Source organism: Pelobates fuscus, chromosome 2, assembly GCF_036172605.1.
Source record: "Pelobates fuscus isolate aPelFus1 chromosome 2, aPelFus1.pri, whole genome shotgun sequence".
In the NCBI taxonomy this organism is placed as follows: domain Eukaryota; kingdom Metazoa; phylum Chordata; class Amphibia; order Anura; family Pelobatidae; genus Pelobates; species Pelobates fuscus.
In genome coordinates this window covers 151,493,159-151,637,337 of record NC_086318.1, presented here as the reverse complement: position 1 = coordinate 151,637,337, position 144,179 = coordinate 151,493,159, and the positions used below count along the sequence as shown (strand labels likewise).

The following is a 144,179-nucleotide window of genomic DNA, read 5'->3' as shown; positions in this document are numbered from 1 at the left end:
ATCATCCTGAATTAAGGATAATATCTTAAAATCCAGAAAAGAAAAAGTACCATCAACACTTTATACTACACCAGAATGAAGTGACACTCTTTTTCTACCTATACAGCAATACTCAGAGGAAAGGACATAAGATATAAGTGGGGATTTGCAGCTCAAATTTTGATATTGCGCGACTCTAAATGGACACAATTTCAGTCGCCAGAAAAATTAAAGCTCTGGTTAACAGAAATTAACATCATGGTCTAATAGGGAATTATCATCATGTAAACAAGAGACTCGGTCAAATTAACATCATTGGAAACAAGAGACTCGGTCTAATAGGACTCGGTCTAATAGGAGTCTCTAATAGGACTCGGTCTAATAGGAGTCTCTAATAGGACTCGGTCTAATAGTGTCAGGGTACCTGAGGTCTCTACCTCTAAAAGAGGTAGAGACTTAGTAGTTTATCCGTCCAAACGAGCTGTTTCCTTCGTTCCTCGCGGTTCATCCAGTCACTTAAACACCGACCGCGAGGAATCCACATCCTTTTCTAGCGGGACGCTCAATACGTGACGTCATGACGCTATCACGAGCGACCTGTCACTCAAGTGTCCGATATCCAATCGGTACTTGTCAGAGGCGTGATTACCATCCAGAGCCAGGGTATTTAAGCTTACTTCTCACTTCAGCTCATTGCCCTGTCGTGGTTCTAGCTTGTCTAGTCACTCAGTGCTCTGGTATTCTAGTTTGCTCTATTGATTTTGACTCGGCTTGTTGTACTACCCTGCTTATCTCTGTTATCCCTTGACCCGGCTTGTCTCTCGCTTATCTGTCTTCTCGTTCCCTCGACCTCGGCTTGTCTCTGACTATTCTCTATTACTCTCGGTACGTTAGTCCGACCATTCTAAGGCCCGGTATACGTACCTTTCCACTCTTTGTACTCTGCGTGTTGGATCCCTGTCCCGATCCTGACATTACGACAGGGCCAATGGATCCTGCAGGTACAAACAGTCAGCTTGGTTCTTCTGATCCCAGGTTTGACGCCATGGAGCATAGGATGGATCAGATGGCTCTAGCACTACAGGCACTTTTGTCTCGTGCTAGTAACCCACCTGAGGAGACACGTACTCCTTCTATTTCTCCTGCAGTCTCAGGTCTAGAGGTAGCCACTGTAGGTGCTTCTTCCCGTATTACCCCACCAGTACGTTATGGCGGGTCACCGGAGAGGTGTCGTGGCTTTCTGAACCAGATTAGCATCCATTTCGAATTACAACCCCGCTCTTATCCTACAGATAGAGCGAAGGTTGGATTTGTTATTACTTTACTCATTGAGAAAGCTCTGAGATGGGCCAATCCTTTATGGGAGAATGATAATCCACTAGTCTATAATTATAATGCCTTTGTAGCTGCGTTTAGAAGAACTTTTGACCCTCCTGGTAGAAAGGTCAATGCAGCTAGATTACTGTTGCGCCTTAGACAGGACGATCGAACACTTGTGGATTATGCACTAGAGTTCAGGTCCTTGGCGGCAGAAGTTAAGTGGAACGAACAGGCTTATATAGATGTATTTCTGAATGGGTTATCAGATGTAATTCTTGACGAGGTCGCTACTAGAGAACTCCCTGAGAATTTGGAGGATTTAATTTCTTTTATATCTCGTATTGATGAACGCCTAAGAGAGAGGCAGAACACTCGAGATAGGACCCGTAGACCCTCCTTTAAACTAGCACCTACCTTTCAAAATTCTGAGTTCGAGGACTTACGTATTTCTGAACCTATGCAGATAGGCAGTACTCATCTCACAGAGAGGGAGAGACAGTACAGAAGAAGGGAGGGTTTATGTATGTAATGTGGAGTCAGAGGTCATTTACGCCTAAATTGTCCTAATCGTTCGGGAAACGCTCGCACCTAAGTTTCTCTAGAGGACAGGCCTTGGGTGTTTCTACTTTGTCCTCTATTCACAACTACAAAGAGTTCAGGCTTCTGGTACCCGTTTCTTTAAAGTGGGAAAAGGGAGTAGTCAAGACTATGGCACTAATCGATTCTGGAGCTGCTGAGAGTTTTATAGATCAGGGTTTTGCTGCCAAGCATGCTATTCCATCCCAGTTAAAAGAGACACCACTGGCTGTTGAGGCCATCGATGGTAGACCGTTACTTGAGCCTGTCATTTTCCGTGAGACCATACCGATTAACTTAACTGCTGGCATCCTACATAGAGAGGACATATCCTTACTGCTCATTTCGTCTCCGTCTATTCCCATAGTCCTGGGGTACTCCTGGTTGAGGAGACATAACCCTATTATTAATTGGGAGTCAGGGGAGATAGTTTCATGGGGACAGAATTGTCAAGAGAAATGCTTGCGGAAGGTCTCACCTCTCTGCTTAACCAACACCGCGACTAACTCTGACAATCCTACAGAGACACAAATTCCGTCTCAGTATATAGATTTAAAGGCAGTGTTTGACAAAAAGAAAGCCGATACCTTACCCCCACACAGGTCCTTTGATTGCAAAATTAACCTACTCCCTGGTACCATGCCGCCCAGAGGTCATGTATACCCGTTATCTACGAAAGAGAACTCAGTTCTAGAGGAGTATATTCACGAAAATTTAGACAAGGGATTCATTAGGAGGTCCTCCTCTCCTGCCGGGGCTGGATTTTTTTTTGTTAAAAAGAAGGATGGTTCTTTAAGACCTTGTATTGATTATCGAGGCCTAAATAAGATAACCATTAAGAATGCCTACCCGATTCCCTTGATCACCGAACTCTTCGATCGTTTGAAGGGCTCTACAATTTTCACCAAGTTAGATCTCAGAGGGGCATATAACTTGGTGAGAATCCAGCAGGGACATGAGTGGATGACGGCATTCAATACTCGATATGGCCACTATGAATATACTGTCATGCCTTTTGGGTTATGCAATGCACCAGCTGTATTCCAGGATCTGATAAATGAGATTCTTAGGGAATTTCAGCAGGATTGCGTCATTGTATACCTAGATGATATACTCATACATTCTAGTGAGATTGAGACTCATCACAAGCAAGTCAGGAGGGTTTTGCACAAGCTTCTCCAGCATGGCTTATACTGCAAGTTGGAGAAATGTAGCTTTGATCAAACCCAGGTAACCTTTCTCGGCTATGTGATCTCGGGGGAGGGATTTAAGATGGATCCGGATAAGCTCCAGTACATTCTAGAGTGGCCTTTACCCAAAGGTCTTAAAGCCGTACAGAGATTTATTGGTTTTTCTAATTATTATAGGCGCTTTATTAAGGGTTATTCTTCAATTATCGCACCTATCACCAATATGACCAAACAGGGGGCTGATACTAAGAATTGGACTACTGAAGCTCTTCTTGCGTTCAAAACTCTCAAGGAACTTTTCGCTTCCGCTCCAATTTTAGTTCACCCCGACACTTCTCTGCCTTTTCTACTTGAGGTAGACGCATCAGAGACTGGTTTAGGTGCTGTTCTATCTCAAAGGTTGGGTGTTGATAAACCATTACATCCATGTGGATTTTTCTCTAAAAAATTGTCTGGTACAGAGAGCAGATATGACATTGGTGACAGAGAATTACTAGCGGTTATCAAGGCTTTGAAAGAGTGGAGACATTTATTGGAAGGTACATTACATCCTGTTACCATTCTAACGGACCACAAAAATTTGTCTTCTATCGGAGAGGCCAAGCGTTTGTCCTCCAGGCAGGCTCGTTGGTCGTTATTTCTTACCCATTTCAATTACGTTCTGACTTACAGACCTGGGTCAAAAAATTCTAAAGCCGATGCGCTATCTCGCCAATATGAGCCTTCTGCTTCAGTTGAACCACTTTTGTCCTCCATTGTACCCAAATGCAATATTATTGCTAATACCAGTCTCAAAATCCATTCTCCGCTACTTGACCAGATCTTGAAGTCACAACATCTGGCACCCGGAGACACTCCTGAGGGAAGAAACTTTGTCCCCCCTGAACTCCAACTGGAGCTCTTACAATGTTTTCACGAAAGTAAAGTAGCTGGCCACCCTGGTATTCGCAAGACATACTCTCTGATATCCAAGGATTTCTGGTGGTCTTCACTACGAAAAGATATTGAGGAGTTCGTCGCAGCTTGTGAGACTTGTGCTAAGACTAAACAACCTCATACATCTCCTTGTGGTCTGTTACACCCCTTGGACATTCCTGAGAAACCTTGGTCCTGCCTGTCCATAGACTTTATCGTAGATTTGCCTGCTTCCAAGAGACAGACTGTTATTCTCACGGTGGTGGATAGATTTACAAAGATGGCCCATTTTGTGCCATTACCTAAACTTCCGACTTCTCCTGAATTGGCAGAGATTTTTGCGAGAGAAGTTTTTCGCTTACATGGGATTCCTTCGGAGATTGTTTCTGAATGAGGTTCTCAATTTGTCTCACGTTTCTGGAGATCCTTTTGTTCTCAAATGGGAATCAAATTGAACTTCTCCTCTGCCTATCACCCTCAGTCTAACGGAGCTGCTGAACGCACCAATCAAAAGATTGAGCAGTATCTACGTTGCTTTGTTTCCGAACACCAGGACGATTGGGTCGGTTTGATTCCTTGGGCGGAGTTCGCACACAATAACCTTGTTTGTGATTCAACTCGCTCTAGCCCTTTCTTCATGAACTATGGCTTTCATCCTTCAATTTTTCCTTCGGTTTCCTCTTCTCAGGGGATACCGTCGGTTGATGATCATGTCGCCAACCTGAAGAAATTATGGGATCAGACTCGGCAAATTCTGTTACATAATTCCTCGTTGTTCAAGAGACACGCTGACAAGCATAGAAGAGCGGCTCCGGTCTTTGTTCCTGGCGATAGGGTGTGGCTGAGCACTAAGAATATTCGCCTGAAAGTTCCATCTATGAAATTTGCTCCTCGCTACATAGGTCCTTACAGGGTTCTCACTCGTATCAACCCGGTTGCGTATCGCCTTGCTCTGCCACCTGCCTTACGCATTCCTAACTCTTTTCATGTCTCCTTGTTGAAACCTCTTATTTGCAACAAATTCTCCTCTAAGGTTTCCTCACCTCGTCCTGTTCAGGTGGAGGGTCGGGAGGAGTACGAGGTCAGCTCCATCATTGATTCCAGAATTTCAAGGGGAAAATTGCAATATCTGGTCAACTGGAAGGGATATGGTCCTGAGGAGAGGAGTTGGGTACCTCAGGAGGACGTTCATGCTTCTCGCCTTCGCAGAGCATTTCACCTCCACTTCCCATCTCGTCCCGGTTCCTTCCGCCCGGTGGGCGTATCTGAGAGGGGGGGTACTGTCAGGGTACCTGAGGTCTCTACCTCTAAAAGAGGTAGAGACTTAGTAGTTTATCCGTCCAAACGAGCTGTTTCCTTCGTTCCTCGCGGTTCATCCAGTCACTTAAACACCGACCGCGAGGAATCCACATCCTTTTCTAGCGGGACGCTCAATACGTGACGTCATGACGCTATCACGAGCGACCTGTCACTCAAGTGTCCGATATCCAATCGGTACTTGTCAGAGGCGTGATTACCATCCAGAGCCAGGGTATTTAAGCTTACTTCTCACTTCAGCTCATTGCCCTGTCGTGGTTCTAGCTTGTCTAGTCACTCAGTGCTCTGGTATTCTAGTTTGCTCTATTGATTTTGACTCGGCTTGTTGTACTACCCTGCTTATCTCTGTTATCCCTTGACCCGGCTTGTCTCTCGCTTATCTGTCTTCTCGTTCCCTCGACCTCGGCTTGTCTCTGACTATTCTCTATTACTCTCGGTACGTTAGTCCGGCCATTCTAAGGCCCGGTATACGTACCTTTCCACTCTTTGTACTCTGCGTGTTGGATCCCTGTCCCGATCCTGACAAATAGGAAACAAGAGACTCGGTCTAATAGGAAACAAGAGACTCGGTCTTCATTTATATTTTTACTTAATGTCTTTACTTTGTACTTGATACAACTAATTTACTTCTTGGTAATATTTTTTTTCTCTTCTTCTCAGATAAAAGGATAAAGGGGGTCTTGATACAGACTTAATTGATATACATGAGCTGATTAAGTATCCCTTATGTATGTATCCCTTAATAAAAGATTTATGCTCTAGCTGCTATATTAATGCATGCAATAATTACACAAAATAGGAATAGCCCAAAAGAAGGTTGGTTCTTATTAGAACAAGATGCAGTGAATATAGACAAAGAACTTTCTTGTTTTTTCTGAAATCTACTCTATAAAAATAAAATGGCTTTAAGATTAGATGGAACTTGGAAGCCTAGCGCTTCGCTAGATTTTAAAGGACCACTATAGTGCCAGAAAAACAAACTCGTTTCCCTGGCACTATAGGGTATTTAGGTCGCCTCCACCCCCATGGGCCCCCTCCCACTGGGCTGAAGGGGTTAAACTCTTACCTTTCTCTAGCGGTGGGCTCCCTCAGCGCTGGTGACCTCTCCTCCCTCTCCCGACGTCAGCGAACTGATTACAACAAATGAGTAATCAGTAATGTTGCATAGACTGTCACTAATGATTTATTTTGCTTTTCAACCCCTATTTAACCCTGGATGCGGCTACGGACCTGATCCATGCTCTTGTTCTCTCTCGCCTGGACTACTGCAATCCCCTTCTCAGTGGTCTTACGTGTTCCCAGATTGCACTGTTGCAACTGACTTTCACCCAGTTTCCACTCGTTTAAAAAATCATTGAAAACCCACTTCTTCAAGAAAGCATATCAATTAAACTGTTAGGTTTTTATCCCCCATCCCCCATGACTCCTCTCCCTACTAATCCCTCAGTGAATACTTTTCTAACCACTTACTTCATACCCCTACTTTTACACTTTGTGTCACTATACCCCACTCCTTCTAGAATGTAAGCTGATTAAGCAGGGCCCTCCACCTCTCTGTTCCTGTACATCCAGTTGCCTGGTTATAATTACATGTCTGTTAGTCCACCCATTGTACAGCGCTACGGAATCTGATGGCGCTATATAAATAATAAAATAATAATAATAACCATAATAACCAGGTGCAGTGACGCCAACTAGCTATACCTTTTTAGTAGCACCACCATGTGGCTGTTTAATAATATAGCACGGACCGGTGATTAAAAATGTTCTTTCATGACACCTTTCATGGAAAAATCTACCAACCGTGCTAATTTGAATCATTAATGCTTTACGTGTGACATAAGAGAAGAAACTAAATACATTTAAAAGGGGAACATTTCCTAAGTTACAAAAGAACTACTTACAATTTGTTTTTGCTGTATAGAGAGATCGCGCTGCAGTACAGGGAGATTGAGTAGCCTGCTCTCCTAAGTGCTCAGTCAATGAACCCAGCGAATTGTGCATTGAGCGCAGGGATTGGAAGGGAGGGAATATGGAGGAGGAATAACGTATTGCACGTCAGTATTGACTAAAAGTGCCATTTATGGCTGTCGGCAGCAGAGAAGCGCTATATTATTATTATTTTATTATTTATATAAATGTGATTTGTAAAGCTACCATCATACTCGCACTATATAAATGTTATTTGTAAAGAATTAAAATAAATTAAATCAAAACAATTTTACAAATTTTCTATATAAATGTGATTTTATGAGGATTCTCGTAGCTTGAGAAAAGCTGAAATGTTGTGAGCTTCAATGTCCGAATAAAGTCCGTGTTGAAGAAACTCTGTGTGTGCCCAGACATCTTCTCTGTTAATGTAAATTTAATCAGAGTTAATACTAGAAGCAGTGGTGGAACTACGAAGTTAGCCATCAGAAATTATGGGGCCTCTTACATAGTTCAAGGTCTGGAGTCTGTACATAAGGCCTGCCTTAGAGTCCACCTACAGGACCCACCGATGAGTTCACTCACAGCGAGTATGTGTGTAGAGGATGTGTTGTGCGTTATTGTAGAGGATGTAAGGGCTTTGCTTATGGAACATAGTGTATAGAGATTCCAGTTTGTGTACGGGATGTAGTGAGTGTTTAGTGGATACAGTGTGTGTGTGTGTAAGGGATAGAAAACAGTATGTGTTTGTGTGTAACGAATGTATTGTGTGCTTCTGTGTTTGTAGGTGTAAGGGATGCATTGTGTGTGTAATGGAAGCAGTGTGTGTTTGAGGATACATTGTATGTTTGTGTGTAAGGGATGCAGTGTGTGTAAGTAGTGCACTGTGTATTTCTCTGTGTATGTAAGCGATGCATTGTGTTTCTCGGTGTTTATAAGGGATGCATTGTGTGTTTCTGTGTGTAAGGGATGCAGTGTGTGTGTGTGTGTGTAAGGCAAGCATCTCAACTCGCGGCCCGGCGAGTCGCGAGTACATGCTTAGTGTTAAAGCAGAGTTGACACCTGCTTTCTCCACATTGCAGGTGCCTACTCTGCTAAAATTTACCTGGCCGGGACTCGGAGAGGTCGCTGAAGGAGCTCAGTCTTCCTGCTCCTCACTGCTCCCTCAGTCTTCCTGCTCCTCACCGCTACCTTGCGCATGCCCTCTCTAGTGATGCCGGAATATGACGTCATATTCCGGGACCCGGCATCACTAAACTGCGTGTGTGAGGGAGCAGCAGGACGGACATCTCCTGAGAGAAGATCCCCACTGGACAATGATGTGAGTGTGTGCAAAAATGTGTAAATGTGTGTGTGTCTGTCAGTGAATGTAAGTGTGTGTGTGTCTGTCAGAGAGTGTGAGTGTGTGTTTGTGTGGGTCAGTGTTCCAATAGCCACGGCTGGACAGTGGAGGACCTGGAGCTGCACGGAGGCACGCAAAGCCATATCACCAGTGGTGTATCCTGGTTTTGTGCTGCTCTAGGTATGACAAAACTCATGTCCTCCCCCCCATTCTCTCCCCCCCGCCACATTCTAAATACACATACACACTTAGTGTCAGACACACACATTCACTGGCAGACACACACATTCACTGGCAGACTCACATACACACTCACTAACAGACACATACAGTCACTAGCAGACACACACATTCACTAACAGACATGCATACACTCTCACTAACAGACACACACAAACTAACAGACACACACATTTACTAACAGACACATTCACTAACAGACACACACACACACACACTCACTAACAGACACACACTCACTCACTCACTCAAAACACACACTCACTAACAGACACACACTCACTAACAGACACACACTCACTAACAGACACAAACACACACACGCACTCACTAACAGACACACACTCACTCAAAACACTCACTCACTCACAGACACACACACTCACTAACAGACACACACTCATTAACAGACACACACACTCACTAACAGACACAAACACACACTCACTCGCTAACAGACACAAACACTCACTCACTAACAGACACACACACTAACACACTCACATTTTTTTTATTCAATCCCCCCCAGCCTCCCTACCTTTGGGAATGCTGGGGTGGATTAACACTTTCCCTGGGGTCCAGTGGGGCTGCTGGGCGGGCAGCCGGCTGGTGACTACAGGCGGCGAGGGAGCACTAATCCTCCTGTTCAGCTCCCTCGCGCGCAGCGTAGTGATGCCGGAGCCGGAATGACGTCAAATATTTCTCCGGCATCACTGAAGTGCACGCGAAGGAGCTGAACAGGAGGATTATTGCTCCCTCGCCACCCGCCCGGAAAGTGCCACCGCTGCCAGCCTGGGGGGCCCTGAGGTGGCCACCCGGCCAGCTCCTGGGCCCTCCAGGACAAGAGGCTGGCAAGGCATTTGCCAGGGGGATTGGGGGCGGCTTTTTTTTGCCGTCCCCCAGAAAGTGCCGCCCAAGGCAAATGCCTTGTTTGCCTCGGGGTAAATACACCCCTGCATATCACATTCCAATGTGCTCCACCTTCACAGGGTTTCAAGAAGTAGCGGGAGGATCCGCTTTGGCACCGCGTGTGGACGGCACCATTTGGGGTATACCAGAGGCCGGACTCCGGAGTCTCATACTTGCAGTGGCAATGTGAGTGGAGTCTGCTTCTTGGCTAGAGTGGGGGGGGGGGGGATTGGGATTTAGTTGAGGGGGTGCTGGGTTTTTTTTTATACTGTATTCTAAAAAATAAACCTAAATTTCTATGAAAATTTAAGGTTTGTTATTTTTGCGTCCCACATAAACTTAAACCTTGTTTATTTGGCCCGTGCTAGACTGAGTTTGACATGTTTGGTGTAAGGGATGCATTGTGTGTTTGTGTGTAAGGGATGCATTGTGTGTGTGTGTCTACGGATGCATTGTGTGTTTCTGTGGTGGTGTGTTTCTGTGTGAGTGAGAGTGTTTGCTAGGTAGATTGGGGCTGAGTTATGCGTTTTAGGGACTTAAACTTGTGCTCTATAGTAGAAATGAACTGTACCAAATTGATAGTTTGCAGTTAAGAGGTTTTGCTAGGAATTATTTAAACTAGGAGGGGGAGGGGCATAAAGGTGATAAAACATAAATCCACTTGCTCCCCAAAACAAGGACAGAAAGTGTCTGTAGCAAGAGTGTTAAAAAAAATTATAAGCTTAGAGTCGTGGCTACAAACATTTGGAGTTAAGGAAATAAGATTCATGAACTTGTGGAAATAATGGCAACTGAGAATGTAGATTTAATGGATGTTGCAGTAACTTGTGTAGTTGTGATTTATCGGCCACCTGGACAAATAGAAGAGTTAGATAATCTACTAGTTGAAGAAATAGCTAAAATGACATTGAAGGGGGGGAGTTATCATCATGGGTGACTTTAGTCCAAGATATTTTTTTCAATTGTCAATGTGACTCTGAGCATGCCTGTGTGAGCATTTGTAAGGCTGAATGAAACCACGGAGCAACGCAGGGAGAAGTGGGCCTTGACAGAGCCAGGAGTAGGCAGGTGAAGTTTAGGTCAAGGGGCTGTCCTAGGGATTGTGCTAGGGGGGCGTGGGTTAGAGGGGATGTTAAATAGCGGCCATTTTAGGGTAAGTTCATTCTAATTTGAGCCTTTCTTACCTGTAAATTGTTGCAGGTCGGCTAGGCTCTTCTTTTCTTCTTTTTCAGGTGCAGCATGGCTTCATTAGAAGAAATCTTGTCGGGTGTGCGGTCCGTGGTGAAGGAGAAAGGTATGGCGTGGCTGCAGGAGCAGTTGGGGGTTCCGAGCACGTCTGCTCCCCCCCATGCGGTTCCGGAGCGGAGACCGGAGAGGAGAGCCAGGCCGCCTCAACGGCTGAGTCCTGGAGCGGGTCCGGCGGCACGACGGAGGAGGAGCTCGGCGGGAGGCAGTGTGTGGCAGAACGTGGCAGCAGCCGGAAAGCAGGGACCGGGAGCTAGCCGTCGGCCGGGTCCGCCAGCTAGGCGCAACGCCGGGGCGGTGAGGTTGCAGGCCAGGAGGAGGCCTCCCTTGTCGAGCGCCCCCTGCCGGATGGCGGCGGGTGGGCAGGCCAGTGCTGGAGTGGAGCAGGACGGAGTAGACTCGGCTGCAGGGTCCTGTAGCAGCCCAAGACGTCCTGGTGAGTCGCCCCCTGGGGGCAGCGCTGAGGGGCAGGGAGGATTGCGAGGTACTGGCAGTGACAGGGCAGCGGTCTCACACAACATGGAGGGGGACCAGGTCAGCAGGGAGCAGCAAGAAGCGGCTGGTGCTAGGGGCAAGAGGGATGGCGCTGCAGATTTAAAGGAACGGAGGAGCGTGACCAGGAGCGTGGGAAGGAGGGGAGACGGACGCAGCAGTGGTGTAACTCGGGTCACTAGTGAAGCGAGGAGCGGCAGTGTGGAGCGCAGTGGAGACAGGAGTGCAGGTGTGCAGGCGGGGAGGAAGACAGGCGCAGCAGACACCGGGCGGCGGGTGGCTGGCCAGGAGGACGGTGGCACCCAGGACAGCAGGGGGCGGAAGGCCATTAGGGGTCACTCCCAGGATCAGCGGGATAGGAGAAGCGCCAGCAGTGGGAACAGCAGAGGACGTCAGCGTGGAGGAGCAGATTGGAGGGACAGCAGGCGGGGATCTGAAGACAGAAGGAGGCTAGGGGACAGGAGCCCAGTGGGGAATTGGAACAGGGGGAGGAGGTCCGTTTCCAAGGACAGGTGGCTGAGGCGCAGGCGCAGTGTGTCAGGGTCGTCAGAGAGGAGCTACGCCGCACGGAGGAGGAGGAGAAGCGAGCGGGAGGGACGTTACAGGCGTGAGAGTGGGGATGTCAGGTCTGAACACGGGGATGAGGGGCGGGTGAGGCTGCAGTCGGACAGACCACCCAGGCTGTATTCTCCTTGCAGGTCGATGAGTAGGACGCCCACGGGAGCGAAGCACGGACAGGCGGGCAGGAGTCGGCGTCCACTGGTTCCTTCTGGGTCGGTTGATGCTGTGGACGAGATGACGCCCCCGCGGCCGGCAGCGGCCGGGGGCTCGAGCGGTGAGTCTTCAACTGCACCACACTCGGGAAGTTTACTGGGGTGTTTAAGATCACTGTTAGAATCATGGTCGGGGGACGGGGGGGTCACCGACGCAGTTTGAGACGGTGTGGGTTGCGGATGGCGGTCGGGAGGCGGGGTCAAAGGCTGCAGCGTCTGCAGCGTCAAAAGGGGGTGAGGGCACCACAAGAACGGGTCAGGGAACGAAAGGTGGGGACGGAGATCAAGTCGATCTCTGCGGGGAAGTAACGGATGCGGCACGGCAGAATGTCCATGTGTCTTTTGCGGGGCCGCTGGGGTGCCACTTAAAGGTGGAGACTAAGGATAAGATCTGGAGAGGGGAGTTTGTGGAAATATTTTCCCTGCTTCCCCTGGAGGAGTTTTTAGATTTGAAAGAGGAGGATAAGAAGGATGCGAAAAAGGAGGAGGAGGAAAAGAGGCGGAGGTATCGGAAGATACCCAAGTCCTTTGGGAACTGGTTGAGAGCTTTTTGTATCTTGGCGAGCGTGATCGGGGAGAAATACCCTGATCGCTGTTCGCAGCTTTTTTGTTATTTAGACGGGATTGGGGACGCGTATCGAACCTACGGGGGTTTAGCGTGGTGGAAGTATGACAAAAATTTCGTCAGCGTTTAGCGGCTAATCCGTCCATGCGGTGGGACCAGATGGGACCTGCCTTTGTGGATGAGGCTGATGATGGCACAGAAGAGTGGCCCCTTTCTCGGAGCGGACGGCGCGGGCTCGGGTACCGCGTCGGCAGGACACAAGAAGGGTTTTTGCTGGCTCTACAATGAGAGCCAGTGCAAGTGGGGTGCATCCTGCAGATTCAAACATGAGTGCTCCGGTTGCGGGGGCAATCATGGAGTCTCCAGGTGCTTTAGGAAGGGTAAGCCGAACGTGGGAGGGGGGGCGCCGGTGCATCCGCTGCTGCGTCTGCAGCTGGGGGCGTCACCGGTGAAGGTAGGCGCGATGCTGCCTTGGTTAAAAATATACGATAACCGGGAAGTGGCGAGGTTTTTACTGCTCGGTTTTACAGAGGGTTTCAGGATTCCGTTTCAAGAAAGGGCTTCAGGTGAGTTGTGTAAAAATCTTCGGTCCGTGGGGGAGCATCCAGGGGTAGCTCGAGATAAGTTATGTAAGGAAGTGCAATTGGGGAGGATGGCGGGGCCATTCCCTTCCCCGCCGTTGGTTGGTTTGCGAGTGTCTCCACTCGGGGTAGTCCCCAAGAAGGAGGTGGGTAAATTCCGTATGATACATCATTTATCGTACCCGCACGGGGCTTCGGTTAATGATGATATCGACGAGGCCCTGTGTTCTGTTTCCTACACGTCATTCGACAAGGCTGTTGAGTTGGTCAGGAAAGCAGGTCAGGGGGCACTGATGGCAAAATTGGATGTGGAAGCAGCATTTCGGCTGCTTCCCATACACCCGGATTGTCATCACTTATTAGGGTGCTATTTCGACGGGGGGTATTTTGTGGATTTATGCTTGCCTATGGGTTGCGCCATATCGTGCGCTTACTTTGAAAGGTTTAGCACCTTTTTGGAGTGGGTCGTACGGCGGGAGTCGGCTGGGGGTGCAGTAGTGCACTACCTCGATGATTTTCTATGCGTTGGCCCGCCTCACGCGGAACGCTGTAGCCAGGTGTTACAGACCTTTCAGTGGGTGGCGCACACGTTTGGGGTACCGTTGGCTGAGGACAAAACGGTGGGGCCCACCACGTGCCTCAGCTTCCTAGGGTTGGAGATCGACTCGGTGAGGAGAGAGTGTAGGTTGCCAAGGGACAAGCTACACGCCCTTCAGCGGCTGGTGGACACGGTTGGGCAGGCAAGGAAGGTGACCTTGCGCAAGCTTCAATCGTTGATAGGTAGCTTGAACTTTGCGTGCCGAGTCATTCCGATGGGGAGGGTGTTCTGCAGGCGGTTGGCACGGGCGACGAGTGGGGTGAAGAAACCGTTGCATTATGTCAGAGTTTCGGTGGACATGAGGGATGATTTAAGGGTATGGGCGAGGTTTTTGAGGGAGTTTAATGGGAGAGTGTTTTTTCGGGATCCGGTGGGATCCTCCGCGGACGTGGGTTTATTTACGGGCGCATCGGGTAGCGTCGGCTTTGGGGCGTACCTGGCGGGTAAATGGTGCGAGGAGGAGTGGCCGGAGGCATGGAAAGCGAGCCCATTAATTAGGAACTTAGCCTTTTGGGAATTTTTCCCAGTTGTGGTGGCGGTGGCGCTATGGGGTCCGGAGTTAGCCAATAAAAGGGTAGTGTTCAATTCGGATAACATGGCAGTGGTGCAGGCTATTAATGGTTTATCTGCTTCATCCTGGCCGGTGGTACAGCTGTTGCGGCAATTGGTCCTCTTGTGCATGTCATGTAATGTTGTGTTTCGTTGGGGCAGGGAGCTCTGAGGATAATCGGCTGGACGTACTGTTATGGATACTATGCCGGTTGTTCGCAAAGCAGGCGTCGCCGTCGATGGTGGATAGGCACTTGTCGGCGTTGGCGTTTATGTTTAAGTTTAATGGATGGGTGGATATGACTAAACATTTTATAGTGAGGCAGGCGGTTCGGGGATTTAGGTAGGGTAAGAAGACGAAAGATACGAGACGGCCAGTCTCGTTTGCAGTGTTGCAGGGGTTGTTAGGCGCACTGCCTGAGATATGATTTTCCGGGTTCGAGGTGGCGTTGTTTACGGTGGCCTTTTCGTGGGCCTTTTTTGGGGCCTTTCGGATTGGTGAGTTGCTTAGTGCCAACAAGAAAGGGGTTGGCGGGCTTAGGTTGGAGGATGTGACGGTTGGTGGGGACAGGGTGATGATTCGACTGGTTCGATCGAAGACGGACGTCTTCGGGAAAGGTTACACGGTGACGTTATTTGAATTGCCGGGGTCAGGGTTGTGCCTGGTGGCAAGCGGGAATGGGTTTTTGGTACTCCGCCCAGTAAGGAGCGGATGTTTCTTCATACATGCCGACGGTACGGCGCTGTCGCGGTTCCAATTTGTGCGGGTTTTCAGTTTGGGCTTACAGAGGTTGGGTCTGGAGCCCATGCAGTTTGGTACACATTCAATCCGCATTGGTGCAGCGACCGAAGCGGCTCGCTTGGGCTTAGGGGATGAGTGGATAAAACGGATCGGAACATGGGAATCTCTTCGATTTCGCTCTTATGTGCGGCCGGATAGGTTGGTATGAGGTGGGGGTTGAAAGTGGATGTGTTTTAGGGGTGTATGTGCTGCTTCCTCACTGTTTTGTTTTCTTTTAGGTTGGACGGTGTGGATAATTGGCCATTCGTATATTCACTGGGCAAGGAGGAGGGCCGCAGTTAGACGAAACGGAACACAACTGGGCTTTCCTGTGGACCGGGTGGCATTATTCTGGTTTGGTTATCGGGGGTTTGATTGGCAGCACATTAGTACGGCACTGTTTTGGAAGGTGGCAGAAGGGGTCTTACCGGATGTGGTGGTAGTTCACGGGGGTGGGAACGATTTAGGTTTGGTTCCCCAGCGTGAACTGGTTAAACGTATGAAGCAGGATGTGGATAAACTAAGGGGGCTTATCCCTGGCGTGAAGGTGGTATGGTCAGAGATGGTACCTCGTTTATGCTGGAGATACGCCAGGGATGTAAAGGCAGTTTCTCGATGCTGGGGTAAGGTGAACAAGACCATGTCGGTGTTCATTCGTAGGCTAGGAGGAGTGGTGGTGCGGCATCGGGAATTGGAGGAACGGTTACCTGGTTATTTTCGGGCAGACGGAGTGCATTTATCGGATGTAGGCTATGACCTTTTTAATCTAGGTTTGCAAGACGGGATAGCACAAGCCCTGTTTCTGTGTGGTGGGGGTCGCACATGTCCTTAAGGGGTCAAGGCATGTGCTTTGGCGGAAAAGGTCTTGCTTAAACTGGAAGTTTGGCGGGTTAAGATATTGGTAGGCCAAGGTCTAGGCGAAAGTAGGCCGGAAGTTAAAAGTATGGACGTAGGTTCGAACCCATCGGTGGCTACGAACCAAGGGGTGTAGGGGTGTCTGGGTACACCCCTGCAGTTAGACAAATGGAGGTGGGGCCTCTTGGTAGGCCGTTGAGTTACGTGTAAATATTATTGGTTATGTTAATGTTTATTTTGGTAGGGTCATTGTCGGGGGTATGATACAGGAGAGAGCGTAACGAAAGGAGTACTGTTGACAATGACCCTAAATTGTTAATTTATATATTGATATTAATTAATAAAGCTGTGGACGTTATACTCCAACAGAAAATTTGGTGTCTGTGTGTTATTAAAGTTATGGTTGGCACATGCCGAATAACGACTGTGCAATAATGTCATGTCTTTAAGAGAGAATTTGTATGAACATGCACGTGAGTGTCCATTAGTATCTCTGCAAATGAGTTTGAGTAAGTGCGCATCTATATGTCTGAATGTTCTGTGATCTGCTGCTGCACCTATTGTAGATGCAGACATGTTATGTATCCACTACCAACAGGGATTCTGTTATATGCTGATCCACTAGTGATTTTACACTTGTCATGCCCAAAGGTAAACAGGAAGGGGGCAATTTCTTTTTCTACTAGGATAATTTGGGGAGGTTTCTCCACCAACACCACTCAGCCAGCTCAAACACATACACGGCATCATTCAATGTGTATACTGAAATACCTGGGTATTCTAAAATTCGATAAAAGTGAATTATGGTGAATTTGAAAGAGAACTGCAATATTTAAGCAAAAATAGTGAAATTGGAAATATTCTCTAATTCACATTTTTTCAAAAAACCTTGATACCTAGACATCTTTATTAATATTGATGATGATAATTAAAAACCAGTACCTAGGGAAGGCACCTGTAATCTTTTCGGCAGTATGGAACTATGTTCACCTCATCACCCCGCTACGCCTGTGTTAAGGGAGTGCTTGCAAGTGACAGAATTTGACTGTTAGTGTCTGATTTTGATATAAGCAAAATGTGTGAATGTATGAGTGAGAAATAGTAAGAACATTTAAGTTTTCCTGTGAGAATCTTGAAAGATGTATGGTAATCTATAGGTCATTTGTCTTTTTTTTTTTTATATCTAATATTAAATTATAATAAACAAAATGGGATACATGGCTGGGTTCTGGAAGATGTCACCTTATGTTTCCTACGAGGATGCTTAAATAAGGGAATAAGATCAGCTCTGAGTCCAAAGGTTAAAGGGAAGGCATATATGATATGCAAGCTCGTATATATATATATGTGTCAGAAAGAGAGCATTGTGAGCAAAGGTAATCAACAGGTGGATCTTCAACTCACGAAGATGAAGTGGGTTTATGCAACTACATCTTTCGTTCTGCTATTTGTCAACCTTTCTCCATGTAGAGCTGCATTTATCAAAGGTTAGTTGACACATCATGAAATTGTATCACAAATTATTTTAAAAATAGCTGAAGCTTTCCTTTCGCAAAATAAGAGCAATCCAAAGTCAGAAGATTTCATGCCATGGTACAGTAAATTGTAGCATGAGAGATTTGGGTTCCAGTACGTTTGAGTGATTGGCATTCTGGACATTAGCTGGTAAATATTAGCACCAGCCAATGATGAAATTGAAACATCGCCAACACACACTCGGCATCCACAAAATGCAATATGTGTTTGCTGTAAAATCATCATCAGAATCCCAGATTACCCATATTAATGCATGTTATGCTAATTAATGAACATCCTTACTAGATCTCCACTATTGATGTGGGTTTGCTTATTCCCTAAACCATAAGTTGTATTGAATTTATTGAAAAAGAAAAATTCAGCACAGCTTTTTTTTTTAGCCACAAATTGGCAATTTCTTTGCCACTTCCCAGTTTGGTAAAAAAAATACCTGATAGTGTCTTCTTATTTCCAACTCTACCATAGGGATTGTTTGCAGTGAATACAGAATAGCACAGATTCTGGAAAATAAAACCGAAAACTTGACATGTATTATTCAAGTGACTAAATTTATCAGGTTCCTGATATGTAATCTAATCACTTGGACTAAGGATTCATGCATTGATTTGTCATATAAACAAAGGCATTTGATTTTGTATTGATCTAGAATGTGCATGTCAGGAAATTGTTCCGTTATCTAAATAGTCACGAAAGGACAAAGCGATGCAAATATATATATATTTATATATGAGTGTCTGATGTGCGTGTTGTTAAGTACATTTATGATCAATGCTTTCACAAATGAAGCAATTATACAGTAATCCAGGGATACAAGTAAATGCTGCCAAAACACATGATTACCTTGAAAAGTGACTCAAAGTCCATCAAGCTAATCAACCTGACTACCAGTGTAATTATCCCCTGAATAACAATGGCAGCAAACACAAACGGGTAAACATTTATTTTTTACTTAAAAAAATTAAAACATGAGAATGGTTGATTTCCTTTAACTTCATGTACATGTTTTTGATACAAAGCCATTCCACCATTTAAGAACTGTTTTAACTTCAGCATCTTAGTAGTACTAATGGTGAGAGTCAAAATCCCTCTCCCCCCCCCCCCCCCCAAAAAAAAAATGTGTACACTTAACATGCATGAGCTATTCTTTCCTCAACCTTGAAGCATGGTCCTTCTTATCTTTAAAGTCCACTTTATGAAGAGATCATTTGTGAAGCTGTTTGTACTGAACTTAATTCCATGTTGACTATTCTATATTGATCTAGGAAACTTTATGGAACTTGAAAACACATTGTACATTTTCAGCCAATGTTTCAAAGTCATTTTGAATAGAATTAGCGCTGAGACATAGACCTGAAATGGAATCTTTGTTTAAAGGTTTTTTTCAATGCATGTAGTTGGCAGTTTATTTTGTTACAGTGAAAAGACTTGGTAGGAGTCTATCATCTTTGTGGGCTGCAAAAATAGAATAAATATATATATATAAGTTGAGTTTTTATAGTAATGTTTTTTGTTTTTTAAAGTGCAGTATCAAAAAAAGAAAACAAAACCCAGCACCCTCTTCTACTAAACCCCAGCCCCCACTCCCCTCTATACCAAATCCCAGCCCCCCCCACTCTATACCAAATGCCAGTCCCCCCCCCCCCCTCCCACTCTATACCAAATCCCAGTCCCCCCTCTATTAAATCTGAGCACCAACCTCTATTAGACCCCTGCAATGTGGTGAGAGCAGGTTCCTACTGTTCCTTAACGGTGAGCATGTCAAACTTGCGGCTCGCTGGGCCAAAAAGATATTCATTGTGGGCCGCATGCGGCCGAGAGTTTGACATCATTGGTGTAGACCTACATGTTGCAGATCTTGTCCGTTATTGTGGAACAAAACTAAACAAAGCTTAAAAGTGTGTTCCTCTGTCTTGCATCTCTCCTTCAGTCCCTGATCAGTTTGGCATTTTTCTATCCCTCATTATCCACTTATTTCTTCTTCATAATGTATCTTGCCCTCTTATTATCTTAGAATAAATACACTGAACAAAATTATGAACTTTTGTTTTTGCCCCCATTTTTCATGAGCTGAACTCAAAGATCTTAGACTTTTTCTATATCCCAAAAGGCCTGTTTCTCTCAAATATTGTTCACAAATCTATCTAAATCTGTGTTAGTGAGCACTGTGTTAGTGAGATAATCCATCCACCTCACAGGTGTGGCATATCAAGATGCTGATTATTGTATAATATATATATATATATAAGCAGTGATGGCAGTGATGGCAAAACTTGAGACTACATATGTTTCTAATCTGCTTTTCCCATGATGATCAATGAAGTATTTAGATTGGGAAGTGTGGCTAAAACCAGCTTCAGTTTTGACCAATGGAGTAACATCTGACCACAATACAATAATATCCATCTTTTTAGACTGGCCAAGCATCATAGAAGATGCAGTTAAGAAGTGCTTGTAATGCCAAGTGTAGCCATTGCAAATTGATTAAGAACTGCTCATTTTCGGTAAAAATACCTAAATTGGAAAAAGCGGAGGTGGAGAATGGTTTGGAATTCTCTGGTCACTTTTCTACTTTGTCTATTATCCTCAAATTTGTTTTTGATCTTAGAATTCCAAAAGCATAGTTACTTAAAAATAAAACTACAGTTATACTTTCATTCTTATTTGGTGCTAAAAAAAAACACATTTACTGTCTGTATTCATGGTACTATTCACATAATTATATGGATTATTTAGGAATATAGAATTTATTTTATTTTTTATTTGCTAGCCAGGATATTTAATTTCACTAATACTTATGAGATAATATGTTTATATTCTGAGAATAATAATACTCAGTGGGGGAGATTTGTCACCAATCTTAGAACAGAACACTTTGAAAATAACCTCCAATGTTTGTGGTAGACAGATAAGTCAATTGATGATAATGTTATGAGTTCTGGAAAGTGAGGAAAATACCTGACTTTCAGTGAACAGTAGGCACTTTCTAGAGTTGCTGCGGTATTAATGGCAAATATCAGCTGAACTACACCGAGACAGACTGCAGTCTTAGAGGTGACACAATTTGACTCATAAAATCAAAGTGCACCTTCTTGTTTACTGTTGATGTTTTTTCTCATCCAACTCTACAATAAAGCAAAGTTCAATAGATTTATATGGAGATAAATGACCTATTTCAGTGTTTCCCAACCCAGTCCTCAAGGCACACCTACCAGTCCAGGATTTAGGGGTGACCCAGTTGTGTCTAAGGTGTTTTTTCTTTTTTTTTTTCTAAAAACACCTTAGACAAAACTGGGTAATCCTTAAATCCTGGACTGGTAGGTGTGCCTTGAGGACTGGGTTGGGAAACACTGACCTATTTGACACATCTGCAACTTTTAAACATGTAAAGGACCATTGAAGTCACCAAGACTACTTCTTAATCTCAGATGGGTGCTGAGGTCCTGTCTGGAAGGGTTTAATAAACCTTTAGTGGCTGTATTTCTGAAACCCACTAGACTATGCGTCCTCCAGAATGGAGTGATATTCACTCTTGCATTTAAATGCTGTTCATAGTAGCACAACGTTTATGTATCTCAAATCCAATACTTCTTAATCAAAAGTACTGAATTTGACCAGGCATGCTGACGTCTTCGAAGGTGGAGCAGACAGCTGCAGCAGAGAAGTCTCAGCACTGGAAATAAGGTAAGTAATCTTTAACTTTTTTAAATGTAGTTTTTAACTAGCAAATAGGGGATGGACAGAAGGGAAATTAAGTTCCGAATAAACAAACGTAATTTTTTGGACTAGGGACTATAGGTTCCCTTTAAAGTGTACAAGACAAACTATTTCAAAACCTACAAATTGAATGACCTGAGGGGGGAACAGCGCTGATTTGTTGAAATTCATGATGAAACCCTCCAGCAATTCATGATGAAAGACTCCAGCAAACAAATATTATATAACGGCAAGCGTGAGGTGGCATCACAGAAGATCGCCTCTGTAAATTAGACAACGAATACCCTTCACTAGTAGATGTGCATTACTGGCTTTAGCAACTTGGTGAAACACCAAGGAGTGGAGCTCAGGCCAAAATGAAGACAAGTGAACTGGGACATGCTCTCACAAATGGGACAGGCAAATTTATGGAACTATCGGGACTGACAAGTAGGCATCCTTAAGTTCGAGGCAGGTGAACCAGTAGCCCTTCTGGAGCAAGTCCCATGGTAGATGGATGCCCTCTATCGTGAATTGTCTGTATACTATGAAGACATTTAAGTGGTGGAGATTGATGACCAAGCAAAACTTGTTCATCACCAGGAAAATATTGCTGTAAAATCCATCATTGTCTGATGCGAGTTCAGCCTGACCCTTTTGGTATGGAGAGGTATTCCAGACTGATGTTGTCAGGAAGTGGTCAGAAGCTGATGGCATGGCATTTGTGCTACTTTTGGAGTTTAGTAAAGACAGTTAATAGGAAGCCTCCTATTATGTTGCGAAATGAATATTCAGGCAGTCGCGATCAACAAAGACAAATAAATGTGCAAAAAAAACAACCTCAGATTGGGTCAAAATTACTGCAAGACCATGGGCGTCCGCAGGAATTTTTCCTGGGGGGTGGGGGGGCATAATTGTAATGTAAAGGCTAATTGTAATTGTAATTGTAAAGGCTTCCTCCAGCTCCAGCTCGCTTAGTGGTATTTGGCTTCTGAAACAGAGTGTCAGGAAGTGCAGATTGATGCCAGGCATGGGTGCCGCTGATAGACTAGAGTGGTCAGCTGACGCTCTAAGCCAATCGCTAGTTCCCGGTTTATAAAAATATTTTACTTTTTTTGGGGAGCTCTTCTTTTTCTTCTGACACTGCCTTCTATCCTCCTTGGCTCCTTGTGCTTTTTTACCCTTCTGCTCTTTTCTCCTTCTGATCCCTTTCTGCTCCTTGCAGACCGTTTCTGCTCCTTCTCTTACTTTACCTTTGTGCTCCTTCTGCCCCTTTCTGCTCATTTCTGTTCCTTCTCCTTTCTTCTCCTTCTCCTACTTTACCTTCCTGCTCCTTGCTGTTCCTTTCTGCTCCTTTTCCTACTTTACCTTTGTGCTACTTCTGATTCTTTCTTCTCCTTCACCTTTGTGATCCTTCTGTCCCTTCCTGTTCCCGATGCTCCTTGCAGACACTTTCTGCTCCTTGCTGACCCTTTCTGCTAATTTCTGTTCCTTTCGGCTCCTTCTCCCACTTCACCTTTGCGCTCATTCTTGCTGCCCATTCTGCTCATTGCTGCTCCTTCTCCTACTTTACCTTTGTGCTCCTTCTGATTATTTCTGCTCCTTTACCTTTGTGCTCCTTCTGTCCCTTACTTCTCCTGCTGCCCCTTTCTGCTAAATTTTATTATGTTTTGCTCCTTCTTCTACTTTACCTTTGTGCTCCTTCTGCCCCTTCCAGCTTCTTGCTGTCCCTTTCTGCTCCTTCTCCTACTTTACCTTTGTGCTCCTTCTGTACTTTCCTGCCCCTTTCTGCTCCTTGCAGACCCTTCCTTCTCTTTACAGACCCTTCCTTCTCCTTGCAGACCCTTCCTGCTTCTTGTTGCCCCTTCCTGCTTCTTGCTGCCCCTTTCTGTAGGCTGCCACCCATGCCTCACGTACCTGATCTGTAGGCAGCCCCCCATCCCTCACTTACCTGATCTGCAGTCTGCCCCTTATGCTTCACTTACCTGATCTGTAGTCTGCCCCCCCCTCCCTCACTTACCTGATCGGTAAGCTTCCCCTTCCTGCTGCCCCTTTCTGTAGGCTGCCCTCCCATCCCTCACTTACCTGATCTGTAAGCTGCCCCCCCCATGCCTCACTTACCTGATCTGTAGTCTGCTCCCCCATCCCTCACTTACCTGATCCATAGGCTGCCCCCATCCCTCACTTACCTGATCTGTAGGCTGCCCCCCCATCCCTCACTTATCTGATCTGTAGGCTGTCTCTGCAGTCTGGGAGTTGCTGGCTACATGTGCTGCACCACTGCGGATCCAGTCAAAACAGGGATAAGATGTAGCTTCCTATACCTGCCTTTCTCCATACACACCTACTGGCCGGCGCCGGTATTACACTGTATTCTCAATTTCATTAGAGAAATACCAGAACAAGCTGGAATATCCAGCGGGCAAGTTTTTTTGCTCTATTTGCTCTATTGTCAGATTAGAGCTGAGTGCTATACATATTAACTGTTCAGGTATGTACTTTTTTATATTGCATGTTTTATATCGATTTCCATTAAAAGAGTTGATTGACAGTTTGTTAAATTGATAATCCTTCTTGATAGTAGACCAATCATTACCTTGGGTAACTTATCTCAATATTACACAGTGTTATAATATATCAGATATTACTAAATGTCATAATGTCCTTCCAACTGTATGTGTTCTGCAGATTTAAATAGAATATAATGATATATCTAATGGAATATACAATGGTATGTTTTCAGAGACAGATACAAAGATGAGATGTATATGGGTCTTGACAACAAGGGTAAATATAATTAGAAAAAACTAAAAATAAAATAACAATACAAAGCTGACATTTTCTTATTTTTTTAAACAAGTTTGTTATGATGTATGACTGTATAAACAATATTATAATAATATCCAATCCCCTTAAGGGGTTCAAGTAAATGTTTGCGGTTATTGCTATAGATATATAGGAAAATGGAATATGCACACACTTCATCTGAAAATAAATGTAAAAGGTTTTACTTACCGTACAAAAAAAAAAATAAAGTTACAGCAATAAGCAGGAAACACAAGAATACAACTCTCCCCAAAGACATTTTAAAATCCAAGACAGTCTGGGTACTGGGATTAACCTGAATATGGCCATGAGGCTTGTCTCCTCGTGATGCTTAAAATGATCTCTTTTTATGCGTAATTGATTTAGGTGGAGGGACTTTTTTGAGACAGGATTTCTGTTCACTATGTAATAGCTTATCAAATTTGTTTTTATCATTATATATAATCCTTGCAATCCATAATGGTACTTTTTACTTACTTCCCAGTGTCTACACATAATGGATAAATAAACACATATATGGCAATACAAATTTGAAAACCTGGTAATATTTCCACCTCTTTGCTGGTGGCCTGCACTGCAGTTTATAGGAAATAATTGAATTCAATGCTTTCTTATGAGAAGAATTTGATTGTATGCTTGGGCCACACTTGCCCTGCATGTGCATCAGTCCCCAGTGCTCTTCCATTGTTCATCCAATCCAGTGCTCCCACCAAATCCTCTACGAGGAGCATTGGATTGGACGAACGCCTGGAATGTGAGGCCTCCACAATGGCGTTGCAGAAGAGAGCCTGGTAGCAGTGTCAAGATGTCTCAGCGCTGTAGAAAAGGTAATTAAAACCTTTAGTAATTCAGTTTGTATTACACATGGTGGGGGGCACTAATCTAAATAGCTATCCACTTTCTTCACTAAAAAGCCTCAGAAATCCAAAACCTCCATGTTGTTAAAGATATTTAGATCTTTAATATAGAGCAGTTTTGAGTTGGATGAGCGAATAGACTGAAGGATTCAGGACCTCTGAAAGAGAATATAATACGCATGGTAATTAATACATGGTCACAAAATATGGGCAAATTACCATATTATACCATACTAACAGTTGCTAATTTTCTTAATAGAACTTTGCACAATTCGAAGATGTAATTATGTTTCAACTGAATAATGAAGGTTTAATTTAATATAATATTAGCAAAATAGACCTGTCTAGTCTTTTACCACATTTTTTTTGTGTGTTATTGCTTTGTCCATTTCATGTTTTTTTTTGTTGTTGCATTTTTAATTGTGATCTTGTTTAATTTTAGAAGCTGATAATGAGGAAACTGCTAAGTACTGGAATGATATGGCTGAAAAAACTCTGAAAGAGGCTCTAAAAATGAAGCCTAACAATAATAAAGCCAAGAATCTCATCATGTTCCTTGGAGATGGTGAGTTTTGATGAACAAATCAATTCTGTAATGTTTGCTTCTTTAATTTATGTTATGAGTAATGGTTTTCACATCACAAGAGATCAGAGGTTCCAGGCATCCGTAGATCAATTCAAGATGGCATTTACATTGTGATACAAACTGTAACAGAACCGCTGACACCCCAACAAGATACCTTCCGTTGATGGATGCTCCTAGTGCTTCCTGAGGACTCCAAGCACTCCGCCAGACACTATAACCACTGTAGACTCCCACGAACCGCCGCAGCTTGGTTGGGGTCTCGCCGTCTCCACCCACTCTGGACCCAAGACCAGGGTCCAGCTTCCAGTAGGTCAACCTCTCCGAATTCCAGAGAGCAGGAACAGGAACAAGCTCTTAGCAGAGTTTAGTGATTATACCCTGGGGAGTATAGTGATTATAGCAATCCCCAGAGTGTAGTTCTCCAATCCCCCAAACATGAGCCGAAACTTCATGAAGGTACAAGATGATCTGAACTTTTAATGAGCACACACTGGCTTTTATGCAAGTCCCCGTGCAAAGGGACATCCCACAGGGTTGGACACAGTACAACCAATCATTTACAGGAACACCGTAAAACACACCCAGCACCAACATACAATCCCTCCCCTCTGCCTGTGATATAATTACTGAACACAATGGGTTAATGTAATTTATCACAGGCAGGAAAAATACACTTTTTATACATACACTGTAACTTTAAAAATATGCATCATATTCACATAAAACATATTCAGAATCAGCATACTTTAAATATAAACATAACCACAAATCATACAAATCCATCCAGTACATAAAAAGTTAGGTGGAAGTCCTTTATGACACATTTTCCTGCCCAAAACAGTTCCATAGATTTGGGCTGTGCGGTCGGTCAATTTTATGCAGAAAAATGCACGTGCGTTCGAACTGCCGAAAGGGACTTAGTCTCTGGTTCCTCTGGTGGTACTGGGCAACACACTGTGGGGACTTGGAGGGGAGAGGCCAACTGCTCTCTGCCCCGATGCCAGCGCTTCTGTGGGGGAACCTGGACGCAACTTGGCTGGGGAGGGGAGACATCTCTTACCTCCTCCTCCTGTTAATCCTGTAAGGGTAGTTTGGGATCTGGACAGGCCAGGTCGGGTGCAGAGACCATGGTCCCATCTGCACCGACTGGAGGGGTAGGGTCTCCCTTTGGTAGGGTACGCTGCCGCTGGGGAGAGAGACCGACTGTCCTGACTTCCGGTAACGCTCCCTGGTGCTGGGTAGTGGGAGCGATCATTTCAGTGATGATGGTTTCTGCAGGGACGCGGGAAAGACAATCTCCTCTCCCTGGGATACTGGCTGCCGCTGGGGAGAGAGACCGGTTGTCTCTTCTCCCTTGACAACCCACTGCCGCTGGGGAGTCAGACCGACTGTCTCGACTTCCAGTGATGATGCATGCTGCAGGGACTAGGGACCGACAATCTCCTCTCCCTGGGATGCTGGCTGCCGCTGGGGAGGTTGGGGCCGAATTGAGCTAAGGAAGCGTTGGTAGTCCTGCTCCAATGCCCACTCCCGAGTAACTTGGTAAGTGACAACCCACTGCCGCTGGCGAGTCAGACCTACTGTCTCAACTCCCAGTGATGATTGTTGCTGCAGGGACGAGGGACCGACAATCTCCTCTACCTGGGATGCTGGCTGCCGCTGGGGAGAGAGACCGGTTGTCTCTTCTCCCTTGACAACACACTGCCGCTGGGGAGTCAGACCGACTGTCTCGACTCCCAGTGATGATGGTTGCTGCAGGGACGAGGGGCCGACAATCTCCTCTCCCTGGGATGCTGGCTGGCGCTGGGGAGGTTGGGGCTGAATTGAGCTAAGGAAGCGTTGGTAGTCCTGCTCCAATGCCCACTCCCGAGTAACTTGGTAAGTGAGGTCTTGTCCCAACTCAACAGCTGAAGGAAAGGGCAGCAACTTTTTCCAGTACCAATAAATAGCCCAGAACCGCGACACCTCTGGACTCCCAAAGTCATCATCTTCCTGCATGGCCTTTAGCAACAGGCCGGGGCCATAGTATCCCTCCCCCTCTGGCTGGACCTCCTCTGTCACCCAAGTGTCTCGCTGGACTGCATACCACCACAGCGCCCGGTACGAGTCATCCCGTATCATCTCTCTCTGAACTAGGAACTCAAGGTATCTTACCCACTCCGTCAAGGGTTGTTCTCCCAGGATTCCCATCTGCTGAGCCACTTATTCCTGCCAGCGCTGTGCTTTATTTGGAAGCTTCTTTCTCCGCCGAAGCTGTGCGACCTCCAGGGACTCCTGCCAGAGCTCTTGCATTATAGTCTCTCTATAACTCAGTTCCACCTCGTCTGACGGTTCTTAAAGGGCCAGCATGGTCCTATACAAGTCCATAAGCCACAATGCAGTTCTTAAAGGGCCAGCAGCAGCACAATATAAATCCATTAGCCCAAATAATGTTTTTAAAGGGCCCAATCTCCCAGGGGCCATAGTCATGTGGAAGGAGGCTGGCAATCAGGCTCCTCCAACAGCCAGGGGAAAAGGGCAGCTTGTCACCTAACAATCCAGTGACAAAAGGCGTTTTGCCACACAAACATTGAATTGTAATACAGGTAATTACATGACATTGTGGTTGCATCATGATAGATTATAGACTCATATAATAACGTTATTGGCTATTGAGCCAATAACGTTATTGGCTCATATAAGGGCAGAAGCATTGCCTTCTTGGAAGCAGTAGATTTATCTTTCTTCCATAACATAAAGAACATTTATTCCTGCAACCAGCACATTACTGATGAATGCATGGCCAGCGCAACTGTCGGCGCCGGCGCCGGCCTACCGATATTTCCTGGTGGCCCCCCTCTGTCTTGGGCTGCAGCGCTAGGCAAGCAGCTCTTGAGCCGCCTCTCCCACTCTCCCAGCACCGGGCTGATCCTCTACGTGCCCGAAAATGGGGGCGCAGAGATGAACCCTGTCACAGGGGGGCCAGTAGGTGGCCATCTGGCCACCTCATGATGCCCCCGAAGCTGTGTTAGGTAAGGCAGAGCAGGCACCTGCTTACTTTGATGGTGCTTGCCTGCTCCTCCAACAAATCCCAGTGACCAGAGAAGAGTGGGACGGAGAAGGCAGGTGGCGAGGGAGGCTCTTCTTGCAGCTTCCCACTCCTCCATCGTGCAACCTCTGTGGTGCCAGGAAACAGAATATGACGTCATTCTGGCCCACTAAACAACACGCTGGAGGAGTGAGGAGCTGCCCCACACTGGACCCAAGGGAGGTAGGGAGGCTGGATGGGCCTCAAAAATAAAATTGTGTGAGTCTGTGAGTGTGTGAATATATCAATATTTGTGGTGACAATAACAACCTATTACTGATCCAAAGGCGTTTCAGAGAATTTGGCAGTACATCCAACCGGCCTCACAAACGCAGACCACATGTAACCACACCAGCCCAAGACCTCCACATCCAGCATCTTCACCTCCAAGACCAGCTACCCGGACAGCTGCTGCAACAATCGGTTTGCATAACCAAAGAATTTCTGCACAAACTGTCAGAAACCGTCTCAGCGAAGCTCATCTGCATGCCCGTTGTCCTGATCAGGGTCTCGACCTCACTGCAGTTAGTCATCATAACTGACTGGAGTGGGCAAATGCTTACATTCAATGGCATCTGGCACTTTGGAGAGGTGTTCTCTTCATGGATGAATCCCGGTTTTCACTGTACAGGGCAGATGGCAGACAGCATGTATGGCGTCGTGTGGGTGAGCGGTTTGCTGATGTCAACGTTGTGGATCGAGTGGCCCATTATAAAGTGTTGCGTTTATAATTTTGTTCAGTGTATGTTACAATGCCCTTGTAAGGATTATATTGATCCAGCATGCAGAATTGCGTTTGTCCGCATCGGCTGGCGTGCACCGACCTGCCGCAAAAGCCAGACATCATGGCAGAAGACCGCGGAGCGGCACTCCCCTCGATCTTCGGAAGGTAATAATCTCCGTTTTTGCCACATGGAGACGAAGGATACGTGACATCACCTTCCAATCAACCAAGTACTGCAAAGAACCACAAGAAAATCTGGAATCAATTATGGAGGAGACTTCGTACTCCTCCTGTCCAGCAATAACCAAAGGACAAGGAGGGACAAAAGGAACAGAATACCTAGTGCAGATAAGAGACTTCAGCAAAGATACATAAAATTAATTAGGTATACGCAAGGAGGCAGGAAGTGCAAGAGAATATGAAACAGGATTGATTTTCCAAAAATTCAAAAGGGACCAATAAACCTTGGTGCAAACTTCATGCTAGGTACCTTGAGTCTGGTATTTCGCAAGGAGAGCCATAACCAATCACCCACCTGGTAAACAGGGTTGGCACCACGCTGCATATCTGCATTAAATTTTAAACGAGCTGCAGCAGTTTCAAGAGCTGTGTGGACTTTAGTCCAAGTCTCACTTGTTCATCCAGAGCAGGAATAGCAGTGTCGGAGAACACCGCAGGAAGAACAGTTGGACCGTTGTTGACAAAGAATGGACCAGCTTAGTCATGGGTAGCATTATTCTTGGCAAATTCGGCCCAAGTTAGCAAGTCTGACCAGTTTTCCTGAGAGCTATTAATAAAACATTGCAAATGTCAAAGCGAGACCACAGCCACGGAGGCGCTTAACCTGCCGACCCTGCCGGGAAACCGCGGGAATGCGTCTCAATAATCGTCAAGTTTGGAGTCAGGAGCCAGGAGTATCAGGATAAGTAATTTATTTTTAAAAAATAAATAAAAGATAAGCTATAAAAAGCAATATTGCACGATTGACGATTATTGACTTGACGATTATTGAGACTCAAGGGGAACCTGCCTGAGGATTCAAAGAAATGTGCATGTCCCATTTAAGTGACATGAAAGCTGCATAAGTCCTGAGCCTACTTCTAAACGGCTCATTAAAGTGTGAGTGATTCCATCTCAGAATTTCCCTTTGTATTGTATATAATATACAGGTTGCACTATGTCCTTCTCTGTGTTTATATTTTTTGTATAGGGATTTTCTATAAGTGAATCTATCCATTGTGTATAAGGAGGAGATACCTACTATTTGCCATATCTCAGGTAATCACTCCTTTTTGGTGTGTGTGTGCGCTTTTACCTTTTTTGGTTGTTCACTGTTACAATGTTTTAATCTTTTATTTTATGTAACTGCCTCTCCAGAGACAACCTATTAATGTTAAGAAGGCAATGGGCCACGCGGAACTCTCTCACAACAAGTCAGATAATTAACGCAGCTAACACCTTCTGTATATGCTCTGACTACCATTACACTGCTAATTAACCTCCTCTATCTGTAAAACAGAAGCAACTTAAAACTGCAGTACCTTACAGTAACGCAGTCATTTATCGTGTATGTTCTAGCGGTCATTTTTTAGTTTGCCTATGTTTAGTTTCTGTCTCAGCCTGTAATACAACTGACTTTACCAGTATTGTCGTTCCGCGCCATAAACATAATTGATAGCCTATCTGACACTCATTAGGTTTAGCTTGTTCATTTATATAAACATGTGCAAAAATACATGCCACTACCTAGCCTGCATGCAACTGTATGATTACGCTGTTGTGGCGTCTTGACAAAGCTATGTACACACCTGCACAATAAAAATAAAGAATTATAAAAAAAAGATTTATAATTGCATGTTTTCCCCACCCAATCCTCTTCTTTTGTCCCAACTTTTTTTTTTTTTTTAAATTCTTTATTTTCAAAGTTTTCAACTGTTAATGCAGGATACAGAATGAAAAAAAGGGGGGGGGTACAAGTACAATCCTTATTTTCAAAGTTTTCAACTGTTAATGCAGGATACAGAATAAAAAAGAAAGGGGGGGGTACAAGTACAATCCTTATTTTCAAAGTTTTCAACTGTTATTGCAGGATACAGTATAAGGAAGGGGAGGGGTACAGGTACTGTCCTTATATTCAGGTGAGTTACGGTTTGGCATTTCCGGATTGGGGATAAGGAGACTGAGATAGTTGTAGTTGGTGTATCGGATGTCATTAGCGATAGTCTTCCGCGGAGACGTTGGCTGTTGTTCTCCGGAATGTTCAGGAGGTGGGCTGTAAGTCAGTGGGCGTGTATATGGGCTCGTACCTTGTACGTCTAGGGGATTACAGGGACGGGTAGGGTGGTGGGAAGGCGGGGGGGGTTGCGCTTACGTTCGTAGGTCTCTATGGTCTCCACGAGGCCCGTTCCTCACGTCATGGCGCGGAGTTGGTTCAGTGGATAGGCCTTGATCTGTCTAAGTCAGTGCTCTGTGGTGGGCGCTTCAGGTCAGGAGCCTGCTTGGGGGGGTGAGGGTTTCGTGGTGAGAGTTAGGGAGGGAGGGGGGTGGGGGTGTTAGCCCTTTGTGGGTTTTGGGTGGTGAGGGGTCGGTGTTGTGGGGGGGGTCGTGTTGCCGTTGATTCCGATTGAGAGTCGGTAGCTGTGTGAGGGGGGGGTTGAGGTGTTAGTATGGAGTGGGGCTACTATTGATGGTACGTTTACCAGTGGTCTGGTGAAGGCGTGTGGGGGTTAGGGAAGGTCTGGGCAGTGATATCTTGGAGGGGTTGTGGGGGAGGGGGTCGGGGCGATTGTCTTCCGGAATTTGTCCCAACTTTTATATACATTATGTAGGAGAACTTTCAGACTGCTACCTCCATCCATATTATTGGTGGCACGGACTCTGAAAAGGTTAAAAATCTGATAGACACTAGTAATGCCTGCACACGATGACATCATTCAAAGGAATAACTTGGAAACCAGGAGTGAAATCAGCTGGAAGAGGACTAATTTGATAATTTAGGGATTTTAAAAGGGAGACTGGAGGGAGGGTTTTGTTTATATTTGTTTTCATTTTGTTGGTGATTTGCACTCTCAGTGTCGCTGAGAAAGTCCCTGGAGGGATGAAACCCGTAGAACAACAGAACTGACAACAAATCCATACTTTTGACTTCTACACCTGATGTATTAAAATTACATGTAAGCAAATAAATTCATAATGCACTTTATTTTCAAATTTTCACTACAATTTTTGCACCTTGTCTTCCCGTAAATGGTCCTGAGACTGTCAGGGTTCTGAAGGTTCTCTTTAAAGATCAGCTACAAGTTTGAAGTTGGCATTAAAAGTGTGAGTGGCCAATTGATCTTTTTTTTTTTTTTAAAACAAAGGTTTATACACAGTTATGCACAATGTTGTGTCTTTCTTATTTCCCCTAGCAAAATCACCCCTACTTTCTTGTGTGTGAGTGTTTGACTGTCAGTGAGTGTGTGTGTGTGTGTGTGTGTGTGTGTGTGTGTGTGTGTGTGTCTGCCTGTATGTGTGTATGTGTCTATCAGTGAGTGAGTGTATGTATGTGTGAGTGTTTGACTGTCAGTGAGTGAGTGTATGTCAGTTACTGTGTGTGCAATGGTTGACTGCATTTTAATGTTTAATGATGTAAGTTGTAATGCCATAATGCATAATGAGGGCACTAATTAAGCCGAGTCTGCCTACAGAGGCCCACAGCTGTGCAGCAACCTATGGTACCATAAATACAACTTGGGCTTTTCAATAAGAAAATGGATCCCTAACATCAGGTTCTTGGAAACCAGACACCAAACATTTTGTTCTCACTAACTCTTGCTATACCTGCATAGAATTGTGTGGTAACAGTAGACCATTTTAGTAGAGCACAGAAGGTCAGATATAAAATGTTTTGATCTGCGTGGGTTTAGTCATTCTGTTATTGCGAGGTTGATGTAATGTCGGTGTAGGCCAGGCAAGTTCACAGAATGGCGCTGGGACGCAATGAACATATATCCTCAGTTTAATCACTCACTACCGATTCCTAAACCACCTCTAGAATCAACATCAGTAGCAGAAGGAAAGGAAGCTTTCCAGGGGCAAACCCACCACAGCTATCCCACATAAGTAGATGGAACAGAAGGTAAATAAGATAGTACTGTGAGTATAGTAATTGTAGCTCACATTTGGTGGAAAAACAGCATTCAATCTTCTTCTTTAACTGTTACATCAGGTTCCTAGGTGTTTAAATTATCTTTTCTTGGGCGCTATCCACCAGAATATTTCCTGTAAAGGTGGTATAATTAATAATGAAGAGAAAATGCAGTTCATGCGCGATCTTTCTAAAAGTCATGTGTGATCTCTTCATTTATGGTCGCCTTCAATAGCCAGTTTATACTACACATCCTCCTGTGCTTCTTTCTTTCTCAGGAATGGGAGTTCCTACAATGACAGCAGGTCGGATATATCAAGGACAACTGAAAGGGCAGAGAGGAGAGGAGAATGTCATGGAACTTGATACATTCCCCTATGTAGCACTTTCTAAGGTAAACAAACTCTGCATGTGTTATACTGCTGAATGGCCATAACAATATACATTAATGCTGTCATATATATCTTGGGATTTCCTGTAACATGGGTAGTACACATTGTGATAAATTACATTCAGACTGAATGTAAGCTCATTGAGCAGGGCCCTCCACTTCTCTGTTTCTGTACGTCCAGTTGTCTGGTTACAATTACATGTCTATTAGTCCACCCATTGTACTGCGCTACGGAATCTGATGGCGCTATATACATAATAAAATAATAATAATATGGTGTTAGAATATAGGTTAATGTACACTGAAAGTGTTCTGGTATATGCAATTTTATTTATTTTTTTCATCTGTGGATGTTGGGTGTTTCACCAACATGACATGCTTTACAATAAGACTGGTTAGAGCATATGCATGTACATATATCTATATGCCTTTCTTTGTACATCATAAGAGATTGACTCTGACCAAATCACATATCAATATTTAAGTCTCACAAATAGGACTTTTGTCCAGCCTTGAAAAGAGTTCTCCTGAAAACTCAATATAACAACAATCCGTTCATTCCAGATAATAACCCAGCTATATATCCCAAGATATCTGTCAATAGCCATCTTGTATCATTAATGTTTTTAGAAATGATCTGCTCATTCTAATGCCTTTATAGGTATATAATATAGATGCCCAGGTGCCAGACAGTGCGGGTACGGGGACAGCTTATCTGTGTGGAGTAAAGACCAACAGTGGAATCTTGGGTTTAACAGCAGCCTCTCGCTTTGGAGTCTGCAAGTCTTCCTATGGGAATGAAGTGACATCCATCCTACATCGAGCAAAAAAAGCAGGTGAAGAGGTGTATAGGAAACAATTTCAAGATTTTTGTGTGTGCAGGTCTGCTATCAAGAATCTCTTTAAATGGGCTTGGTCCCCTCCTAGATATATGCTCCTTGCCACACATTTACATATATTCGCACATAAACTGTCGTATATACACACACACCCTTCCAGAATACACACAGATGCACACTGCCGGACATCCATAAACAATGTTCACAATGGTAGACACACACATGCACACTACACATACACAAATGCACATTGTCAGATACATACATATATATATGCACACACAATGTCAGACACACATGAAACATACACACTCACACAGACAAAAAAAATTCATATCCCCACCCCCTCCATACACCTTCCCTGCATGTAAACTCTCAGCTGTTGGTTAGAGCAGCTCCATAGTAATGCTGGTAAGACAGGATATCAATGATCTAACATCCTCCAGCTCTGCTGCCGTCCTGTACTGGTCCACTCTAATGCTGCTAGGCAACGTGGTCCTTTGGAGCCAAGCTATTTCTGACCGGTAAAAACCTAAAGCCATGTTTAACCCCTTAAGGCCCAAACTTCTCGAATAAAATTGAATCATGACGTGTCACACATGTCATGTGTCCTTACGGAGTTAAAGTGGCACAACCATGTTTTTGTTTCTTTCCATTTTCTTTTCTTTATGCTCTTTTTTGTCTTTTTTTTCCTTGTATTGGATCTCAATACCATGGCATCTCCGTTTCGTTCTCCTGTGTCCATGATATCTGAGGTTTTCCTGCTATTGGATTCTTTTGACTGATGGATTATTATTAAATTTGCTTAGCAACTGAAATGGAAATGAGAATTTAGGTGCAGTGTTGTATAGTGTACATGGTAAACTACATAAATATTTAAGAAAAAATAAACATTATGCTTTTATGAAGACCTTATTCCCCTATACGTCATACTTTAACCACATTAGGTAAGTGGTCAGCAATTTTATGGTAGTCACTTACCCGTGACAGTGGCAAGAAACCCCACACTTGGTGATAGGAGCTCTATCACTCCACCATATAAAACACCTGGGTGTGGAGTATGGACCAGGGATATATAATTTGTATTGCCTGACATCTGAGACATGCTGTTCTGGGTGCTGGACAGGCAGTTTCTTTTTAGGCCTTTAGTCCTGCCGTGGGCAAGAGGACTGCTGTAAAGAGAACAGGGCCAGTTCTGGGAGCATCAGGTCTTTACCGCTAGCACATGCAAACCTCAGTGATTCCTCCCTAGTGGTCCTGGGTTGTCTAATGATTTAGACAATAGCTATCAGGATTCCCAGCAAGCACTCTAACTCCCTGAGTCCCACGACTGCAAGGAAATAATTATCTCTGCTTCTGCTAGAGGTGAAGACCTCACATTCTCCTAGTAGACCACTAGGAATCCAGGATGCCTGCTAGACCACCATTGAATATGACTCTCCATGGAACCACCAGGGATCCAGGAAAATCCATCAGGAAAGCTAAGCAGAAGGGCAGGTGGCAAAACGGAGTACCACACACCACAGAACACACAGCCAACACACACCCATAGGCGTGCGCAGCCTATTGTATAAGGGTGTGCACCCTAAAGCACAAACACACATGCCGCGTATATATATATATATATATATATATATATATATATATATACTGCTGTGTGTGTGTGTGTGTGTGTGTAGGCGCTGTGCGTGTGAGGGCGATGAGTGTGTGAGGGCGATGTGTTTAAGGGTGCTGTGTGTGTAAGGAGCGCTGTGTGTGTGTGTGTGAAGGTGCTGTGTGTGTGTGTGAAGGCGTTGTGTGTGTAAGGGCGCTGTGTGTGTGTGTAAGGGTGCTGTTAGTGTGTATATGTGAGGGTGATGTGTGTGTGAGGGTGCTGTTAGTGTGTGTGTGTGTGTGTGTGTGTGTGTGTGTGTGTGGAAGGGTGATGTGTGTGAGGGTGCTGTTAGTGTGTATGTGTAAGGGTGCTGTGTGTGTGCTGTATGTGTGAGGGTGCTGTGTGTGTGTGTAGATGCTGTGTGTGTGGGGGGGTGCTGTTTGTGTGCTGTGTGTGTGATGTATGTTTGGGGTATTGTGTGTATTGTATAGAGGCCGTTTAGTAAATATCCCCCCTCCCTTCTTACCTTATGTAGGGAGGGGGGACCTTGCTGCTGCTGCCTTCCCTTGTGGTCCAGTGGAGGTGGGGCAGATTGCTTAATATCCCCCCAGGTATCTTACATTATGCCTGGGAGGGGGGGTAATTTCTGCTGCTGCCTTCCCTGGTGGTCCAGTGGAGAGTGAACTCTAGCCTGCAGGGCTAGAGTTCACTCTCGCAAGATCTGAGCGTTGCCGCGGTCCTCTCCTGCCTCCCTCCCTGCCTGTGGGTCGGTGGGGAGGGAGGCATAGAGCAGAGCCGGCGCTCAGATAGCGCCGGCACTGCATGAGCCGACAGGGGGGATCCTGAGATCTCCCCTGCCTGTCTCAATACATAGGCATGCCGCGGGGATTAGAGTGTGCCAAGGCACACCTGGCACACCCCGTGCGCACGCCTATGCACACACCACTCACACTACATACAGCCAGCCCACACCTTAGACACATTATATGCAGCCATCACAAACCACACACACATTACATATTACAAACACATATTATTATTATTTATATAGCCCAACAGATTCCGTAGCACTTTACAATATTATAAGAGAGAGGATTTAACTATGAATAGAACAATTACCAACAACTTACAGGAACAATAGGTTGAAGAGGACCCTGCTCAAATGAGTTTACAGTCTATAGGAGGTGGGGTATAAAACACAATAGGACAGGAGATAGCAAATAAAATAAGGTGGGAGTGGAGCATAGCTGGAGGAGAGTAAAGTACTGTCCTTTAGGAGAGAGCAAGAGACAGGCCATAAGCTTTCCTAAAGAGATGCGTTTTAAGGCACTTCTTAAACGATTGAAGACTAGGGGAGAGTCTGATGGCGGTAGGCAGGCTATTCCATAGGAAGGGAGCCACCTGTGAGAAATCCTGCAAGCGTGATTTAGCCGTACGGGTGCAAGCATCGAGCAGGAGAAAGTCATGGGCAGAGCGGAGAGACCTAGAAGGGGCATACCTATGGCTATGCTGCTACAATAAGCACAATTGCGGCACTGGCACGCTCCATTCTTGCCATAATTATTTAGTTTTGCATAGCGGGGAGGGAAGCTTTGCAGGCTGATACGTAACACTTTCCTGATGTCTACAGAAGGGACAGGAAACTGGACATGGATAGAGAGTAGGGAACATAGCATAGAAAGGCAATGGTATGTAATGATATACTCCCACTGCTCTGCTAGTGTAGGGGTCATCAAGTTTTGCTTTGTGTTAAAAAAAAAAGCCGAAACCAAAGTGCCCTAAATGGTAATTACCGTCTGAATCGCATGGTGAGGAAACAGTGTAGGAGCCCCCACGCAAGAAGGGCACTGGGAATACTCACTCACTAGAGAAGTTGGCCTGAGAGTAGATTTATAATAGAACAAGCATAGTGAGAAATAGATAAAGTAAAATAGGCAAAGCAATCCCAGCACAAAAATATTATAAACACAATTTGTAAGATAAATTACAAGATATAATATAACATAATTTTGATAGCAATATAATTGGAGTAGACTCCCCTGGGAGGCAAGCAGCAAAGAAAGAGGAAATGGGAGGAGCTTCATTACCCTTTGTTGCTGATACCTTTTATGTGATTGGTTGATTTTTACTTTACACTGTTAACCATTTCTTTGCTGCTGGGAGGTTTGAGTAAAGAAAGTAAAGCAAATATTCGCCTCTTGTCTTTAATAAAATATAGATTAGTCGGTCATTAACACTAGAAAAATCCCTAATTGCGCACCATACTAAATACCCATGTGATCAGTGCGCGAGGCTATATCTCTGTCATGGGCACTACAGATTCTGTGGACAGTAATCCACACTCATGAATAAAATCCAGGGATAAGCTTCATGCCAAGTCCTGATCCCGTGGCAAATTAAAGATTTAAATTATTTGGTGATGTGTAGCAATATAATAAAAATTTACATTTACTACTAACAGGGTTCCAAAAACAAGCGGAAAGTTTCCTATATTTCCTGTTTAAATTATTTAGTGGTAGAACTAAGTATATTTATTAATGACTTTGCTTGCTCTGCATGTAAGATAAATGTAGTAAGTAAAATAAGGCTTTATATATTACATGTTTATGTTTCACATTGTAGAGCTTTATTTACTAAAAACTGAATTCTGTCTAAATGGAAATGAAAATGAATTGATTTTAACAAGACATGCCATTTTAATAATTACTAAAAGGTAAGAATTCAAACCACTGCTTACAATGGGAGAGGAGTCAGGGTACGCCTGGCACCATAACCATAGGGAGGGAAGGACATGTGAGGCGTGTCACCATTGGATGTCTGACGCCATGCTCTGTGTGCTGGGATCAGATGCCATATTTGCACAGAACTCACATTAGAATGAACTCTGTGCCGGCTAATGGTGCCCTAATGACACAGCCAGAGGTGGAGTTACACCTCTGGCAGCAGAGTGGTACATACAGACTTCAGGCACTATGCCCACTTTAAATCAGTAAAGAGGTCATGGTTTTGGGGTAACCTTTTAATCTGTAACTATTCTGGTGTTTAAGAGTGCCCCTTTAAAAAAAAGTCTCCGATTTACTTTATATTAGGCACTGATTTGTTACTGAAAATCTTGAATATTAGAGTCTACAAGAACTTTATTCCTTTTGCAGGCAAATCTGTTGGTATAGTGACCACCACCCGTGTGCAACATGCATCACCAGGAGCAGCCTATGCACACAGTGCAAACCGGGATTGGTACTCCGATAATGAAATGCCTGCAAGTATGATCAGTGATGGCTGCAAGGACATTGCATACCAGCTGGTGCACAATACAGATATTAATGTAATTATGGAAGGTCCACTACCTGTCTATCTTTTTAACAAACCCAATAACATATTAAATAATTGTTCCTCTCTTAAAGTAATAATACTTTTTACTGGCAGGTAATTCTTGGTGGGGGGAGAGCATACATGTTCAAAAGCGGAACTCCTGATCCCGAATATCCCGACTCAGCAACTCAGCAAGCTCTCCGTAAAGATGGGCTGAATTTGACAGATATCTGGCTTAGTCAGAGAAAGGTAATATAAGCTTCTAGATTGTAAGCTTGTTTGAAAATGTGTTTCTGCTCACATTATTTGGCATGTATTTGCTGTTAACAGGGCATAAGCACCCAGGCCACTTATTAAATGGGTCTGGGTGCATTGTCCCTGTCCCCTGAAGCCAGCAATGTAAAATATTACAGTTTTAGAGAAATTCAGTGGAAATTAGTGACTGTCTACCAGGGTTTGACTGTGAAACAACACTGGACGTCCTCACTCTTTGCATGAGGATGCCTAGCATCTTGAAAAACTACCTAGGACATTATTGCGTCATGCTTTCCTATGGGGCGGCCTAATGCATGCACGCCACTTAACTCGCATACACATTAGGTACCTTCTTGGCTGATGTCAGAGGAGGAGCAAGTAATAAGGTAAGTGTTTATATGGTTATTTAACCTTTTCATGATGGGGGGAACACGGGGGGGACCACGAGGACAGAGGGTTCGTATAGTGTTAGGAATACAGCTTTGTGTTCCTTTAGTATCTCTATTGCAGAATTCTAAAACACAATAGATTACGATGATGCTAAATAAATAATAATATGGTTCTAGATAATATAAAAACGAAATCGCCATTCTGAAAGGGTAACAGTGTGAACTAGTTAAGAAAGTTCTCTTATGAAGCTGGGCTACATAACCTAAGCCCTGCTAATACTCTTACAAATTATGTGAATGTAGCAGTAGAGACCAACAAACACCAAATCATATATTATCAAGTTGGATGCTACAAAAAGATTGAATTTGCTTGTGCCAACATATAGGAATTAATATCCTAGATTGAACCAAGTCGACTAATATTTCAGTGGCTGTATCCACCCAGGAAAATCTCAGAACATTTTAACTAAACCATGAGCCATAACACTTTAAAATATTTCACAAATCCGAGTCTTATTCAATTAAACATCCCAGTTCAGAAATGCCAAATTCCATCTGCATAGAAGCCTTAACCTCTCGTATGGCATCTTAGGGCAACATAACTGCTATCTTTTGGTACCATGAGCACAAGGTCCATGCAGACAAATGTTAGGCTAAGGGGAAATACCTAAACAATATTGAATATAGCATGAAGCAAGTCTAAAAGATGCTCAACTGAGAATAAAATAAGACTAATAGTTATGGTATCCAGCTGGGGCATTTCACCAAAAAGAAGTATGCAGATCTGAAATGTTTCCCTTCTGAAAACCGGAAATCCCATATATTTTTTTTCTGTTTGGAGCTGTTTTATGTCTTAGAAAACTCCCAAACAAATGATCACTAGGTGTTTTCATAGTATTTTAATATTCCTTCTCCTGACAGAATGCCGTATATGTTTGGAATAAAAAGGATTTTGACTCTGTGGATGAAAGTAAAATTGATTACCTTATGGGTAAAGTATCCAAGAATGGAACCGTTAAAAGAGCTTACAAGGATATTACTCAGTTGATTCAAATTATTTATTATGAAGATGCGTTAAAATGCATATCTTTACATTTTTTTTTTTTTAAAAAAGGCTTAGTATTGCCTACACATGTGGTACGCATACACAAATAAAACAAGAGAAGTATGTGCTCCTTAGATAATTGTGCTGCGGTTTATGGAAAATTTAAAGATATGTATTACTTACCTACTTTCAATTGTCTCTTACCCTTCAATTTAAGGACCCCCTTTTTTTTTTTTTTTTTTTTTTTTTTTTTTTTTTTACAAACTACTTGCATTTGACATTCTAAAAAAAGATAAAAATAAAAAAATGAAGGTCAAAATAGCCAAATTGGAAATATTCTCTAAGTCAGCTATGCTTCGGGTTTGACTTATTTAAAAAATAATCTGAAATTTTATTTGACTTCACTTTAAATTCTCACTTTAGTAAATAATCATGCCGGTCTTCACCATCCTATTAATAATAACTTCTTTAAATATACAGGATTATTTTCTAAAGTGTGAATTGTTGTAAATTTTAAGTGAATTTCACATATTCAAGTTCTGATCTGATCTTCCAATCTGAATTTCGTAATTCACTTTTCACATCATTTTCACTTTTTGATAATTCACACTTTAGTAAGTAACCCTGATAGTCTATGGATTTATTGACACTATGTCCCAGTTAATTTTCCATTTTCATGCATATATATTTAACTGTCACAATATATAGTTATCAAAAGCTGTTTCTTATATTAAGTTATGTTACTTGTAGGATTATTTGAACCAAAGGACATGAACTATGAGCTGAACCGTAACCCTGACATGGACCCTTCCCTTGCTGAGATGACTGAGAAAGCAATTAAGATACTGAGCAAGAACAAAAAAGGATTCTTCCTCTTTGTAGAAGATAAGTATAAAATAGGGGCTATGCAAGTAATTCAAGTGGGACATTAAAATAGAACAGTGGGACATGACCCTAAAATAGGGACTGTCCTGGGAAATCCAGGACAGTTGGGAGGCCTGCGTTTATAACGGCAGTGCTGCAGGTGCCTCTGCCTTTTCTTTTCATTCTGTGTGCCACGGGAGAGTAATGCATGTCTTTATGGTTGGTTAAGGTCCCTAAACTTGCATATGTTCTTAACTCAAGCTCCCTGACAGTAATATAGTTAATGCCTTCCATTAATACAGCAAATGCATTTGTTTTCAGACATCTACTGAGTTACTGACTCCTTTAACAATAAATACAACTTTCCCTAAAACAAACAACGGTATACATATCTATAAAATATTATATGTAAAATCTATATATGTATATTATGTTATACATATTTTATTAAAATAAATGTGTATGCCTGACTACCTCATCCATCATGTGTAACCTTCAATAAATAAATAAAAAAAAAACCTTGGTAGTTTCTGATATAAATAAATTATAATTAAGAATCATACTTGCCCAATAGGTGGATGGCTCAGATCTAATCAAACACAGGATTTTTTTTATCTGTCTGTTCCTTTCTCTAACATTCTTGCCTGTTAATGACGTATTGTTTTCGATCTTTCTTACGTGGTAGAATTGACCATGGTCACCATGATGGTAGAGCTAAGCAGTCATTGACGGAAACCGTTGAGTTTGACAAAGCTATTAAAAGAGCTGGAGAAATTACCAAAGAATCTGAGACTCTAACTGTGGTGACAGCTGATCACTCCCACGTCTTCAGTTTTGGAGGCTATACGAATCGTGGTACAAGCATCCTTGGTGAGATCTATTGTCTGTAAATATAACTGGGCTGCATCATTCGATTTATTTAATGAAATATCTTGTGCACCGTTAGACACATACAAAGCACACTAACAGCACCCTCAGACACACACATCACCCTCAAACACAGCACACTCACACTAACAGCACACTTACCCACACAGCACACTTACCCACACAGCACCCTCATGCACACACAGCATGCTCAAACACACAGCACGCTCAAACAGACAGCACACTCACAAACACAGCACCTTTAGACAAACACACAGCACCCTCACACAGCACACTTACCCACACAGCACCCTCGCACACACACAGCACCCTCAGACACACACACACACACACACATATATATATATATATATATATATAAAAATAACTCTTGCACTCCAACTTTAAAAATTGGTACCAGGTGCACAGTTCCAAATAAATATAAATAAAAAGAATTTTACCGGCACTCGTGGATTTTCTTTTCAGGTTTATTACGGTAGGTACTATTACAGTCAACGTTTCAGCTCCCGGTCGGAGCTTTCATCAGGACACCAAAGACATTATGTATCATGCAAAGCACACTTATAAAGGACATCTAAAATAACATAACCAATAGACACTCACCTGTTCAGCTGAAATCAGTCCATTCCGATTTTCGGCGTGCACTCAGCGTTACTGCGCATGTCAGATACCCGGCCTGTACTTCCGTGTCACATGACCGGGAGGAGGTTCAATCACTGGGTGCGTCACGGTTTCTAGGCAACCGCTGATACATTCAGTCCGGTTTGCCTACTATGTGATCAGCCGCTCTCGTAAGAGCTTTCCCCCATGTTAGAATACTCCACCCGATGACAACGGATTGCGTTGCTCGATCGGCTGGTGCAGGACGAAAATATCAGATTAAACGAACTGATGACTCTAGAGTCCAATTTCTAACAAATTTAGACAAGTCCTATCACCATAATATTGAACAAAACTCAGACTAAACAGTCTGTAAAACAAAAGAGAGGGAAAGGAAAATTGTATATACATCTTGTAGTGACGTGACAAAATTATTATATGCAAATGATGTGTCGAGATGTGTAAGTGAACTGAATATTCATGGAATTAACTTGCCATATATACAATCGTTTGATGGCTATGTGTCAATATGTGACTCTATGAGATATATAAAGTGTATAAAACATGTGCCTAATATGTAATAAAGATATGTATAAGATAGACTGTGTACAATTCTTATATATGACTAGAGTGTGCCTGTAATGAAAGAAAACTAAGGAAGAAACTCCTATATATGTGAGTGTGCATAAGGGACATGTCTATTCAGAATAGAGATTGCTCTAAATGGACATATGTTGAAAAAATCAGCATGAATAGAACAGGATGAGTGTCTATGCTATAGTTATAACCATTTACTATACATATCCTCTTATTCTTATGGACAAAAGAATTGTCCAGTATTAGCATAAAATATATAATTAAAATTATAATAAAAAAATACACCCCTGAGCCACATACAAGAGTGACAACCAGGTGTATTTCAGTTCCATATACTCTATGTGAGAGGAAAAGAATATTAATTAATTGCTGAAAATAGTGTGAAACCGGATATAGACATAATTTATAAAAAAGGACTGAAAGAACATTTTTCATTTAACCCTCTAGGGGAAATAGTGTCTAGTTCTACAATCCAGTGTGTTTCTCTTTGCAACAGGAGTTTCGCTCTATCCCCTCCTCTAGCTGCCACCGGCACATGGTCAAATGCCACGCAGCGCAAGGCTGAGAGTGGATGTAGTTTTTCCAAGAAATGTCGGGCCACAGGTTTGTCCGACTTGCCATCACGATAGGCTAGTCGGATACTTGATCTGTGGCCCCTTATTCTTTCGCATAGAGCAGTTTCTGTCTTACCAACATAACTCAGTCCACAAGGGCATGTGAGTTTATATATCATGATATATATATATCATATATATATATGATATATATATATCATATAAAATAACCCTCAGTGAATTAACAAAAATAATTAGACACAAAGAATGTGATGGTAAGAACACCCTCACACACATGCTGCACCCCTCACACACACATGCTGCACTCTTCACACACAACACACTGCACCCCTCAAACAACACACTGCACCCCTCATACACACATGCTGCACACAGCACACCCAACACACTGCACCCCTCACACACACATGCTGCACACAGCACACCCAACACACTGCACCTCTCACACACACATGCTGTACACAGCACACCCAACACGCTGCACCCCTCACACACACATGCTACACACAACACACCCAACACACTGTGACCCTTACACACACATGCTGTACACAGCACACCTAACACACTGTGACCCTCACATATACATATATATTTGGATGTATATAGTATATATATATATATATATATATATATATATATATACACACACTATAGCACCCTTCCCACTGCTCCACTACACACATTACGCTCCACGCTAGATCCCTTACCCAACTCTGGATCATCTAATCTACACACACATACACATAGTAGATCCCTATATACACTCTAAATTCTCTACACACACACAATCTCCTATACACACTCTGGGTCCTTTGCACACTAGATCCCCTACACACATACACACTGCACCACCTACACACACTACATTCCTGACATACAAACTCTGGATCCCCTATGCACACACTACATTCCTTGTTAACAAACACATGCTACATTCTCTAAACACACACTCTCTACAACCCTTACACACACTACAGCCGGTATGCCCACGCTCGCTACATCCCCAATACACACTATGCCCCCTATACACACACTCTACAGCCCCTAGCACGATATGCTTTCCTGGCCATTTTGTCCTCTGGTATCTCACTTACTGAGACACCAGAGACAAGTGAAAAGCAAACACAGCCCAAGCATGTTATTAAATTTGCTTGCGCTGCGCAGACCAAATACAGGGCCTTTTTCTCATGCTAGAGCTCTTCAGCAGGGCTCTGCGCATTGAACTAACATGCTCACTTTGAAATGGGGTGTGCTTGTCCTTAGTGATGACAAAACACACCCTTTCTTGCCCGGGGGTGAAGTTTTTTTCCCAGTCCGGCTCTGTTAGTATTAGTAAATTTGACTGAAAGACCAATTCAGGTCTTTCAGCCTTTTGGTAGATAGCTCCCTAATACCCGAAGTTCCGAAGTGCTGAAGTGCTTAAGTCCCAAATTTTGGAAGTGCCAAACCGAACTGAAGTGCCGAAGTTCTGCTAGCATTTCCTGCTGCTCTATTACATTGTCTGCGTACCTTTAAGTAATTTGAAATAATTACCCCTAAATCCCTTTCCTCAGATGTTGAGGTTAGTAGGGTATCAAATATTCTATACTCTGCCCATGGGTTTTTAAGCCCAAGATGCATTATCTTGCACTTATCTAAATTAAATTTCATTTGCCACAGCTCTGACCATTTTTCTAATTTACCTAAATCATTTGCCAGTTGGCTTATCACTCCTGGAACATCAACCCTGTTGCAAATTTTAGTATCATCAGCAAAAAGACATACCTTACCATTAAGACCTCCTGCAATATCACTAATAAAAATATTAAAGTGAATGGGTCCAAGTACAGATCCCTAAAGGGAACCCCACAGGTAACTAGACCTTGCTTTGAATATACTCCAGTGACTACAACCCTCTCTTGGGTGTCAATTAGCCACTGCCTAACCCATCCAACAATATTGGAATCCAAACTTAAATAGTGCAGTTTATTGATAAGCCTTCTATGTACAACAGTGTCAAAAGCCTTACTGAAATCTAGGTAAACAATGTCTACTGCACCACCCTGATCAATTATTTTAGTTACCCAATCAAAAAGATCAATAAGATTAGTTTGGCATGATCTCCCTGAAGTAAACCCATGTTGTCTCTGATCTTGAAATCCATGTGACTTTAGATGTTCAACAATCCTATCCTTTAACATGGTTTCCATCACTTTCCCCACTACTGAAGTAAGGCTTACTGCCTATAGTTGCCCAACTCCTCCCTACTACCTTTCTTGTGAATGGGCACATCATTCGCTAACTTCCAATCTTCTGGGACTACTCCTGTTAGCAATGATTGGTTAAATAAATCTGTTAATGGTTTTGTTAGTACACCCCTAATCTTTTTTTTTTTTTTTTATTCTTTATTTTTGTTATGCAGTTGAGTACAAAACTTTTTCAAGCGCCACAACAGCGTAAAATAACATGAAAAACATAAGGAGGTATTACAGTGGCTCCAAGAAACTTGCATATTTTTGTATAGAGGGTACATTGATATGCCTGAGCGTTGACTATTCATTTAAGTTAAGATATTGAAGATTAGGTGTGCCTGTAGCTTCCTGACATCAATGGTAGTCAGGATTACACATATATATGAGAGTAGTGCTATAGTTTAAACATTCCTGCCCCTCCTGTATTATACAAGATACAAGCCCTAAGGACATCCATAAGCATACTATTAGATGGCAGATATCGACAGAAGGCACGTCGGCTTTAACAATATGAACCTCGCTGAAGCAGGTAGGAAGGAACTGTTCTAGGGATACTATGTAGGTGCTGGGTCACAGGGGGTGCTTTCCAGGTACTGCCCGGCTTGTCTGCTGGGGCCTACGCTTGGACAGGCTGTAGCGTATTGTTAGGAGGACGACTGGGCAGGGAGCTTAGTTATGGTTTAATATATCTGCTCACATTTAATATAAATGTAATAGGAAAATTAACATCAATTGTGTATATTATAAGATGTAAAGGTTTTTATAACTAATCTGAAAGTAGATAGTCCCTTTCCCATAGCTCAATGTATGGCGATTAAGGCCAGGATTTTTTTTTTTTGTCTTTGTTTGTTTGTTTTCCCTTGTTAAGAGATGGCACCTGTCCTTTATTATAGGCCAAGATAGGCAAAACACACTTATTACTGTGCTAAGATAGACATATCGCTGAAAACAGGGACCAACTATTCAGTGAACAGACCCACAATGCATATTTCTTATTTAAAGGTCCAGCCGGACATGTCTTCCTCCATCCGAAGGAATTTAAATGTAGTTTCAGATATTCTATTGTGAGCCTGGCGCTGAAAAAATGTATGTTCAATTCTAGGCCTTCGAAAACCTCTGTGACCACGGCTAGGGTATCAATTAAGAATGCAGATAAAAAACATAACTTCATAGGAAAACATAAAGTACACATGAGCAAACTCAAAGTATACAGGAGAGAACATAAAGTACATATGAGAAGACCGAAATTACATATTTCCCACTACAGTGGGGTAGATTTGGGAGCGGCTGGAACGGCTCAGCCGGCTCAACGAGGGTCCTCAGGTCGGGGCCACTGTCCGTGAACCTCTTGGGACGAAAGTCTCAGAGTTAGCTGGGTCCCATACATGGGGCCTGGAGGGGATGTTCGTTTGCTGCAGAGCGTCCGGTGGAAGGCCCAAGGCCACGAGTCGTGACTTCGCCTCCTGCAAGTCTGTTATGAGGCATACGTTGTCCCCCTGGATCACTTGTAACTTGTGTGGTGAGCGCCAGCGATATTTGACATTATGGGTGCGGAGTAGGGTGGTGAAAGGCCTCATGGTTGTACGCCAGGCCATAGTTCCTCTGGACAAGTCGGAGAATAGTGATAGGGCCATGTCCTCAAAGGGGTATGGTGTGCTTCCCCTGATGGCGGCCATGACCGCTTCCTTGTCCTGCCGTCTTTGAAATTTTACAACGACGTCCCTAGGTGCCGTAGTAGGAGCCGTAGGTGGTTTGGGGATTCTGAAGATGCCATCCAGACCTACCCCTTTAGCTTGCTTGGGCTGAAAGATTTTACTAACGAGGCGTCTCATGAGGTGAGGGAGTTCCGAGTCCGAGATCGTCTCCGCTATGCCGCGGATTTTTATATTTTGGGCCCTGCGTGAGTCCTCTAGTGCCGCCATTTTCTGCTCCACTCTCAGGTGCTGCTGTTGCAATGTTTTCAGCTCCTGTTGGAGCGTGGATACGGCCCTCGAGTGATTGAGGGATTCTTGTTCCACGGTCGTCATGCGTTTTATTAGACCCTGTAAGTCCTTCCTCATGTCAGCTACATCCGTTTGGATAAATCGTCGAGGTAGGCGTCCATGGGTTCCAAGGCGCCACGTGCTCGCCGCCATAGGTCCCCTATGCTGGAGCCCGGCCGGGGTACCTCTTGCTTCGGCTTTTTGCTTTTTCTGCCCATTTGTGTTGGGTCTGCTAGCTTGGGGCAGGATTGCTTGCCTTTTGGGGGGTAATATCTCATTTTTTTCCTTCTTTTTCTCCGGTAAAGCTCGGAGCTCTCAGGCTATGCGACCAGTCGCTTCGGTGGTTAGCTCCGCCCCCCCACCCCTAATCTTTTTTAATAACTTTGGGTGTTTTCCATCAGGCCCCATCAACTTATTTGTCTTTACTTTTGACAGTTGAAACAGAACCTCTTCCTCTGTAAACTCACAAGTAACAAATGACTCACCGAAAATATGTGATTTTATATTCGCTTGCTCATCAATAAAAACTATTGAACCTAAATATAAGAAACAAACAAAAAAGAACAGGGAGCTATATCTCCTATATCGGACAATGCACAGTTGGTACTCAATAAAATACAAGGTTTAATTTTTCTTTTCCTTATCTAAAATTAAAATTAGCCATGATGTAAAGAAGTATCGCTTATTGCTCATTCTTACTTTCAGGTGTGGCTCCAGGAAAAGGTACTGATAATAAACCCTACACTAGCATTGTATATGGCAATGGCCCTGGATACAATTTCCCAAATGGATCACGGCAGAATATAACCGGCGTTGATACTGGTATGAAAACAATCATGTCTTCTGGAGGATAAGCACCTCATTATTACTATAACTAGTGTCATTAATGCAACACAAATCATTTTAGTAGTACTTCTATTTAAGTCATATATTATCTATTATGCATATAGTTAATTCAGTATATATATTTTACTGGCCTATAAATAGTGATGCTGATTGTGCAGCTACTCTTAATAACTCGCCACACATCTGTCTATTGTTTTGAGAACAAGTGAGCAAAATGATCACACAAGATTCAGCCCCTATGAGGCTTAATCACATCGTTTTTGCAATAGCCTGCTTTTACAGTTTTTTTTTGTGTTTTTTTTTCTACAGAAACGAATACTTATCGTCAACAAGCACCTGTCCCTCTTGGTTCAGAGACACATGGGGGTGAGGATGTTGCGATCTTGGCCAAGGGCCCCTTTGCGCATCTTTTCCATGGCATTCAAGAGCAGAGTTACATCGCACATGTAATGGCATATGCAGCATGTTTAGAACCCTATGAAAAATGTAGTATAAAATCAGCAAGTCTTATTATGTACCCTTCCACCGTGCTTCCAATGCTCACCGTATGGGGATTACTGGTAATACTGTGGTAATTGCTTTAAAGTTTGGTAATAAATGTACAGGATATGGTGATCTATTTCTTCATGTATGGTCAGATCTTTACAGGGATGAAAGAATGTGAGAAAGAGCAAATAAAGAGCAGATGTGTGAGAGAGAGGAGTGAGAGAAAGAAAGGTGTTTTTTAACAATTAAAATTTAATAGTAACAGCTCAAATTTAAAGTTTGTAAGTGCTAAAATAAAACATTTTCTCAGAGATGTCTTGTCGTTGTGCTTCAGAATTTCAGATTCATCATGGTTTTATCAAAACAGGTGATGTGACAGTATGAACACTCTTTGATGTAGTTTCATAGTGTTCCTTTTTTTTGTAGACAGAATTTTCTCAGATTCCAGTAAAGCTGACAGAGATGCTCTCAGCGCCATAAACACTACAGCTCAATGTAGTGGTTAAGGTGCAAGGAGCGTGTGGGCACTGACCCATTGGTTTACGTCAAGCTGTTTTTGAGAGGTTTGAAAATACCTAGCTGGCCTCTCTACTGGGACTCAGCTAATGCGTAAATTAATTTTAAAGGGATACTATAGTGACCAGAACAACTACAGCTTAATGTATTTCTTCTGGTTAGTATAATCATTACTGTCGGGCATTTTCATCCAAACACTGCCTCTTCTGTGTCCACTCCTTAGATGGCCACTGGAGGTGCTTCCTGGGGCAGTGCTGCACTGTGTGCAACACTACCATTCACAACGCTGAATTTTCCTCATAGAGATGCATTGATTCAATGCATCTCCTCCCACAACTTTGCTCATTTTAGCCAATTCAAAGCTAAATAGATGAATAATATTTCATATTGATCTGGAAATAACAGAACAATGTATAGATTTAGTTATAGATTTAGTTTAGTCAATTAAAGGGTATTTGTATTTTTCATAAACATAAAATTCAGCTTTGCTTTACTTTCTCCCAGCAACGATGCACTTTTTAGATTTATATAAATGTCTACCTATAGCGTTGAATCAGCTTTTTTATGGTGCATTTATGTTCATTTGCCTTGTACTATTAAAGACAGACAAAATCCTCGACTTGAAAATCACTTGAAATCCACAATGTTGAAAAACGAAGGGTGCACTTAACAAAGAAGATACAAAACAGTGATAACAAAATTCATACAAAAGGATAACTACTTATCTGAAGCTTCAAAAATCTCCAAAGGAACATACTGTTAGAAGGAATTGAAACAACAATGTGTAATTTGAAAAGAAACAACAATAGTGTGTACCATTTAACACGATATACCCATTTCTAAAGTGCTAAAGATATTGCTTCCTGCTTATATAGACAATCTAATTTACGGATACAAAATGTAACCGTGGGTGAACAATGTATTCCTAAATGTAATTGAACTATTGCAATATATATAAAGTGCTTATATAACATCAGTGTACACTCGATATACAGCAAAAAAAAGTGCTTAAAGCCACACAAAAATGTGTGTGAAAATAGAGCCAACAATAATAGTATATCACCTAAACCGTGATTTGGAAACAGTAAGTTTAAACTTTAAAACAGTGATTTTTTAAAAAAAGTGAATATTTCAAACAGTCCACACCGACTATTATTGTGTAAACCCATATAGTAATGTCTGGGACTGACAAACTAAATATGCAGTCAGGTATATACTCTGGTATGTAATGTCTCCTGTTGCCAATGTAGTAGGCATGTGCATGTGCATGGGGAAAATTTTCGGTTCGGTTCCGCATTCCGAAATTCAGAATTTTCGCAATTCGGCACTTCAACACTTCTGAACTTCGGCAGTTCGACACTTCGGATATTCGGCAACTTCGGCATTTCAGCACTTCGGAACTTCGGCAACTTCGGAACTTCGGCACTTCTATTGCAGCCGCTTAGTAGATAACTCCCTAATTCCCACGGTATTAGGGAGTTATCTACCAAAAGGCTGAAAGACCTAAATACTAATACTAAGTAAATACTAAGTAAAAATGTTAGTATTAGTATTTAGTATTAGTAAATTTTGCCTAAATTGGAATAAGGGGGGGACCTAATGTCCTCCCCCCTGGCCCCCACCCCTGAGCGGTGGGTGGGGGCCCTAAATACTAATAAGGGGGGGACCTAAGGTCCTCCCCCCTGGCCCCCACCCCTGAGCGGCGGGTGGGGGCCCTAAATACTAATGGGGGGCCTAATGTCCTCCCCCCTGGCCCCCACCCCTGAGCGGTGAGTGGGGGCCCTAAACACTAATAAAGGGGGAGACCTAATGTCCTCCCCCCTGACCCGCACCCCTGAGTGGCGGGTGGGGGTCCTAAATACCAATAGGGGGGACCTATTGTCCTCCCCCCTGGCCCCCACCCCTGAGCGGTGGGTGGGGGCCCTAAACACTAATAAAGGGGGGGACCTAATGTCCTCCCCCCTGGCCCGCACCCCTGAGCGGTGGGTGGGGGCCCTAAATACTAATAGAGGGGGGGACCTAATATCCTCCCCCCACGGCCCCTGAGCGGCGGGTGGGGGCCCTAAAAAAATGTTGTTGCCCCCAGGTGACTAGGGGTCCCCAAACCCCTAGTCACCCCCCCAAAAAAAATTATCCCCTACCTACCCCCTCACCCTAAAATAATGAGGGGGGGACCTTTAACTAAGAACCTGTAAAAAAAAAAATAACTTACCATTCGATGTTTTCTTTCTTCTAAAATCTTCTTTTTTCAGCCCCAAAAAAGGCCAAATAAAAAAACATAATAACCAACGCAATAAAAAAAAAATAAAAAAAATACAAATCCTTCTTCACCCATGGAGGGGTCCGCGCAGACTGAGCTCTTGCCCCGCCCTGCAATTAGGCTCAGAGCACTCTGATTGGTGGGTTTAAGCTATGCAATCAGAGTGCTCTGACAGGTAAATGAAGAGACTGACAGGTAAGTCTCTACATTTACCTGTCACAGCACTCTGATTGGTTGGTTTGAAATCCACCAATCAGAGTGCTCTGTGTCATTTTACACAGCATGGGAAAGTTCTTTGGAATTTTCCCACGCTGTGTAATTTTACTCATAACTCTCTGATTGGTTACTTAATCCACCAATCAGAGAGTTATGAGTCAAATTACACAGCGTGGTAAAATTCCAAAGAACTTTCCCACGCTGTGTAAAATGACACAGAGCACTCTGATTTGTGGATTTCAAACCAACCAATCAGAGTGCTGTGACAGGTAAATGTAGAGACTTACTTGTCAGTCTGCGCGGAGCCCTCCATGGGTGAAGAAGGATTTTTTTTTTTGGCGCTGGTTTGGTTTTTTTTTCTTTTTTTTTATTGCGGCGGTTATTGTGGTTTTTTATTTGCCCCTTTTTGGGGCTGAAAAAAGAAGATTTTAGATGAAAGAAAACATTGAATGGTAAGTTATAATTATTATTATTATTTTTTTTTTACAGTTTCTTAGTTAAAGGTCCCCCCTCATTATTTTTAGGGTGAGGGGGTAGGTAGGGGGATCATTTTTTTGGGGGGGGGAGGGGGTGACTAGGGGTTTGGGAACCCCTAGTCACCTGGGGGGACATTTTTTTTAGGGCCCCCACCCGCATTTTTTTAGGGCCCCCTGGCCCCCACAAGCCGCTCAGGGGTGGGGGCCAGGGGGGAGGACATTAGGTCCCCCCCTTATTATAATTTAGGGCCCCCATCCACCGCTCAGTGGTGGGGGCCATGGGGGAGGACATTAGGTCCCCCTTATTATAATTTAGAGCCCCCACCCACCGCTCAGGGGTGGGGGCCAAGGGGGAGGACATTAGGTGTCCCCCCTTATTTTACTGTAGGGCCCCCAACAACCGCTCAGGGGTGGGGGCCAGGGGGGAGGACATTAGGTCCCCCCCTTATTATAATTTAGGGCCCCCACCCACCACTCAGGGGTGGGGGCCAGGGGGGAGGACATAAGGTCCCCCCTATTGGTATATAGGGCCCCCACCCAACGCTCAGGGGTGGGGGCTAGGGGGGGAGGACATTAGGTCCCCCCCTTATAATAATTTAGGGCCCCCACACACCGCTCAGGGCTGGGGGCCAGGGGGGAGGACATTAGGTTCCCTCCCTTATTTTAATTTAGGGCCCCCACCCACCGCTCAGGGGCGGGGGCAGGGAGGGGCAATTGGTCCCCCCTTTAGTTTAAAAGTGCGGTTGGGGGCTCGGGAAGGGGGGCCTTTTTTTGTTTTTTTTAACAGTGAGCAGCCACAGGCTGCTCACCGTTTAATAGACATGCCCCTACTCCCGGTATAGCGTGTAGGAGCATAATTTACTAATACTAAGTAATCTTTACTTAGTATTAGTAAATTTGGCTGAAAGACCAATTTAGGTCTTTCAGCCTTTTAGTAGATAGCTCCTTAATACCGTGGGAATTAGGGAGTTATCTTCTTATTCATTCCTGTCATTACATTGACTGGCCAAGTAACTTACATTTTATATGAATGCATGTTACTTGATTGTTGTAAGTGTTGCAAATGCTTACAGCTGAATCCTGGCTATGTTTGTATACTTTTTATTTAAAATTGTATACAATGTAACATTCTTCTTCTTTCACTGTGTAAGTATATTAGTACTTAGGCAATACTGTGCTTCGGAACTTCGGCATTTTGACACTTCAGAACTTCGACACTTCGGAAATTCGGTAATTTCGGAACTTCGGGACCTCGGCAATTCGGCACTTCGGACATTCGGAAGTACCCGAATGTCCGAATTGCCCGAAATTCGTCCGAATTCATATTCGGACCGAAACAAATTGCACATGTCTATCCTGAAGTAATTATTATATCCCCCTAGTTGAGACTCCAACTTTGTCTCCAATAACGCCCGCAACTCCCCCCCCATATTCCTCTTAATCTATAAATTCATGAATCTATAAATCTCCCCCCACCCTCCCCCATATTCCTATGAATCTAGCTACCTTTACGCTTATTGACTTAACAATAGTGATCAATGCTAAGGTTTACAGTAATGCAGTTATGCCAAGGAAGTCTCTAAGTGCTCCTTTCCTTAAGACCCTTGAGCCAAAGAAGTTGCCTGGTGTCTAGGAAACAAACTCCTCATTTTGCTACCCATTTGTGAACAAGAGTCTACTTTTCGCTCCATGCATATTATATACATGTATTAATGTGTGCAGATTTGACTTTCGTAAAATTTTACTCTACCTCCCCCCCCCTGTTTCCTTCTGTACCCTCTACGTTTTTCCTTTTGTACTCTCCACGTATCTTAAAACTAAATAAAAAATTTCAAATAGAAACATAGAATGTGACGGCAGATAAGAACCATTCCACCCATCTAGTCTGCCCAATTTTCTAAATATTTTCATTAGTCCCTGGCATTATCTTATAGCTAGGATAGCTTTATGCCTATCCCACACATGCTTCAACTCCTTCACTGTGATAACCTCTACCACTTCAGCTGGAAGGCTATTCCATGCATCCACTACACTCTCAGTAAGGTAATATTTCCTGATCTTATTTTTAAACCTTTGTCCCTCTAAATTTAAGACTATGTCCTCTTGTTGTGGTAGTTTGTCTTTTTTTAAATGTAGTCTCCTCCTTTATTGTGTTGATTCCCTTTATGTATTTAAATGTTTCTATCATATCCCCCCGTCTCGTCTTTCCTCCAAGCTATACATGTTAAGATCCTTTAACCTTTGGTAAGTTTTATCCTGCAATCCATGAACCAGTGATAAGTTTTATCCTGCAATCCATGAACCAGTTTAGTAGCCCTTCTCTGAACTCTCTTCAAAGTATCAATATCCTTCTGAAGATACGATCTCAAGTACTGCGTACCATACTCCAAGTGAGGTCTCACGAGTGTTCTGTACAGTGGCATGAGCACTTTCCTCTTTCTACTGCTAATGCCTCTCCCTATACAACCAAGCTTTCTGCTAGCACTTCCTGCTGCTCTATTACATTGTCTGCCTACCTAGTCATCAGTGGCGTCACTAGGGGGGGGGCCAGAGGGGGCCATGGCCCCCCCTAGATCAGACTTTGCCCCCCTTTGTGCCCCCCCAACTGGAAATGAAGTCACTGCTCGCTGGGCTCCCTCCCTCCAGGTTACTGAGAGCCCAGCCCCTGAGCAGTTGGATCCTGCAGGCACGGACAGACACTGGAGGGAGGAGGGAGGAGGGAGGAGGAAGAAGGAAGCAGGCTGTGCTCTCTGTGCACTGCTCTCCTGCTCCCCCAGCAGACAAGAAGGGGAGACTTCCTGCACCCTGGAGTATGGTTCCTCCTCCACAGCACCAGCATAGGTATTGCCCACATGGAGCCTAAGGGGGCTGATCATATTGTGTATGTTTGTGTGTTTGTGTATAAAGTGTGACTGTAAACTTGTGTGAGTGACATTGTGTGTGTGTGTATACTTTAGTAAGAGTGTGTGTTATTGAGTGTGTCAGTGACGTGTGTATACTTAACAGTGTGTGTTAGAGTGTGTCACATTGTGTGTATACTTAATAATAGTGTGTATTAGTGAGAGTTTGTGACATTGTGTGTATACTTAATAATAGTGTGTATTAGTGAGAGTTTGTGACATTGTGTGTATACGTAATAGTGTGTGTCAGTGACGTTGTGTGTATACTTAATAATAGTGTGTGTCAGTGACATTGTGTCAGTGACATTGTGTGTATACTTAAGTGTGTGTTAGTGAGAGTGTGTGACATTGTGTGTGTGTATACTTCAGTAAGAGTGTGTGTTAGTGAGAGTGTGTAAGTGACAATGTGCGCTTACTGAAGATTGTGTGAGTGACCATGCAACCCATTATATTCATAATACATTTTATAGATAAGGAAAAAAATGTTTTACTTACAGTGAACCTGTCAGACAGGTTCACTGTAACATTAAAGGGACGCTAAAGTCACCCAGACCACTTCAGCTCAATTAAGTGGTCTGGGTGCCAGGTCCCTCAGGTTTTAACCCTTCAGATGTCAACATAGCAGTTTCAGAGAAACTGCTATGTTTACATAGCAGGGTTAATTCAACCTCTAGTGGCTGTCTTCCTGAAAATCGCATCCAGCGTGCAGAACGTCCATAAGCAAAGCATTGAGAAATGCTTTCCTATGGACTGTTTGAATTCGCACGCGGCTCCACTCGGGAGCTGTCGGCGGCGGGGGAAGGAGAAGCCACCAGCACAGAGGGAGCCCGGCCCTGGATTAAAGTAAGCCCTTCAGCCCAGAGGGAGGGGGACCCTTAGGATTGTATTGTGTCAGGAAAACAGGTTTGTTTTCCTGACACTATAGTGATCCTTTATTTAAATTAAACCCATAAATTAAATCCCACAATATTATAAATAAAATCCCACCAAATGAATGAAAACATTATCACAGCTATAAATTATATATTCAACGAAAAATGTATGTATTGCAGACATCCCAACATGCAAAAATGCATTTCAGGGAGGTGGCCTCACAAGCTACAGCGCCACCCCCGGTCCACCAACACACACAGATACACATACTGTATATACACACACACACTGGCACTGAGATATACACACTGATGCATACACTCACATACACACACACACAGATAAACATACACTCATATACACGCACATATTGATATTGACATGCACACAAGTCATACTTTATAGATTTGCAGCCACCTTCCTGTTAGCTTACCTTTGTGTCCAGGAGAGTGGCTTTCTGAGAGTTCTGTTGCTGGCTGAGGCTGATGGGAGTGAGCATGCAGCAGCAGCTCACTCCAGCCTTTTGCTCTGCCTCCATGCTGCTGCCTTCTCCCGGACGGCAGCTCTGTGTGAAGCAGGGAGAAAGTGATAGGCTGTCATCACTTCCTCCCTGCCAGCTGATATCACAGGGGCCCGGCTCTTAATGGGCCAGCAAACCTTGTGAAATCATGATTTCCGGTATATTGTGTATGATCTGCGGGTGCCAGGGAGCTGCATTCAACATGCGGGAGTCTCCCAGGACTACCGGGAGACTTGGGATGTCTGGTATTAGGCAGTATTTGTGTGTGTGTATTAGGCAGTGTGTGTGTGTATGGGTGTATGTATTAGGCAATATATGTGTATAGATGTATGTATTGTGCAATATGTGTGTACAGATGGATGTATTAGGCAGTATGTGTGTATAGATGTATGTATTGGGTAGTATGTGTGTATGGATGTAAGTATTAATCAGTGTGCATGTATGGGTGTATGTATTAGGCAGTGTGCGTTTATGGGTCTATGTATTAGGCAATATGTGTGTAGGTATTGGGCAATATGTGTGTATAGATGTATGTATTAGGCAGTGTGCGTGTATGGGTGTAAGTATTAGGCAATAGGTGTGCAGGAGCAGAGCAAACAGAGAGGAGCAGAACAAGCAGAGAGGAGGCAGCGCAGAGCAAGTAGAGAGGAGCAGAGCAAGCAGAGAGGAGGAGAGCCAGTAGAGAGGAGCGGAGCAGAGCAAGCAGAGAGGAGCAGAGCAAAGCAGCACAAGTTGAGAGGAGCGGAGCAGAGCAAAAAAAGGGGAGCAAAGCAAGCAGAGAGGAGCAAGAGCATAGCACGCAGAGAGGAGCAAAAGCAGAGCATGCAAATAGAAGCACAGCATGCAGAGAGGAGGCAGAGCAAGCAGAGATGAGGCAGAGCAGAGAGGAAGCAGAGCAAGCAGAGAGGAGGCAGAGCAGAGAGGATCGGAGCAGAGCAAGCAGAGAGGAAGCAGAGCAAAGCAAGTAGCAAAGCAAGCAGAGAGGAAGCAGAGCAAAGCAAGTAGAGAGTAGCAGAGCAAGCAGAGAGGAGCAGAGCAAGAAGAGAGGAGGCAGAGCAGAGAGGAGCAGAGCAGAGTAAGCAGAGAGGAAGCAGAGCAAAGCAAGTAGAGAGTAGGAGAGCAAGCAGAGAGGAAGCAGAGCAAAGCAAGTAGAGAGGAGCTGAGCAGGCAGAGAGGAAGCAGAGCAAAGCAAGTAGAGAGGAGCAGAGCAAGCAGAGAGGAAGCAGAGCAAAGCAAGTAGAGAGGAGCAGAGCAAGCAGAGAGGAAGCAGAGCAAAGCAAGTAGAGAGTAGCAGAGCAAGCAGAGAGGAAGCAGAGCAAAGCAAGTAGAGAGTAGCAGAGCAAGGAGAGAGGAAGCAGAGCAAAGCAAGTAGAGAGGAGCTGAACAAGCAGAGAGGAAGCAGAGCAAAGCAAGTAGAGAGTAGCAGAGCAAGCAGAGAGGAAGCATAGCAAATCAAGTAGAGAGGAGCAGAGCAAGCAGAGAGGAGGGAGAGCAGAGAGGAGCAGAGCAGAGCAAGCAGAGAGGAAGCAGAGCAAAGCAAGTAGAGAGGAGCAGAGCAAGCAGAGGGTAGGCAGAGCAGAGAGGAGCGGAGCAGAGCGAGCAGAGAGGAAGCAGAGCAAAGCAGCAGAGAGGAGCAGAGCAAGCAGAGAGGTGTAGAGCAAGCAGAGAGGAGCAAGAGCAAAGGAGGCACAGCAGAGCAAGCAGAGAGGAGCAGGTATTGTGGCCAGTGTCCTGTGCCACATCTAGGTTCTGATAAAAGTGAATTAATTGTCGTGATTACAGTGAGTGCTGTGAGTGGGACAAAAGTGACTTACCCCTGAATGCAGACAGTGAGTGGTATGACAGTGGCACTTACTCTTGACATTGCAGACAGCGGTGTGACCAGAGAGTGCAGGCAGTTTGCAGTGCGGCCACACATAAGGTGTGAAACCTTACCTACCTGAGAGTGCAATTTGCAGAGGAACTGAGTGAGCGGAGCAGACACTCCAGACAGTGGCACTACTACTGTAAGTAATGTGAACTTATATTGCAGCTTTTGATTAAATGATATGTATGTACCCAGAATTCCATATTGTGAGCATGAGAATGAAACAAGTAATTTTAGTTTGTGTTGGTATATTATTCACCAACTATAGGTCAGCGCACAAACTTTAGTGCCATCCATTTTTAGTTGTTCATGGAAGTAGAGCTAAATCTGCTCTTCTTACAGGAAAAAATCATTTGAGTTAGCCTTTCAAAATACAACTTTGTGTCACTTTAAAATGCTTAAACTCTGAGTGTAGCGAATACACTGTTAAAGGACCACTCTAGGCACCCAGACCACTTCAGCTTAATGAAGTGGTCTGGGTGCCAGGTCCAGCTAGGGTTAACCCATTTTTTTATAAACATAGCGGTTTCAGAGAAACTGCTATGTTTATAAATGGGTTAAGCCTTCCCCCAAATCCTCTAGTGGCTGTCTCATTGACAGCCGCTAGAGGCGCTTGCGTGATTCTCACTGTGAAAATCACAGTGAGAGCACGCAAGCGTCCATAGGAAAGTATTGTAAATGCTTTCCTATGCGACCGGCTGAATGCGCGCGCAGCTCTTGCCGCTCGTGTGCATTCAGCCGACAGGGCGGAACGGAGGAGGATCGGAGGCAGAGAGCTCCCCGCCCAGCGCTGGAAAAAGGTAAGTTTTACCCCTTTTCCCCTTTCCAGAGCCGGGCGGGAGGGGGACCCTGAGCGTGGGGGCACCCTCAGGGCACTATAGTGCCAGGAAAACGAGTATGTTTTCCTGGCACTATAGTGGTCCTTTAACCCCTTAAGGACACATGACATGTCTGACACGTCATAATTCCCTTTTATTCCAGAAGTTTGGTCCTTAAGGGGTTAAGTGACCATTTTCTATGTTTGTGAAATATTTATATAAAAGTGTTAATTCAAATTCCATTTCAATCGCATGTTGTAAATTATTTAAAAATTAAGCCCCCCCTCCCCCCCACCCAAAAAAAATATATAGTTTTGTAATCATTCTGGCATCATGAGATATTGTGTGTGTGTGTGTGTGTGTGTGTATATATATATATGTATATATATATATATATCACATACATACGCATACACACACACATTGTGCCCCCCCTAAATATGAATGCTGGAGACGCCACTGCTAGTCATCTGAAGTAATCATCCCTAAATCCCTTTCCTCAGATGTTGAGGTTAGGCTCTATCAAATATTCTATACTCTGCCTTTGGGTTTTTATGCCCAAGATGCATAATCTTGCACTTTTCCACATTAAATGTCAGCTGCCACAGCTCTGACCATTTTTCTAGTTTACCTAAATCATTTGCCGTTTGTCTTATCCCTCCTTGAACATCAACCCTGTTACATATCTTAATAGCATCAGAAAAAAGACATACCTTACCATCAAGACCTCCTGCAATATCACTAATAAAAATATTAAAGAGAATGGGTCCAAGTACAGATCCCTGAGGTACCCCACTGGTGACAAGCCCAAGCTTCGAATATACTCCATTGACTACAACCCTCTGTTGCCTGTCACTCAGCCACTGCCTAACCCATTCAACAATATTGGAATCCAAACTTAAAGATTGCAGTTTATTGATGAGCCTTCTATGTGCAACAGTATCAAAAGCCTTACTGAAATCCAGGTAAGCAATGTCTACCGCACCAGTATCTATTATCTGTCCCTAAAAAATTAAGGAGTGACCCAGTGTGAGTGAAGCCTTAATATATCACCATTTGGTCTAATACTGGGGCCACAACTGGTCGTCCATTTTATCACTTTGTCGATTATTTTCTTCCATCTGCAATGAATACTGATTCCAGCAATTTAATTATCTTGCAGCTAACTACATTATTGTCACAAGGAATAACCCCAGCACACAGAGTCTAGGATAATAGTAAAATACTGGACTGAAATAGACATATTACCGGTCCTTAGATTGGCCAAGTTTAATTTACAATAGAGAGGAAACATAGTTAAATAGGAGTCTAGGATAACAGAGCAACAGCTAAAATGAAAACTAGCGGGAGTCAGGTAAACAGTAGATTAATAGTTTTAATTAACGGGTGAACAAGTCATAAAAGTCTTACAGAGAAATTTAGGGTCAGAAACAAAGCCAAAATCAATACCAGAAACCATGATAGGGCACAGTAAATGGGGCCCAGGAGTTTAAATACTATGTATGATTTGATTGGTCCACGTCATGCCTGCATTCCCAGAACATGTGTGAATGTGGACTCTGGACTGACGTGTGCCGATCTGAGCCGTAAATGACGTTACGTGCCTCTGTGTCTTTAAGAATTGTTTTATGATATTTGCTTGTCTTGTACTCCTAATAAACACGGATCAAGAGTTCATATTGTAGAGTAGGTTACTCAACACTAACATGATATAGAAAGCATAAACATGCACTTATCATCCATAATGACACCACTTTACAACAGGATGAGTAATTAATACAAACACACATTCTTCATGACAGATGGGGTTATTCCTCGTGACAGTTTTATGTTAACGATGGTACTCCTCCCAACTGAACGCTTATGACTTAACTCAGCCGATAAACTCCTATAGATAGCAGACGTCAGGCTCCGGTTAACATTTCTACAGAGACCGAATATCTGGTGCAATGAACATTAGCAAGAACTTTAAATCAAAACACCAACGACAGATAGACATGACTGACTGCAAATCACCTGCCGACTAGTACAGGGTTATTCATTTAAGTAAGAATTTTAAGTGAATTCAAAGTTACATAGTTACATAGTTGTTACATAGTTACATAGCTGAAAAGAGACTTGCGTCCATCAAGTTCAGCCTTCCTCACCTTTGTTATTTGCTGTTAATCCAAATGAAGGCAAAAAACCCAGTATGAAGCACAATTTTGCAACAAGCTAGGAAAAAAATTCCTTCTTGACCCCAGAATGCCAGTCAGATCTATCCTTGGATGAAGCCATTATTACCCTACATTGAAAGATTATATCCTTGAATATTCTGTTTTTGCAAGTATGCATCTAGTAGCTGTTTGAACATCTGTATGGACTCTGATAAAACCACTTCTTCAGGCAGAGAATTCCACATCCTTATTGTTCTTACAGTAAAAAAAAAAATTCCTTTGTCTTAGACGAAATCTTCTTTCTTCCAGTCTAAACGTATGACCTTGTGTCCTATGTAAAGTCCGGTTTGTGAATAGATTTCCACACAATGGTTTGTATTGTATTTGTATAATGTTATCATATCCCCTCTCAGGCGACGTTTCTCTAAACTAAATAGGTTTAAATTTGTTAACCTTTCTTCATAGCTGATATGTTCCATTCCTTTTATTAATTTTGTAGCCCGCCTCTGCACTTTTTCTAGTGCCATAATATCCTTCTTTAGAACAGGTGCCCAAAATTGCACATCATATTCAATATGTGGTCTTACCAGTGATTTATAAAGAGGCAAAATGATATTCTCGTCCCGAGAATGAATGCCCTTTTTCATGCATGACATGACAATACCTTACTGGCCTTGGCCACTGCTGATTGACATTGCACTTTGCTGCATAGTTTGTTGTCTATAACAATTCCCAAGACCTTTTTGTGTGTTGTTATCCCTAATTCGCTTCTATTAAGGGTATACGTTGCTTATGTATTCTTTACGCCGAAGTGCATAACTTAGCATTTTTCAACATTAAATTTCATCTGCCATTTGAGTGCCCAGTCCCCCAGTCTATCTAAATCCCTCTGCAAAGTAATATCTTGCTCACATTGTATTATTTTAAAGAGTTTTGTGTCATCTGCAAACACTGAAACATGACTTTTAATGCTGTCTTCAAGATCATTTATAAACATGTTAAATAGAAGGGGTCCCAGAACAGACCCCTGAGGGACACCACTTGCCACCTCTGTCCAGCTTGAAAATTTACCATTAATGACAACTCTTTGTACTCTGTTTTTAAGCCAATGTTCTACCCAAGAACAAGCATTTTCATCTAGACCGATTTCCTTGAGTTTGAACACTAATCTATTGTGTGGAACTGTATCAAATGCCTTGGCAAAATCCAAATAGATCACATCCACTGCACCCTGATCTGTACTTCTACTTACTTCTTTGTAGAACACAATCAAGTTAGTTTGACATGACCTGTGCTTTGTAAAACTGTGCTGATTTTTGCTGATAACCATGTTCTTCTCAAGGAATTCTTGAATATTATCCCTTAATAACCTTCAAATATTTTACCAGCCACAGAAGTTAAGCTCACAGGTCTATAATTTCCAGGCAAGGATTTTGAACCCTTTTTGAATATAGGAACCACATCTGCCTTCTTCCAATCCTCCGGAACACTTCCTGAAAGAAAAGAATCTTGAAAGACTAAAAACAGAGGTTCACTTATTTCTACACTTGGTTCCTTAAGTACTCGTGGATGGATACCGTCAGGCCCTGGAGCTTTGTTTATATTAACTTTCTTTAGTTGCTGGAGCACCTTGTCTTGAGTTAACCAATTACAATTATTCTGCAAGTTTTTAGTAGCAATCATTTGCACATCTATTGCCATGGGTTCTTCCTTAATATATACGGAGGAGAAATAGTTATTTAAAATTCCTGCCTTTTCTTGGTCTTCATTAACTAACAGTTTTTAGTGTACCTACACTTTTTAGTTTTTTTTTTTTAGAATTTATGTACTTAAAAAATGCTTTGGGGTTGAAAGTGAATTTAAAATTTAAAGGGACACTTTAGTCACCAGAACAATTACAGCTTATATATTCTGTCCCTGCATGCTTTTTAACTTTTTAGAGAAAAGGCAGTGTTTACAGTGGCAAACGCACTGCTGGCGACTGCACTGGAGTCCGTACGCCTTGGGGGGGGGAGGGGGGGTCTATTGGGTGGCCCTTGCCCTTGAATGTTTGGCCTTGTTACAGACACACAAGGTGACACACATGGGGGAAAATGGCAATTAAAGGTTAATTTCCTATACATGTGGCTTTTTAAATTGCTATTAGGGTCTCTCTATAGCTCTTACGTGGATACACTGGGCTGGCTAGATACTGAGCCATTTGAAGCAGAAAAGAAATGTCAAAAGAACTGCGTAACAAGGTAATGGAACTGATATAGATCCAAATATAGATCTTTGTTATATTCAGAGGAAGCCCAGATTATTATTACAAGTGCACTTGGAGAAGCGTGAATTAGACACCAGATGCGTGCTGGTTACCAAAATAAGCCTCTGTTGTTTATTTTTCAGTTGTTTTTTTTTTACATTAAAAAGTAAGTGCTTACGAGCAAATACTCATAGGACAGTAGAAGGAAGAGAGTGAAAGGAGTACATATAAGACATAGGGATGAACGTCATGAACATATAAGAAAAAACGTTCCGTGAAAGAGAAAGAAGAGACTGATTTAGGAGAGACAGCTCAGGTGGGGGGGCTATCTGCTCCTGGAACTAGACATATATGGTTTTAAGTGTCATTTTAAGCATCAAGCATTTCCTGAGTCCAAGTTAGCCAATTTTAATATAGGATATAAAAATTTAACACCTATAAGTTTGAGCCTTGGAATCAAGATAAATTGTATCACAGAACCTTATAAAGATGGGAAAGGATATAAAAAGATATAAAAAACCTTGAAAATGCCAGTCAGTACTGTTCAATCACTCAAGAAGTGGAACATTTGGTAATCTCTTAATACCAAGCCAAGATCAGGTAGACCAAGAAAGATTTCAGCTTCAACTGCCAGAAGAATAGTTCAGGATACAAAGAAAACCTCAGGAGAAATACAGGCTACTCTGAAAAAATACGGTGTGGTTGTTTCAAGGAGCACAATACAGCGATACTTGAACAAAAATGAGCTGCATGGCCAAGTTGCCAGAAATAAGCCTTTACTGCACCAATGCCACAAACAAACCTGGTTACAATATGTCCGACAACACCATGACACGTCTCACTGCTTCTGGGACACCGTAATTTGGACTGACGAGACCAAAATAGAGCTTTATGGTCACAAGCATAAGCGCTCTGTTTGGAGAGATGTCAACAAGGCCTATAGTGAACATAATACCATCCACACTGTGAAGCATGGGGGTGGCTCACAGATGTTTTGTGGGTGTGTGAGCTCCAAAGGCATGGGGAATTGTGTGAAAATTGATGGCAAGATGAATGCAGCATGTTATCACAAAATACTGGCAGACAATTTGCATTCTTCTGCACGAAGGCTGCACATGGGACGCTTTTGGGCTTTCCAACATGACAATGACCCTAAGCAGATGAACTTTGCATGACCTGGAGGCATTTTGCCAAGAGGAAAGGGTAGCTATACCACCAGCAAGAAATAGGGGCCTCATAGACAACTATTACAAAAGACTGCACACTGTCATTGATGCTAAAAAGGGCAATACACAGTATTACGTACTAAGGGTACACAGACTTTTGAACAGGACTCATTTCATTTCCTTTCTTTTTTGCCATATTTTGTTTTGTGATTGTGCCATTCTGTTATACCATACAGTTGAATGTAATTCCCATAAGAAATAAAAGACGTGTTTTGCCTACTCACTCATGTTTCCTTTAAAAATGGTAAATATATTACCAGTTCTCCAAGGGAATGCAAACTTTTGAGCAAAACTGTATCTATTTGTGTGTGTAGGTATATGTTGTATGTGTACCGTTGTGTGTATGTGCCTGTGTAGGTATATGTTTGTATCTCTGTGTGTGTGTGTGTATCTGTGCATATACCAGTGTGTGTGGATATGTCTATATGTATATCTGTGTGTGTGCCAGTGTATGTGTCTGTGAACATAGGTTTGTATATGTGTGTGTCAGGATAAGTATATGTGTATATCTGTGCGTTAGTGTGTTTCTATGTCATTGTGTGTGGCCACATATGTGTATATCTGCATACATCCCCGTATTCAAACATCAAAACTACCTACAAGCACACTCCTACTATCAAATGCCAACACTAAATGCTAACACACCCTTGCAATCAAATGCTAACACTACAAGAAAACACACTCCTATATTAAAACACTAGCATTACATGCAAACACCAAAACTACACACAAATACAACCCTGTATTCAAACACAAGCACCACATAGAAACACCCCCCCTGCATTCAAGCATACTACACATGTACGCCACTGCTTTTAATTAGCAACAGTATGAATTAACAACCAACTGCAACCTATGGGAAAGCATTGTGATTAGCTGAGATAATCAGTTGTGATGATCTTTATGTATTTTTATTTGGCCTTTTTGGGGGCTGAAAAAAGATGTTAGAAAAAAGAAGACATGTAATGGTAAGCATTAATTGTTTATTATTTTTATTACAGGTATTTGGTTTATTGAAGCCCCTCACTATTATTAGGGTCAGGGTGGTAGGTAGGGAATTTGTTTATTTGTTTATTATAGGAGCTAGGGAACTGCCAGGCCTTGGGCGGAGTTATTTTTACAATTAGCACCATTAGTGCAGTGTGTGCGTGTATGAATGCAGTGTGTGTGTGTATGAATGCAGTGTGTGTGTATGAATGCAGTGTGTGTATGAGTGCGGTGTGTGTATGAGTGCGGTGTGTGTATGAGTGCAGTGTGTGTGTGTGAGTGCAGTGTGTGTGTGTGTGTGTGTGAGTGTGATGCAGAGTGTGTTTGTGTATGTGATGCAGAGCCTTGGTGGGGGGGTGGGCATTTTTATTTTTGTATTTTAATTATTATAATTATTATTTTAATATTATTATTGTTTTGTTATATTATTAATATTTTATTTTAATTGTATTGTTATTATTTTTTTTAAATATTATTATTTTTATTTTATTTTATTATTATTTATATTTTTTGTCCCTACTCCCTGCTTGATACATGGCCAGGGAGGGGGGCTCTCATTCCCTGGTGGTCCAGTGGATGGGCTGTGTAGGAGGGGGGCTGGCAGAGAGCTGGTACTTACCTTTCCTGCAGCTCCTGTCAGCTCCCTTCTCCTCCGGTCCGGTCAGCTCCCCAGTCAGCTTCACTGTAAGTCTCGCGGTGTGACTGCCGCGCGGAGCATTGCCACAGTAACCCTTGGCAACGCTCTGACCCCGCGGCTCTCGCGAGACTTACAGTGGAGCTGACCCGACCGGAGGAGAAGGGAGCTGACAGGAGCTGCAGGAAAGGTAAGTTACAGCTCTCTGCCAGCCCCCAACAGGACCGCCGGGCTTGTAATGAGCCCGGCGGTCCTGGTCTGTATTATGGCAATGTATTTTGCCATAATACAGACAGTGACTCGAGTATAAGACGAGTGGGGGGTTTTCAGCACAAAAAATGTGCTGAAAAACTCGTCTTATACTCGAGTATATACGGTATATATTAAAAGGAACATCCAAGAATATATTAGGCATGGAGAGATGGTAGAACACTTATCTCCCATGTAATCATTCACAGTTTGATTTAACTCTTTACAAACCGTAAACAATTATTACTGTACAAATAAAAACTTGATCTCTCAAATAGTTCAATAATAATTTTGTACTAAACACAATTGAATGATTTATGATATGATGCACTCCTATTGGAGGTTTATGCAGACTAAATATTTAAATCATCCTATCACGTCTTTAAGTCCCCATGAGTTCTCACATTGGACAAAATAATAGTCAATCAAATTCCATTCACCACATTGGATCAAATGGACACATTTCAGTTAGAATTTCCCAATATATACCCAACTTGTCACAATGGTCTTATCCCCCTTGAAGAGCCGCCTTACCGGCGAAAAGCGCATCGGGGCTCTGCTCTGCACTATACTCTAAAATCATTACTTATATTTTAGATATTAGTTTTTTTCGTTTGCTATTAGATCATAAACACTATGTCCTTTGCAAGAAGTATAGGCAGAACATTTGTATGACTTCGTGTTTCCTAAATCAGTGCTCACCTTAGACTAGCAGATAGTTTCCATAGAAATTCCCAGCACTATTTTGGAGAACAGTCAGGGCCGTCTTTAATTTTGATTGGACCCTGGGTGTAAGGAGTCTTACCTGATAGGGAGTCCAGTTCGCAGAGTTATATGCTCACCAATGCAAAGTAGACACAGACCAGGGTGACCAGGTAAGACGCCACCTGGACTGTGAGTCTGTGCACGGGGGCTTTCCAGGAAAGGTGCTCCAAGACACTGTACAGTAGGGATTAGCAGAGAGTGTAGTCAAGGAAAGCCAAAATCAGGGAAGCCAGAGATCAGAGTAGTCCAGGAGGAAAGCCATGATCAGAAGCCGGAATCAGACACGAAATACTGGAACGCAGATACGACGAGACAGGAACCAAACAAGGGAACCAGAGTCAATGAACTGACACCCTTCCCAGGGTGAGGCAGGCTTTTATATCCAGCCAATTAATATGGGATACAGGTGTGCAGAGCAGCCACGGGTAAGTTCAGCTCCCAGTGCTGGAAACAAGGCGAGGACACCTATTAAATCAATACATGAATGGCTGGATAGCACAGTGGCAAAAGAGCAAAATTCACTACCTGACACACATGCAGATACACACTGACCGCATAAAGATACACACAAGAACATACAGATACACACAGACACTGACACATACAGATACACACACAAACACAAATGGATAACATACAGATTTAGAGACACATTCTGACAGACATACTGACACAGACAGCCATACTGAAACACACATACACAAAGACATACTGAACCACACAGACACTGACGGACTCACACACGCAGACATACATATACACTGACAGACATACTGGCACATATACACACAGACAGATGGACATACTGAAACACACATACACTGACAGACATTTTGACAAACACAGACATACAGAAGCACACGGACACTGACAGACTCACACATAGACATTGTCACACATACACACACAGACAGACATACTGAAACACACATACACAGAGACACTGACAGACATACACACATACATCCATTTTGACACACAGACAGCCATACCGAAACACACATACACACAAACATACTGAACCACACAGACACACACACACAGACATACTGACACACTGACATTCTGGCACACATAAACACAGACAGACATACTGAAACACATACACACAGACACTGAGAGACAAACACACATACAGACATACTGACACACTGACAGACATTCTGGCACACATACACACAGACAGACAGACAGACATACTGAAACACACATACGCACAGACACTGACAGACTCACACACAGACATACTGCCACACTAACAGACATACACACATACATATATACTGACACACACACACTCAGACACTGATGCAAAATTTGATAACCACCCTCCAGTTTCTTACCTTTTCCTGGAGGGTGGCTTCCCTGGGGTCAAGTGGGATGGCTGGGGTGGCTGGGAAGTTAAGCTCTCCCGGCCTGGCCCCCTCCTGAACAGCTGGTTCTCCTTCTTCCCGCGCGCCTCCTTTTTCTGTGGGAGGAAGTGTTGCGCGGCTGTCACTTCCTCCCAGTGCTGCCGAAAAGCAAGGGCCCGGTCACGCTGTTAAAGCGCCACAGCCACCTCACCGGGTGGCCCTAAGTGCATGGGACACCTGATGGGCCCCCATAGTTTGCGGGCAGAGGGCAAACGGAGCAGCTGTCTTGGGCCCCCCAGCAGGGACAGGGCCCGGGGCAGCTGCCCTGTTTGCCCCGCGTTAAAGACAGCCCTGAGAACAGTCATGCATTAATTAATTTGATCTTTCTATCTGCAACTGTACTAGAGATTTTCAGGCTGAGTTCCTTGTTTTACTGCTTGGGAACACTTACCTAAGCATGGCAATTTATCTTGCTGATACCAGCGTCTATGCACCCATACTTCCCTAGCAATCAACTCCCGTGGGGGAGTAATACAGTGACATGGAGCAAAAGGACCTCATGTCACACAATCTATGTCATTAAGCCATGTGTGCCACTGAAACACAAGTCTAATTATGAGGATTTCATTGACAGGTAGAGGAGGGACGATATTTTTAAAGAGCTTTATATTAAAATCTATACATTTGCTAGCATTTTTTCTAGCACAATATATACACTGCTCAAAAAAATAAAGGGAACACAAAAATAACACATCCGAGATCTGAATGAATTAAATATTCTTCTGAAATACTTTGTTCTTTACATAGTTAAATGTGCTGACAACAAAATCACATGACAATTTAAAAATAGAAATCAAATTTTTCAACCCATGGAGGTCTGGATTTGGAGTCACACTCAAAATCAAAGTGGAAAAACACACTACAGGTGGATCCAACTTTGATGCAATGTCCTTAAAACACGTCAAAATGAGGCTCAGTAGTGTGTGTGGCCTCCACGTGCCTTTATTTCCTACAACACCTGTGCATGCTCCTGATGAGGTGGCGGATGGTCTCCTGAGGGATCTCCTCCCAGACCTGGACTAAAGCATCTGCCAACTCCTGGACAGTCTGTGGTGCAACGTGAAGTTAGTGGATGGAGCAAGACATGATGTCCCATATGTGCTCAACTGGATTCAGGTCTGGGGAACGGGCGGGCCAGTCCATAGCATCAATGCCTTCATCTTGCAGGAACTGCTGACACACTCCAGCCACATGAGGTGGTGCCAGTGGTGAATTTGCCAATCTTGGTGTTCTCTGGCAAATGCCAAACGTCCTGCACGGTGTTGGGCTGTAAGCACAACCCCCACCAGTGGACGTTGGGCCCTCATACAGTCTGTTTCTGACCATTTGAGCAGACACATGCACATTTGTGGCCTACTGGAGGTCATTTTGCAGGGCTCTGGCAGTGCTCCTCCTGTTCCCCCTTGCACAAAGGCGGAGGTAGCGGTCCTGCTGCTGGGTTGTTGCCTGGCCTGTCATGTACTGGCCTGTCTCTTGGTAGCGCCTCCATGCTCTGCACACTACGCTGATAGGCACAACAAACCTTCTTGCCACAGCTCACATTGATGTGCCATCCTGGATGAGCTGCACTACCTGAGCCACTCTTGTGGGTTGTAGACTCCGTCTCATGCTACCACTAATGTGAAAGCACCGCCAGCATTCAAAAGGGACCGAAACATCAGCCAGGAAACATAGGAACTGAGAAGTGGTCTGTGGTCACCACCTGCAGAACCACTCCTTTATTGGGGGTGTCTTGCTAATTGCCTGTAATTTCCACCTGTTGTCTATCCCATTTGCACAACAGCATGTGAACTTGATTGTCACTCAGTGTTGCTTCCTAAGTGAACAGTTTGATTTCACAGAAGTGTGATTGACTTGGAGTTACATTGTGTTGTTTAAGTGTTCCCTTTATTTTTTTGAGCAGTGTATATGGAATTTTATATTCTTTAACCCCTTAACGCCATTACGGCGTTCTATGCCGTCCCCATTATAATGGGCTTTAAAGCCGTTGCGGCGGCATAGAACTCCGTAACGGCTTTCACCCCCAGGAGCCTGCAACTACTCACCTCCGCCGTGATCCTCTTCGGGAGGACTGCCTGACAGCCCAGGCAGCCGTCCCCCGGCAAATCAGGTCCCCGGGGGCCCCCTATAGCTGACTGTGGATCTGCCAGCAGGGGGACTGTCTGGAATGTCAGACAGTCCCCCTGCTAGTGGGAAGTATTAAAAAAAATATTATTAGACATGTTTAAAATTAATTAAAAGTATTTATATATAAATATAAAATATATATATTATATATCTAATATATATACATCTTATATATATATATGTAACGGCATACATAGTGTATTTTAATGTTAATATAAGTATATATATTAGTATTAAAATACACTTAGAATGACGTTACATATATATAAGATATATAGCTTATATATATATAATACATTTATATATATCTTATATATATATATAATACATTTATATATATATTAAATTTGTATATATACGTATAATTACAATAATAAATAAATAAAATAAATAAATAAAATATTTTTTTTAAATTTAAATAAATTTGTCATGCCTTAACTACCGGTATTTCTTTGTCTCTTCCGGGTTGACGGAGCTTAGCCACACCGCCTTCTCTGACGCGGTCTCCCCACGCTACATAATGCGACCGCGCCAGATACAAGACGCTGGATTATTGAACAGCGTTACCGCGATATCAAACCGGCTAAACGAATTCTCCAACCTTTACTTGTGAACCGAACCGGACTGGAAATCTACAGACCCTCCTTCTCCTCTCCTCGACCACGGCTAGTAACTGGACCTTCCTCATCCTGCTTGACAACTTCCCTCCCCGGAGGAGAACTTCGGGAAAACCTGATCTTTCACCATTTAAAGCTAAGTCAATTGCTACATCCGTAATAGGAGCTTACCTGCTCTCAAGCCTGCTAATCCTTCCTGCTACAGCCTGCTCTCAAGTCCGCTAAGCATTCCTGCTACAGCCTGCTCACAAGCCTGCTTATCTCGAACTCCAAAACGAATCACTCCTGCTACAACTTCATTTCTATTTTGCTCCGTTTCCATGAACTTGCAAACTCCAATGTGCTATACTGCATGTATGCCAGAAGCTGCTTACTCCGTTTAAACAAACAGCGAAGTAATTAAAGATCCTGTACCTGTATTATCTGTAATTAAAGATACAGTTCCTGTACTGTCCTCTAATATCCTAGTCATCAATCTGAGTCCTAAGAGATCTGCAGTTGTGCTCCATTTAAATACATGTAAGCGTTACAAAATTATATATTCATATGTAATTTCATTCTAACTGTATTTTGTTATTAATATATATATATATTGGTAACAAAATACACTTAGAACTACATTCTATATCTATCTATATATAAAATACAAATAACCACAAATATATATATATAGATAAATATATATAATTACATAAATAACTACATAAGTGTACACGTAGACTTTAAATACATATATATGTATATATATTACAATTCTACGCATATATATTTAAGTTAAATTTTAACATAATTATGTAATTTCCTTAGTTAAAATTTGATTGACGTGTCTGACAACCCAGGCAAAAAGTGCAGAGAATTTGAATTGCAAGCACTATATTTAACCATATAACTTTCCAAGACACCATAAAACCTGTACATTGGGGGTACTGTTTTATTTGGGGACTTCGCTGAACACAAATATTAGTGTTTCAAAATGGTACCTTGTATTACAACAATGATATTTTTAGTAAAAGTTAAGTTTCTTTGCATTTTTCACACATGAACGGCACTTTTACTGACGGAACTACAAATCTTTTAAAAACTTTAAAATTTCTCACCGTTTTTTAAAATTTTATTCATAATAAATTATGTTTCATATATAAATATTTAATATGAAATTAAAGCCCTGTTTCTCCGGAACAAAATTATATATAATAAGTGTGGGTGCATTTAATATGAAATAGGTGAATTACGGTTGAACAGACATATAGCGCAAATTCCAGTTTTTGTTTACATTTTGTTTTGATCAGAACGTGTACTATAGACTCCATCCTGAAGGGGTTAACACACACTTATTTTATGAACACTTTACTATAATACACATTTATTAATAATACATGCACATCTATATATACTGTGTTTTGGTTAGACAATTTTTTATCTTTTTCAGCAAACACACTGTCACTGATCCATACATGCCATTAGCACACACACTGTTTAAAAACACAAACTTTCAATGTCAGACACATACATTCTCACTGACAGACACACATTTATATACACTAACTGTTACACACACTCACAGACAGATACACACTCTCAAATACACATACATGGACATACATTCGCTGACACACACACACATTTTCCCTGACAAACAAAGTTTCACTGACAAATTCATTTTCGCTGACACACAACACATACACTAACTGACAGACACACACACAATGTCAAAAACAAACACACTCACTGACAGACACACAGACACTTACACACATGCAAATTAATTATAGTTAATATATTTCCTTTTATTTAAGCCTACCTAGCCTACCTACCTTTGCGGTCCAGTTGGGCTGGTGTGGGTCTTCTACCTGTTGTCTTGTGGGGCTTGTGTAATCTTCATGTTCTTCCAGCACTGCTCCCTCACTTGCTGTTTAGTGATGCCGGGGCTAGAGTGATGTCATATCTAAGTTCCAGGCATCACAACAGGGCACATGCTGGAAGAACATGAAGATCAGCGCTTCCTCACCACCCACCTCCATTTCCCCTCCGGACGCAGTACATTTGGGCAGAGTAGGCACCTGACTATTTTAATAACCACCTTTCTCTGGGACCCTAAGGTGGTCAGCTAGCCTCCTCCTGGGCCCCATGTGATGGGCAAAACACAGGAGGGACCACTGTTGATCTGCCAATGTGTGTGTGTAGTAGTTTGTGTCATGTATGTATACTGTGTCTGTTTGTCGTCATTGTGTGTATACTATGTGTGTAGTATCGATGTCTGTGAGTCTATACTGTATGTGTATCATGTATGTATACTGTGTCTGTTTGTGTGTGTCAATCAGTATAGTGTGTGTGTGTATAGCAGTGTGTGTCAGTGTATGTATAGCACTGTGTCATCGTGTGTATTCTATGTGTGTAGTATCAATGTCTGTGAGTCTATACTGTATGTGTAGAAGTGTCTGCCAGAGTGTGTATACTATGTATAAGTGTGTGTGGGGTTGTTATTGTGTATATAAAGCAGTATGAGTACCTGGCATGTAGAAGGTGGCTATACTGACTATTACTTTCCCCACCTTCCCTATTCCCCTCCAGCTGCCGCACGAGGACAATGGCATGCTGAAATTAGGCTCCCTCAGTCACAACACAGCAATCTAAGAAAAACATTTGTATTGCAGATATTTTTGCAATATTGCCAATGCCCAGGCAGCCTCAGACACTAGCTAGGCTGGCAAAATACTGGCAAGGTGACTACCCTACACAGGATCTGAAATAAATGTTTTCTCACATACAGTAAGTAAAATAATAAATAAAACCAGATAGATAAAAATGGTCAAACAGTCAAATATATATATATATATGAAAGGACGCTGAAGGTATTATTAGCTGAGCTGTAACAACAGGTCAAAATTACTTAAAATCGGTCTTGACTCATTCATTTACTCGCATTCACCAGGAATTGTCTACCTTTAATGCAATTAGCATTAAAACTGAATTGGCTATAGATGGGTCTGTCGCTGACCTGTAATGTGTCTTTTTTTTCTCTTTTAGAGTTTTTTTGACATTAGTTTGCAATCTTAGGTTAAGATAGGTTTTTTTTTCCTGAAAAACACAATTTACTTCAAATGGAAGCCGGTTAGGATGAAATCCAACATTTACCAGGAATTTTTCTACAGAAAAGCAAATCACACACAAGATGTAAAATTTATATGAGAATACAATTGCTTGTAATTTTTAAGTGAACCCTAGCTAGGTAGGAATAACTAGGATTTTAAGACAGGAGATTCAGGATTTCACGAATCAGTCCTGATTCCCATCTAAGTGGAAACTGAAAGGGAGTAGACAATAATTTGCATGTAGAAGTGCACACATACACATATTTTTTAATATAGGAAACTAAATATAATTATACATTTTCATAACATCTTGTGATGTGGGTTTTAAACTAGTTCATACATCCTTACCCTGGATGTATTGCCAAGAAATGATGTTGGAATCAAAGTTTGATTTGGGCTGGATGAAGAGAGCAAAGTGCAGGTTCCTGGGAAATAAATTCCTCTTTCTAACACACCACGGGAGGAGAGTGTATGGGGCACGGAATCGTTTGGATAATAGCCATGGGACCGCTAGTATTTCTGAGTTTCTTCATCTTTTTCTCTTGTTCCACAACAGCTGGTGCCACTATTCCAGGTAGGCTATTTTTATTTTTCAGAAAGATCTGAAACTTACAAGTGATTTGCATTAGCTCCTAGTCTTATTTATTTATAAAATATTTTACCAGGAAAGATACAGTGAGATTTCTCTTGTTTTCAAGTATGTCCTAGGTCCACAAAACATTGTATTGATACATTAGGGTACAATAAAATACAAAAACAATATCAATACACAATAAATACAAAATGTAACATCGAACAGGTAGGAAATATATAATCAACCATGACAGGTGCATTCTGTTTTGAGGACTTTAGGCTGAGGGGAGATTTGAAAGTGTGCGGGAGGTCATTCCATAATTGCGGTGCTCTGTAGGAAATGGAGGATCGGGCCGCTTTCTTTTTGTATTGAGGTAGACTAAATAAAGTGCTGGTACTGGATCAGAGGTTATAGGAGGTGGGAACAGCCGTGGAGAGCCTTCTGCTCAGGTAGGGTGGGAGCTTCCCAGAAAAGCTCTTAAACACAAGGCTGGAAAAATGAAGGGTGCATCTAGATTCCAGCGACAGCCAGTTTAGTTCTTTTAGGATGACACAATGGTGGGTCCTGTAATTAAATTGTAGCACAAATCGTCAGAACGAGTAATACAATGTATAAAGTTTATTAAGGTGGGTTTGCGGTGCAGATGCATATACTACATCCCCATAATCCATGATTGGCATCAGCATTTGCTGTACAATATTTTCCTTTTGTAGGGCTTAGGCAGGATTTGTTTCTGTACAGGGCACCTAGTTTTGGATAAAGTTTAGATGCAAATTTTTCTATGTGGAGGCCAAAAGATAGATTGGGGTCTAACAACATACCCAGGTATTTGGAAGAGTGGACTGCGGTCAGTGTGCTATTTGATTTCGTTTTGATGCATTGATGGGACTTTTGTTATTTGCGTATTTTAGGTACTGTTCCAAAAATCATTGTGACAGTTTTGTCAGTGTTTAGGAAGAGTTTGTTTTTTGCAACCCACTTTTCTACCTCTGTGAACTGGTCTTGGAGCACAGCCTCAAGCTTTGGTACATCTGATTTGCTTGCATAGATTACTGTGTCGTCTGCATGCATTTGAGGATTTGCAGACATTAGGCAGATCATTTATAAATAATGTGAATAGTAGGGGGTCGAGAATGGAACCTTGGGGAACACCACATGTGACTGGGAGAGGGAGGGAGTCGCTGTCAGAAATGGACACATATTTTTTTTTGTTGTCAATCTTTCTTTTATTGAAGCATTTTTAATGGGGTACAGAAGAGAAGGAGGGAAACGTATAGTTTGATTACAGTAGAGGGTTTAAACATTGTCAGCTTTAAACTATTACATTTCTGGGATAGCGATGCTTCGTTTTTTACATTTTTATCTCATCGTTCAGGAACAACATAATATATTCATGAGCACTGCATGACTAGTTAGAATGTCGAAAGCTTAGCAAAATACAATATTATTTCTAAGACATGCAGTTAGTAAATATAGCACGATTCAGGCTGGATTCGCTCCAAAAACTACCGAACAGATCACAACAGAATATAACCACTGTAGCGCAGCAGATAATCACATATAGTAAGTGGGTATGACCTGCGTATGGACTAAGTGAACTGTAACACAGCTTCCATTGGTGTCTAGCGCCTCCTGTCCCTTAGTATCACCCAGGTAGACTAACGCTTAAACGGTTTGGTTCTGGACATGTAAACAATATTAATGTACCCCTATGCACCGGTCCCTGTCTGTACAGTGTAATGCTCATATGTGGAACAAGTTACATGGTCTCCAATGTACATATATGCATTCTGGTTATAAATCAATTGCATGTGAGCGTGTGCCCTCTAGTGTGTGTAAGGTCAGGTGGCAGGTATGTGTCGGTGTTGCATAACTGTCTAAGCTCTAAGATGCTTTTGCTGGCAGCATATAAAGTGTATCTGAACCTGCCACTGTTTACCTACATAGCAAGGTATAAGACAAGATTGTTGGAAATCAGATTGTCCAAAAGCATGTCCAACCGTCCGGTCGGTTCTACAAATCCGCTGTTAGAGCGTGTTAGCGCCCAAAGTATGCAGGGCTAGCAGTGCGACAGTGTCCCGTACCAGCGCTTACATGCAGCCTCCATCCGGTTCTCTATCACCCAAAGCCGGCTCTGTATAGGCGATGATTGTCCGACTCTAGGTAGTTGTGGTTCGCTGCAATACCTGTGTCAGAGAGGGTGTCCCCCCGGCCCCAGGCTGGAGTGCAGGCCTGCATCTTCGTTCCACAAACTCGGTTGCCCCTGGGGTCTGGGTTTACTCCACTTGTGGGAGAGACGGAAGAGCGGGTCGTTGTCTGTCGCTTGAATCTTTGTTTCCTCCGCCGATGTGGATGATGCTTACGGGCTCTATGCCCTACGGCCTGCTGCCTGGGTGGGTAAGGTTGCGCATGGATGGGTAGGTGAGATGGGTTTTTACCCGGGGTTAGTTCCCTCCTTCCCCGGCATTCACGGTTCCGTTTGCCGTTCATCTGTGGTGGAGGCGTTTTGGGTCGGGTTGCCTGTTGTCTCCCCCTAGGTGAGTCCCAGGGGTGGGACCGGATCGCCTCTGGGACGCCTCAGGAGTGCGGTCGGTGGCTGCGACATCTTCACCATGCGGGATAGTGTGCCGTCCGCCATTTTAGTTGGTCTCATTGAGGGCCTGCTGATTAGTGCGCCCGTGCCATGCTTGTGTGGTCTGCTCGGCAGCGTGTCCTTGGAGCAGATTGCGGACCGGGATAACCCCCACTGGTTCAGGGGGGGGCGGAACAGAAATGGGTGCTTGAAAGGGTCGATTTCTGGCATTACCATCCAGGAGAGCGGCCGTCTCTCCCTGGCTCCAGCACAGATAGGCCCCATACACGGATTTCGGGTTTCCGGGCGATTTACGACTCGTTTGTGGCTTCATTCGACGCCCCATGGTAACCCTGATTCGATGGGTGCACTCAGGCTCCAGAACGTGTCCGTTAGCGGGGTTTAAACCCCCGTTTTCGTCGTTTTTTGTGGGAGCTGAATTACAGCACGTCTGGTCGGCTCGGTGGTTAGGCTCCGCCCCCTCAAATGGACACATATTGTGATCGATCCCATACATATGATCAAAACCAGATTAGCGGACGATCACCATACCTGAGTTTTTTAGTTTGTGCAGTAGAATGTCGTGGTCTACTGTGCCAAAGGCCTTTGCCAAATCAAGGAAAATAGCTCCAGTTAGGTCTCATTGTTCCATGCCAGTTTGGATGTCATTGTAAACTTTTAAGAGGGCAGTTGTAGTGGAGTAATTCCGGCGAAAACCTTAATGATCAGAGGTCAGATAGTTAGATTGTTGGTAATACTCACATAGGTGCGTATGGATGCATTTTTCTAAGATTTTTAACAATACTGGGAGCAATGATATTGGGCAATAGTTAGAAACCAAAGTAGTGTCACCACTTTTATGGAGAGGCACTACTCTTGCACTCTTCCAATGTTTGGGTACATACCCAGACACCATGAATTCGTTGATTAGGGTTGTGACAGGTTTAGCAATTGCCAGCGCACTGAGCTTCAACAGCATTGCTGGGATTTGATCAGATCCAGATTGTTTTTTCATTTTTTTATTATTAAGGTGTTTCTTAATGACACTAATAGGTACAGGTCTAAAATTGAACTTGTCTCTACTAGGTCTTTGCAAATTTAGTGGGGCCTGATCCCCATTTGTAGTTTCAGGATGTGTGTCATTTTTTAGCTTGGCAATCAGGGTGGTGGGGCACCTGGCAAAATAATGGCATTTTCTACTTCTAAGGGAAGTTGCAGGATTTCTTTGTCCACTTTGACAGTTGAAAGTTGGGAGTGGATTGGTGCATTATTTATGACTTTCCAAAAGTTTCTAGGGTTTGAGATGTTATTGTTCAGATTTTCACAGAAATATTGGGCCTTGACCAATTGCACAGTGATCGTTCATAGAGCCAGTACGCTTGAACTTTGACCACAATGAGCCGTGAAACTGGTACATTTGACTTATTGGAAGTTGACACTTGATGGATAGTGGCACACAGATGGAATGTAGCCTGTGCTCCCTACGGTTGTATGCTCTTCCATAAGATGATCAGATAAACTGGTTTCTGCTGCAGATTGTGAGAAAGGGCAGACGCTTCTCGCATTGCTGGCGCAAAAAGATATATAACAGGACACAGCTAAATGGGTGATAAATTTTACTTAATAGTGGTTATGGTGCCGGTACTGACCCATGCCCCAGTCAAGTGATGCTCTCAGCAAATTAGCTAGCCCTACACTGCAAGGTCAGGAGAACTAACAGAAGCTCCTGCAGGTGGGGGACAGCAGCTGGCAGACCCTCGGTAGAAAGTTAAACCAGTCTAAAATGGTTACTCTACTTACAATGTAAGTAGGGCACTTCTAGCACCCTGTCCACAACAGTTTGGTGCAGTTGTTATAGTGCTTGGAGTGTTCCTTTAATGTTTGAAAAAAATATATGAGGTCAGAATCTGATTAGACATAAAGATTATTCAAAGAATCATCAAATGTAATACAGTCTATCTTGATGACATAGTGATTTTTACAGTGGTGGTAGGGATAGAACTTCAGAAAATCCAACTTTTCATGCTCATTTTCCCCACTTGTTATTCTGCTACTTTTATTTTCTCCTTTTCTCAGTGGAGGAAACCAGGCCAGAGTTCTGGAATGAAAAAATGGCACTTGCTATTGACCAAGCCTTGAAAATAAAGCCTATACAAAACAAGGCGAAGAACTTAATACTCTTTTTGGGAGATGGTAAGAATCTGTCACGTGAAAATGTACACTCTTTACTGCTTCCATAGGAATTAGGAGGCTAAGTAGCTGTTAATCAAATGCCCTTGATTAATTGATCATAAGCAAGTTGACCACCTCTATTGAAGCTGACGTTTTAGCAGTTTGCTGGTCTAGAGCATTCAGGTGTGTGTTAACACAATGCCAAGGAGGAAAGACATCAGCAATGATCTTAGAGAAACCATTGTTGCTGACCATCAAACTGGGACGGGTTATAAGGCATTTCCAAACAATTTAAAGTTAATCATTCCACAGTGAGAAAGATTATTCAAAAGTGCAAAACATTCAAGACAGTTGCCAATCACCACAGGAGTGGACATCCCAGCAAATTCATCCTGAGAACAGACCGCGCAATACTCAGAAAAATAACAATATCCCCAAGTTACATCTCAGACGCTACAGGCCTTAGTTATCAGGTTAAATATTAAAATTTAATGACAGTACAATTAAAAAAAGACTGAACAACTATGGTTTGCCAGGAGAAAGCCTCTTCTCTTTAAAAAGAATATGGCAGGTTAAGGTAAAAATAGCTAAACTGGCAAAATTATATGCTTTCAGTCCACCTACCCTGGCCTTAAATTCCATTTTAGTATATAAACCTAAAGATGAAGATTAGTGTGTTTAACTGTATATATCTATGCGAGCGCATAGCAAAGTACCATTTGGATGCAAGAGTAAGGATCATTGTGTATACGTGGATCTATGAAAGTGAGTGTATGTGTATGCATATAGAAAGGTGTTTGACTGAACAAATGTATCTATGTTAGGCTTTCCGTGAATGTAGGTTGCAGTTAGATACAGCAGTAGATGTGTCATACTATGGCCTCCATTTACTCCGTATGAATCTAGAAAAAATCTTTACAAATTATTTATCTATAAATATTTTGATAGACTTTAATGATGATTGTTGTAGATAAATCATTTGAAAAGTTTTATTTCAAACCAAATTGATATTTTTTTTTTCTGATTCAAAAAAATTAAATCGAGGCCTATGTAAGACCAATTGTACTACGCAGACATTATTTTAATCCCTACTTTATGTTCTACTTGTTGCGTGATCTATCATCATTTACTGTCCATTTGTTAACATAAAATGTTAGTGAATCTATTTCCTAATTTTATTTGTCAGCACATGTTTTAAATACATTGCAATAAGAAAATTTATAAAAACAACAGCTATGAAAAAAATGCAATAGACTTGAGAAAGAACAAGGAAATAAAAAAAAATTGCCTTACAGAGAGATTGGCAACCATGATACAATGCAATCAACAATAGTTTAGAAAAAGAAAGAAAGAGCTTTCATTACCATATAGGGAAGCGCCCCAGGCACACACATTAAAATGACCATGGGCCTCAACTTAAAATAAAATTGCACTTTTTGTGACGATAAATAAAAAAGACATTAATAGACAAAAAGCAAATCAAAACTAACAAGACAGACTTTAGCTTTCAGTATCAAAATACAGGCAAGAAAAACAAACAAAAAAGAAAAAAAAAGGTATAGTAGGTGCAAAATCACACAAAAAAAGTAATAACGAATAGTATAATCGTCTTCTTCCCAGGTCCAAATAGTTTTAATGCCCCTGAACCAGAATATCCATGACAGTACAATACAAGCGTTAGCTTTTGGCACTTGCTGCCATGTATTGGATTTATAGCAGTTAACAGAGGCCGGTAATTTTGCTATTATGTTAAATGTGTCACATAGAAAAGTACTACATCATTTTGTATTTGTTTCTCTGCAGGCATGGGAATCCCGACACTCACTGCCACCAGAATCCTGAGCGGACAAATGAAGGGAAAGCTGGGAGAGGAGAATGTGCTAGAGATGGACACATTTCCATATGTTGCTCTTTCCAAGGTATCCCATGTTTAGAAGTGTGTGGTGTGCGTGTTCTTGGGGAGACATATAGTTCAAAAGCATTAGCATTGTCGAGTTATGTTTAAAACGTTCAAAATAGGTAACTGGAAAACATACTACTTTTTTTTCATAATAATATAATGATAATAATAATAACTAGAAAAGCTAAAATTTCTGGGGAAATTGTGTGAAGTGTTCTTGCCTTCACCAGTAGTCTACACCTGGAGTGGGCGGAGTAACTGGGTGGAGTGGCTTGAGTAACTGTTGTGTGGTTGGAGTGACTGGAGTAACTGTGGAAAGGTTGGACTGGGCAGAGTAACTTTATGAAACATTGATTAGCTGTATTGTTGTAACATTGTATGTAACTGTTTTTCTGTTACAGGTATAACGAATTGACTAACATGGAAATATATTTATTAAATGTGATAGTGCTCACTTTTGTGTTATCAAAACTGTAGGAATGACAGCAGTTTAGAGAATGCTCCAAATTGCTCACTTCATTGACGGTTGCCATCTTCAAACGGTCGAATAGTTTTATATTGTGACAATCACAAGACCCAGACCTACATTTTGATGCTTAGTATGTCGCTGAAATATTAAAAATGAAGGCACAGTCGCAGTTTAGAAATTGCCCTTCAAATTTGAGGAGGCTAGAGTGGAGTTTCAATGAATGTCAATGGACGGCGTGAGTTGCAAACAAATGGTCATATTGTGAAAACTATCAGGACAACGGCTTAGCCGTGGACATTTTTAGTGGCAGCAGGCATAGCTGAACGTTTTGATATAGGATTTGTGTAGGTGGGCTTGAAAATGAGGGAGTGGTGGCAGTTTAGAAATCATGTCCTGATTTTTCAGCTCACACTCTAGCTTTTGTCAGCTCCCACTCTAGTTTTGAACATTCTGCCATTCATTCCTATGGGACCAATTTCGCTGTGGGAGGAGTTATGGTGGTAAATTTGGCTATTATAATAATAATAATAATAATATATATGTGAGATAATAGTAAGTGGTCTTGCCATGCAAGAACACTTAATAAGTGCCCTGAATCCTAGGAGTTTACCAAGGGAACTAAATCAGCATCCAATTGAAGATTATGCTAGCGCTAGTGTACTTATAATCTTAATTTTAATAATGACAGGAGGCGAGTATTTTGCATTACTCTCTTTACTAAACTCCACAGCAGTAAAGAAAGTGAAAACATTTAAACCAATCAAAATGCAATAGGGAGTATGACATTCCCAGTAAATAAGCTCCTCCCCCTCTTTCGGATGCGACATCGTAAACAGAGAAGGAGATACGTATAAAGTCTGAAACGATCATTAGTAAACAAGAAAAAAACAGTATAACGATGGATTTGAAGATCAGTCACAAGAATCAACTGTTGTCGTAACCAATATCAACCGGTTGACAAGACGAAAAAAGGAGTCCAACGGGAACTGTGTCATCCAAGGGTTGAGTAGTACTCTGAGTAGGATTCTGTAGATGTTCCATGCTTGAGAGACTTTAAACTGAAAGAGAATGTGAAATGGGTTAGGCACCGGTCTCCCAACTGGTTGCGTCAATGAACAACGACCCAAGTGTTACTAGTACAATAAACTTATACATGGAAAGTGATACACTCTAGTGATAAACTCTAGATATTACTAGAACGAAGCTTATATATATAGATTGAAAATTCTGATCAAAACCTGGATGACAGTGATAACAAGGATACGGAGCAAAACTAAGTCTGAATACTACGATAGGACTCTACATATTATAGAAACCATGAGTTCCCCTCCTCCCCGGGTGGGAAGGGTGGGAAAATACTCGCCTCCTGTCATTATTAAAATTAAGATTATAAGTACACTAGCGCTAGCATAATCTTCAATTTTATCACATGACAGGAGGCTTCCTATTTTGCATTTTTAACGCTGTTGAATGAGTGACATGGCTGCACCGGCATTCGGGCGGAAGTAGAATGTGCGGAACGTAGATTCTCGTGACCAGTCCGCCGACCGGAGAATATCCGTTAGCGAGGCGCCTGCCATGAGGGCCGAGGAAGCCGCCGCCCCGCGGACCGAGTGGGCCCCAAAGGCAGCGTCCACGCCTGCGAGGGCCAGAATCCAACGAACCCATCTGGCGAGGGTGGTCGTGGAGATGGGAACGTGAGGTCTAACATAAGATACGAGGAGTTGGCCCGTGGCTGAGGTCCGGAGTGGTAGTGTAACCTCAACGTACCGTTGTAGGGTGGAAACGACGCAGAGTTGTGGGTCTGAGTTGAAAAAAGGGTAGAAGACCGAGGTGGAGTCCGATTTTGTGCGACGAGACACCCGGAAGGTGACTCCTTCTGGGGAGATAGAGAAAGCGTCGATGTCGAATGCCCGGATGTCCGAAACCCTGCGGAAGGATACTAGGCAAAGCAGCATCGTGAGTTTCGCCGATAATTGTCGGAGAGACAGATTATCGTTGTTTGGCCAGTCTCTCAGTAGTCGGAGAACAACGTCCACATCCCAGAGATGTGAGTATTTGGGTCCTGGGGGGCGTTGTAGTCGGATGCCTCTTAGGAGTCGACACACCAGTGGATCCCTGCCCACTGGGATCCCTAGAGTGGGGACATGAGCCGCCGAGATAGCGGAGCGGATTACGTTGATCGATCTGTATGACCGACCTATGGAGAATAGATGTGAGAGAAAATTCAAAACGGTTGGGATAGTGGCTGTAAATGGATCGAGATTCCGTTCCATGCACCAAGTGGACCAGGAATTCCAAGCGGATAGGTAGCTTCTTCTGGTTCCTGGAGCCCATGAGTCCCACAGGAGGTCCCTAGCAGTCTGCGATAGTCCGCCGACCTGCCAGGTACCCCGGAAAGAGTCCAAGCCACCAGGATGAGACGGTTGTCTAGTATCATTGGGTGAGGGTTGCCTTTTGGATCCGTGAGGATGTAGGGGTGGTGGGGTAGAAGGAGGGGATCCTTGTACGATAATGCCAGGAGGTCTGGAAACCATGGTTGTCCCCTCCATAGGGTGTGATGAGCACTAGGGAGACTAGTTTGCTTTTCAGGTGGTGGATGGTCCTTGCTATCATGGCAAAAGGAGGGAAGGCGTAGGCCCCCGTGTTCGGCCATGGTTGTAGGAATGCGTCTACTGCTTCGCTCTCCGGATCTGGGAGCCAGCTGAAGAACCTTTGTGTTTGTCTGTTGTTGCGAGACGCAAACAGATCCAGATGAAATGGACCCCGGCGTTCCATCAATAGGTTGAAAATCCGTGGGTCCAGTTTCCAATCGCTGGTGTCTCGCCAGTGGCGTGAGAACCAGTCCGCTGTGATGTTCGTCTCCCCTGGGAGGTATTCCGCTTTGAGGGAGATGTTGCGGGGTAGACAGAAATCGAAAATTTCCTTTGTTAGTTCCGACAGCATGCGGGATCGGGCACCGCCCAGGCGGTTGATGTAGCGGACTGCAGAGACGTTGTCCATCCGGAGGAGGATGCAGCAGTCCGTCTTGTCTCTTGCTAGGCTGCGGATGGCGAATGATCCCGCCAGAAGTTCTAAGCAATTTATGTGCAGGTTGAGGTCCTGGGATGTCCAGGCGCCTCCTGTTGAAGTGTCTCCGCTTGTCGCGCCCCATCCCCAGAGGCTGGCGTCCGACTCCATGACTATGTCGGGTGTGTTCCCGAAGATGGCCCGACCGTTCCACGCTTCCATGCTGTCTAGCCACCATCTGAGTTCGTCTCTGACTTCCTCCGTAATGGGGACCGGTTGGTCGTATGAGGGATTGTGTCTGAGGAAGGATGACTTGAGGCGTTGCATCGCCCTGTAGTGGAGTGGGCCCGGGAATATAGCTTGTATGGAGGCTGAGAGGAGTCCTACCAAACGTGCGAGGGCGCGGAGTGGAATCGTGTGGCATCGGATAGCCCTGCGCAGTTCCTTGCGAATGGCTGAAATCTTCGACTGTGGTAGTCGTAGTGTGCTGGTGGTGGAATCTATTTCGAATCCTAGAAACTGAACTGTTTGAGAAGGATGGATAGCCGACTTTTGGAAATTCACCACGAAACCCAGGGAAGATAGGAAATCCGTGGTATACTGTGTGTGACGTACCAGTCTGGACTTGTCGGAGCAGAACAGTAGGAGGTCGTCCAGGTATATAATGCAACGAATTCCTAGAGTTCGAAGATGTGCAACCACGGGCTTCAGTAGTTTGGTGAAGCACCAAGGAGCCGAGCTGAGGCCGAAGGGAAGGCATGTGAACTGCCAGGGGAGGTCTTGCCAGAGGAAGCGTAGGAATTGACGGCAGGAGTGGTGGACGGGTACGGAGAGGTACGCGTCCTTGAGGTCTAACCTTGTGAACCAATCTTTGTCTTGCAATAGGTCCCTCAAGAGATGTATGCCTTCCATCTTGAAGTGCCTGTATGTGACGTATTCGTTGAGTCTTTTCAAGTTGATGACGGGACGAAATTCCCCTGTTTTCTTCTTCACCAAGAATATGTTGCTGAAGAAACCGTCGGGACCGGAGGCGGGTTCGATTGCCCCTTTCGAGTATAGTTCTAGTAACTCGTTGTGTATGAGGGTGCGATCTTCTATGGAGCAGTTGATGTGAAGTGGAAGGTCCCTTTGACATGGGTGGTCTACGAAGTCGATGATGTAGCCCTGTACCGTCTGTAGGACCCATGCGTCCGCGGAGATGGTCGTCCATTCCTGAAAAAACAGAGAGATACGCCCTGCTGTACACAGAGGGAAATGTGTTAGATGGTTGCTTACCTGTAGAGAAGCGTGCTCTGCCTCGGGTACGTGGTCCACGACCTCTGTCTGCACCTCGTGTATAGCTGAATGGTTGGCGATATCCCACCTCTGGGTAGAAAGGTTGGGGTCTTTGGGTGCGGGGGCCCGAAGGCCAAAACCGGCTGGCAGCGCGGCCCCTGTGGCGGCCAGCCCGTCCAAAAACACCTCTGGTGGTGTTTTGTCTGAATACTCTCCTCATCGAGGACTGGGCTTTGTTTAGAGATGTAAACACATTGACATGTCTGTTGAGGTCCTTAAGGAAAGCATCTCCAAATAACTTGCCCTGTGCCAGCGGGCCTAACTCTTTGGTGCCCAATTCCACCAGTTTTCCGTCAATACGGAGTAGTGCTGCCTTGCGCCGCTCTGAGGAGAGGGCTACGTTTGTATTACCCACGAAACAAAAGCACCTTTGTGCCCACTCCCGCACATCGTGAGCCCATTCACGCACCATGGTTGTGTCAAATTGGTCTGCCCGAGCCAGGGCATCGTCGGTCAGGTACATGATTCTGGCCAGTGGTCCCACTGAGTCCAGCAGTTTGTCCTGTATCCCTCTGAAGCCCTTTTCTACCCCTTTACGGGGGTCACGGCCAGGGGCGGACTGAGAACCCTCAGGGCCCCCGGGCAAAATAAATCAAGGGCCCCCTTACAGGCCCCACCCATACTCCGCAGCAAGCGCCACCCATGTCCCGCCTACATGCACCGCCTCCAGCCACACCCTACACAATCTTTAGACACAAGGAACAAAAGTGCAATAATCCCTTCAAGGCCCCAGTAGAGACTACAATTGAGGGCTAATGGGCCATGGAGGGGGGTCTTTCTAGCAGAGGCTATCTCAGTGTCCTTTAGAGAGTGTGTTAGAAAGAATCCCCTCCAGGCCCTATTAGAGACTACAATGGAGTCTAACAGGCTTGGAAGGGGGTCTTTCTAACAGAGGCCATCTCAGTGTCCCTGCTGGAAACAGTCGCCTCCAGGCCCCAGTAGAGACTACAATTGAGGGCTAATGGGCCATGGAGGGGGGGAGCATTCTAGCAGAGGCTATCTCAGTGTCCTTTAGAGAGTGTGTTAGAAAGAATTTCCTCTAGGTCCCATTAGAGACTACAATGGAGTCTAATGGGGCCTGGAGGGGGTCTCTCCAACACTCTGGTTCCTATTCACAATATAGCAACACAACATAGCTGATACCTAGGCCAAGTTGGCTCCTCTTACCTTAATTACTGTTGCTGGCTGGCAGTCTGTGGGCTTGCTGGAAGGCTGTGGGCTTACTGGCTGCGGCTGGCAGGCTGTGGGCTTGCTGGCTACTGCCGGCAGGCTGTGGGCTTGCTGGCTGCGGCTGGCAGGCTGTGGGCTTGCTGGAAGGCTGTGGGCTTACTGGCTGCGGCTGGCAGGCTGTGGGCTTGCTGGCAGGCTGTGGGCTTACTGGCTACTGCCGGCAGGCTGTGGGCTTGCTGGATGCGGCTGGCAGGCTGTGGGCTTGCTGGCTGCGGCTGGCAGGCTGTGGCTTGCTGGCTGCGGTTGGCAGGCTGTGGGGTTGCTGGCTTTAAGCCTAACTGGTGGCCTGTAGGCTGGCTGGCTGTCTACTGGCCAGCCTGTGGGCTGGCTGGCCTGTGGGTTGGCTGGCTTGCTGGCTACTGGGGCACTCGTAGATTATTTAAAGAAATAATCCATGCACAATAACCACTACTACTCTGTGTAGTCGTTATGGTGCCAGGAGGGCCGGGCCCCCCTCCCAGAGTAAGTAGTCAAACCGTTTAAGAACAGTTTGACAACTTACCTGGGGTCTGCTGGGATATGAGGCTGTAGTAGGGTATAGGAGCAGTGGTGCAATGTGTAAGGGGTGCAGTCTGTGTGAAAGGTTCAGTGTGTGTGAGGGGGTGTAGTGTGTGAATGTGTAGGGTGTGTGGGGCAATGTGTGTACGAGGGGGCTGTGTATGTGTGTGGCAATGTTAGTATGGGGGGCTGTGTGTGTATGGGTGGGCAGTGTATGTGTGTGTGTGTGAGGCAATGTGTGTAAATGTGTATGGTGTGTGTGGGGGCAGTGTGTGTGTATGGTGTGTGTGTATGGGGGGCAGTGTGTGAATGTGTATGGTGTGGGGGCAGTGTGTTTATGGGGCTAAAGTTCACTCTCACCACTGCGACCACCAGGAATACCTGGTGGTCACAGTGTTGAGAGTGAACTCTAGCCCGTAGCTCCAGGGCTAGAGTTTACTCTTGCAAGAGCCGTAACGTTGCCGTGGTAACCGCGGCAACGATCTGTGCTCGCGCAAGAAGGACCCAGAGGAGCTGCAGGCTGAGCTCCCGGGTCCTCTCTTCCTCCCTCCCCTGCCGGCTGCCCGCACGGTGCCTGCGGACAGGGGAGGGGGCAATTGCCCTCCTCTTACTCCCCCCTCCCCCTCTTCTTACTCCCCCTCCCCCTCTTCTTACCCCCTTCTTACTCCCACTCTCTTCTTACCCCCATTCTTACTCTCCCCTCTTCTTACTCCCCCTCCCCCTCTCCTTACTCCCCCTTCTTACTCTCCCCATCTTCTTACTCCCCCTCCCCCTCTTCTTACTCCCACCTCTTCTTACTCCTCCCTCTTCTTACTCCCCCCTCTTCTTACCCCCTCCCGCTCTTCTTACCCCCCTCCCCCCTCTTCTTACTCCCCCTTCCTCTTTTTACTCCCCCCTCCCCTCTTCTTACCCCCTTTACTCCCCCCCTCTCTTCTTAATCTCCCCTCTTCTTACCCCCTCCCCCCTCTTCTTACTCCCCCCTTCCTCTTTTACTCCCCCTCTTCTTACTCCCCCCTCTCTTCTTACCCCCTCCCTCTTCTTACCCCCCCTCCCTCTTCTTACCCCCCTCTCTTCTTACCCCCTCCCTCTCTCTTCTTACCCCCCTCCCTCTCTCTTTTTACCCCCCCTACTCCCCTCTCTCTTTTTACCCCACTCCCTCTCTCTTTTTACCCCACTCCCTCTCTCTTTTTACCCCACTCCCTCTCTCTTTTTACCCCACTCCCTCTCTCTTTTTACCCCCCCTCCCTCTCTCTTTTAACCTCCCCTCTCTCTTTTAACCTCCCCTCCCTCTCTCTTTTAACCCCCCCTCTCTCTTTTAACCCCCTCCCTCTTTTAACCCCCTCCCTCTTTTAAACCCCCTCCCTCTTTTAAACCCCCTCCCTCTTTTAAACCCCCCTCCCTCTCTCTTTTAACCCATCTCTTTTAACAACCCCCCCTCTCTTTTAACCCCCCTCCCTCTCTCTTTTTACCCCCCTCCCTCTCTCTTTTTACCCCCCCTCTCTTTTAACCCCCCTCCCTCTCTCTTTTAACCCCCCCTCCCTCTCTCTTTTAACCCCCCCCTCTCTCTTTTAACTCCCCCCCTCTCTCTTTTAACTCCCTCCCCTCCCTCCCTCTCTCTTTTAACTCCCCCCCCTCCCCTCCCCTCCCTCTTTTTACCCCCTCCCCGTAGCGTGGCCGAGAGGCTCTGCGTCCGCGGTGCCGACCGGATTGATAGGAAAGTGCACACACACTGAGTGTGCACCTTCCTGTCAGTCCGGCCGGGTACAGGAAACAGAAACTCCTGTTCCGCGCGGAACAGGAGTTTCTGTTTCCTGTACCCGGCCGGACTGACAGGAAGGTGCACACTCAGTGTGTGTGCACCTTCCTATCACTCCGGCCGGCACCGCGGACGCAGAGCAGCTCGGCCACGCTACGGGGAGGGGAGGTGAGAAGCTGCAGCCGCCTGAGCGCTCTTAAGAGAGCGCTCAGGCGGCTGCAGCATTTAAAGGGGCGGCCGGGCCCCCTGGTGGCGGGCCCCCCTCCCGGCCGGGCCCTCGGACCATGTCCGAAGTGCCCGACCGGTCAGTCCGCCCCTGGTCACGGCCACCTCGAGACATAAAGGTGGTCATCACCTGATCAAACTCGGGGGTTTCTGCTACGTGATCGGGTAGCGTTGGTCTTGGGCATTCTGACCGCAGCCGGTTGCGGACGGTCTTGTCTAGGGATTTACGTAGCCAAAGGTGCATGAATTTTGCGAGGTGGTCCGGGGGTGTCCAGTCCCCTGAGCGTGGGTGGCGTATGTTTCTTGGGTCAAAAAGTCTGTGACCCGATGGATCCAATATAGCGTCTTCACCCTCTTGTGGGGTTTCCGCGGTGTCAGGATCTAGGGGTTCCCTTAGTAAGGTATCTTGAAAGAAACCGGGTTGTGATCCGGAGTCCGAGCCCCATACGTCCTCTTGTGAGTCCGAGTCGTGTGCTTGCCATTCGTCTAGTATGGCCATGGGCTTCTTGTGAGTGTCGTCGTCGTCTGAGGAGTATTCCTGTTGAGGGGTCGGAGTGGCGACCATGGATGGTTTGTGCTTTTTGGCCTGGGTCTTTCCCTTAGTCGGGTTCTGGCGTCCCTGTTCCCCTTTCCAGTGGCGCTTGCCGGGGGGTGGATCTTGGCTCTCGTGAGACTCTGGGTCTTCTGAGTCTGAGTCGTGTCGGGAGTGGTGGGATTTAGATGGTTTCCTCTTCTCAGAGGCCATCATCTTGGAGAGAGCCTTCTCCATGGAGGCGGCTACAGCCTCATTAATCATAGTTTGGAAGTCGGTTGTTTGAGGAGCTTCCATTTTGTTCACAAATAGAATTTAGGCGTGGCACAGGGCGTACGTGGCAGAGGTCAGTGAAGCTGTATTTTGGAGTCACAGCAGTGACAATAAGGGCAGCACCCTTGAACCCCAGCAGGGTTGTGTATAACGTGTAAGGGCAGCACCCTTGAACCCCAGCAGGGTTGTGTATCACGTGTAACTAGAGAGTGGACACGTATAATATAACCCCAGCAGGGTTTGTGGTATGTAGTACTCGAGCAGAGTAACTAATGGTATAGAGGAGAAAACAAAATTTGTGAGAGCCCCAGCAGGGTATCACAGATAGTATATTGACACTAGCAGTGTCAGTATGCCCCAGCAGGGCAGAAATACCACAGAAATTGGGATTTATAATATAATATAATGTTATTATATGGTATATATAATTATATGTTACTGGGCCTCACCCAGGAAATACCAGAGGTGGCCACAGGGCGACCTCCAACAGCAGCACAGAATAGGGGCAGCACCCCAGTAAAGCACAAGTAGAACCTTTGTGCTAAGTACAGCTTTAAATCAGAAACTGACCTCTGTAACTAGTCTAAGTGCAGCTTGGCTGGATCTTCCGTAATGAGTGAGAAGGGAGAGCAAACTGCCGTGTGAAAAGAGCGCGCGGGCGATCCAAGATGGCCGCCGCGGTCTCGCGATATGCGCGAACCAAGATGGCCGCCGCGTGTGAGGGCAAAATCGCGGGCGGCACGGGAAACGGTTGATTTACCGAGCCAAGCACCGGGAGGAGGTGAGGTGCCGGCGGTGACGGGGGGAGACACCCGCCCGAGGGCGGGGTAGAGGAGAATCTCGGAAAACGAGTGAAATAGACAAATAATGCAAAGGAGAAAATCTGACAGGGAAAGGGAGGCTGACTAGAAGCAAGGTAGTAGAAATATGCACAAAGCCTCCGAAAATACAGTGTATATATGATAAACTAAAGGTAAATAGATTGACTAGCAATAAAATATATAAATCTAAGAGTATAATAAATATAAAAAGCTGGAAGAGCCAAAACTCTGACCTGTCTGCGATGGAGCAGTAAAGAAAGAGGGGGAGGAGCTTATTTACTGGGAATGTCATACTCCCTATTGCATTTTGATTGGTTTAAATGTTTTCACTTTCTTTACTGCTGTGGAGTTTAGTAAAGAGAGTAATGCAAAATAGGAAGCCTCCTGTAGCCCCATGTAGCTAGAGCGCAGCTAAGCGGAAAAAGGCCTTGACAGGGGTTAGGAGGCGGGCTTAGGAGGAAGTAAGCGAGGGTTGGAATTATGGGTAAGTGGGATTGGCTATTTAAATGAGCAGCCATTTTAGGTGAGTCATTCTAACTTCCTACCTGGTCGAGTTTGTGTTCGCCTCGGTGTGCGCGGACTTTGCTTGGTCGGATTTCTTTTGTCTCCTCTGCAGGAACAATGGACGACGTGGAGTGTTTGCTGGAAGGGATCAGGTCGGCAGCACGGCATCAGGGTGTGGACTGGCTACGGGCACAGCTTGGCCCTGCCCTGGCGGAGGCGGCAGATCGGGACGGCGATGGCGGGAGACCGGTCCGGGCCCGGAGGCCCCCGAGGAGGCTAAGCCCGGGCGCGGGGCCCGGTGAAGTTGTACCCGGTAGCAGTGGAGTTCCAGTTGCGACCGGCAGCAGGCCCGGGAGCCGCGTGGTCGAGGCCTTGCCTCCCCGCGTGCGGACGGAGCCTCGGATGTGCACTAGGCGGCAAAGGGATATCGTGGACGGGGGCGCGGCTGCTAGCAGGTCGGAGGCGGCCGGGCGGCCCCCTGGTGCTTCGGGACCCACGGAGGGGAGGCCCAGGAGGGCTTCCCCCCCATCGGACAGCGGAGACAATGAGGAGGCTGGATCCGGGAGACCGCATGGCAGGCCTGGCAGGCATCAGGCAAGTGCAGAGGGCTCAGGTCGGGGCCCTCTTGGCGGGAAGGTTGTTCGGGGGAGCTCTGCCACTGGGGGGGGCGGGAGTAAGCCGGATGGGGGTGCACAGGCCTTAGTGGGAAAGGGGGAGGGCCCTGGGGCCCCGAAGAGAAAATGTGGCTCTAAAGGAGTGAGTTCTAAGGGTGGTAGGGGTTCCCGGGAGGGGGCCAGGTCGGACAGAGGGTCTCCCATAGGGGTGGTGGGTAGTTCGGGGCCATCGGGGTCTGGTAAGCAGGGGGTCAGAGGTAAGGGGGTGGGGGAGGGGGTTTCGGAGGTAGCTAGGCAAGGGCGTAGGGTAGGCCGGGAGCCGGGTCTTTCCGTAGTGGAGGGGCGCAGGGGGGGCCCGGGTTCCAGGAGTAGTAGCGACAGTCCCTCGCCCGTTAGATCTCTGGGGTCCCGGGATGCTCGGGGGCGGTCGGGTCGGCACTGCTCCCCCTCGGATAGCTCAGCAGGGGAAGGTGCGGCAGCCCCTCGGTATGGGCAGCAGGGGCGGCATGCTGGTAGAGACGGGAGGAGTCGTAGCCCCAGGGGTTCCCGGGTGCCACGTGGTGGTAGAGGTCAGCGGGAGGCTTCGGTGCAGAGCAGGCGCTCCCAGGGTCGGGACGGGAGGGGCGTGGAGGTTCGTTACCCCCTACCCAGGACTTCTTCTCCTTGTCCTAGATTTCGGAGCCGTTCTGCTTCCTCACAGGCTGGGCACCGGGTGGGCTCCCCGGTCGGCGAGATGGCGGCGGAAGTTCCTCTTCCCGGACGTCAGGCGATCTGTACTGCAGCCCCCACCGCTCCGGTGTCGGGGGGCTTGGCCGGTGAGTCCAGTGGGTCACTACACTCTAGCGCACTAGTTACCACACTTCAGGCACTACTCCACTCATTGGGGGCGGGGGGTGACACTAGCGGCGTTGGTCAGGTGTGGGCTCCGGGTGCAGTGGCTTCAGGTTCTCGGATCAGGGATTCCGCGGGGCCTAGTACGGGCGGGGAATTGGTGGTGCCGCAGGATGTAGGGGAGGTTGGGAGTGAAAGGGCTGAGTTGTCCGGGGGTATCCCCGACGCGGCTAGGCAGCACGCGTACGTATCTTTTGCGGGCCCGCTGGGGGTCCATTTGAAACAGGACGTGAAGGATAAGATATGGAAGGGCGAGTTCTGTGAGATTTTCTCCCTCCTCCCGTTAGAGGACTTTATTGACCTCAAGGAGGAGGATAAGAAGGATGAGAAAAAGGAGGAGGAGGAGAAGAGGAAGCGGTACCGCAAGATACCGAAGTCCTTTGGTAATTGGTTGCGGGCTTTTTGTGTGCTGGCTAGCGTGCTCGGCGAAAAATCGCCGGGGTTGTGCTCGTCTTTGTTCTGCTATTTGGATGGCATTTGGGAGGCGTACCGGACTTACGGGGGGTTGGCCTGGTGGAGGTACGACGAGCAGTTTCGGCAGCGGCTGGCGGCTAACCCGGGTATGCGGTGGGACCAAATGGATCTGCCGCTCTGGATGAAGCTAATGATGGCGCAAAAGGCGCAGCCCTTTCAGAGCTCGGCCGGCGCCAGGGGGCAGTCCGCCTCGTCGGCCACCTTACAAAAGGGCTTATGCTGGCTCTATAACGAGGGCCAATGCAAATGGGGAGCCTCCTGTCGTTTCAAGCATGAGTGCTCCGGCTGCGGGGGAGCTCATGGGCTCAACCGCTGCTTTAAGAAGGGTAAGTCCGGAGGCGCCGGTGCGGCTGTCGCGCCGGGGGGAGGGGGTGCATCCGCTTCCCCTGGGCCTAACCCCAGTGAAGCTAAGCGCGATGGAGCCGTGGCTAGGCCGCTACGGTAACAGGGCGGACGCTGCGGTGCTCCTGGCGGGTTTTGCGGCGGGGTTCTTTATTCCGTTTCAGGAGCGACGAGGGGGTCAAGGGAGGCTGCGCAACCTGAAGTCTGTGGCTGACATCCCGGATGTGGTTAGGGAAAAGCTGGGCAAAGAAGTCGGACTGGGCCGCATGGCAGGCCCGTTTGTGGTGCCTCCGCTGGAGGGCCTGAGGGTTTCCCCACTTGGGGTGGTCCCCAAGAAGGAGCCGGGTAAATTTAGACTCATTCACCATCTCTCATACCCAAAAGGGGAGTCGGTGAATGACGGTATTCATAAGGAATTGTGCTCGGTGTCATATGCATCTTTCGACCGGGCGGTCGATTTGGTCCGGCGGGCCGGGCATGGGGCCCTGATGGCTAAGGTGGACATCGAGGCCGCGTTCCGGCTGCTGCCGGTCCACCGGGACTGTCATCACCTACTGGGGTGTTTCTTTGAAGGGGCCTACTTCGTGGACTTGTGCCTGCCCATGGGCTGTTCCATTTCGTGCTCCTATTTTGAGAAATTCAGCACTTTTCTCGAATGGGTGATACGGGTGGAAGCGGGGAGTCGTCTTATTGTACATTATCTAGATGATTTTCTGTGTGTGGGACCGGCTGGTTCCCTGGATTGCCTGCGCCTGCTGCGGACAGTTGAGTGGGTGGCGGGCCAATTCGGGGTTCCGCTGGCGGCGGACAAGACCGAGGGCCCGACCACGTGTCTGAGTTTTCTAGGTCTGGAGATTGACTCTGGGAGGGGCGAATGCCGGCTGCCCCGGGATAAGCTGGCAAGGCTTCGAGGGGCGGTGGCTGCTGTTGCTGGGGCGCGCAAGGTGACTCTGGTGCAGCTACAATCTTTGATTGGGTTGCTCAATTTCGCGTGTCGGGTCATCCCGATGGGAAGGGTGTTTAGTCGCAGCTTGTCGGCCGCTACCGCGGGGGTTAGGTCCCCGCACCATTTCGTACGGGTGTCGGCGGCCATGCGAGCGGACTTGGGCATCTGGGATGCCTTCCTGCGTGATTTTAATGGGACGGTGTTGTTCCGGCAGGAGGGCCAGTCATCGGCCGAGCTGGAGCTTTTTACGGATGCTTCGGGCAGTGTAGGCTTTGGGGCATATTTCGGGGGCTCCTGGTGTGCGGAGCGGTGGCCGGACTCTTGGGGTTCGAGCCCTCTTATGCGCAACTTGGCTTTCTTGGAGTTGTTCCCGTTGGTAGTTGCAGTAGCGTTATGGGGTGACAGGCTGCGCGATCGGAAAGTGGTATTTTTCTCGGATAACATGGCGGTGGTTCACGCGGTGAATCGCCAGTCGGCGGCCTCAAGGCCGGTGGTTCAGCTGCTTAGGCGACTGGTATTGCTGTGTATGTCCCGAAATGTTGTTTTTCGCGCGCGCCATGTTCCCGGCTATTTGAATGAGGTGGCTGATGCTCTATCTCGTTTTCAGTGGTCCCGTTTCTGGCTGGCGGCGCCGGGGGCATCGAAGGAAGGGCTGGCTTGCCCGGACGAGATTTGGCAGCTGGGGGCGTCCTGCTTGGAGGACTCGTGAAGGCTTCTCTGGCACCGGCCACTTGGGCCTCGTACAGTAAGGTTTGGGGCTTGTGGGAACGATCACTGGATGGGTTGGCCATGGACAGCGGGGAGGCCCTGCGGGACGCTTTCTTGTGGTACACCTGTCAGTTGCTGACAAAAGGGCCGTCCCCTGCCGTGGTGGACAGATCCATGGCGGCGATGGCGTTTTGGTTTCGGTGGCATGGGAAGGAGGACTTTACCAAGACCTTCGTCATCAGGCAAGCCCTGAAGGGTTATCGCAAGGGGCGCAGGGCGCCGGATACCAGGCGCCCGGTGTCGGTGCGGCTGCTGGGGGATTTGGTGGGTATATTGCCTGAGGTTTGTTTTGATGGGTTTGAGGCTTTACTGTTCAAAGTAGCGTTTGTTTTGGCGTTTTTTGGGGCATTCCGAGTAGGGGAATTGGTGAGTGCTAGTAAGCTGGCGCAGGGGGGCCTGCAATTTTCGGGGGTCCGTCTCTTGGATAGGAAGGTAGTGGTGCACCTTGGCAGGTCCAAAACGGACGTCCGCGGCGTGGGCCGGGACGTGACACTGGGGGCCTTGCCGGGCTCGGCTTTGTGCCCGGTGGCTGCTACGGTGGAGTATCTGGCGCGGAGGCCAGCGGTAGGGGGCTCTTTATTGGTACATGCTGACGGATCGTCCCTTTCTCGGTTCCAGTTCACGAAAGTTTTTCGGTTGGGCTTGGGCAGGTTGGGGCTTCAAGCTGCACGATTTGGGACGCACTCGTTCCGTATTGGGGCGGCCACGGAGGCTGCACGGTTGGGATTGGGGGACGAGGTGGTGAAGAGGATCGGGAGGTGGGAATCAGTGAGATTCCGTTCCTATGTCCGGTTGGGTCTATTGGATTAATGGCATGGGACTGTTTTGTATTTCAAAATTAAAAAAAATAAAATAAAAAAAAAATAAAAAAAATAATAACCATCAAATTTAAAAGGTTTTGTGTTATGATATGAGGGGTTAATGGCTATGTTGGGATGTTTCGCTGTGTTGGTTGGGGATGGGGTAGGGGTCTCTGTTGGACTTCCCTCATCATTTGTTTTCTCCCCCCAGGGCGTGTGGCATGGATCGTGGGCCATTCGTTTGTCTTCTGGGCCGAGAGGAGGGCCGCAGCTCGAGCGCAAGGCCAGCAGCTGGGTTTTCCGAGAGGCCAGTTGGCAGTTCGTTGGTTTGGGTATCGGGGTTTTTGCTGGGGGGATGTTTGTGGGAAACTGTTTGGGATGCTGGCAGCAGGGTACACGCCAGACGTGCTGGTATTACATGTGGGGGGTAATGACCTGGGCCTTACGCCGCAGCGCCGGCTGGTGAAGTGGATGAAGCAGGACATTAATAAGTTGAGGGGCCTGCTTCCGGGGGTAATGTTGGTCTGGTCTGAGATTGTCCCGCGGCGCCGGTGGTGGCACGCTCGGGATACGGGGGCTATGGAGAGGTGCAGGAAGAAGGTGAATAGCTTGATGGCAAGCTTTGTGCGGAAAGTAGGGGGTGTAGTGGTACGGCACCTGGAGTTGGAGGAAGGGTTGCCAGGATACTACCGCTCGGATGGTGTTCACCTCTCGGATGTGGGTTTGGACCTGCTCAACTTGGGTTGGCAGGATGGTATAAGGATGGCTCTGTTTCTTCGGGGTGGCGGAGCTCAGACAGCTTAAGGGGTCAAGGTCTGAGCTTGTGGCGGGACGGGGAGCTGAAGGAGAGGAAATAGGCTCCCCTGGATGAACGTGAGGTGGAATAAACAGATTGTGGTCATCGGTGGTTGAGAGGTTTCGAGTCCTGGAGGTGGCTCAGAACCTGGTGGGGCAGGGGTATCCGGGTATACCCCTGCCGTGGTTAATGGTGGTTGGCACTTTGATATAAAGTTGGTGTATGTTATAATTATGTATATGTGTTATTATATGGGGGTCATTGCCTTTTGTATGGTAGCCGAAGGAACAGGATGCGAGGGGGCGGAGTATGGGGGGCAATGACCCATGTTTACCTGTTAATTTATTATCGATATTATTATTATTATTATTATTATCATTATTATTATTATTATTATTATAATTATTGGTTAATAAAGCTGTGGACAAATTTCCCCATACTACTTAGTGTCTGTGTATTATTGGGTTAGGTTATGGGGGTGGTTTGTCCTGGATTCCGACTGCCCAAATGGCGACTATAGACCTGTCATGTAGCCCCATGTAGCTAGAGCGCAGCTAAGCGGAAAAAGGCCTTGACAGGGGTTAGGAGGCGGGCTTAGGAGGAAGTAAGCGAGGGTTGGAATTATGGGTAAGTGGGATTGGCTATTTAAATGAGCAGCCATTTTAGGTGAGTCATTCTAACTTCCTACCTGGTCGAGTTTGTCCCACCCACCCTCCCTTTGTTTGTTTTGTGTTTATTTAACCCGTTTCTTTCACAGCGGCGGGACGGGGAGCTGAAGGAGAGGAAATAGGCTCCCCTGGATGAACGTGAGGTGGAATAAACAGATTGTGGTCATCGGTGGTTGAGAGGTTTCGAGTCCTGGAGGTGGCTCAGAACCTGGTGGGGCAGGGGTATCCGGGTATACCCCTGCCGTGGTTAATGGTGGTTGGCACTTTGATATAAAGTTGGTGTATGTTATAATTATGTATATGTGTTATTATATGGGGGTCATTGCCTTTTGTATGGTAGCCGAAGGAACAGGATGCGAGGGGGCGGAGTATGGGGGGCAATGACCCATGTTTACCTGTTAATTTATTATCGATATTATTATTATTATTATTATTATCATTATTATTATTATTATTATTATAATTATTGGTTAATAAAGCTGTGGACAAATTTCCCCATACTACTTAGTGTCTGTGTATTATTGGGTTAGGTTATGGGGGTGGTTTGTCCTGGATTCCGACTGCCCAAATGGCGACTATAGACCTGTCATGTCATGTGATAAAATTCTTCCACACACCTGCACTAATGTAAACTAATTTGGCATCCCTCTACTCTCATCCATAGGTAATCTCTGGCTCTGAGTCAGATCTGAGAAAAAAAATGTTTTTCTCCAAATATATATATTTGCTGCCAAAATTGCGAGCACAATTTTATAGATGGCATTTCAAGCTCTTTTAAAATGAAATAAGCCAATAAATGCAAACAGTGGATTTTCTTGTTCAAAAAATTAAAAACGAATCTTATCAATAAGGTCATCCTGGAAAGCCTTTTACATTACAACTTTAATTATATGTGAATTTCAATACTGTCAGGCATAGACCCATGGTAGACAACCCAAAATATAGAAATGATTAATACTGGTGTTCAAAACCATTCACTGCTAATCCTTGGAAAGAGATGCACCTGCTTTTTCTTTGACTGTTTTATGCTTTTACGTTATTAAACTTTAAACTGAAAAACAAAATAATTCACCATAAACTATATTTCCATTTACAATTTGTTTCCTGATTTGATTAAATGACTTGCACCGTGACTGATCTCTATTTATTATTATAAAATAACATACTGTAGTGACAACATACATAGAAAGTTTGAGTTGCGGTAGACCAGGGTATAATTCACTATCTTCACTTTCAATATTTATTTAGTTTTATGCTGGCTTTTTCAACTCTTGAATTTGGACGTTGGATTACTCAGGTTTCCTGCTGTGACTTTAAATGGTCAGTAGAAATGATTCTCTCAAGAAAACATTCTCTTCTGAATGTTTTAAAACAGGGTCACAATATCAAATAAAAGATTGTATTTTGGAGGGCAAAAGAAAATTAAAAAAGAGTTTCAGTCAAATTAGTACAAAGGCAATTAAACACTAGTCATTCTTTTACAACTGCTTGCTATGGTACTGATAACATAATCCGAGCTTGAATTAACCTGTCTGATAAAACTGTTATTTTACAATGGCAACTTGCTCAATCCCTATGATTTAACTGAATAAAAGTACTGTTACAGCTGTTTGCATGTCATAACACAGAGAAGCCAACATTCATTAACTTGTGTAGCTGATGTTTTTTATTTTTTATTTTTTTTTATTGTTTATTGTAATTTATTTTATCATTTATTTACAATCCCTGGTTTAGTGAATAATCCTGTAAGCAGTAGAGTCCATGAGTCCTTGACCTTTCGGAAGGTGTGATAAAATGGAAAATGAGAATGAACAGCATTGCCAGTCACAATTGTTTGATTGAAACTGAGATATGTTGAAATATGAATCCCTAGCAGTTCATAGAGCTCACCTTTTTTTCCACTAATCAGTGAATATATATCTTAACATTGCATAATCAGCACAGTACTAGTATGATAAAAATGTCACTGGATTACAATAATGTTCCATATGCGTCTTGATACTTAGTATTTAAGGGCCAAAGGAAATGATTTCCATCCACACATGTATCACAATAAAGTTTTCATAATACCACTATTTACACTTGTATATAGAGATGTCCTGAATAGTTCGCTGGCGAATAGTTCCCGGCGAACATAGCTTGTTCGCGTTCGCCACGGCGGGTGAACATATGCGATGTTCGGTCCGCCCCCTATTTGTCATCATTGAGTAAACTTTGACCCTGTACCTCACAGTCAGCAGACACATTCCAGCAAATCAGCAGCAGACCCTCCCTCCCAGACCCTCCCACCTCCTGGACAGCATCCATTTTAGATTCATTCGGAAGCTGCATTCTTAGTGAGAGGAGGGAAAGTTTAGCTGCTGCTGATTTAATAGGGAAATCGATAGCTAGGCTAGTGTAGTCAGTGTCCACTACAGTCCTGTAAGGACAGAACCCCAAAAAGCCCTTTTTAGGGCTAGAACATCAGTCTGCTTTTTTTTTTTGTGTAATCTAATTGCAGTTGCCTGCCTGCCAGCATGTGTGTCAGGCTCACAGCGTATACTGTGCCAAGTTGCCCAGTGCCACCACTCATATCTGGTGTCGCAATAGCTTGCATTTTAAAAAAAACAACAACTTTTTTGACTGTAATATAATAGCAGTCAGTTTCCTTCACACGTGTGCGTTTCAGGGCCTGCCAGGGCACAGTGTAACACCAGTGCAACTCATATCTGGTGTAACAGTAGTGTACATTTAAAAAAAACAACACTTTTTTGACTGTGAAATAATAGCAGTCAGTTTCCTTCACACGTGTGCGTTTCAGGGCCTGCCAGCGCACAGTGTTACACCAGTGCAACTCATATCTGGTGTAACAGTAGTGTACATTTAAAAAAAAAAAACTTTTGACTTTAATAGATTGAATAGCAGTTAGTTGTCTGCATGCGTGTCAGGCCTACAGCGTCTACTCTGCCAACTTCTGCCAGTGCACAGTGCCACTCATATCTGTTGTCACAGTAGCTTGCACGCATAGTACCACTAATCGGAAAAAAAAAAAATGACAGGCAGAGGCAGGCCACCCCGCAGGGGCCGTCGTGGTTGTGGTGCTGTGATTCCCTTTGGCCCTAGAATAATGCCCAGTGTTCAGAGGCCACGTACCCTGAACTCGAAAATATATGAGGACATAGTTGACTGGCTAACACAGGACACCCAATCTTCTACAGCTTCCGCTCGGAACCTTGACGCACCATCCTCCTCCAGCTTAGCTTCGGCACCTCTCAAGTTACCACTCGCCCGTCTGCCGCCACCATCAACACTAGCACCACAGCCGCTTCACTTGATCTGTCAGAAGAGTTATTTACACATCAGTTGGAAGAAATAAGTGATGCGCAACCATTATTGCCAGAGGATGTAGATAACAGGGATATGTCTCAGTCAGGCAGCATTACACACATGGACGTACGGTGTGATGATGATGATGATGTTGTACCCGCTGCTGCTTCCTTTGCTGAGTTGTCAGATACAAGTGAAGCGGTTGATGATGACGATGCGTCCGTGGATGTCATGTGGGTGCCCACTAGAAGAGAAGAAGAACAGGGGGAAAGTTCAGATGGGGAGACAGAGAGGAGGAGGAGACGAGTTGGAAGCAGGGGGAGGTCGTCGCAAGGAGCTAGTGGCACAGTCAGACAGCATGCATCGGCACCCGAGGTCAGCCAGACAGCACGCCAATCAACGCATGCTGTTGCCACCACCAGAATGCCGTCATTGCAGAGCTCAGCAGTGTGGCATTTTTTTTGTGTGTCTGCCTCTGACAACAGCGATGCCATTTGCAACCTGTGCCAAAAGAAACTGAGTCGTGGGAAGTCCAAGATCCACCTAGGCACAACTGCTTTGCGAAGGCACATGATCGCACATCACAAACGCCTATGGGATCAAAACATGAGTACAAGCAGCACACAAACTCAAAGCCGCCATCCTCCTCCTGGTCCAGCATCTTCAGCCACGTCAACCACTGTTGTCCTCCTTGCCCCCTCTCAACCATCCGCCACTCCGTCTCTCGCCTTAAGCAGTTCCTGCTCATCTGCCCACAGTCAGGTGTCTGTCAAGGACATGTTTGAGCGTAAGAAGCCACAAAGTCACAAAGTCTCCCCCTTGCCCGTCATCTGACAGCTGGCTTGTCTGAACTCTTAGCCCGCCAGCTCTTACCATACAAGCTGGTGGAGTCTGAGGCGTTCCAAAAATTTGTAGCTATTGGGACACCGCAATGGAAGGTACCCGGCCAAAATTTCTTTGCACAAAAGGCAATCCCCAACCTGTACTCGATTGTGCAAAAGGAAGTAATGGCACACAGTGTTGGGGCAAGGGTCCATCTGACCACTGATACCTGGTCTGCAAAGCATGGTCAGGGCAGGTATATCACCTACACTGCGCATTTGGTAAACCTGCTGACGGCTGCCAAGCATGGAATGCGTGGCTCTGCAGAGGAGTTGGTGCCACCTCCTCTACTCCTCCTACTCCATCCTCTTCCATAACCTCCTCGGCTGAGTCCTCTTCTGCTGCTGCATCTTGCTCCACATAAACGGCACCCCCCCAGCTCCCCAGGTACTATTCCACATCCCGGATACGGCAGTGTCACGCCGTCTTGGGGTTGACTTGCCTGAAAGCAGAGAGTCACACCGGACCAGCACTCCTGTCCGCCCTGAATGCACAGGTGGATCTGTGGCTGACTCCGCACCAACTGGAGATCGGCAAAGTGGTTTGTGACAACGGAAGAAATTTGTTGGCGGCATTGAATTTGGGCAAGTTGACACATGTGCCGTGCATGGCACATGTGTGTAATCTGATCATACAACGCTTTGTGCATAAGTACCCAGGCTTACAGGACATCCTGAAGCAGGCCAGGAAGGTGTGTGGCCATTTCAGGCGTTCCTACACGGACATGGCGCACTTTTCAGATATCCACCAGCAAAACAACATGCCAGTGAGGCGCTTGATTTGCGACAGCCCGACACGTTGGAATTCAACACTTCTAATGTTCGACCGCCTGCTCCAACAAGAAAAAGCCGTTAACGACTATTCGTATGACCGGGGTGCTAGGACAGCCTCTGCGGAGCTGGGAATTTTTTTGCCACGTTACTGGACACTCATGCGCAATGCCTGTAGGCTCATGCGTCCTTTAGAGGAGGTGACAAACCTAGTCAGTCGCACCGAAGGCACCATCAGCGACATCATACCATTTGTTTTCTTCCTGGAGTGTGCCCTGCGAAGAGTGCTGGATCAGGCCGTAGATGAGCGTGAAGAGGAAGAGTTGTGGTCACCATCACCACCAGAAACAGCCTTATCAGGATCGCTTGCGGCAACACTAGAAGAGGATTGTGAGGAAGAGGAGTCAGAGGAGGAATGTGGCTCTGAGGAGGAGGAGGAAGACCAACCACAACAGGCATCCCCGGGTGCTCGTTGTCACCTATCTGGTACCCGTGGTGTTGTACGTGGCTGGGGGGAAGAACATACCTTCAGTGAGATCACTGAGGACGAGGAACGGGACATGAGTAGCTCGGCATCCAACCTTGTGCAAATGGGGTCTTTCATGCTGTTGTGGCTGTTGAGCGACCCTCGTATAAAAAGGCTGAAGGAGAACGACCTGTACTGGGTGTCCACGCTACTAGACCCCCGGTATAAGCAGAAAGTGCCTGAAATGTTACCGAATTACCGCAAGTCGGAAAGGATGCAGCAGTTCCAAAATAGATTAAAAAGTATGCTTTACACAGCGTATAAGGGTGATGTCACAGCACAACAGGAATCTAACAGGGGAAGAGGTGAAAGTAATCCTCCTCCTCCCACGACCACGCCGGCAAGGACAGGATGCTTTACAGACGTGTTGTTGATGGAGGACATGCGGAGCTTTTTAAGTACTACGCATCGCCACAGCCCTTCGGGGTAAACCCTCAGAGAACGACTCGACCGACAGGTAGCAGACTACCTTAACTGCAGATATCGACACTCTGAGGAGCGATGAACCCCTTGACTACTGGGTGTGCAGGCTTGACCTGTGACCTGAGCTATCCCAATTTGCAATAGAACTTTTGGCCTGCCCCGCTTCAAGTGTCCTGTCAGAAAGGACCTTCCGTGCAGCAGGAGGTATTGTCACTGAGAAGAGAAGTCGCCTAGGTCAAAAAAGTCTAGATTACCTCACCTTTATTTATTGATTTTGTTCCTACTTTTATTCCCTGACACAATTATTGGAGCCCACTACTAAATATGGCCTTTTTAGAAAATAGAGATTATACCACCAATGATATTGACCAAATGTTTGCCATAACAACAGATTTGTTAAGTAAAGGAACTATATAGATTCCGATAACTGTAGGTACCACTTAGAGAAAGCTTTGATTAAAGAAATGAAAATAAAATGGGAGATAGCCACCTTAAGAAAATATGTAAGAGAACAAATCACCCCAAAATTGGAAGGAAAAAATAAGCGAGACCACCAATCCTGAGGTTTATAACCAGATAATGAAGGATATCAAAATAAATAAGATAAAACTGAAAGGGAAACAATTGAAATAAAGAAAAGCAAATATCTGAGGGATACTAACGATTATCAAACAGGAAATGTGAATATTCAAAATAACCAAAAAAGAGAAAGTAGGAAAACCTATTCCAATAGGTATTAACCACATTGAAGGAAATCAAACAATTTCCAAACCAGAAGTAGGCAGAGAGGAAATAATGAAAGAGGCAGAAACAATACTCGATCTAGAAGTAGACCAAGAGGTAACTATGAAATAAAATATAAAAGTAGGACCCCAAGCCCGACAAAACACAGACAAAATACTCAATACTACACACAACCCATAGGTAATCAAGAAAGAACACGCTCCCCGAGACCATCATTATTACATCAACAAAGGAGAGGCCAGGATAGAAGGCAATCACCCCTTAAGAACTACCCTAAATACAAGAGCTATAGTGAGGCAGTTCAATATAATTCACCCAGGAAAGGTAAAAAAGGTATCAGAAACACAGCACAGAATCAATACGGATCCGATATGAGGGGAATAAGAAGATCTCCCATTAGTTGTATGAACAGGTTTGAGGGACTAGAGGAAGAACCCCAAACATCGAATTTAGATTCGTTTTTTCGGAAGGACCCAACTACAGAGAGACTGAAACAGCCGCAATCAGTACACATATGGGAATCCCCAGGAAAACACATGAGATCGATATCAGAAGAAATGGAAATAGAGGAAGAAGGAATAAGAAACAGAGAGAAGAGAGGGAAGAAGTGAACACAGAAGGAATTTTTAACCTAACGGGGAAACAATTACCCATTGGCGAATTAGTAGTTTTAAAAAAGGGTTTAAAATTTGCCCCCAATGAAGATTTGAACAAATTAGATTTTTTTATAGATATTAATAAATTCATTAGGCATCTTTGCTTAAAGAATTTTTTTCATAATAGAGAGGACGCTACAAGTGAAGAACAAGAATCACAATTCATCCATACAGATTTAAAACTAAAATCCAATTTCTTTCCTAAACATCTAATCTCAGATTAAATCAAAACATTCGAGATGATGGTGATGAAAGACATAACAAGAATTAAACCTCTTAATAAACATCAACAGAATATGTCAATTAGGGAGAAAAAAGCGGTAAAAGAAATAAAAGAAAATAAAGAAGTTATCATCAAACCGGCGGATAAAGGGGGAGGAGTAGTAGTCCTACAAAGGGATAATTATATACAAGAAGCTGAGAGGATACTATCAGACCAACTGACATACCTGAAATTAGATTTGAATCCGATTGAAGGTATAAAAAATAAGTTTGAAGAATATATTGATAAAGGTTTTAAAAAATAAATTTTAACTGAAAAAGAAGTAAAATGATTATCCACCCCCCACCCAAGGACACCGGTATATTACCATCTCCCCAAAGTACATAAAGATAAAGAAAATCCACCGGGAAGGCCGATCATTTCAGGCATAGACTCAATTTCAGCTAAAGTGTCTGAATACTTAGACAATCTATTGCAACCAGTGGTAATACGCAACCCGGCTTACCTAAAAGATACCATACATATTTTAAAACTTTTAGAAGATATTGTATGGATGGAGGGCAATTTTCTAGTCACTTGCGATGTGACATCACTTTATAGCATTATTCCCCATGAAATTGGGTTGAAAGCGGTCTGACATTTTTTAACGAAATCAAATTTTAAAAGTGAGCAAATTGAGTATATCTTAGAAGGAATTCATTTGATTTTAACAAACAAACTTTTTTTGGTTCCAAAACACATTTAATTGCAGATTAGAGGCACGGCGATGGGCACCAAGTTCGCTCCAAGCTATGCCAATCTGTTTTTCAGGGACACCAATGGGGAGCGAACTTGGTGTCCTACCGCCGTTTTATTGATTACATATTTTTTATTTGGATGGGTACGGATCAAGATTTGGACCTTTTTTAAAACTATCTTAACAGCAACGAATGGAATATTGTTTTATCCGCACAAAAAAGTTTAGAGGAAATTAATTTCCTTGATTTGGAAATCTATATTGAAGAATCACGCATTGGCAATAGAAATCACTTTAATGAGGTGGATGCCAATGGGTATATTAAGGTATATTAAGAAAGAGAGCTGCCACCACAAACCGTGGCTGAACAACGCCCCCAGAGGACAATTTCTGCATATTAGACAGAACTGTGCAGATGATCAAGACTACCTCAATCAAGCAAACCGAATAAAGACCAATTTTTTTGAGAAGGGATATGAAGAAGGAAAGCTACAATCCGTCTTGGAAGAAGTCCTCTCTATCCCCAGAGGAAATCTACTTACCTACCACCAAAATATGAAGGAACAATGGAACAAAATGACATCCCTTTTATTTGTAGTTTCAATGGTAACAACAGGAAAGTACACAAAATTATAACAAAATATTGGCACATCTTACAAGATGACCCAATCCTTAAAGCAATTCTAAAAATAAAACCTAAAATAATTTATCGGGGAGCGTGCAATCTAAAGAGAACCCTCACACAGAGCCGTTTCAGGAATATAACCCATTTTAATAGTTTTCTAAACCAAAATAAAGGCTTCTTTGGCTGCGGAACCTGTCTGGCATGTAGAGGGACAAAAAGTAGAAAAAGACACATACTAGATTTAGAACCCTACACCAATAAAAAAATTGAAATTAAAGACCACTTATCATGCCACACTAAGGGAGTGATATATTTACTTAAATGCCCCTGCAATCTCCTATACATAGGAAGAACAATTTGCTGTCTTCATACAAGAATAGCAGATCATCTGAGAAACATCAGAAAAGGAGTCACACAGTGTCTCCAACCATTACAAACTAGTCCATGATCAGAATCCAGAGGGACTCTTTTTTTGTGCAATCAAGCTTGTTAAAAAGGATTGGAGAGGAGGGAATTACACCAAACAATTGGAATGGAAGAGATGAAGTGTACATTTAATGTTAATACATTGGTCCCCCACGGTTTAAATCAATATTTCGAGTTGTGCCATTTTATAAACTGATACCATATTTTGTATGATTTTAACCAATTTATACCAATTTCCCCTTTTTAAGTCATCTTTCTTATATACCTTCTATGGAAATATTCCTGACTCCCTTTTAATAGGCAGAATGTATACAGTTTTTTTTTTTTAAGTCTTTTCAATTCAATGTAACTTGCATGCTTCCATTTTTATGTCCTTTGCACTTATGCACTTTTAAAGTTTATTATTATGGCAGAACCCAGTACAATATGTATGTGTTCAACATTTTATTAATGATTTATACAATTGTTTTAATTCCTGGGAGCCAATAATATTTATATTTATTTTACTTGCATAATTTTTTTAAAACATTGCAATTCTAGTGTATGTTTATTGTGGATTACCAATTAAAGCAAATTGTTTTTGAAAACCTTGCTGTGGCATCCTATATACACATACCTAATACTGGGAATACTGAATAACCATCATCACTTCAAAAAGCAAAAGGAACCAGGTTTCCAGCAAAGTCACCACAAGAAAGGATTGGACATCCTTAAAGTGTCCACAAGCGCTTACCATCCGAGTCATATGTGGTTTATGACTCCTGACTTGTGAGTGACACTATATACGTATCTTTATAGATTATTTCTATTACAACAATATTGCGCTATTTGTGTTTTGTATTTATATGATTACAGATACATATTGAACAACTTATGCAAGAAGCTCCACCTTATGTATGTATGTGTTTTCTGTAGGATGAGAACTGGGCCTAAATACCCCTCCTCTAGAGCTGTAACCGGCCTCTGACCCCAAAGGCAGTTACCAAGTTACCATTTGCATAATTGCTGCTCAGCATTAACCCTTCTGTGGATTTGGTTGCTGCTCGGCACAACTTTTCCTGTGTGGACAGTAAATGCCATTAACCACATTTTTATAAGCGGATGAATACGTGACACCTTCATTCTTAGCTAATCCTAGTGGTGCACGGTTTAGTTCACTACCTGAGAGTGATCAGCTGATGCTGTGAGCTAATAATCATGAGATGGACCTTAGCACAGGAGAGCATATAGAAACATCATAACTACTACAGCGCAGTTTAGTTTTTATGGTGCTTGGAGTGTTTCTTTAATGTATGAATGGCAGGGTCTCACACTACAGTGATTCCTAATAGTTATAAATAGCCTTTAATGAAAATTGGAATATTGGGCCATGGTATGTTTTGCATTTTCAAAAGGATCCAACATTTGGTAACATGTTAGAAAAAAATATGCAAATTAACAAGCTAATTACAATTTCCGGAGATTAATTGTTCATGTTTTTTTTTTCAATTCCAACTGTAAAAATGCACCTAAAGCTGTGAAGATGATAGGTTATACACTTTGTACTAGCGGAACGAATGTGCAAAATGTCCACAATTACAGATGCAGGCATTCTAACACCAGTTATTCATCATTCTGCATATCTTTCCCCCCCCCCCCAGACATACAATGTAGACCGCCAGGTTCCAGACAGCGCAGGCACTGCTACTGCTTACCTATGTGGAGTGAAGGGCAATTATGGAACTATTGGGTTAAACGCTGCAGCCAAGCGCACTGACTGCAGCACAGAAAAAGGCAATCATGTTCAATCCATACTCAAGAAAGCCAAGGCAGCAGGTAGAGTGTGAGATTGCTTTACATGTACATTGTATATTGTTTTGAGTACAGCTCAATGTTCTTTATAACTTTATAAAAGGGCTTTATTTCAAAATATTGATGAAAACGCTTTGCTTAAAAATATCTAATTGATTACAATGATGCATACATAATAATCCTATATACAGCAAAAAGCCTGACTTGTTACCACAAACCCTAACATTTCATTGTGTGCATAACTTGTTGTACTATTCAACTTGCATCAATAGATTTTATTGATCATTTTAATGTTGCCGTTTGCTCATTGAACCAGGGGCATTGCTAGGGTCAAAATACACCTCCACGTATTTAAATGACAAATATATAAAACCCCACCCCGCCCCAATTCCACCACTTAACGCATTTCTTCCACTCTAATGGTTACTTACAGACATGTACACTAAAACACATATAAACAAAGACATGCACAACCATACACAGGCACAGACACACATAGACAGGCATGACATAAATACATAAAATATACTACAACTTAATAGGTAGACACCAAATACAACGATGAATCACCACTAAAGTTGAATAATGAGACCAGATGTGACTACCATAACCACTGTGTCACTGTAGAGATAACCTACGGTTTAGAATTTTAAATACCAGATGCCTATAGAATTATCAATAGTAGTTACAGGACTCTGTGGAAATGGAGTTAGATGGAAAAGTGTAACTTTAGGATGTATTAAAATGTTTCAATATAATTGAAATAGAATGTATCAGCTAGTCATGTCATATCCCTCCGCATAAAGGGGTGGGAAAAATCTAATTAGCTGAAATGGTAATCTAGTAAAGGTTCTAAGATATTCATGAACCAGTACACATAAAGATGGATATTATAAATAAATTGTCCCTGTTAGGGTTAAAATCCAAAGTCTGTGTCAATTATATAGTGCAGCCGACAGAGTGCTTACTAGAAAGATTTATTAGCACATATACACTGTCAAAACATTACACACATATATATAAAAGACTAATACATAAAATGTTCTAAATGAAAAAAGCAGATAGTACCAGGTTTACAGTCTGAGGGTCAAAAGCTGTTGATTTCTCTCTCTCACCGGCCGGATAAAAGTGAGTCTGGACCTCCTCGTGCTGTGTCAACACTACCTGTCAGCCGCGTGCGTTCCACTGCGGCTCTGGATGCGTTCCAATCTGCTTTCTCCTGGAGATCAGTGTAAGATGCCGCCTAACGCGTTTCGTGATCATAGGATCACTTCATCAGAGGATGGCATCCTTGTTTCTTCGTTCTATTAAATACTATTCGGTCTAATTATGCTGATCTGCATTTAAACCTTGATCTGCAAGAAGGGGCAAAAGCTTTGTGGAGGAGTAGCAGGAGTGCTAGCATGCATGTGCAGCACAGGATCCAGCTGATTCCCCTCACCGGAAGTGACGAGGGTAGGGGATTTTCACGGGTAGGGAAATTTGATAGAACACCTGGAGTGACATGGTCGTCTTGCGCACTAGACTTCTATAACCGTCAGGAGTGCTAGTACACATGTGCAGCACAGGGAACATCCGATCAACGTCACTGAACATGATGTGGGTATAGGTTTTGGACGGGTATAGAAATCTGACACAACACCAGTGTTGTAGGGTCCCACCTTCAGGGCTTGTGGCTCCCAGCCCCCTGAAAAGTGAACTGACAACGAAATTGTGAAATGTAACAATGTATTTTCATCTTGGAAAATGTCCACAAATCCATTTTTATTTTTTTTAGACAAAATTGCTACTTTGGTTTAGATTTTCCAATTATCATTTTTTTTGTGACTACATTTTTGGCCTATTGTTTTTGTACTGTCACGTTTGAGGGGGAAAACAATCTAATTCTATTTTACAAAATTGTAATTGATCCTTTTTTTTACATCATTTTTTATTTTATTTATTTTTTACATTCACAGAACGAAAATTCCATGTTCAGGAACATTTTATTTTTTTTTTCTCTGAAATGTAAACTAACTGAATCAAGAGTTCCAAAAATGCTACAAACCCTTAAAATCTGGTAACTTGTTCACTAAAAAAATATATATATTCACTAGCAAAGTTTTATGCTACAGTGTGATTTGTGAATTTCAAAATTTTAGGGCAAAATGGAAACATAATTCACTGGGGAAATATGACAGAACTGGATATTCTGCCGTAAGATTCTAAATTCACTTTTTAATTCAGAAAACTCACAGTTTTGTAAATAACTCTGAAATTACTAAAGATGGACAGATATTTTTAGACTTTCAGAAGCCAGACACTATGGGCTCAATTTAATAAATACGGTGTGTGTAAATCATTGGAAGAAAGTTATGAGAAAATTGCATTTACTAGTGTCTGATCCCAACTCTACAGGAAAATCAGTTGGAATCGTTACTACAACACGTATCCAGCATGCTTCCCCAGCTGGGACCTACGCAAACACTGCTGAAAGGGGCTGGTATTCCGATGCGGACATGCCCAGTGTTGCTGTTGCTGCTGGCTGTCCGGATATTGCACAGCAACTCATTTCCAATGTAGACATTGATGTGAGTATAATATTGTATGATTGTTAGGAGACAGTGGTGGTTTGTCTATTATGGCAGTGCCTAGCAAGTAAATTGTTAATTTAATAAAAATGGGGAATTTTTTTTTATTGTTGGTGTTAAAGGAGCATTCACTTGGTTTCCCTAGGGGTGATGGAAGATTGTATTAAAAAAAAAAATTACCAAAAATAAACAAAAAATAAACCGGAAAAATTGAGTGTCTGTCAGAAATACTTTGGCTTTGTTTTTATACTAAGGTACACAATACATTGGATTTTTCATTAAAAAAATTTGTGTGGATATTTTCTGTCATATTTTTCTCTAGTGGTTGTTTAGACTTTTTACTATTTATTTAAAAAAAGTTGTTTTAATTAAGCATCACGTTTTTTGTTTTCCCACCTATTACTGGGAGACACTCCATTTTTCATTTTTTGTTGTTGATTTCAACCCAACGACTAACCTCTACTAGGAGTGTCATCTGCTATCTAGCTCGTTTTAGGTGTTTCTATTCAATTCACCAATTGCACCAATTTCTCCTCCCCTTATTCCTCCACTGTAAATATTCACTCATTGATAATGAATCTATGATGAATACTCTCTGGATATGCAGCTTGGTATGTGTAAAAGTTAGATAATTAGGGAAAAATGCCCAGTCTTAGTATACACTGTGATGGACCGCCTAGCACCCCGACTGGCTACCTTCATCAAACTCGCTTCCTAGCTATTCCCAGGACACCCGTATCGCTTCAGCCCCCAGTCACCACAGCTTGACTGGGGTCTATCCAGACTTTTCCACCCTGAGTCATGTGTTACAGCTCCAAGTGATCACTCTCTCCTGCAGAGTGTGTAGTTGTATAGCTGTCTCACCCAAACATTAGCCGAGACTTAGTGAAGGGTAGAGTAGAACTGCTTTATTCAATGAACCATAGGTTTATATAGGAATAATCACATCAGGGGGTCATCACACAAAACAATACAAGTCTCTCCTTGGAGTCTTGGTGTCTAGGACAGAATTAAGTCAAGAGTCCATAACTGAATTACCTGCCTGAAACCGAGATCCATAGCACAATAGCTATTGTATTATAAACTAATTTCTTACCTCCCGTTTACCTTTTATACACACAGACTCGCTAACACAATTATCTCCCATAGTACAAGAAAACTCCTAAAACGCATATAATAATATACAACAGATGAAAGGGGTCTCTGGAACAATGGGACAACACCCTTCCGGGAAAACAACGAGGAAAGTGGGGGAAAGAGAATAACTAACAGGCACCCTGTACCTATAATGGGCACAAGGTGACTTAAACATAGGAGTAATCTGTGGACCTCCATAAAGTGTCCATCTTCAGCCCCCAGTGATGGTGACTACAGTCACATACACCACAGACATGCTCCTATAAATTATTTCTAAAGTGACATTTTACTATGCACAAAGATTTCTGATCTCACGCTAAAGCACTACTTAAAAAGTAGCCGGTAGTTTGTGTTAAATCATAATGTAAAGGGTTTGAGTTCAATTTGTGTTTTGTGTTTTTCCTTTTTTTTTTATTTGCTCATTTATGTTTCTAATTTAAGTTCTTTATTTTTCTGTTGTCAAGTATGTTGTCATTCATACATGTGTATTGCAACGCCATAACACTGATATCGATTTGTGAGTGCCCTTACTAAAATATAAACATACTTAACTAATTTCCTTCAGTGAGTTTCAGTGGTACTAAATACGTTTACTTATTTATATGTTGGTCTATATAATGGACTTGGGTAGATAGCTGCCTAAATGTCATGTCTTGATAAATGTAGGACATCGGAGCACATCTGCTGTTTTTATTCAGATAAGTGACATTCTTATGATATATATAAAAAAAAAATTCAAAACGTTTCATCTGTATTAAAATTGTGTTTATTATTCTACTTATTATTATTATTATTATTGCAATTTATATAGCGCCAACAGATTCCGTAGCGCTTTACAATATTATGAGAGGGGATTTAACTATAAATAGGACAATTACAAATAAACTTACAGGAACAATAGGTTGAAGAGGACCCTGCTCAATCGAGCTTACATTCTATAGGAGGTGGGGTGTAAAACACATTAGGACAGGAATTTGCAATCAAATAAGGTGGACTGCCCTTTAGGAGAGGGCAAGAGACAGGTATGTGAGGTATTGGTTAGTCTTGGAGGCCATAAGCTTTCCTAAAGAGATGGGTTTTAAGGCACTTCTTAAAAGATGCAAGACTAGGGGAGAGTCTGATGGCGGTAGGCAGGCTATTCCATAGGAAGGGAGCCGCCCGCGAGAAGTCCTGCAAGCGCGAGTTGGCCGTACGAGTGCGGACAACGGACAGGAGGTGGTCACGGGCAGAGCGGAGAGACCGAGAAGGGACATACCTATGGATCTGTGAGGAGATATAAGAGGGGCTAGAGTTGTTCAGTGCTTTATAGGTGTGAGTTAGTACCTTGAATTGACTCCTATAGCATACAGGAAGCCAATGTAAGGACTGGCAGAGGGGTGAGGTGTGAGAGAAACAACTAGAGAGGAAAATCAGTCTAGCAGCAGCGTTCATTACGGACTGTAGGGGTGCAGTACGGCTTTTGGGAAGACCAATCAGGACAGGGTTACAGTAATCCATGCGGGAAATTACTAGAGCATGGACAAGCTCCTTGGTAGTATCTGGTGCAAGAAAGGGGCGGATGCGGGCTATGTTTTTAAGTTGAAATCTTCAGGATTTGGCAACATGCTGGATGTGAGGCTCAAAGGTGAGACCAGAATCAAGTATGACGCCAAGACAGCGCGCTTGCAAGGATGGACTGATGTTGGTACCACAAACTTGAAGGGAGAGCGAAAGAGGAGGATCAGTATTAGGAGGAGGAAAGACAAGGAGCTCAGTTTTTGAGAGATTGAGTTTCAGAAAGCGGGAGGACATCCAGTCACAGATGGAAGAAAGGCAAGCAGTGACACGTTGCAGGACGGCAGGGGAGAGGTCCGGGGAGGAGAGATATAGCTGGGTGTCATCAGCGTACAGGTGGTAGTGGAATCCAAAAGAGGTAATAAGTTTGCCAAGAGAGGCAGTATAAAGAGAAAATAGAAGGGGACCAAGGACGGAGCCTTGGGGGACTCCAACCGAGACAGGGCGAGGGGAGGAGGTATCATTAGAAAAAATTCTACTACATGTAACTTGTGTCAGCGATGTGTTGCTATATCACCTTAGGTATCTGACATCTTTTTAAATAACAGTAAAAAAAAAAAAAAAGAAAGAAGAATCTCTCCATTACTAATAGTTGGTATTTTTTTTTTTTAGGTAATCCTAGGAGGTGGAAGAAAGTATATGACTCCGAAGGGAACCCCAGATCCTGAATACCCAACGGATGCAAAACAGAACGGGCTAAGAAGGGATGGCAGAAATCTTATAGAGGAGTGGCTCAAAAACCATACGGTTGGGCAGACATTTACAATTACAAGATCTTTGTATATACTAGCTAGAGTTTAATATTATGTTTGCTGTATAGTAGTCAAAAGTTTTTATACCCTTCGGTAAGCCTTCTGCATATACATAATGGAGATACATATTTGTGATATTTGTCTACAGCTCCATTAATAGACAAATACAACCATGTTATCAGATGATGGGTTCCATAACATAATGACTCACTAGAGATTTTCGAAGGGAACATTCTGGACCTTTCATTAATCTTAATGGCTGTGTGAGCAGAATCACTGAGATTGCTATGGCTCCAGCTGTTTCCTTCAGCGCACGATTGGATGCCAGTACCTGTTTACAGATCATTCCAGTGCTGTCAATTCCTACTCTGTCTTAACACTTTTAATTGTCACGGAGAGGCCAACACCCCTCCATGTGCGTCTGTGACTTTCATTTCCCATTGGGCCAAATCATAGATAAAGCCTCTCTCGCCACTGGGCAAATAGCAGGCCCTCACCTGTCACCAAACAAGCAGTGATATAGCTATGTAATGGTCATGATGTGTATTTAATAAATGGTTATTCGTTAATATCTCTTTGCCCTCTTTATTACAGGCCTAACCTCTTAACGGTTCTGGCACACTTCAACCGATTTTCATGTAAAAAGAGTGTTTGCTAGTATAAATTCATATTTATACTCCATCAGCCTTTGTTCCCTACCATAAATAAAAGGCAGTAGCCTGGAATTGTGAGAGGGATTAAGGTCCCTACTTAAGGTCCCTCACATGCAGCAACAACGGGAAAGCTGCCATCCCACCGCTCCCTCTTATTATAACAATAATCTAGGTGGGACCTGTTTATTACAGGCCTAACCTCTCGACCGTTCTGGCACACTTCAAACGACTTTCATGTAAAATTAGTGTTTGCTAGTATAAATTCATATTTATACTCGATCGTCTTTTTGTTCCGACCACAAATATATATATAGTTGATGAGAGGGTAGACCTGCAATAAAGAGGGCAAAAATATGAAGACAAGTTTATTTATTTTTTCACAAATAACAATTATTTATTCATATTATAGAAAGCAAATCTGATTTCTTTCTCTGGGTTTGGAATGTACCTGTTGCATGTGGAGGACTTCTAGCGTCCCATATTCTTAATTATGTGTGTCGGAACATGGTTACTTGATGCCCCTGTGGCTGCCCCAATACGGAATGAATGGCCTGAGAAGGAGGCAGAATTGTGGCCTAAACTAAGTATTAGCGTGCAAATATATAGCATGAGTTGTTTTGTGGTAAGTGGTTTTCCTTGTAGAGATAGTAATGGGTAATTGGGATTCTTGATAACCTGATTTTGAATTAAATTGTCCAGAACTTGTACTGGGCACCATTTCGAAAAAGTAGGATAGTATGAAATTTCTACTGGTGGACCAGTTTGGCATGTTTAAGTATGAGGAATTGACAGACTATAATGGTCATTACTTGCTTTAAAAATGTTTTGATTAAGGCACGACTGAGTGCCGGATGTTTTTTTGAATGAAAACTCTTTCAGTCTCAGAAAACCATTAAAAGCTAAATACACTGCTGCTTTGATTACTATCTTGGTAGGGTTATTGAAAGGCCTTTTATCAATTAGTTCAGAGGATTCCTAAAGATGTTACTGTCTATTGGGAGTCTTTTAGGTGGTTTTTGAAGTTTTAGTCTCTGAATACCTTTCAGCAAATTTTTAAAATAAAATTGGTGTTTTGTTGGAGTATATTGTTAACATGTAATGTTGTATTCCTGTTAAGTATAGTTTGATCGTGCTATAGGCTAATTTCAAAGAGATGTGGCAAAACGTTGTGAAAGCTACCATGGTTTCAATAGAAAATACATTTATTACACTGAAATCACACACACATTTCTTAAACAAACAAAATGCTCTAGCGTAAGCTTTTTCTATTTGTAGACAAACCAGCCTGAGCAAGTAATACCCTCTGATTTAATAATAAAATTAAGGCATAATTAAGTCTTTGAACTGCGGAGGTTCTCTGGGCTGAATGTTCGCTGTTAGATGGAGCCTGAAAAACTCCTGTAAATTTGAACGTGAAAGAGCGTCAACTGCGTAATTCAGAACGCCTGGTACATGAATGCAGTTTTCTTACTAAATTCATTATAGCAAGGGATTGGGACCGTTCTTTATTAAGAATGTTGCAAGCTCTCAAGTTATCTGAAAAACACCTTACCACTTTTCCTTTCTACATACCCTGGGTCATCTAAATTAGTTCTAGGGTCGTCATCTGGTAGTCCATGTATGAGTACAAGTAGTGGAGAGATAAAAGCTCTTCCTTGAGGAATAATCCTCATCGTGAAGTTGAGTGAACCTAACAGTGACTGTAATTCCTTTCTACTGCAGGACCCATTGGAAGTGCATGAATCAATATATGTCAGGATCCTATCTACTTTTTCCTGAGGCAAGCTAGTTTGCATAAATACTGAATTTAGTGTAATATCCGGGAAAGTTATGTCAGTGTTGGGACCTTCCATTTTGTTTACGGCTGCAGGAAATCCCTAATCCTTGAATAATGAAAGGGTGTGTTGTAGGCTGGTCGGTGTGGAGTAGTGTAGATCAATTGAGAGAAAATTGTCAAGGTAGTGTATTACAACTGGGCACCTGTGTTTGTTAAGTAGGAGCCAGGTCAACGTCTCTGCAAAAATATCAAAGAGTTTTGGACTACTCTTTGATCCGAATGTTAGTCTTGCAGCAAAGTAGTACTGGTCTTCCCACTTAATGCAAATTCCAGAGTGATTGATGTTTTGGGAGTAGTTTAAATGCATTTGTGATGTCCGTTTTGCTCATCCAAGCTCCCTTACCAGTGTTGATTATAGCTGGTATAGCGTTGCCTGTCTTAGCATACTGTGACGAGAAGTCTTCTGAAGTTATTAATGCATTTAAACTAGGGGTAGAGAAGGAGTGAGGGGCTGAAAACGCAATCATAAGTCTCTTTTTGTTATTAAACTTTCCTGTGGATATTCCTAGGGGATTAGTTCTCCAAGAAATGAAGGGTGGTAAAGTGAACGGCCCTATCATGATGAAACCGTTATCAATGTCTTTGTTGAGGAGTGCCCATAGATTCTAGTATACCTGTTTGAAGTGCAATAAAGCCAGTGTGAAACCCAGAAGAGAAACCAGAGATTAGAAATTCCACAAGATGTGGGGAAGGATGATCAGCCAGGTAACGCTGCAAATTGGGTACATTTATTAAGGTTAGCGATTTTTTTTTTGTGGAAATAGTTTGTTTGGACACATGGTTTTTGCATGTGCTCTAAAACACAGAGAGCATACGTGAAGGATCCTGCATGCACTGTAACTACAACTTCCTGCGTTATTACACACTTTTGCTTTCCCCAGAAAAACAATTGGTCTTCCTAATTTGTCTTTTAATTCTCTCTGAGCAGTACTAGGTTGGTACTCTGTACTGTTATTGCTAGTGGAGGGTACTGCAACATCGTTGGGACAGAAATTTGCTGTTTGGGAGGCTGAGGAACAGATGGCTAAAACTGGTGTTTTAAGTCCCGCAAAATGTCTGCAAAACAATTCTGTGTCTAGTTGGCTCCAGTCAGTATGGTTACTAAACTGGGCCAGTGCTGCTGTGGACTTTGCTGAAAAGGACTGATGATAGTCATAAAAAGAGTAGGCTCCATATTTATAATCTAGGTCCACCAGTTTGTGCATGTATGAATCAAGTTCCTCTCTCCGATGGGGAAAAGAGGAGCAAATTACATCCCTAAACAACCCAAAGGCTAATACCAATTCAGAACATTTAATTTCTTGTTAAATCTTGGGTCTCTAGCCTTCATTACCACGGATAAATTGCCAAATGTGTAAGATCTGTTTTCGATTATATCCTGTGACGCAATGAGGACGGAGGCCAACTTAACAACTTGCCCTCTAAGATGTCATGTTTTACATTTTGTGGGATAAGATATACCAGGTTGATAATGTTTGTATTGTTATTAGGTAATGGGCTAGCATTACCTTCTAGACTTGGTTCTGGCTGGGCTATTGGTTGTTGAATTTCCAGAATAACTGCACGGTTAGTAGTTTCCAGATTATCCAATTGATTGGTAATAGTATTTATAGAAGCCACCAGAGAGGACACCATGTTATGAAGATCTGACAAGCTATTTTGGATGTTACATTTAGTACTGGGGCCAGGTTGTTCGTTATCGTTTTGTGTTTTTAATAACCAAAACAGTTAAGCTTTTACTTGCTGTAGCTGGAAACTGAATGTTCATTCTTTTAAGTTCAGCTGTGATTTTAGGTATTGTCCATGATCTGTAGCTGAAAGCTGGACTACAAACTACAGTGTGCCTCGTAGGGAAATTAGATCTGGATGGAGTGCTGGTAAACGACAGGTCATCTCCTTGTAGTGAAGCGTTAGGCATACTATGGGTGTAAAGGAAATTAATTTGGTTATTGATATGAACGTGCTAGGTATGAAGAAATTATATTACTTTAACTAATTCGGTGACAGGTGAGGCCCTTGCTAGTTGCCAAGGAGCTTGAGAGGCTCTATCTATGATTTGGCTCAAGTGGGCTTTTTTTGCTGCCACAGACATAGTGGCGGGGTGTTGAGAGGAGAGTGAAAGGGGAGAAACAAACTTTCCCACGAGAATGTAAAGAAATTACTAACCAGGATTAGCGGCAGGATTTGGCAATCGACTGGACATGAGGGGTGAAGGAGAGGTCAGAGTCAAAGAGAACACCATTGCAGTGAGCCTGCGAGGTAGAGGTGATGGTGGCGCCGTTGACTTGGAAGGAGACAGATACGGAACTAGCAACACTTGAGGGAGGAAAGACCCAGAAGTGTTTAAGGAAGTGAGCAGCCATCCAATTGGAAATCATGGAGAGGCAGTCAGAGACACGAGTCAAAATGGGTGGAGAGAAATCAGGAGAAGACAGGTAGACTTGTGTGTCATTTGCATATAAACGATAATGGAAGCCAAAGGAGCTGATGAGTTTACCAAAGGAAAGCGGTTTAGATGGATAACAGTAGGGGACGAAAGACAGAACCTTGGGCCAACAGAGGGGGGTTGGGGAGCAGAGCCAGGGAAAGAAACACTGAGAAAGTGCTGGGAGAGGTAGCAGGAGCACCAGGAGAGAGCAGTATCTCGTAGACCGAGATTACAGAGAATGAGAAGAACATGTGAGGAGGGACAACAGATTGGACACTGAAAGATACCACTCAAGGCTCTTTTAATTCTGCAAATCTGTGAGTGACCAATTGTAACTTTAAATCAGTACCAGTCCCCACACAGTTAAACGCTATGTTCCTTTATTGTATTTATATTTAGCAGATTTTCCCCTATCTATATGCATATATCTATTGAAGACAAGAGGAAGTCTTCGGGGAGTTACCAGGATACTTCACCTGAAACATTAAGGGAAGTCCTGGTTTGCTTTAAATCACATATACATAATTTGCTTCACTGGGTTGTGTTCACATATATTGTTGTTTTTGAGAGAATGAGAAGAAGCTGTTGATGATCAACAGTGTCAAAGGCAGCAGTAAGATCAAGCAGAATCAGGATAGAGTAATGGACGCGAAATTTAGCAGCCAATAAATCATTGCATACTTTGGTCACTGCTTTTTCAACAGAGTGACGAGCGTGGAATTCAGACTGAAGAGGGTCAAGCAGTTGGATTCAAGGAAGTCTGTCAATCTTGCATGCACAACTCGCTCAAGGATCTTGGAGGCAAACGGCAGTAGCGATACAGTTGGATGGGGAGTTGGGGTCAAGGTTGTTTTGTTCTTTAGAATTGGTGTTATGGTTGCATGCTTGAAGGATGAAGGAAATGTGTCGGAGGGAGAGATTGAAAACTTAAGTGAGAGGAAGAGCAACAGAGGTAAACAGTACGGATGAGATATGAGGGAATAGGATTGAGGGAACAGGTGGTGGGGCGGGAGGAAAGGAGCAGAGCAGAAACCTCTTCCGCTGTAGTAGGTGTGAATGAGCATAGAACAGTGGAGTGAGTGGGGATGGGTGATGAATTGGAAGATTTATTGGAAGGGGAGGAAGAGAGGTTAGAGATCTCTTTCCTGATTGTAGAATTTTTTTCAGTGAAGTAAGTTGCAAAGTTTGAGGCCGACAGGGTAGTAGGAGGAGGGGGAGCAACAGGGCAAAGGAGAGCATTAAAGTGTGAAATAGGCATTTGGGTTGGCGAACAGTGTGCTTATAAAGGGTGTTGAAGTTATTTACTTTTGCAGAGGAAAGAGCCAGAGTGTAGGAGAGTGTAACACGTATGTGTGTATTTAATACACTGCAAGCAGGAAGAGGGAAAGAAAGAGAAAAAAACTAAAAAGAGGAAATAGGCACTTTAGAAATCGGCGACAACAGGTAAGCAGGTGTTACCAGGGCTTAAGTCGGCCATGAAAAACCCCTCCCACAATTTCAGAGGACAGAGGATACAGGACTGACAAGCTGTTTCCAGACAAGTCAGAACAGAGTGTAAGAAAACAGTGAGAACAACAAATTCAGTAGGTCTCTCATAAGTGTGTTTGAAACCTGAGCAGGTAGTGAAGAAGGGCAAGCAATTGATGATTTTTTCTCTGAAAACTTAAGCAGCAAATACTTGAAAGCAGGACAGCCCTGTACCTGACTGGGCACAGATTAATATGCATGATATTCACCATGGTGAGAATACCTGGAACCTGACACATGTCTTGAGACCTGGACAACCCTACAGGCCTATTATCTTTCAGACTGTGTCCATCAAGTGAACTTCATTACCTGCTGGCCATGCAAAAGGCTCTCCATCTTGGGATGCACTCCTGAGTTGTTCTGTGTTTTTTCTTCTCTTATGAGTTTAATCCTCAATTTGTTATCAGTGTTTAGGTCTACACTTTTTAGATTGCATATTGTTGACGTAGGACACTTTCTAGAAGCTTTAGCAATTTATATATTATTTCATATACTTCAAGAAGTCTATAAATATTGTCTTCCTTTAACAAACTGTGTGGTTGCATGATTTCTGTGCTTCAAAACTGAACAGTTTTAAAATTAACAGTTTTTAAAGTTTAATGATTAAAGTACACCTCAACAAAAGCCACACATAGTATTTTAAGCGGTACCCTGCTTCCTCTCAGACAGAAGTTCTCTACATTGAGCTAATCCCGGCAATGCACGGCTTAGTGCAATGCCTGAGAGCAATTTGCTGATGCTCTCAAACAATGAGCTTGTTTTGCACTGAAGGACATAGCTCAGGCTAACTAACGGAAGATCCCAAGCTCTTGCAGTTTGTTCACCTACAGTGGGGTAAAGGCACCAGGCCACCCCCGGCACCATTACTGCTACAGTGCACTGTAGTATTTATAGTGCTTCGAGTATTCCTTCTTGTTACAGCGCAGTACAATGCAATATAATACTGCACCTTTTCACCATTGCACTTTTCACAAAACTCCATCTGCATCAACTCTGCAACTCTTAGATAGGTATTAGACTTATCACTAATTGTTGAAGATATATTGATGGCAGCATTTTGTCTCAAACAGGGAGGTCAGTACGTTTGGAATAAGGAGCAGATGGACAACGTATTAGAATCTACTACTCATCTCATGGGTAAGGATTTCTAAAATGCAATAAGGTATTTTGTTTTACAAGCTGAAGGTTACATGTTCATAGATATATAGGACTTGAGGATGAGGACCCAAGTATGTTGAATTCACAAAAGTACCACCCAGACAAGTGAGAAAATATAGTTTTAGATAGATAGATAGATAGATCTGGATATAACAAAAGGGGTTAAGAAAGAGACCCTAAAATGGCGCAGTTAGAATGGTTGCCAGTTACCGTGCAGTTTTTATCTGCAACCTCAGGGTTATAAATAATGTAAAAGTAAGTAAGACAAAGAGCATAGGGAAAGAAGAAGTAGAAAGGGAAGAAATACAAGGGAGATTATCTCCTAAATGCCAATTTGCAGTTGGATGGCATTTCAGCTGTTTCAAGCTATGTAGAACTTATTTGGCTATTCACAAAAATAAAAATAATTGGTTAGTTCTGCCGTTTTTAAACTGGATTTGTAACCATAAGCTTGTCTTATCCTAAGTGAGATCCTAAGCAAGGCTTGTCATAACAGATATGGAAAGAATAAGCATATACAATAAAGGACAAACCTAAAGAGCAACTGTATTTCAATTTAACAGCGAAGATCACAGTCTGGCTGGGGTTTAACCTGCTTAATTGAGAGTTCAGGCTGCAGAACAGGGAAATACCTTGCAATATCAAACTAGATAGCTAGTAGATAATGAGTTCATTAAAGGGAAAACCACTCCAGGGAATAAACCAAAGGTCAGCAACCCAAGATCTAAATGCTAGCATGCAATGTCTGTTTAACGAATATGTGACATTCTATGAATTCACATTGTAATAAACATTGCTCTCCTGTTATGCATCTATGTGCTAGGGTGACACTGTTACACTGCAGGGGCATTATTTTATCACTTATTGAAACTCAGGACGTTAGTGCAAGGTGCATGCAAAGTTACATTTAATTTTGCTGGTTGAATTATATTGGTAAAAATGTGTTGTTATTTCATCGTTTTATTCTCTGCCAATTCTATTTTTTTTTTATTGCTCCCCAAATATAGCTATAAAGGATGTCATTACTCGGGTTTTTGTGTGTTGTGGTTCAGGTACAAAAAAGACTTGATATTTGATCCACTACTCCTGGAAACCCTTAGTATTTTATGTATACATAAAATACTATTTATAGGATAAGCTTAACAGAGCTACAGAAAGGTAGGTGAGCACCAGGATAGGCTGAGTCACTTCCTAGCTTCGTTAAAGCTTTCTATATGGGCTGCAAAGTGTAGAGATTTGAAGCAAATGCTGGTATTTATTTATGTTTTATTATTTTATAATGTGTTAAAAAATTATTGGTAAAGTTCAGCCTTTAAGCGAGTGGTTTCCTATGTATGACTTTTCATATGATTTCTGCAGGCCTATTTGAGCCAGGAGACATGAAATATGATTTAAACCGCAACACATTGTCTGACCCATCCATCGTAGAACTGACAGAAAAAGCCATCATGATGCTGAAAAGGAATCCAAACGGTTTTTTCCTGTTTGTGGAAGATAAGTCATGTTTATTCTGACGAAATTCCATTAATCTGATTAATTGTTTAATAAAATAAAATTACTGGATATCTTTCATGGGGTAAAGGTTATAGAGCGGTATCTTCTGATACACGTACAACAGTGACCCGATTACCTGTCTCAAGGAGTGACTGTCAGGCTATAAACAGCATTATGCACAAAACAAACAAACAAAGTAATACAAAAAAAGAAACATTAGAAAATCATCACTTTCGGGGTCTCATTAGGAATTACTTTTTGGGGCTAATAAAAAATAACAGAAAAATAATAATGGAAAAGGCTTTTTTATTATTCATATACATCTTTACAGGTGTTTTCTTATTTGATACTTTCTTCTAATCATGGCCTAAGTTTAATATTTCTTAGAACATCTTTTCAAATGATTTAATATTTTTATTTAAACGTTTTCAAATGATTTCATATTTTGCAAAATACAGCTTTTCCCAAAGAATAAAAATCTGTAAATTTGTGGCCCATATAATTAAGTAGATAGAATCTTATTAAACACTACACAAATGTTTTTCATATTTTTATAATTTACCTAACGTGCACTGTCTTTGGAGAAATGTATATGAAATTAAAGTATAATTATCTCCTTTAAGGACCTATAGGAGTGAGTTGGCCCAATCTGATAACTGTGAGATTGAGGGAGGATTCATTATAAAGCAAACAAAAATAGTTTTAAACAAAACCTTGAGGACCTCAAAACCTTGAGGACCTCAAAAGATTACCAATGTTTAGGAAGTTAGGGAGGGTTAGAAAAACCATTTATCACAGGCCCTTATCGATTCATATGTAAATATTAAGTACATTCATTGCTCAAAGAGGTCAAGCTTATCTCAGGTTATTATCTAATAATCTGCATATGTTGCATTGACTGATATCGGTTTTCATGATTCACTATACTGAAAATGCTGAATAGGAATTGTGTGCATGAGAAGAAACCAAGGCATAAACTGGTCCTCCCAAAAAATAATATTTCTGATCTGCAATTCTCATGTAAGTCGAGAAATAGGGCACTTTTTTTTTTTTTTTTTTTTTTATTCTTTATTTTTGTTGTGCAGGTAATAATAGTACAACTTACGTTGCCACGACATCATTAGTCAGCTTAGTTTTGGCATAGTAGTACATTTTTGGCATAGTAATACATTTGCATGACATTTCGGTTTCTGCACATTTTTATTAAAAGATTAAGGTAAACAAGGTGATATAACTCGTGTGCTGCAGGTCTCGACTATTGTGTAGCATGTAACGTCTCACGAAGATGAGGGGTAGTCGCCGTGAACTGCAGAGAGTAATGAGTAGCACGCCATTTAACCCATTGAGGCTATAAGGGATTAAGCCCCTGGTTATAGGCCTCTATGTGTTCTGTCAGTACGTTATTATATTTGCTTTTGATTTTGTGAGCTAATTGTTTAGTCCATAGTCGTGAGCGTTTTTTGTGTGTTGTCTGTAGATTAGGCGTCAAGCTGTTGTTAGTTTGTTTTTGGTTTTGGTCGTGCCTGTTATTGTCTCTCAAGCATGTGTTACGGGTCCGCTTTGTGTCGTCCGTCGATGTTCATGCTCGGTTATTGAGTTGGGGTGTCTAGTGCAGTGGGGTGCCTGTTTGTAGGTCCCCTGTCTCTTTGTGTCCCCCTGTGGGGGAGGTAAGGTGCGTCTCGGAGGTTGCTTCGGTCCCCTGTGCGTGGGGTATGCGTGCGTGATTGTGGGTAGTCTGGTCGTGTCTGCTTGACCGTGTAAGAGGGCCGTCTCGGTGCCTGTCTGTGTGGACCTGTAGGGGTCTCTTGGGCCTTATGCAGTATCTTATGTGTGGGCCATCTGCCCTTGGGAGGTAGTAATGAGGGGGGGGAGGGGGCGTAGTCTCGTGTTCCATTTATTGTCGTTGGGTTGTGAGGGCGGGGAAGGTGTGACTGAGGCATGTCTCTTGTCCGGTATGTGTGTGTTGGGTACGTGGGGTAGTCCATGTGCCGGTTAAGGAGCAAGGCCTATCATGGCGCGGAAGTGCCAGTATGGGATAGGTTAATGTACGTTGTAAAGCACTTAAGGATAAAACTATCAAAACTAAACATAATAAAACTTAATAAAACAGAGCGGGGGGCATCAGTTGGTGTGGCTGCGGCTCAGAGTCCTGGTTTTTCTATATGGTATGCTTTGTGTTGGCCTGTTTTGTCAGGTTGGGGCCATTGTATGTTCATTGTCTCTCGGAGTAAAGGGTACTGATCTCTCTGGGTCCCAGGAGTGTGAGCTCGTTGGGGTTGCTGCCTCCGGATTCTGTATGGGAATCCCCAGGTGGAGGAGGTATGAAGTAGCGTCTTGCAGCGTGGACAGTCTCTTAGTGGTCCCATCTTTATTGATTAGCAGAGTGCGTGGTAGTGCCCACCGGTATTCAATGCCCAAGGTGCGTAGGTGGTTGGTCACCGAGCCCAGCGATCTGCGCCATAAGAGTGTAGTGTGGGTGACATCTTGGTAGAAAGTGAGTTGGGCCCCCTCGAAGTTTAGCGGGGTTTTACCCCTGACCGCGGTCATTATTTGAATTTTATCCGCGGTTGAGTGGCATCGGGCGATGACGTCTTGCGGTGCCCCCAGGGGCGTATTAGCCGCGAGGCAAACAAGGCATTTGCCTTGGGCGGCATTTTCCAGGGGGCGGCAAAAAAAGCCGCCCCCCAAATGCCCAAGGCAAATGTCTTGTTAGCCTTGCGGCTAACAGACATGCCGGCGGGCTGCTGGGCGATCGGGCGGCACTGCCTGGCGGGCGGGCGGGCGGCCGGCAAGGGAGCACTTCCCCTGAGCTGTTTGCTCAGCTCCCTCGCCGGCCGCAGAGTGAGGCTGGGAGGCGGAGCCGGAATATGACGTCATATTCCGGCTCCCAGCCTCACTCTGAGGCGCGCGAGGGAGCTGAGCAGACAGCTCAGGGGAAGTGCTCCCTCGCCGGCCGCCCGCCCGCCCGCCAGGCAGTGCCGCCCGATCGCCCAGCAGCCACTGGACCACCAGGGAGGAAGAGACACCCCCCCTCCCCAGCATTCCCAAAGGTAAGGAGGCTGGGGGGGGGGGGGGGTGTTAAATAAAAAAAAAAATGTGTTAAAAATACATTTAAGGGGGCGGAGCCTAGCATCCAAACGGAGCGGTTGTGCTGTACCTCGGCTCCTGCTACATTTTGCATTCTTCGGGGATAATCCCCCCAAAAAACAGCATAGCCGCACACAAGACAGCTCCTAGCATGTCGGGGACACCCGGGGGTATCACCCGATACCAAACTCAAGCTTATAACCCCCCGGAAACCAAATCAAGCACCCAGAGGCCTACCGGAGATCGGGCAGCGGGGAGACGGCCGCTCCCCAGGCTGACTGACCTGGAAAAGGACCCCTATAAAGAAGCATCTCCTACCCCCCCCCCTCTGGACCGATGGGGGATATCTCGGTCCAATTCAAGCGACGGGAATAGTTACCGCGAGCACACCGTGTCACTCCACACGCTGCAAAATCAGGGCAGCCAAACGCATGGCGCACCCAAGATGGCGGTGGGGAGAAAACCACACGGATCTAGACGCCTAGCTGAGATCGAGGATCACAGCGACATCCAACAGCGCATAGACGCAGCTTTCGCCAGATTCTGGTACAAACTAAGGCAAAAGTTACAAGCATCAAAGGCTAACAAGCTACCCCAGCCCAGAACCAACCGAACACATAGTGAGCGGAAACAGGCGAGACCACAAACGCAGCCAGGCCGCAAGACTGGACCGGCGAACGCGGGGACGAAGCGCTCAACTCCGGGCACAGCAACTAACCCCAAGACGCCTGAACAAACAAGCAGCCCACCCAGGCCGGGTGCCGGGAGGAAAGCTCCCCCACAGCATCGACCACCCTGCAGGAGGAACGCCCGCCGCTGGCGGCGACAGAAAATCGGCTCCACCTGCACCCGTTTTGGGAATGCCTCGACCTCGCAGAGCCATCGAGCCAGTGGTCAGACGATGCCACCCTCAAAGTGGGCCTGGGGCTGGAGGGGTCCCTCGCCCTGCAGTGGCCGCTCCGACTCTTGCACCTACCTTTCCACTCCTGAGACCAACCTGCCACGTACCGGCAAGGGCTGAGCGGGACTGATAAATGGACACACAGTACTGGTTAACTTTCTTTTTATTTTTCCCTTTACTTTCTCTCTATGCCTTATCTGTGCCTGATAATGCGATATGCCTTTACTCACTACCTTCTAAACGCTACCCTTCTCGCAGCCAACGCTATACTCACAATGTAAACCATGCATATTGTCTCACATTTTGCCTCAGGTATATAAGCATGCCCTCACTCACTTAACTCACTCGTGTACCCACACTCAGATAGACATGTAATCTTGTATAGGATAAAAGTCAATCTTAGTTATGGTTTAAGTCTAGCACAATATGCAACCACTTATTACCAGCCTAGCCAGACAAGAGATAGTATAGAATTAACCTAATGTATACTACAGTGTAAAACCGTTTTATATTTCACCAGCAGGACACGTTTATTAAGCTTAGTTTCTCTATTATTGTTTACTTTAATCTTTTATTTTTTTGCTGATTATGCGCTACGAACACAAGCCTGTCTAGCCTAACATTTGTAGTCTTACTTAATATTGTTAAACAGCCTGCTATTTTCATTTTAAAACAAAAATGTGCAGACCTCTCATGCCACTGCTGATCCTATGTTTAACCATTCATGCACGCTGTTGTGGCGTACGTTTATGCATTGTAATCACCTGCACGACAAAAATAAAGAATTCAAAAAAAGAAAAAAAAAAAAAAATACATTTAAAAAAAAATGTGTTAAAAATAAATTAAAAAAATGTGTTAAAAATACATTTTAAAAAAATGTGTTAAAATTTAAAAAAAAAAAAAAAAGTGTTAATGTGGGTGGGTGAGTGTGTGTCTGTGTCTGTTAGTGTGTGTGTCTGTGTCTGTTAGTGTGTGTGTCTGTGTATGTTAGTGTGTGTGTCTGTTAGTGTGTGTTTGCATGTTAGTGAGTGTGTGTGTCTGCTAGTTTGTGTCTGCTAGTGAGTGAGTGTGTGTCTGTTAGTGTGTGTCTGTTAGTGTGTGTGTCTGTGTCTGTTAGTGTGTGTGTGTCAGTGTGTGTGTCTGTTAGTGTGTGTGTGTGTGTGTGTCTGTTAGTGTTTGTGTCTGTTAGTGTGTGTGTCTGTGTCTGTTAGTGTGTGTGTGTGTGTCTGTTAGTGTGTGTTTGCCTGTGAGTGAGTGTGTGTGTCTGCTAGTGAGTGAGTGTGTGTCTGTTAGTGTGTGTCTGTTAGTGAGTGTGTTTGTCTGTTACTGAGTGTGAGTGTGTCTGTTAGTGTGTGTGTGTTTCTGTTAGCGAGTGTGTGTTTCTGTTAGCTAGTGTATGCGTATCTGTCAGTGAATGTGTGTGTGTGTATTTAGAACGCGGGGCGGGGGAAAGGTTGGGTGGGGGTGGCGCGGGGGGAGGGGGGGGCGCCTGAGTTTTGTCCTGCCTAGGGCAGCACAAAACCAGGATACACCACTGGGTGCCCCCTGTGGTGCTTGCCTCGGCTTGGGTATACGAAATAAGCCTTCAAAGGTGATTTTCTTCGTTTGAGTGTGTGGCATGATAGAGGCAGTGAGCCGTCTCATGTAGTGGGGGAGTTCCGTGGAGCCAATAGTGTCGGGTATGCCCCTTATCTTAATGTTTGACCGTCTGTGGCGGTCTTCTGCCTGGTCTGCCCTGGTAAATAGCATGGCCTGGGAGTTTTGCAGCAGTTGCAGGGCGTCTTTTAGGCCTTGAACTTCTTGCTTTAATTCTATTATGTCTCCTTCTGAGGCCTGTGTGCGTGCAGCGACCGCCGTTATCTCCGTTTTGAGCAGGTCCAGATCCGCTGCATGCAGCTGCCGCATTTCATGAAGTAGGTCCGCTATGTCCTGCTTTGTCGCTGGTATCATATTGGGTTCTGTTGGCTGAGCTGTATACGGTTGGGTTTGCAGGGGCGTTGGGGGCCTCCCTTTGGGTCCCTCCCGAGCCTCTGGGCCTACTGGTAGTGCCGGCTCTGTCTGGGTGGTGAATTGCCTTTGTGTTTCAGGCTTCTGTCCCGTTGCCCTGGGTGCCTCACTAGGTTGGGTATTGTGGGAGCTACCCGGGTGATCTGGGCTCTGCCGTGTGTGGAGAGACGCCTGGTTATGTTCTGGCGGTGCTGCCGTGGGTGCCGGCGGGGGATGGTTGGGCTTCTGGAACATGACCCCTATATCCCTGTCTCCAGTACCTTGCTGCCTCTGAGAGCGGCGTCCCATTGCCGGAGTATGATCCGGTGGGTCAGTGGGATGCGGGTGTATCTGGCTGGTGTGTTTCGCCAGGTGTCCGCACAGAATTTCCTCGAGGTCCAGGCTCGATGGTGCGTGGTAGGCCCCGGTCTTGATTCTCCGCTTTTGCAGCTTCTGTGGCTGAAAGAACGGCATCGATGGATGCAGTACGGTGAGCTGCTGCCGTTGGGGTTAGTGTTGTGGCTGGATGGGTTCAGGATTTCGTGATATTTTGTGGAATTTTGTCTGACGGTTGTGGGAGCTGTTAGAAATGGTGTCCGTTCGTGTTGAGTTACTAGATCCGCCCTCCGAAATAGGGCACTTTTGAGTTAGTTTACAAATGCAACCCAACTCCACCTGGACACTATAACACCTGCAATCACATTGCCTGAAGTCTTGCACACCTCACCTAATTTTGTGTAAATATATATGTTGTTTTCTTAGTTAAGATGCAATGACAGTTTTCAGTTTGTAATATTGTATTTTCCAATTTCCAATTAGTTAAACTCGGTGTAAAATAGATTGATCACATCTTACAATTATATTATAATTCTGATTATATATTAACCCCTGACCGACACCTATGTTAATGTGTTCCTTAAAACAGATCATTTGAGTTCCTGGGTAGTAATAATACAAGGTATTTATGGTTTTATTAGGGACATGAAGTAACCTGTGTGTACTTTGTTCTCTAACCCCTTTGCTAATAAAAGTTGAAGTAATCAGAATGTTATCAAATGTGTTCAAATAACTATATATTGTAGTCTTAAGTTCTAGATTGCAAAATATTACAGTGTGTACACACATCATCAACTTGCTATATCTACAATATAAATGTATAATATATTTCCAGGTAGTCTCTGCACACATTAAGTGCTTAGAGATTATATATTTCAGTGCAATCTTCGCAAAGATAAATACAAAGAAAAATAACGTACATTCACAGAGTTGTCTCAGTGTTCAAATGTCTGCAAAAACATTTATTTAAAACACTGAAGAAGCTATATTCTGTCTTTTCCACATAGAATTGTTTTATGAATCAAACATTGAACAGGTGGACCTGCCATCGCACAATTGAAATGTAGGTGCAGTAGCAGGACATAGACCCCCCTGTTTACTTGAAATAAAACAATATTACCTAGAGCAGAGTTTTCACCTATTGGGAGTGGAGAATATACAAAACCAAGATAAAGGGTTAAAGGGTGAAATATACATTAGGGAGAGGAGACTAATCAAGAGACAGAAGGTCAAACGAGGCAGAGGGAACATAAAGGGCAAAAGATTTGGAGAAAAACTAAGGTAAAGGGGGTTGATGGGGGTAATTCCTATCAGATTGCCAATTGTTGAAATATTCTGATATTTGTCATTAAAAAAACTTGCATTAAAAGAACACCATAGCGTATATGTATTCCTAACGCCATTGAGCCCAAGTCACCTAAACGGTGACTAGGGCCCCATTCCATTGTGAATAAATGGTTAATTAACCATTTATTTGCTTACCTTTATCCAGTGCTGGCCTCCCTCAGCGCTGGTGACCTCTCCTCCTCCATCTACATCAGCTCCCGAGTGGAGCCGAATGCGCATGTGCGGCCAGAGGCGCGCGTGCATTAAAACCCACCCGTAGGAAAGCATTACATTCTCTGAAACTGCTATGTTTACAGCTGCAGGGTTAACACTAGATGGACCTGGCACTTCATTGATCTGAAGTGGTCTGGGTGCCTATAGTGGTCCTTTAAATGTCCTATGTGCAGAATCCTTAAAGTGTTCCTGGTCTTCATTTGATAAAAATGATGATGGTGATCATGTTTTCTTTTGTATTCAGCACGTGGTAAAATTGACTTTGGGCACCATGATGGAAATGCTAAGAAAGCACTGACTGAAGGTGTTATGTTTGACATGGCCATCAAAAGAGCAGGAGAGCTCACAGAAGAAGCAGATACACTGTCTGTGGTGACTGCAGACCACTCTCATGTTTTTAGTTTTGGTGGGTACACTTACAGAGGGAACAGTATATTTGGTGAGTATTAATGGTCAGATCCCCCACTTCATAGCATAAGTTAACACTATTATTTTACCCACATTTTTATAAATAACTAAATATACACTCCACTGCCTAAAGATACACTCCACTGCCCAAATAATAAAAAAACAAAAACAAACACAGTTTAGTAGATATAATCCCAAAGAAAACATACATGCCTTTAATTGTGCTTTTTTTTTTTGTCTGCTGCCTTTGCAAGCACTTGCTTTCTAACTCAGCCCAGACTTTCCGTGGATGTCCAATTACAGACTTCCCAATGCAGCTCAATGAGAAGTCTTGCCAAGAGAGGCAATTTGCTCTGGGCAATTGCTGCCTCTTGAGTTTATTTCTACTGAGCTCAACAACCAGGAAGTAATAAGACCAGTTGCCTGACTGACAAAAAAAAAAGAGGGAACCCTGTTCACACACAAAGCATTTCAGCAAGCAACGTGTGCTTTAGGCATTTGGATTTTTTTTTTTTAATTCTTTATTTTTCTTGTGCTCGGAGTAACAGATTTTTACAGTGCCACAACAGCAAATACAATAACATTACGTCTGTAGCAAATTTTGACATGGCGGTTAAGTCAGCACATTTTTACTGAGTTAAGGTAGTGGTCCGGTGATTTGTAAATGAATTGTGGTGTCACAAAGTTACGTCTGTATGATGTGTGTAGGGGACAATAGGCGTATTGCCCATTATGTTGATAGGCCAGCCCTTACAGGATAGGTTGCCCTGTTTTCAGGCAAAGGTGTCGTTCTCTGGTTAGCTTAGTTGGTCTGTCCTGATGGGACTGGAAGATAGGGCTAGGAGGTGTTAGCACTGCCCCCTTGCCACGTTTCTTCTGGGGTATGATGGGCTGCTTGCTTGGCTAGCTCGCAGGGTGAATATCCCGGTGTCTTGTATGTGTCTTAGTACCCCTGATTCACAGGGCGGTATAGGGGGGGAATGTAGGAGTGTGTCGGTGTCAGATGGTCCCTTTGTGGTGATTGTGTGTAGTGGCTGAGCAGGTAGTGGGGCCTCTGAAGTTGTTTGGATAGTAGCGTCAGGAGCATATGTATGGATCGGTGTGGAAGCAGTCGGTGTATGTTGGATTGTCCCTTTTAATTCAATGGTTCACATGAGAATAAAAAATAAAAAAAGGTATTCTTTAAAAAGAATAGATAGGAAATGCATCTGTGAACCTGTAATTAATGTAACCCAAGGGTTCCCAAACTTTCTAGGTTCAAGGCGCCCTTAATATTTCAGGTTTTTTCCAGGGCCCCCCCGATTCAAAATTTCTAGGTTGTATATCTGTACAGCGCTGCAGCATTTACTGGCGCTATATTGTAATGTACAGTGTTGGTGTTTGAAGGGATGCTTGTATATATTTATTGTGTTTTTACACAGAGGCACATACACAAATGTGTTTGTATGTAATGTTTGCGTTTGATTACAGAGGTGTTTTTGAATGTAATGTTCACTTTTAAATGTGGATGTACATTTGTGTTTGAGTGAAGGGGTGTGTTTGTATATTATTATTTTAATTTTTTTTAAGAAAGGGATGTGTTTGTATGTGATATTTGTGTTAGATTACAGGAGTATGCTTGTATGTTGTGCTGGCATTTGACTAATTGGATGTATGCACATACACTACCACACACATACATACATACTTACACAGATATACATGCACATTAACACACAGATGCATATAAATAGACTGACACATACACACATATAGATACACACCGACACATACACACATATAGATACACACCGACATGCACCCTGACACACAAACATTGATACATGCCCACACCATGACACAGATACACACACTGACATAAAAACATACGCTCTGACACACAGAAGCACATACACAAATGTGTGCGCACACACAGACACAGAAGCACACTGACATTTACATATATATATATACACACACACACACACACTCACAAACACCCTGACACACACTCATACTCACACATATACACTCATACAAATACACTCACACGGGGGCGGGGCCTAACCAGCATGGCCGACGGACGTGTGTGAGAAGAGCTCCTCACACAAAAAGAGACACAAACGGTTTAAACGGAGATATCACCCCTAAAAATCAAAACTAACAAGAACCTACATCATACATAACCGACGGAGAACTCTCCCAAGCAAACCCGGAGACTCACCCAGCAGCCTGAAGCCAGAAACAGATTCTGCGGCCTACTCATCTGGAGGATCCCGTGAGGGGAGGAAGCGGCCGATCCTCCACCTTGGGGCTGCCGGACTACTACAGCATACCCGTCCCCCCCCCCATGATAGGCGGGGGATATCCCGGTACCAACTGAAGGTCAGGCAGTTAACTCACCCCAGCAGTGCACCACGTTTACCCTACTACCGGGCCGCAACTAAAATGGCCGCCATGGCGGAGATAAGCACCGCGAGAGACTGGGAAGCCGACTTCAATGCTAAATTCGACAGGGTGTGCGCAGCGTTCTGGCGCCGGATGGAAGCCCGCGCTCAGCAGGCGCAGCCATCCACAACCCAGGCCTCAAAGCCCCAGACTGAAGCCTGCCTGATAAACAGCTATGTCAAACCAACAGACTCAGCCACGCAAGTGGACAACGCTGCCGCCTCAACCGCACTGGCCTCTTCTGAGCCGGGAACTCACCTGGAGATGCCTCTCCTCCGCCAGCCACACACCCAGGGAGACGGCCGGGCACCAGGAGATCCTTGGGCCCAGGGTATCCCAAAAGGGATCTATGGCAAGAAGGCGCGGGTCCCCTTCAAGGCCTCAGGCCGAGGACAAGCGGCACACAGACGGCATAAGCCTGCGCATAGCTGGACACAGCAACCGACAAGGGCACCCAAGCGACCAACCATCCCGGAAGAACGAGCAGAAAAGGTGCAGGAGACCTCCTCTAACAAACAGAGCAGAAAACGACCCACTCCACGACCCGAACTTCAAGCTCCTCACATACCCAGCAACCAACGGGTCCGACCCAAGCAGACGCGAACGGCACGACGCCCCCCTATGAGCGGGGCCCAAACCCTTCCATGGACACTTTACCAAGCATCCCCCAGAAGAGCATCACCCCGAGCCTCACTCACCGACCCTCGCTGCTCTGGAACTGCGGGCGCAGCTTCGAGTACCCCGAATCGGAGGGCCCCTCGCAAAACGCTCTGGACACTCCGCCCCTGCAGCTTCATACCACGGGGCATCGGCTAAACAGCCCTCGGAGGCACATGCACGTGCAAAAGACATTTGCGGTACCCACGCATACAGGGACAACTCCAGAAATGACACCCACACGTTATTTTATGTTTAACACTTGCAATCTACTTCCTGCTTGATATTTTTGATAGCTGACTTCTATACCATTATAAGCGTGCCCTCAGCTAGAACTCAACCGACCATACGTGAACCCCGTTGTCTCTCCTGCCCACCTTACTTCCACACCCGCCAGGTAGACAGTCACATAACTGCAGGCTACCCGGCGACTACTAATGCAGGTCATATCGCCGGACTGCTGAGATGGTTACTCGTAATGCCTTACACTAGTCTGGGTACAACGGCCTGTCCTCTCACTATCTAACACGACACACGCTAATATACCTGTCCACTCGACTGTTAATGCCACAGTGCAGACCTAGCTGCCACTACAGACTGGAAATGACAGATCCCTCACTGGCACAGCTATCGATTATAGTATCTTCTTTCTGTCAAGAATCACTGCCAGTGATCCTACAACCTGTTATGACTTGCTAACCCAGCCTGTAGCTAGAAAAGCAGGTCTTATCGCACTTATGTTTAACTCTTCACACGCCTAGTTACCCTAGCATGTTATATTACATAAGCGACTTGTATTAGCCTGAACCATACTACAGCAAACACAGTATGCCTAACTATGTCTAAATCAGCCTGTTGTTAATTTAGTATGTTTTGACAAAATTATGTCTAACTTTTGATACGCCTAATACCGCTGACGTGTTGTGCTGTGTTATATCAGTGATCTGTCTTAGCCTGGCCTAACTGAACCATACTACAGCAAACACAGTATGTCTTAACTCAGCCTGTTATTAACTTAGCTTGTTTTACCAAAATTAAGTCTAACTTTCGATACGCCTACTTACGCCTAATTACACTGGTATGTTGTGTTATGTTATATAAGCGATCTGTATTAGCCTGGCCTAGCCAAACCATACCACGGCAAACACAGTATGTCTTAACTCAGCCTGTGGTTAGAATAGCATGTTAAATCATACTCACGTTTCACTTTTAATATGCCTACTTACGCTAGCATGTTATGATCTAAAAACAATGTTTAACAGCCTGTTATTTTCATGATTATACAAACCATAATATAAAATGAGGCTATGAGATATTTAGGGATGATGTAAATTGCACTGTATTATACCCGTAATGTACAACACTTTATCGTCTTCCCTTTTTCTATTCTGTACCCTATATAATTTTATGCCTCAATAAAAAAGAGATTGACAAAAAAAAAAATACACTCACACACAAATACACAATCATACACACACTCAAGCACTCATGCACACTCACTCAAATACACACACATGCACACACACTCAAATACACACACACTCAAACACTCATAAACATAAACACACATACATACACTGATACACATACACACACTCATATACATACACACACTCATACTCTCACTAATATACACACTTACACACTTACACACACACACACACACACACTCAAACTCATACAAACACTCACACACAAGTGATTTTTTTTTTATACCTCCAGCCACTGTTAGCTTAAATGTGTGTCCAGGAGGGTGGCTTGGAGTCCTGGTCCTGCTGGGGGGAGTGAAGGGGTCTGGAGCTCTTTGTTGTCCTCTCCACCCACACTGCAGCTGCCTCCTCTCCCTCCAGCGCCGTCTCTCTGCATGACACGGCACACAGTTTGGGAACCGCTGATGTAACCAAAGGCACACAATGCTGACAATCCTATATACTTTAACGCACAAGTTAAAGTGTAACATGATTTGTTGTTTTTTATTTTTTTTATTTAGGGCTTGAACTTAAACATGCAATACTAATTACTGGACAAAGTTTACTGATTAGATGCAAATGCTGGTAATCCACCACCCCTAACTATGTTACAAATATATATCATGCTGTGCAACACTACACAGATCTTGTTAGTGAACTTTGTCATCCATCACAGGTTCTCTGTTATGACAGACCAACATATTATCCAATCCCACCATTAGTCCATGATTAGATTAGACAAGCCCTCTGAACATGGTCTATTAGGGGAACTCTACAAGCCAAATTGGAATTTCGGAAATCTATAAGAAATATTTTTTTCTTACATTTGTTTATTGCTACATGTTAAAGTATCTGGTCATGGAGTTATCCTCTGATGGTAGAATACTAGTGGTTACTGTAACTATTGCCATTGTCATCAAGTTGTGGAAAGGTATTTAGCAGTTTAGGTCCATAGGTATTGATTTTATATTATCAGCAACAACTATGGTCTTTTTTCGTCTGCTAATTTTAATAAATTTTGAGTAAACATGATGCCAGCTAAAATTAATCGATACATTGATCAGTTACTTGAGATAAATCCTCTGATAAATGTACTGAGGAGGCACATTTATTGTCTTTTTTAATGATGTGCCACGTTAGTCTTTAAGAAATAAAGAAAAGCCTAGGGGGTTCACAAGTGGGGGGCATATCTGATAAACAGCAAGCAGGCAGCGGCTGCTCATTGTCATAAAATACTAGTGACTGGGCAGCTAATGCTTGGTTGCTTTTAACATATAGGGGACAATGGGCATCGAATATGAGCTTTGAATAATAGAACAGGGGGTGGAGAGGTCATTGTTCCGTTCCCCTCATCCGTGGCCAGCAGGTGGTGCTCCTCTAAAGTAAAAAGCGAGGGGGGTACATCCTACTGCTCTCTCCCCCCCCCCCCCCATTTTCATGATGTGGACAGTTAAATAAAAAATACATAGGGGAGCCTTCCGATCGACCACCCATGATCAGCACATGGGGAATATAGCTAAATTGAATGGCGGTATAGTGTTCCCCTGGTTGGGGGCTCCAATAACAAAGTGTGCAGGACTTCCTATCCCCCATGGTGCCCACCTGTGGTCAGCAGGTGTAGGCTAGAAGAAGAATAATTAAGTGTAGAGGGCGGAGGCTGGAGACAATGCAATTGTCCTTTTGAGCACCCACTCATGAGCAGCGGGTTGAGGCCTCTTATGAAATATACAAAGATACAAGGGGATGATAGACATGCCATTGAATACCTACCCAAATTGTTCTTGCATTCCCACACTGATAGCTAGAGGTCTTAAAGCCCTTAGGCACTTCTCACCCCAATAATAAAAGCCTATGTACCAACCTCACCCCTGTGAAGATGTTGAAAATCCCAATAAGTTATAGGCTAATCTGTTTCAATGTTTGCTCCCAGGTTTGGCACCTAAGAAGGCTGATGATGCAAAATCTTATACATCAATTTTGTATGCCAATGGACCAGGATTTAACTTGACAGGAAATGGACGCCCTGACGTGGATAACATTACTAGTGGTAAAATTATTTTTAACTTTTTATAGGATTTCTGTAAAACATGTATTCTAAATATGTGCATGTGTAAACTATTGTAAACATAAAGTTACCCACATCCAAGTTCAGCTCTAGTCACAGGACATCTGCACGGGATTTCCAACAGCACCTATTGCTCTCCCAGCATCCCCTGTAATCTGTTATGGCATTCTATGATTTAGGGATAGGTCACAGAGGGTGCTGTGAGATAGACACAAGTGTGAAAACACATTAAGCAGTATTTATGAACCGTATGTCACAAAATAATTGTACTGTTAAATGCAAAGGGGCCCCATGTAGAAAGCATGCACAAGGAGTGGCTAGATTAATGTGTTCGTTGCTACACCAGCTAGTATGAAATATCTAAAATGATCTTGTGTAAGCCTTTGGTTTCCATCTAGGCAACTGTGGAACTTGATGAATTATTGTTTGTATTGTGGTGACCCTGTTTGCATGGCAGTGGATCCATACATGTTGGGCTATTTGTCACTGTTATTTACTCTGTCTCTTCTCAGATAGTTCTAACTACAGACAGCAAGCAGCAGTTCCCTTGGATTCAGAGACACATGGAGGAGAAGATGTGGCCATAATGGCCAAGGGTCCAATGGCACATCTCTTCCATGGGGTGCAGGAACAAACCTACATCTCACATGTCATGGCATATGCAGCTTGTCTCCCTCCTTACACAACCTGCCACTTTGAACAACCCAATTTAAAGGACGTTGGCTCCACGCCTGTAGGCAGTGCCATCCTGTCTTCAATTTGTGTAGCTTTAATGTTATTCCACTACCAGTGTAATTTGTGATTAATATTCCATACAGTAGATGTAAAGAAACAGCAACATTTATATATGTTCAACATCGGTATCATTTTGTACATACGTCTTAATAAATTATGCACTGCTTCACATATATATATATATATATATATATATATATATATATATATATATATGTATGTATGTATGTATGTATGTATATATATATATATATATATATATTACACACAGTATGCAACTGGTGACACTATTTGGAATGCCCTGGAGCTTAGCCTCTGGATAGAAATATACAAAATTACTTCAATATAGCCAGGACTCATGGAACAAAACATAGCTTTTTATGTATTAAATACATTTCTTATTTGTTTGCATAAAATCAGTGGCATACACACAATCCATGGGGCCCCGGTGTGACCAGACACATACATACAGACACACACACATACATACAGTCACATACACACATACAGACAGACATACAAATACACCCCCGACAGACACACAGACACATACATACAGACACACATGCATACAGACACACACATACACACAGACAGACACACCCACACCTGAACGACATACATACAGACACACACATACAGACACATACATACAGAGACACACACATACAGACACACACATACAGACACTTACATACAGAGACACACACACATACAGACACACACATACACAAAATATTTTAGTCACCCTCTCGTTTCCTATCTTTTAGGTGCAGGTGGGTGACATTCCCTGGGGTCCAGTGGTGGCTCAGGCTGGTGGGAGTCACTTCCTCCCAGCTCTGTTTGATGTCATCACAGGGGGCCCGGTCTTGCTGTTAAAGCGCCGCAGCGCTGACCGGGCCCCCTGAAAATCCATATCCATCAGGTGGCCCACGTTGTTAGGGCCATTCATGTGCGGCCCCGGTGGTTTGCTGTGTGGGCTGGGGCCGCAAAACATGGTGGCGGGTACACGGTCGCAGGGGTCAGCTGGGTGGCTAGCCCCCTGGAGTGACGGGCCCAGTCGCAGCTGCGACCCCTGGGACCGCAGTATGTACGCCAGTGCATAGAACACATTTTACTGATGGATATATTGTTGTGATTTTATAGATTTCTAGCCAGAGGTTAAGCACCAGTACAGGTATATAACAAACATAGAAACACATGTTTCTTGGCGACAGCCATATTGCTTTTTTCACTGACTACATATGAGATGAAATGATTGATGTAATTGATTGCTTTTATAAACAAGTTAAAAATAAAAGTTTTAGTCTTATGTAAATGTTATTTCTTACATGTTACTAATGTATTTTTGAGAACCCTTTGGACCAACTATAAAGCAGTCCATTCCTTAGAATGTTCAGGCTTCCTATTAATTGTGAGATTGCAATATGAAAATATATGAGCCAGCCTTCTCTGTGCACCGAAGAGCCATTTTATTGCTTCAGAAGATCAATGAACACTTTCATTTTGGGCTCACCTTTTAAACAGCCTGCACTCAGACGTCCAACCAAATGTGTAGCATACAGCAGCGCTACCCAACTTGTGGGAAGCAATTCCCAACAATTGTGGAGCCAATAATATAAAATGCTTCGTATTTTTTTTAATTCACAACCACTGCTACCGACTACGGAGCATAGAGAATTTAAAGTTAGACAGCCACCATCTAAGAGAGAGGAATCACAAACAAGTGTGATA

General features: G+C 43.9%; 2 protein-coding genes across 2 annotated transcripts; both read left to right on the top strand.

Moving 5' to 3' along the window:
- The first annotated feature begins 17,543 nt into the window (after positions 1–17,543).
- Positions 17,544–50,572, top strand: LOC134586905 (alkaline phosphatase-like). The gene is made up of 11 exons (XM_063442843.1): positions 17,544–17,643; positions 25,511–25,633; positions 33,853–33,968; positions 34,627–34,801; positions 39,551–39,723; positions 39,825–39,959; positions 41,276–41,345; positions 42,150–42,284; positions 42,942–43,133; positions 49,845–49,961; positions 50,295–50,572. Exons 1-11 carry the CDS (start codon positions 17,565–17,567, stop codon positions 50,558–50,560), a joined length of 1,581 nt encoding a protein of 526 aa, XP_063298913.1. The 5' UTR covers positions 17,544–17,564; the 3' UTR covers positions 50,561–50,572.
- A 26,356-nt stretch (positions 50,573–76,928) lies between these two features.
- Positions 76,929–142,512, top strand: ALPI (alkaline phosphatase, intestinal). Its single transcript, XM_063441719.1, has 11 exons — positions 76,929–77,001; positions 81,650–81,766; positions 83,549–83,664; positions 111,554–111,728; positions 114,102–114,274; positions 117,578–117,712; positions 125,233–125,299; positions 126,680–126,814; positions 134,932–135,123; positions 141,576–141,692; positions 142,223–142,512. The coding sequence occupies exons 1-11, from the start codon at positions 76,929–76,931 to the stop codon at positions 142,510–142,512; spliced, it is 1,590 nt and encodes a 529-aa protein (XP_063297789.1).
- The last annotated feature ends 1,667 nt before the right edge of the window (positions 142,513–144,179 follow it).

Bases quoted from the DNA above. Each gene is read 5' to 3' on its own strand.
- LOC134586905 (XM_063442843.1), top strand. From the start codon at position 17,565: ATGAAGTGGGTTTATGCAACTACATCTTTCGTTCTGCTATTTGTCAAC. The intron at 33,969-34,626 runs GTAAACAAACTC...ATGCCTTTATAG, and splicing joins CCTATGTAGCACTTTCTAAG to GTATATAATATAGATGCCCA. The intron at 41,346-42,149 runs GTAAAGTATCCA...TGTTACTTGTAG, and splicing joins TAAAATTGATTACCTTATGG to GATTATTTGAACCAAAGGAC.
- ALPI (XM_063441719.1), top strand. From the start codon at position 76,929: ATGGGACCGCTAGTATTTCTGAGTTTCTTCATCTTTTTCTCTTGTTCC. The intron at 111,729-114,101 runs GTAGAGTGTGAG...CCAACTCTACAG, and splicing joins CAAGAAAGCCAAGGCAGCAG to GAAAATCAGTTGGAATCGTT. The intron at 125,300-126,679 runs GTAAGGATTTCT...TGATTTCTGCAG, and splicing joins ATCTACTACTCATCTCATGG to GCCTATTTGAGCCAGGAGAC.